At 37.0% G+C, this 144,179-nt stretch overlaps 1 protein-coding gene and 1 long non-coding RNA gene across 5 annotated transcripts; both read right to left on the bottom strand.

Moving 5' to 3' along the window:
• Positions 1–36,363: 36,363 nt before the first annotated feature.
• On the bottom strand, positions 36,364–88,440 carry LOC132523816 (uncharacterized). The gene is made up of 3 exons (XR_009541655.1): positions 88,285–88,440; positions 39,817–40,034; positions 36,364–37,263 (listed from the first exon to the last, which is right to left on the bottom strand). It is a non-coding gene; the product is annotated as an uncharacterized LOC132523816 (long non-coding RNA).
• Positions 88,441–95,193: 6,753 nt separating this feature from the next.
• ZNF658 (zinc finger protein 658) lies at positions 95,194–114,218 on the bottom strand. 4 transcript variants are annotated; one of them, XM_060155506.1, is made up of 6 exons: positions 114,120–114,218; positions 112,426–112,469; positions 111,565–111,623; positions 105,847–105,973; positions 105,494–105,604; positions 95,194–98,499 (listed from the first exon to the last, which is right to left on the bottom strand). In XM_060155506.1, the coding sequence occupies exons 3-6, from the start codon at positions 111,577–111,579 to the stop codon at positions 96,161–96,163; spliced, it is 2,592 nt and encodes an 863-aa protein (XP_060011489.1). In that variant the 5' UTR covers positions 111,580–111,623; positions 112,426–112,469; positions 114,120–114,218; the 3' UTR covers positions 95,194–96,160. The 4 variants fall into 4 exon arrangements, with proteins under 4 accessions (XP_060011489.1, XP_060011491.1, XP_060011490.1 ...); XM_060155509.1 differs by having other exon boundaries at positions 95,195–98,499; positions 105,494–105,589; XM_060155508.1 differs by lacking the exon at positions 112,426–112,469 and having other exon boundaries at positions 114,120–114,213.
• Between the last annotated feature and the right edge of the window lie 29,961 nt (positions 114,219–144,179).

The following is a 144,179-nucleotide window of genomic DNA, read 5'->3' as shown; positions in this document are numbered from 1 at the left end:
TGGGGGCTTCTCTGGCGGTCCAGTGGTTGGGACTATGCCTTCCAATGAGGGGGATGTGGGTTCGATCCTTGGTCAGGGAGTTGGGATCCCACATGACATGCAGCCAAAAAAAAACCCAAACAAACAAAAACATAAAACAGAAGCAATATTGTAACAAATTCAATAAAGACTAAAAATGGTCCACATCAAAAAAATCTAAAAAAAAAAATTCTACTGGTAATTTAATAGGGATTGCATTGAATCTGTAGATTGCCTTGAGTATTACAGTCATTTCGACAATGTTGATTCTTCCAATCCAAGCACATGGTATATCTCTCCATCTGTTTGTGTCACCTTCAATTTCTTTCATCAGCATCTTAAGAGTTTTCAGAGTACAGGTCTTTTGTCTCCTTAGGTAGATTTATTCATAGGTATTTTTTTCTTTTTGATGTGATTGTAAATGGGATTCCTTCCATAATTTCTCTTTCTGATCTTTTGTTTTTAATGTATAGGAATGAAAGAGATTTCTGCATATTAATTTTGTATTCTGTGACTTTACTGAATTCATTGATGTGGTGTATCACACTGATTGATATGTGGATATTGAAAAACCCTTGCATCCCTGGGATAAATCCCACTTGATCATGGTGTCTGATCCTTTTAATGTGTTGTTGGATTCACTTTGCTAGTATTTTGTAAAGGATTTTTGAGTCTATGTTCATCAGTGATATTGACTTATTTTTTCTTTTTTTGTAGTACCTTTGTTTGGTTTTGGTATCAGGGTGATTATGGCCTCATAGGATGAGTTTGGGAGTGTTTCTTCTTCTGAAATTTTATGGAATAGTTTCAGAAGAACAGGTGTTTAGTATTCTCTAAATGTTTGATAGAATTCACCTGTGAAGCCATCTGATCTTGGACTTTTGTTTGTTGGGAGTTTCTTTCTTTTTAAATAAATTTTTAAAAATAAATTTATTTATTTTATTTTTGGCTGCATTGGGTGTTTGTTGCTGTATGTAGGCTTTCTTTTTTTAGTTGCAGCGAGTGGGGGCTACTCTTCATTGTGGTGCATGGGCTTCTCATTGTGGTGGCTTCTCTTGTTGCAGAGCATGGGATCTAGGCATGCAAGCTTCAGTAGTTGTGGCAGGCAGGCTCAGCAGCTGTGGCTCATAGGCTCTAGAGAGCAGGCTTAGTGGTTGTGACGCACGGGCTTAGTTGCTCTGTGACATGTGGGATCTTCCTGGACCGGGGTTTGAACCCATGTCCCCTGCCTTGGCAGGTGGTTTCTTAACAACTGCGCCACCAGGAATGCCTTGTTGGAGTTTCTTAATCACAGTTTCAATTTCAGGACTTGTGATTGGTCTGTTCATATTTTCTATTTCTTCCTGGTTCACTCTTCAAAGGTTGTATCTTTCTAAGAATTTGTCCATTTCTTCTAGGTTGTGCATTTTACAGGCATATAGTTTATTGTAGTAGTCTCTTATGAGCTTCTGTATTTCTGTGGTGTCCATTGTAACTTCTTTTTTATTTCTAATTTTATTGATTTGAGCTCTCCCCATTTTTTTCTTGATGATGCTGACTAATGGTTTATCAATTTTGTTTATCTTTTCAAAGAACAAGCTTCTAGTTTCATTTATCTTTCCTTCTGTTTTCTTTGTCTCTCATTTATTTCTGCTCTGATCTATATGATTTCTTTCCTTCTACTAAATTTGGGTTTTGTTTGTTCTCCTTTCTCTAGTTGCTTTACATATAAGGTTAGGTTGTTTATTTGACATTTTTCTTGTTTCCTGAGGTAAGATTTTATCACTATAAACTTCCCTCTTAGAAATGCTTTTGCTGCATCCCATAGGTTTTGGATCTTCGTGGTTTTGTTTTCATTTGTAGGTATTTTTTACTTTTTGCTTTGATTTCTTCAGTGATACATTGGTTGCTTATAGTATATTGTTTAGCCTTCATGTATTTGTGTTTTTTACAGTTTTTTTCTTGTAGTTGATTTCTAATCTCATAGCATTGTGTTTGGAATAGGTGCTTCATATGATTTCAATTTTCTTAAATTTACCAAGGCTCACTTTGTGGCCCAGCATGTGATCCATCCTGGAGAATGTTTCATGTGCACTTGAGAATAATGTGTATACTGCTGCTTTCAGATGGAATGCTCTATAAATATCAATTAAGTCCTTCTGGTCTAATGTGTCATTCAAGGCCTGTGTTTTCATATTGGTTTTCTGTCTGGATGATTTGTCCATTGATGAAAGTGGGGTGTTAATGTCCCCCAATACTATTGTATTACTGTCAATTTCTCCTTTTATGGCTATTAGCATTTGCCTTATATATTAAAGCGTTCTTATGTTGGGTGAATATATATTTACAATTGTTGTATCTTCTCCTTGGATTGATTCCTTGATCATTATGCAATGTCCTTCTTGGTCCTTGTTACAGTCTTTAATTTAGAGTCTATTTTGTCTGATATGACTATTGCTACTCTGGCTTTCCTTTGATTTCCATTTGTATGGAATACCTTTCTTTTACTCTCTCACTTTCAGTCTGTGTGGGTGTCTAGATCTAAAGTGAGTTTCTAGTAGGCAGCATATATATGGTTCTTGCTTTTGTATCTATTCAGCCAGTCTATGTCTTTTTTATTTTTATTTATTTATTTATTTTTTGTTTGTTTGTTTGTGGTACGCAGGTCTCTCACCACTGTGGCCTCTCCTGCTGCGGAGCAACAGGCTCCGGACACGCAGGCCCAGCAACCATGGCCCACGGGCACAGCCACTCCGCGGCACATGGGATCCTCCCAGACCAGGGCACGAACCTGCGTCCCCTGCATCGGCAGGCGGACTCCCAACCACTGCACCACCAGGGAAGCCCCAGTCTATGTCTTTTGGTTGGAGCATTTAGTCTATTTACTTTTAACGTAATTATCAATATGTATGTTCCTATTGTCATTTTGTTAATTGTTTTGGGTTTGTTTTTGTAGCTCTTTTTTCTTCCCTTCCTCTTTTTTCTCTTCCCTTGTGGTTTGATGACCATCTTTAGTGTTGCATTTGGGTTGCTTTTTCTTTGTGTATCTATTTTAGTTTTCTGGTTTGCATTTCCCATGAGGTTTTGATATAGCAGTGTATATATATATATATATATTTATATATACGAAAAGTTGTTTTAAGTTGCTGGTCTCTTAATTTCAAATGCATTTCCAATATCCTGCATTTGTACTCTCCTCTTCTCATGATTGCTTGTTTTGATATCATATTTGTGAGTGGATGATTTCCTACCTTTACTGTATGTTTGCCTTTAATGGTGAGCTTTCCCATTCATAATTTTCTTTTTCTCTAGTTGTGGCATTTTCTTTTCCATCTAGAGAAGTTCCTTTAGCATTTGTTGTAAAGTTGGTTTGATGGTGCTGAATTCTCTTAGCTTTTGTTTGTCTATAAAGCTTTTGATTTCTCTGTCAGGTCTGAATAAGAGCCTTGCTGGGTACAGTATTCTTGGTCGTAGGTTTTGGCCTTTCATCACTGTAAATATATTGGGCCACTCCCTTCTGGCCTGCAGAGTTTCTGCTGAAAAAATCAGCTGATAACCTTGCAGGGGTTTCCTTGTATGTTATTTGTTATTTTTCTCTTGTTGCTTTTAATGTTTTCTTTGTCTTTAATTTTTGTCAATTTGATTAATGTTTGTTGGCATGTTCCTCCTTGGGTGTGTCCTGTATTTGACTCTCTGTGCTTCCTGGACTTGAGTGACTGTTTCTTTTCCATGTTAGGGAAGTTTTTGGCTATTATCTCTTCAAATATTTTTTCAGCCCCTCTTTCTCTCTCTTCTCCTTCTGGGACCGCTATAATGTGAATGTTGGCACATTTAATGTTGTCCCAGAGGTCTCTTAGACTGTCCACATTTGTTTTATTTTTTTTTTTCTGTATTCTGTTCTGAAGCAGTGATTTTCACCAATCTGTCTACCAGCTCACTTATTTATTCTTCTGCCTCATTTATTCTGCTATTGATTACTTCTATAGTATTTTTCATTTCAGTTATTGTTTATCTCTCTTTGTTTTTTAAAACTTCTAGCTCTTTGTTAAAAATTTCATCTATGTTCTTGGTCTGTGCCTCCATTCTTTTTCCAGTTACTTGTATCATCTTTACTATCATTACTCTGAATTCTTTTTCAGGAAGATTGCCTATCTCCACTTCACTTAGTTGTTCTTCTGGAGTTTGATGATGTTCCTTCATCTGGAACACATTTCTCTGCCTTCCATGTTTGTAGCCTCCTTTGCTCAGGCTGCAGGATCATGGCTCCTCTCACTTCTGGTGCCTGCCCCCTGATGGGTGAGGTTGGTCCAGAAGCTTGTGCAGTCTTCCTGGTGGTAGGGACTGGTGCCTGCCCACTGGTGTGTGGAGCTGGATCTTCTCCCTCTGGTGGGCAGGGCTGTGTCAAGTGGTGTGTTTGGAGGCGGCTGTGGGATCAGAATAACTTTAGGCAGTCTGTCTGCTCATGGGAGGGTCTGTGTTCCCACCCTGTTGGTTGTTTGCCCTGAGGCATCCCAGAACTGGAATGTGCAGGCTATTGGGTGGGGCCAGGTCTCAGTGTCCAAATGGTGACCTCCAGGAGAGCTCACACCAAAAAATATTCCCTGGGTCCTCTGCCACCAGTGTCCTTGCCCCCACAGTGAGCCACAGCCAACTTCTTCCTCCCCAGGAGACCCTCCAAGACCCTCAGGTAGGTCTGGCCCAGGCTCTTGTGGAGTTACTGCTTTGCCCTGGGTCCCAGTACACATGAAACCTTGTGTGCACCCTCCAAAAGTGGAGTCTCTGTTTCCCCCAATCCTGTGGAGCTCCTGCCCTCAAGTCCCACTGGCCTTCAAGACCAAATGATCTGGGATCTCCTCCTCCCATTGCCATGTCCCCAGGTTGAGGAGCCTCACATGTGTCTCAGAACTCTCACTCCTGTGGGAGAACCTCTGTGATATGATGATTATTTTCCACTTTCTGGGTCACCCGCCCAGCAAGTATGACATTTGATTATATCACGAAAGCACCCCTTCTACCATCTAGTTGTAGCTTCTTCTTTGTCTTTGGATGTAGATGTCTTTTTTGCATGTTCAAGTCTTTTTTGTTGATGGTTGTTCAGCAGTTAGTTGTGATTTGGGTGGTTTCATGAGAGGAGGTGAGCTCACGTCCTTCTATTCTGCCATCTTTGTCTCTACCCTCTCTCCTGAATGTCATTGTGATGAGTTCTGGCTTCTTAAAATTCAATTTTGATTGAAATTCATGAAGGACTTCAGACTTTACCTCTGGTCAACAACTATCTCTGCAGAATATCTCCAGGGTTAGAGGGAAATCTCCCATATAGTCTCTTTTAAATCTGCTTTGTTGGAACTTTTTATAAGGAATCTCCAGATTAAACTTTTAGTAGTCCCTTGAGGCTAAGAAACCAAGCCAATCATTTGACATCTATAGATTTGGGTGAATTCTCCTCAATGTCCCCCAAATATTCTGAGGTTCTTGCATTTGCCAGGAAGTGACCTTCCTTACTCAGCTAGTAAGGCTGCTGGGAACTCTGTAAGCAAGGTGCCACACTATTTTCCCAAGGGGCTTTATTGGCTCCATGAAGTCAACCTTAGTTTCTTAAAGCTGTTTGGTCAAACCTGAGTTTATGTATATCTCTCTCAAACATGACATTCCAGGCAAAACTTTAGTAATATAATCAATGTTTGCAATTATGTGCTATTATAAGGGGAACAGATTCTTATTGAACTTATGCAAATAACTATATTGCCAAGAAAATAAGAATGTTCACTGAAAGCTTCTGAATTCTGGAGGAATCGGGTAGGGAGAAAAAGACAAATGATTCAGTTTTGCTTACAAAGGTATAATTTACCAAATTGCTCTAAGCTTAAGAGAGAAAAACAAATTTCCCTAAATTTGGAGAAACAAAACTTAAAAAAAAACCAGCAATATTTCAAATTTAAAAATCATAGGGCTTCCCTGGTGGTGCAGTGGTTGAGAGTCCACCTGCTGATGCAGGGGACACAGGTTCCTGCCCTGGTCTGGGAAGATCCCACATGCCATGGAGCATCTAAGCCCATGCAGCACAACTACTGAGCCTGCACTCTAGAGCCCATGAGCCACAAGTACTGAAGCCCACGAGCCACAACTACTGAAGCCCATGCACCTAGAGCCCGTGCTCCACAACAAGAGAAGCCACTGCAATGAGAAGCCCACGCACCACAATGAAGAGTAGCTGCCATTCGCCGCAACTAGAGAAAGCCCACACATAGCAACAAAGACCCAATGCAGCCAAAAATAAATAAATTTATTTTTAAAATCATAAATCATTATAACCATCTTCTTCAGTTTACTTAGTCCCATGTAATTAATTCTTGTTTTGTTTGATCTTTTGTTAGAAGTTTTATGAAACCATCAATTTCTCCATTAGGGTTTCTTAGTTCAGTGGTATGATTTGAAATTCATCAGAAACTTGTGTTCTAGAATACTTGTTAGATCCTTTTCCATGAATTTCTCTGAAGATGAAACACATATTCGGGAAGCTTTTGTAAAAGCATCTGAGTAAAACCATTGTCTAAGTAATAAAAGACAAATATCCATTACTAAAAATTTGATTCATTCTAATGGAATTTACAAGAAAATTTATCTTTGTGACACAAAACATTTAAAATAATAACTAGAATTATGACTGATAACATTATACTAGGACATATCTAATTTTAGGAATTTCATATATTTTCTAGAACATTTATATTAATAACATTCACCCTTACAATATAACTTAGAGTTTATGATCATTTATTTAGCAATGCTTCCCATGTAAGTAACATACCAAATAAGCCTAATTAGTTTCATAGCTCTCTTTTCTAATAAGATAAAACAAATCTTTTAAGGTGTGCCAGGGGGCCTCTGGAAAACCTGAACATTATTTCCAGGTCAATAAGACTTCATTTAGAATTTGATTTGGGGGAAAATCTACTTTTTCAAAAATAAAAATGTTTTAAAATGTTTTGTCAAATATGATCATAGGTCACTGTGAATTAATATTATTTAGTTATCAATTTAATCAAAGTGACAAAGATTCATATGTAAATACAGATAGTTAAATAGTTGTACAAAGACTTAGTTCTTTTAAGATTGAAAGCACTCAGTTTTTCTTCAAAATAATCAAAGACTCATAAAGACAGAATGTACAATATTTGTTTTGCTAGACAGATTACATTAAATGTAAAAACAGTCTTTGTTTACAATTTCTCATTAAGAGCACACCAATAATTAAGAAAATTTTGCAAAAAGAGAGAAAAAGAAATTTTAATTTTCTACCAGTGTACTTTGGATATTAAAACTCAATTACTTTATTAAATTCATTCCAATCTTAGTCAGACCTGACTACACATAAAATTCCTTTCTAAATATTCCTTTTTAACAAACCTCTTACAACTTTCTATGTCCATTTTGGTTTGTCCCTTTTTCTCTTTTCCATTTAGAAGTTACCAGCTTTAGGACAAAAATCACTTAACAAAGTTTTTACTTTAACAAAAACATCTCCATATCTTACACTTTTTCTTACCCCAAAACACATTCTAATTTCCTTATAATTCCTAGTAGCTTTAACCACATATATTATTTAGAATTCTTAATCCTTTGAAACTTTAATTTTTTTGTAAAGATAAAGTTAAAAATTATTAACTGTGTAAGTATTTTGTGGCTTGGCAAACTTATAAATACATTTCGTAATTTCTAGAAACATATTCTACTTCATAGTACAAGCTTTTAATGAAGCACAAGACATGTTTACTAATAGAACCAAACATATTTAGTGTGTAATAAGAGGTCAAAAGTAGGTAAACTTAGACTCGTTCAGCAATTAATATTTCAATATTTTGTCTTAGTTGGAAATGATCTAGACATTCAATTCATTTAATTTAACTTAGCAAAACTCTAAGGGTAGAATTTATCAAAGACATTTAGAAAACTATTTAAGTTGACATAGCAAAAACAATTATTGCTAAAAAATGTTTACCTAAAATAATTCTTATCTTATGTCTAATTAATTCTTAACAATCACTCAGATTACTCATGACAATTTCATAAGATGTTAAAGTAGTGTTAGCCATCATCTTAAATTATTATTATTATTTCTTTTTTCTGAGAAATTTTGTAAAAGCGATAACATGAGCTTATTTGACTTTTAGTAAAACTACATAGAATAAAGCTATTATACTTAATGCTGATAACTCTTAAGATACGTCTGTATTAATTAAACCATTAAATCTGAACTAGATTTTACTTACCAAAAATTATCTTAGATCATGTGAATTTGAAAAATATTTATATTAGTTTTTGTTATATTTTTGAGAATTTTTATATTGCTTGTTGGAATAAATTAAATTTACTCACTCAGATAGCTACAGTCTTTTATTATTTATGGAGAAGACTTTTAAGTCTTCTTGCCCTTTAAATGTACTTGCCCTTGATAAACAATTTTAAGGAGACTGTGATTTAGAGTTTGAGCAAGAGAGGTTTTTTTAGTGGTTTTTGTTTAAAAAAAAACCTCTTTCCGTTTTTTTCTTTAAATTTTAGTTTCAGGTTCTAACAATTGAGCTAATCTGGGCTCAGTCTCAGGCAATGTGGCTGTGTTTACGTTTCAAGGACATGGTAAGATTTATAACTTTAAGGGACAGAGAAAAAATGTAAAATTTCTTCTATGAGTTTTGGAGTGTATTTTTCTATTATCATAAGTCTCGGGGTAATTATTTTAAAAACTTTTTCTTCTTAAGTACAGGACAATTTTGCTCCAATTATCCTGAACTTTTATAATATCTACAAGAATTTGAGAGGAATAGTTTTCAGGGTTGGTGAAGATAAATGGGCCTTGACTTGTTCCTAAGTTGCATTTCTGGTTTTGTAGAGATTTGGAAGACAAAGATAATTGTTTCTATTAGCTCTTGAATATTGGCTTCCAACTGATCTTTACCTAATTATTTGCAGGAGGGCCTAAGGAATTGCTGAGGAGATGGGGCAATTTTTTTTTTCTTACAAATGGGAATTCATGTTGAATATTTATTTTAAGTCTAATTTCTGTTTTTTCATCTTAATAATGATTCCCTAAGGCTAGCTGTTATACATTATTTTTCCTTTCAATTTGATCCTTCCATAAATACCAATATGACAGCTGTTTATGATGAGAGCTCTCAAAAAGGTTATCTTTTAAATACAGCAAATTTAGAGGATCCATCATCTGGCCATTGAGGAGTAAGACCTTACATCAATTTCAAATAGTGACTCAAATCAGTAAGCCTTTTTATGGAACGACCCAGAGGTAACTTTTCAGGCTTAGAATAAATCCCTGCCATGGATGAAATAAGCATACTTTCAGATGGAGAGGGCACAGATGATATAGCCCCTATAATGTGAAAATTTATTTCCAAGGATAATCTAAGAAAGCAAAGGCCTTCATTGCACAGGCAGTAAGGGTGGTATAATGCAAACTGTGTCCCTGGTCTCTCCTGGGAATTTGAGGCACCTCTGATCCCAAACCTACTAATCTGTGACATCAGGCATATGCTACTGGAATGGGACTTTTCCAACACTAACAAGGCAATGAAGGTTGAAACAACAAAGGCCCCTTATGGACTGGGTCCCCTTAGGACAAACTCCTCTGACAGCTGGCACAACAAGACTAGAGTGTCCAATTTATGACTTTGTGTCTCAGAACCCCAGTAAATTCAACTGGTTACCAGATGCACCCCAGTAAATACACCATCCAGATGGTGGAGACCAGAGAGAATATTCTCACTGGACAAAAAGCCAAACTCTCAGGACATAGAAAAATACAGAAGGAAAACTCTCATCCAGTTTTTATATAGAGGACTGACATCAAAGTTTGTCTTAATAGGCACTGGACTGGAGAGAACTGTTAACTCACCAGTCTGTGAGGCTGTCTCAAACATCAGGCTTATAGGGCCTATGCCTATATTCTGCCCTATGGTTCTTTCTTCTTATGAAACATGACTCAGGAGACAGAGACAAAGAAAAACAGTGACTATCTCTGGGAGGAAATGATTAAGAAAAACTGAGATGAGATTACTCATTTCCAAATAACAGATTTCCTATGTCACAAGGATCTTGCTCCATAAGTATTTTCTTCTGCTAATCTAAATTTAGAGATAGAGAAAAGGAGACTCTTAAACACTTTCCCTCCCACCAGACCTTACAGGCCTGGGAAGTTGTGGAGATAAGAAATTTTACCTTCTGCTGGCCTTTGTCACGTGTCCTAGGATCTCTCAGCTGCAGCAGTCTTGTGGTGGGAAGCAGGGTTTAGCCAGCCTCCTGATTGTCTTGTCAGCTGTTGAGGAGGAAGAAATGTCCCTGCCAACCTTCTTGAGTTAAAGAAGTAACAAGGTTTATACGGTCTTCTTGACCCTGAATTCCCTATCTCTGGTGCCAATGATGTCTTTCTACCTCCTGGTACAGGGAGGGCACCATTCACATGAGATATTAATTTCCTGTTTTCATGGAGACAGATAGGAAGGTCAGTGTGTCTCTCTTGCATGCATCAGTCATTTCTTCAGTAACTTTAACTCAAAGTAATATTCCACTGAGGCAAACTTTGGAGCATCCTGCCCTGGGCACCAACAAAGTCAAATGGTTTAGAGAGAAAGCAAGTCTCTATGTCAGCAGTGACCTGTGCTCATGGTGACTGTTATTCCATCCCCACAATACCATTGGGCTGGGTGCTCAAGAAAAAGAGCTGTGAAAACATGGGTCCTGTCTCTTATAATTTATAGTACCAATGTTTCAAAGAAAAAATTTTATTTAGTGCCTCCTTTGTGCTAGACAATAATGCTGGTATATTTTCAAGATATACAAATAATAGAAAGAGACATGTATGGTACTTGAATTGTAGTGAGACATTAAAATTTTTCCCCCCCAAAAAATCTTTTTGTTTATACTTATAAGAAAAAAATATGTAGATTCATTCTGGATAAGATAATTTATGAAGTGATAAGTCTAACCTGAGAAAGTAGAAAAGAACACAGTACACAGGCTCTGAACATTCTACTCACAGAAAATATTGTCCTGTTCTTTTGCAGTATGGACTTGTTCCCCTGTCCCTATGTCTGTCTCTTCCCCTCTCTGTTTCTGCCTCTCTTCTCTCTCTCCCTCCCTCACACATACACACATTCACTCCCCTACAAAAAAACCCATTGACTAAATGCTAATTGGCAGGCACTGTGCTCAAACTGAGGATACAGTGGTGAGTTAAAAAAAGAGATAATTTTTCCATCCTCGTCAAACTTTTATATTCCAAGATGGAGAAAGTGAATACTAATTAGTCACACAACCATAATATTGCAACCACAACTAACAAGCATAACCACTGAGTTAAGCTAAGCAAGCCACTATTGTTAGCTTTCTCTCAACCCTCATTAGAGTGTGTTCCAGTTAAAGGCCTTGAGTAAGTCAATATTCTGTTGAGAAAATCCAGGAAAATTCTCAGTCTTCCACATCTGAAATTATGCAGTTTGGAATGTCAGGAACAAGAGTGAGGGGAAAGGTCATTCAGAACTGCAACTAACCAGTTTCTGTCTTTCTGACTGCTGCAATAACCTCCTAGTCTATCCTGTGTTTACTCCCATTCCTCTGGCCTGTTCACAGAGCTGCCAAAGTGGTCCCTTAAAATTTAAGCCTGATTGTGCCACTCTATACTCAAAATCATCCAGTGAATTCAATTTAATTACAATAAATCCAAAGTTCTCACCAAGGCCTCAAAGTCCTTTTTGATCTGTTCTCCCCTTCTCCCATGTCTCTCTTGGCCTCATTCCTACCACTCTCCCCCTTGTTTTCTGCAATCCAGCCAAACTTGCTTCTTTTCCAGCTTTTACTAAAACGCTACTTAGTAGACAAACAATTTAATTTAAATTAAGCAAAAAATTTAATAAGACCCTTAACCAAAGAAGATACATGAACGGTAAATAAGCAACTTTTTAAAATGTTCAGCATTATTAGTCATCAAAGAAAAATTAAAACCACAATGCAAATAATTTCACATCTACTAGAATGACTAAAATTAAAAAGATTGATAACATCAAATGTTAGTAAGGATGGAGAACAACCAGAAGTCTCATACATTCCTGAAGAAAATGTGAAATGATGTACTACTTTGGAAAACAGTTTGGCATTAATACAACCCCCTAATTTCACCCCCTAGGAATTTAAATGAGAAAAATATGTCCACATAAAATTTATACATGAACATTCATAGAAACAACTTTATTCATGATTGTGAAACTGAGTAGGATCCTGTGGGGCCTTCCCAGTGACAGACTCCCAGTGTTCCCTGCTTCTTGTTTGTAGAAAAAAGCTTTAGTCTCCTAGGCCTCCCTTGATTTCCAAAGAGCAGTTAATGATTATAGAACTGACAAAATTCAGAAACAAAGAAAAAGCAGTCAAGCAAGAAAAGTAACAATAGATTGAAAAACAGAGTGTTATCTATATCCCTTTCTCCTCAAGGGATATAGATAACAGTCTGACACATATCCTTGATGTGGTGCTCCAAGGACAATGGTGCTTCAAAGACAAAGAACAACCCTCTCTAAAAAAGTGTCAGCATTACACCCCTTACCAGACTCTTAATTGCCCTCCCCACCATGTTGTGATGGTTATAAAATTCCTGATCCCAGCTGGGCGATGGGACCTGTTCCAAATAAGAAAAGGCATCTTCCCTGTTCCACTGCCACCCTGTAGAAGGAACGTATATGTGCCTCGACCAATTAGTAAATGAAATTTTCACCTTGGACCATTCCTTTGTTTTCTGGCTATAAAAACTGATCAATAGTACATGTTTGGGGTCCACTCTCCCAGACTACTAGGAAGTTAGCCTGCTGTTCTGATAATAAATAAATAATAAATAAATTCTATCTTCTTTACATTCTGCCTTGTGTCTGGAAATTCTTTTCCAACCCACGTTTGGACCACAACACTTGAGCCTTTTTTGTAGACACTAAGGCTCTCCACCTGGTGGAGGATTTGACTACATGCTGATCATAAGAATGTAAGTCCCAGACTGGTTGGAACAAGAAGGCTGCTGATTAAGGTTCCCAAACATCACCCTGTCATCTCTCCACCAACTAATCAAAAGAATGTCCATGAACTGAATTCACTCTGAGACCCTCACTCCTAATGTTGCCTGTAGAAACACTTGCCCAAAAGTCTTCAGAGAGTTTGGGTCTTTTGAGCATTAGCTGCTTGTTATCCTTGCTTGGCATCCTGCAAATAAACACTGTACTTTCCTTCACCACAACTGGTATCAGTAGATTGGCTTTGCTCTGCATTGGGTGAGTGAATCTGTGTTTGGTTTGGCAATAATTTTGGCAACCATGAAGGGGCCACCATCCCTAGTGGGCATCTCAACCATAGCACACTGGCCCCTGACCAGTGGCAGCTCATGGATACTACTCAGCAGCTGCTTGAGCACCTTTGTCTCAGGGGTGGCCCTGAACACTTGCCACTGACCAGGCATCATTGGCCCATGGCACTTTTGATTTCTGTGGTAAAGGGAAAAAGACGCATGCTTTGCTGGTTGAGATTTCTCTAGTAAGTAGTGGAACTTGTGTGTGGGACCAGGGTATTCATTCTCTTAGCCATTTGGGTCTGTCAGTGGCTAAACTGTTAAGAGAAAAAAGTTTTCTTGGAATATTGATTTGCTTTTGATTACAGATTGTAAATTTTCTTTACCTTTTAAATAATCTGTTATAATTTGCTGTATTTGTTTTTAAAATCTTTCATTGTCACTTTGGTTAAATGGATAAGTATTTTTTCACAGTGATCTGTAATCCTATTTGACCAAGTGTTTTGAAACTTTTTAACATTTTGGATAAACTTCTCAAGGATAGAATCCTAACTGAAGTTATTTTGACCTCTAGATAGCTTTGGGATGTTTCAGAGGACCCCTAAGTCACCTCAAAGAGAGATACTAAACTAATTAGGATTATTTGGTAAGTTATAGGAGGCACTGTCAATTGATTGGAGATAAATGTATCTCCAACCTTCTTAGGTTATACATTTAGATTATACTAAATATCATTAATATAGATATTCTTATAAATTATATAAAATTTCTAAAATTTGAATATGTCAAATTTGTATTTTACAGCAGTAAACAATTTTTTTGTGTCAATTGCATTTTAACCAGATCTTTAACTGTGTCTTTTTAAGTCTTTTTATCATTCATAGATGCTTTTGCAAAAATGCTTCATCTTCAGGAAGATTCATACTAAAGACTTTCTGACAAGTGCAGGTTTCTGATAACTTTCAAATCATACTGTTGAATTGAGTAAGAAATTAAAGAATTCTAATGGAAATCCTTATGGTTTCATAAAGGTTAAGGCTGCAAACTGTAAACAGCTCAAATGTTCATCATCAAGTGAATGAGTAATTCACATCAGCAATAAAGGGGAATGAAATATTAATATACGCAACATGGATGAATCTCAAAACATGCTGAGTGAAAGAAAAGAGGAACAAAATACACACTGTTAGATTGTATTTATGTAAATTTGAGAATGGGAAAACTATAGTAACTGAAAGCAAATCATATCACTTTTGTAGGAAGGTGAGGAATGACCACAAAGGAGCCTAAGGAAACTTTCTGGGTAATGGAAATTTTGTATATTGTGGTAGTGATTACACAACTGTATATATTTGTCAAAATTTATCTAACTGTGCTATACACTTAACATGAGTGCTATTAGTTGTATGTAAATTATATCTCAATAAGGGTGATTTAAAAGAAATATATATTATGTATGACATATAAATATATGTTTACATATATTACATATATATCATGACAATAGAATAAAATATGTTCTTAGTGATTAAATTGCCATTTGGCCAACATCCAGAATGCCAAACATCCTTATTTTTTTTCTTGTTTTTCCTTTCTCTAACCTTTCAAAAAGCATCATTTTTAATAGTCACATCAACATTGCTGATTAGATTTTCAGTAATTTGAAAACACAGAAGATATTCCTTTTAAAAATATAAACAAAAGCTTCTTTCATCTGCACTCTAGATCTTTTTATTCTTATGCCACATTCTTTACACCAGTTGATCAATTGAGTTAGGCACTCATTTACTTTTTCACAAATATTTGTTGTGCTTCTGCTAGTTCTACATTAGGGACTAGTAAGGAGGAAAACCACTGACACAAAATGGTTTCATTTGTGCTAAAGCCCAGGGTACCACGCATATATTTAATACTTAACCTACTTGCAATTTCGACCTTCACCAGAAATGTTATCTTAATTCTGAAATCTGGAATTTTCTGGTCAGCACCAATGTGGTAATCTATCACATGGGCCCTCTCCATCTCCCCCAACCCAAGAAGAAGAGGCAATCTGCATGATAAAACTCAAGGCTTCCCTTCCCTACAAAGAGAAGATAGTACTAGTCCCAAATAACCTTTTTTTTTTTTGCTAATGACTTTCTTGCCCACCCTCCTTTCTATAAAAACCTTCCATTCTGTATAACTTCTCAAAGTGCCCTTCTATTTACTAGATGAGATGCTGCCCAATTCATAAAGCATCAAATAAGGCCAATCAGATTTTCAAATTTACTCAGTTGAATTTTGTTTTTTAACAAGACTTGACCTTAAACAAGATAAACATTGCCCCTGTTTTGATCTCAGGTGACCTCAGCCTGCAGCTGCTTGAAGCAGGATTTTGGTTCCTGGCCAGAGATTGAAGTCAGGCCGGGGCAGTGAAAGCACTAAATCCTAGCCACTAGACCACCAGGAACTAGTGGCCAGTGACAAGGTCTCAGCCTCTCTGCTGTGTAGAAATGAATTTCCACAGAGATGGCAAGTAGTGAAACAAGTAAAGTGTTTATTAGGAGGACAAAGAATACATGTGGATAGACACGTGGGCGGGCTCAGAGAGAGTTGTGCTCGCATGGTAGTTTGAATCACTTTTATGGGGAATTTTTTCCAGGTTTCCTTTGACCAATCATCTTGCTTTGCCTGGTTCTGAGTCCATATTTGGTATACCTCAGGATCCTCCCATGTTCATGTGCATCTCTTAGCCAAGATGGGTTCTAGCGAAGAGGCCTATGGGTAGTTGACATCACTTACCATGGGGTGGTGCCCTCTCCCTTTTTGACCTCCAAGGAGCCCTTCTGCACATGTGTAGCTGGGAAGGTCTCCTTGACTTCGAGAATGAGGAATATCTAGTCTTTTATCTCTTATCTGGGCAGGGCCCAGCCTCCTCTCATGATTGTCCTGCTATTGATATTTTGGAGTTTCTGTCCAGAGGGAATGAACTCCTGCTGCTTACCCTGGAGCCCATCTATCTCCTGCCTCACTTTCACAGAACTCACAATCTGCTGTGAAAGACAGTCAGAATATGACCACACACACACAAATAATTTTAAAGCCCGATAGATTTGAAGTCAATAGAAAAGACATTGAAAAAGAAATGGGCCTCCTTTTGATAAGGAAGTCAGAGGTTTCTCTGTAACTTGTTTTGAGAACAATAAGCCATGTCTTTTCCTTCTTCTACATTTTCTCTCCCCACTGCTCACCCCAACAAAATGCTGAAGACAGAATTTGCACTCAATAGATTACTTTTTAAATTGATGTAAAAGTATAAAGTATATTTATGTGCATTAAAGTATGGAAGGGCATACATTTGGAGCATAAAAGCTCAGTACCTGATGGAAATATCACATAAATTAGGAATATAAAACTAATTATATAATAGGGAAATTAAAAAGAAATTTCAGGCTGTGTAGAGACTAAAGAGAACAATAACATATAATAGCTGAATATTTTGGCATTTGAAATTGGAATTTTAAAAATAGGTAAGAGAGGAAGAAATAGGAGTCTTAATTAATAACTGAAGGGGGGATAAGTAGCTTATTTCTGCCTTTTTAGTTGCCTAAAATATCAGTTTTGAAACCAGATATGGTTGCGATGTATTAGTTCTGCACAAAGTTCTAGGATGAGTTTCCCCACACCCACAGTTTAGGGATAGTGCTTTACTCATAACTCGTCTTTCATGCATTTGCCTAAATTCTTGTGGAATACAATTGGACTTGCAGCTCATAAGTATGACCTTTGGATGTGTTTTAAACACTACTGAACTCCATTTTAATTTTATATATTAAAGCCTCTGGGCTCTATTTACTCTTTCATTATTTAACATTCATTTATCTTATGAAAAATACTGTGATTCACTGTTGGTCTAGCATTTTTTTTCACTTATTTGGATGATTTTTAGAATCCAAACTGTATTGTTATTTATCTTGGAAAACAGAAACACTTTTGGGAGTCAATTCTCTGAGTCCCAAACCCCTCACCTGACAGCCTCTTGTGGTGCTAGGCCCTGGAGGGAGGAGACAGCAGGATCTGCAGGTGGAGAGGCCTGGAGAGCTGAGGGTATTATGTGTCTGGTTTATCGCCAAGATTAGTCAAGCCCCAAATTATAGTGTTGACGGAGAAATTTTTCACGTAGTGAGGTATGGGGAAGTCATTTAGGCTTACACATGGTTCAGTCTAAACTCTGTGTGAACTGAAAGAGCCTGTCAAACACACACAGCACATCTGCTTTAACCATTAAGGAAAAGAAATGTCTGATTCAAAAATAAGGATAAATGACTCCCTTCTTATGATGTCCATGTTAACGCCCTCTCGAAGATGAGGTTCCTTTCCCAGGTACCAGGATCCTACTGTCTCACTATATACGTACTAAATTTGTCTCTTTTGAAATCTTTAAGGAATATACCCCTGTCATGTTTGATGTATGTTCTTTGTTCTGATAAAGTATAAGACTACCATGCTTCAGTGGAGAAGTTCCTTAGAGCCTTTTGAGGGGCTGCCTCCCAGATTATAGCCCTCAGCTTGGCTCAAATACAACTATTTTATGTTCCTATTATAAATTCTTTATTATTTCCCTCCACAGTGTGTTATTCCTTATGAAGTCCAGCTGTTCTAGGCTGACACCAAGCCACCCTGAAGCAGCCATCATGTCTTCATTGCCTCTTTCTTACATCTGGGTCCTTGAAGGCTGCTGAGATCATACTTGCTTGTCTGTGTCCATGGAACCCAGGGCAGAGCCAAGGTCCCCCCACCAGGTCCCTGGATTCTGGTACCAAACCCAGGAGAAGGTGTGCTCTAGTTATATCATCCTCACCTGGCACCAAGGCCAAGATAGTCATGTGTTTTTTCCCAGACTTCTTCTGTGGGAAAGGGTTTTGTGATGTTTTGTTTTCCCTAGTTTACCCTAGAGAGATGCAAGGAGGAAGTCTGATGCAGACTTTCCAGCTTATGAACATCTGAGGGCTGTGTCTCAGGTCAGGATCAACGTTCCCTTTTCCATGGGCATTCAAGTCAGTGAGGCAGCCTGACTTAAGGGCCAGGACCCTGCCTCTGTAGTCCTGGAGTTGATAGCTGAAGGCTGGGGACAGGGGTGCTGCAGTTCTCCCCAAGGGGAATTAAAGGCCAGAAAGCCCTGGTTTCTGCAGGAGTCTGATAATCTCCTGGAATGTATGCCAGTTAACATAGAATTTCTTTATCCTATTTATTCATTATTGTTATTTCTCATTGTATTTTGGGACTGAATTTTTTTTTTTTTTTTTTTTTTTTTTGTGGTACGCGGGCCTCTCACTGTTGTGGCCTCTCCCATTGCGGAGCACAGGCTCCAGACGCGCAGGCCCAGCGACCATGGCTCACGGGCCTAGCCGCTCCGTGGCATGTGGGATCTTCCAGGACCGGGGCATGAACCCGTGTCCCCTGCATTGGCAGGCAGACTCTCAACCACTGCACCACCAGGGAAGCCCGGGACTCAATTTTTTATTGTTACAGAAATCCAATGTTTTCAAAGATTTTCCCTCAAGGATTCTACTGTTAACATTTTTCATTAAGAGGAATGCCTGTCTATTCCAATCTTTTTTCCCCCCATTATTTACTGTGTCTTTTCTAGGTCTTGTCCTTGTCTCCTGGACCACAGTCAGTAATGTCTCCACCTATGTATTCTGAGTGTGTGATTATTTGGTCCAAGGGATTCTGCTGAATGAAGTATAAATTCTGATATCTTTCTCTTGCAAACTTTCAAAAACTACAAATAAAATGAAAATATGGGCAATATAAAATGAAAATATGATTTTCCATTCTTATTAATATCTATCTCTATATTTCAATAGAATTCAATTATTGGTCCCTGATGACTATATTTTTCATAAGAATTCCTAAATAATTACCAGTAATTCACTACTCCAATGTAATGTAGAAGATATTCTTAGCGTATTCTTCAAATTCATGTTGATGGAATGCTCAAGTTCCCTATATCAAATTGAGCTCCTATATTCCTTCTGAATAATAAAACTGATATGTTTGCTAAAGATTGTTGAACAACAACTTTTTAGCTTGACATGTACAGTACAAATATAGTATCACTAAGGGTGAAAATTTAGTATATGTCCTGTGAACTACCAATTTCATGTTCCACTCACAATCTAACCATTTAAATACAGAATTATTTCCTAATTCTCTGTTATATAAATCTCATTATAAATAACAAGCTTTTTTTTTTTTTCGGTACGCGGGCCTCTCACTGTTGTGGCCTCTCCCGTTGCAGAGCACAGGCTCTGGACGCGCAGGCTCAGCGGCCATGGCTCACGGCCCAGCTGCTCCGCAGCATGTGGGATCTTCCCGGACCGGGGCACGAACCCGCGTCCCCTGCGTCGGCAGGCAGACTCTCAACCACTGTGCCACCAGGGAAGCCCAATAACAAGCATTTTAAAAGCTTTAAATTTTTAGCTATAGCTAATTAATTTGTACCTTTTCTCCTCTATCAACAAAAATTGACTTTCATGGTTAACTCAGTTAAAAAATAAAACAGCACAATAGGAAAGAAGTAAAATATCTCCATTGCCTACAATATATAATAATATATATAAATATGTTGACGAAAAAACTTGGGTCTGCCCTCCCATGTGCAGTAACGCAAATCTACTGACACCAGGTTATGGCGAAGGAAAGTGCAGCATTTATTACAGGGTGCCATGCAGGGAGTTCAGGTCAGCTAGTGTTCAAAACACCTGAACTCCCTTTCCTGATGGGTTTCATGAAAGCATTTTTAAATACCAGGTGAGAGAGGGAAATCACAGGGTATGTGATCAGCTCCTGCACAATTCTTTGATTGGTTGAGGTGAGGTAACAGAGCAGTGTCACAGTGGTTAACATTATCGATCCTTAGGCTCCAGTAAAAGATCTCCTACATAAAATAGTTTTAAAACTTAATAAAAATAAACATTAACTGAGCAGAGGGAAAAAGTATCCTCAATTTCAGAACAGTGTAAAGTCAGCAAATATCACAACTGTTGCACCCCTTGAAGATATTGATCTTGACTGGTTGTGATTTTTAAGAAAACACATTTGGGTAACATTAACTCTGCACTTAAAAAAATTGAGTCACAGGTTTTAGGTTTTCTAAATGCTCTAAAAGTACTTAATTTTCCTTTCAACCTCCCCCACAGTAAAGGGTCAGTGCCTCTTGTATTGCTTTCTCTCACTGAACACACCGAAGAAAAATTGCATCATGTTGGTGTCTATCTGAATAAGGTGCTCAGGGCTCTCCCTGAATCATTGCATGGTTCTCATTTGCACGTGGGAGCCAATGGGTCTAAGTGCAGGCCACCACAAGATGTTCCACTATGGCATGTGGATTATTTTGAGCTGAAAACAATCAAGGCCCAAAAGACTCAGGAAGAGCCTTTGAACTTCCCCCTTACTGCCTAAAATAATTTAAGACAGGAGGCCTGTCCCAGGAAGAAGCTATCACTAGAGATAAATGTAATATAATATTAGGTGTTGTAGAACAGGAGGAACATTGAAAAGCCCATTTGATCAAAATCCTCTCTGTGGGACTTCCCTGGTGGTGCAGTGGTTGAGAGTCCGCCTGCCAATGTAGGGGTCACAGGTTCATGCCCCGTTCTGGGAAGATCTCACATGCCACAGAGCGGCTGGGCCCGTGAGCCATGGCCTCTGAGCCTGCGCGTCCGGAGCCTGTGCTCTGCAACGGGAGAGGCCACAACAGTGAGAGGCCCGTGTACCGCAAAAAAAAAAAAAAAAAAAAAAAATCCTCTCTGTGTCTCATTGTCTTTGGATGGCTCAGCAAACATTTGTTTACCAAACAACTCTTTTTAACTTCCTGTGAGTTACCTTACTTCCCCTTGAAATTTCAGACCCATACCTCCTTCTGATGCCGAAATTTGGCCTCTGTGCACTGGTATGGAATCGAATTCGGAGGCAGAGTTTGGGAGAAGTAGAAAAGAATAGGTTTATCGCGTTGCCAGGCAAAGGGGGACACAGCAGGCTTATGTCCTCAAAACTGTGTGTCCCAACCTGGGCGGATTTGGTGAGGAGTTTTATAGCAATAGTTCAAGGTCAGGGTTGCTGATAAGGATTATGGTGTGTTCAGGGCCTGCAATCCTTTAATCTGGCCTCAGGTGGTCTCCTGATGAGCTTCTATGTTTCTCAAGGTTATGAAACTGTGACCTTCTCTCTAGAATGAAGTATGCTTCATCAGGTAGTTAACATCTTCCATTTGTTGGGGGTTTTAGTTCTGTAGAAGAGCTCAAAGTTATTATGTGTTTCCCTTCAGACAGAACAAGGATCTTGTCCCAAAACTGCACTATTTTTTCTTGACAGTTCCTCCCTTGTCTCTGTATCCCCTCCCTTCCCTGATTAGCAACTATTTGACCCTACCCTTTGGAATTCAGGGAACGTTGTGGAGGCTGAAGCCTAGTCCCTGCAAACAAGAAATGAGGGACACAGAAAGACTTTCGTGCCCAGGAGCCCCACAGGGTCCTGCTCAGTTTCACTTCTCTTTAGTCAAGAATATATATGTCACCTTGTCTTGCTGTCTTTGGAATTCTTCATACTTATGTGAATTCCCCCAAGTGCACATAATAATTTAATTTTCTCTTGTTAATCTGCCTTATGTCATTTTCATTGCCAGCCAAAGAGCTAATGTTACCCAAAAACCTAGGTTTGACTATTGGTGGGTGTCAAGCTGAAAGGCACAACAAAAACAAATATTGGGAGAAGAAAGGATTTATTCCTTGCAGCAAGTAAAGAGAACACCGGGGATCTTTCCCAAAGCAGTGTCTTCCTGAACAGCAAAATTGGGTAATTTTTAAGCTAAGGGTACATGCATATTCATGAAGGGGTTTGGGTGGTCCATAGAGTCCAAGCTTTAGTGGACTGAAGTCATGAGGGTCATAAAATGTCAATATCATCATTCCTTATGTTCCCAGTTGATCAGGCTAATCTTTACCATTGAAAGAGAACTGGAAGTCTTTACAATTATCTTTGTTATTGTTACTTCTTTTACCTGAAAACAGTCCTTTGATTCTGCATTATTTTGTTCCCTTAAGATCATTAGTTACTGAGACCCTTTCAACGGCAAGCATCCTGGCCAGGCTTAGATCACAAAATGGCTTAGGCCAAAAATGACCTTTGGGCCATGCAGAGACAGTAGAACACAGAATGGACTCTAATCTCTAGCCCTGGCAAGTTTCCCCCACCATACTTAGCTCATATTCTTTGCAGATATCTCTGGTGACAGCTCTATTCCAGGAATAGGCCCTCTATCTAAATTCCTTTTAGGCAGTTAGGGGGAAGGTCAGTTTCTTCTTGAGTCTTGTGAGCCTTTAGTGTTTTCAGCTAGAAATAATCTGCATGCCAGAGAGACATTTTGGAGTGGCAACTTTTCCCTTAAAGTCCAATCATGGGCTGGAATTGGGGTTTCTTTTAGCAGATAGGAGCTGTTCCAGAACCAAAGGAGTCAGTAGGTCTGTGGGCTATTCTCCCCAGAAAGGATTTCCAAAACTATGATTGATTGCTCACCTTATCAGAAACAAAGGACACAAATGATGATAGATAGATGATGGATAGATATAGATAGATAGATAGATGATAGATAGATAGATAGATAGATAGATAGTTGATAGATAGACCATGATATAATATACTATATATTGTGAGCATTATTAAACATATATAAAAAGAAATACTAAATAATAGGTTAATATTGAAGAGCATTGTTTATATGTTGCTAGTCATTCTGGCTGGATAACATCAGTGACATTTAGGACAAGATTGTTCATAAATCCATATTTCAAAGTCTTCTTGACAATATCTAATTTGTGGGGCTGAATTATTAGGTATGATTAATTTGTCGTTGGTTTTACCAGCAATATGGTATATAAAGAGTTTAAACAAGTAGTAGGAATCTACCAATTCAACATTTTCCTTGTTGTTCCCTTGTGTTTTCATTACTAGTACCTTCAAACTGCTAGTTCTTTGTAGGACATTTTTTTAAGCTACTTGTCCATTTTGTGAGAGTTATTTGGTTAAAACTAGATGTGATCAGTAAATCTGCACAGAGAGGAACCATACTTAGAGTGAACCAACAAGAGAGATCCCACTGTCAACTCCTCTGTATTGGGGACAGCCCTCTAACAAAAATTACACAAAATCTAGGGTTTTACTAAACCTGCAAACTAACAGATTAGCTTATTAGTGTTTCATGGATGCTGCAGAAGACACAAGACACCAGGTCAGACACAAGACTTTATTATTTATTGCAAAAGCAGTAGCAATGTCTTCATGTCCTCAAGAGTTCCCCAATCCCTCAAGAACCACAGGAGTACCAAAGGGTCCACAGTGAATGTCTACAGATGCAGTGGGTTGCAATATAGTACAAAGGTAGAAGAACTTGGATGATTCACCTTTTTATAGTGAGCAGAAGAAAATTTTCTCTATTTTTGTGGGAAAATATTACCTCATCTCTCAAGGTTACTTGTTGCACTTACAACCCGGAGAAATACATGCATAAAGAACAGTCAAGGTCTTGAACTCTTATCCTATCCAACCAGAATGTACAGGAATGCTCAGGGTTTATGACATATTGACTCTCTCAATACCCTCTTTTCTCAAGAGGCTTCATGAATCCCATGTGACAGGGACCACCTGACAAGGACCATGGGAGGGGTATTGCTGCTTTCTTGTGTAATTCCTGGGCCATGTATGTACCTCATTGGAGATCACTGCCTCAGAGAAATAATTTCAATTTATATATTTATTGGATGAGTAAACAAACAGAGCTTTTGGTGCACCAGAATTAAGTTAGGACTTTCCCCTTGTTTTTTTGTTTTCCAAATGAAGACCTTAAAAATCTATCATGATTTTCATTTCTTCAAGAAAGAAAATTTAGTGATCTTCAAAGAAAGAATATTTAAGATGTGCATAATTTCAGAATTAATCTTTCATAGTCAAACAAATTTAGTTTTAGGAGAAATTTATTATATCATTCTTACTGTTTTCATTATCCTGTGGACCTAGATCTCTGCTGGTCCTCAACTGACTTTTTGGAACTACTGTGTAGAGAGAGGGCAGCAAAGATGGCCAGCTGCAAGTGTGTTCTGTGTCATGTTATTCATGCTTTCTCTTCATTAAAGCATTTTTAGGGTCTTCAGATGGTGCTTGCAAACTGATTAAGAAATGGGAGACACAAGGAGGACAGAATCTATAGGATAGAATCTCTATGAGACAGAGTTGCTGCCATTGGCAACTTCAGAAATGAATGGCCCAAGGTCTTCACTGGTGGTGCAGTGATTAAGAATCCACCTGCCAATGCAGGGGACACGGGTTCCAGCCCTGGTCTAGGAAGATCCCATATGCCACGGAGCAACTAAGCCCGTGCACCACAACTACTGAGCCTGTGTTCTAGAGCCCACGCTCTACAACTACTGAAACCCGAGTGCCTAGAGCCCGTGCTCTGCAAGAGAAGCCACCACAATGAGAAGCCCATGCACTGCAATGAAGAGTAGCCCCCACTCGCCACAACTAAAGAAAAAAAAAACCCACGTGTGGCAACGAAGACACAACGCAGCCAAAAAAAAAAAAAAGAAGAAGAAGAAGAAAACAATGGCCCAGAGCAGAATCTTTAATGGACACAACATGCTGTGTATTGGTTTGGTGGAACCTAATGGCTTAGAGTTGAAAGCAGAGATCCTTTCAAGATCTGACTGCAAGAGCTGCATCTATCAGTTGACCACCATGGTGTACTGTGCACTGATTTCTTTATTTAGTATGGTTTTTCTTAATATCCAAAGATAATCTCTTCTCTGTCTCCAATAATTTCCCTGAAGTGAAACTGATCCAAAATGTTATAAAGTCTCTGGTAATGTGTCAAAGTGATTATGTAGAGCTACCTATTGTTTTTTAACAAAACCAGTCAGGCCATTAACTGTCATCTTGTTGTGCAACATTATTTAAAAATTTCTTTCAATAATTAGAATAAAATTGGCTTTTTTGAGCTATCTTTTGAATCAGAGAGGAGAAATATAGAACTGAATTGTCCAGAATTATCTTTCTATTGCATAAATAATAATGACATATTCACCAGTCTAATTTACAGTGAATTTTATTTTTGTTTTTTATTGTTAAAAAACATATAACATTTACTATCATAACCATTTTTAAGTGTATAGTTCAGTAGTAGAAAGTGTATTCACATTGTTGTACAACAGATCTCTTGAATGTTTTCATTTTGCAAAACTGAAAATCCACATTGATTGAACAATAGTTCTCCTTTCTCCTCTCCCCCCACCCAGCCCCTAGCAACCACCATTATACTTTCTGTTTCTATGAGTTTTACTACTTTAGATATCTCATATAAGTGAAATTATAGTGTTTGTCGTTTTATAACTGGTTTATTAAATTAAACATAATGTCTTTAAAAAGTTCATCCATGTAGTAGATGTAACAAAATCTTTCTTTTTTAAGGCTGAATACCATTCCATTGTATGTATATACCACATTTTCTTATCCATTTATCCATTGATGGACATCTGGGTTATTTCTATCTCTTGGCTATTGTGAATAATGCTGCAGTAAACATAGACATGGAAGATCCTGCTTTCAATTATTTTGGATATATACCCAGAATCATTATTTCTGATCATGTGGTAATTTGATTTTTAATTTTTTGAGGAATTGCTATACTGTTTTCCACAGTAGCTGCACCATTTTACATTCCTGCCAACAGAGCACAAAGGTTCCAATTTTGTCATATCCTCACCAACACTTGTTAATTTTTTTAAGTTGGTTATCTTCATGGGTGTGAGGTGATATCTCATTTTGGTTTTGGTTTTTAGTTCTCTAATGATTACAGATGTTGAACATCTTTTATGTTTGTTGGCCATTTCTATATGTTCTTTGGAGAAATGTCTACTCAAGTTCTTTGCCTATTTTTTAATTGGGTTATTTGTTGTTGTTGAGTTGTAAGAGTTCTTTATATATTCAAATATTAAGCCCTTAACAGACATATGATTTGCAAATATTTTCTCCCATTCTGTAGGCTACTTTTTTCACACTGATTGTTTCCTTTGATGTGCAGAAGTTTTTAAGTTTGGTGTAATCCCTTTTGCTTATTTTTGCTTTTGTTGCCCATGCTTTTAGTGTCATATCTTAAAAATCATTGTCAAATATAATGTCATGAAGCATTTTTTTCTTTTAGAAAAAGAATTATTAGGTCTTATGCTTAGATTTTTAATCCACTTTGAGTTAATTTTTTGTATGGTGTAAGGTTAGGGTCCAGTTTCATTTTTTTTGCATGTGGATATCCAGTTTTCCAGTGCCATTTGTTGAAGAGACTGTCCTTTCCCCATTGAGTAGTCTTGGCACCCTTATTGAAGATTGTTTGACTATAGTCAAGGGGTTATATCTGGGCTTTCTATCTAATATGTCATTGGCCTATTTATGTCAGTACCTCACTGTAATTTTACATATATCAGACAATTCTGTGACATAAATGTTAACTTTTATTTATGCTTTAACTCCAGTAAAGGTCACAAGGTGCTTAACTGACACAACTTTTGGATAGTGTTTCAAGATATATTGATTACATTCTCTAATAAAATCAGAGAAAATTGCATCAGTGTTTCAAGCCACAGAATCCCTTGAAGAATTCTTTTATTAATCAATAAAGATAAATTGGTCTGGATTGAAAATATTATCACAAACATAATTGACTAGGGAATATAATAAAAATGTTGCCTTTACAGGTGAGGTACAACAGTAAACCTCCTTGAAAACAAGGCTCATATAAATTCTCTACCCCACGGGAACAGTTTTCCATCCTTCCATTGCCCAGGACAGTTTACAGTTAGTATGAGAAAGGATATTCTCACCATATGCTTGTTTTTATTCTCCTCAATGCATGTGAGATTGATCAAATGGCTATTCTCAAATCTAAAGATGCACAACACCCCAAAGTATTTATTGTTTTTAATCTTCTTAATTTTCATTCTAAAGTAAAATTATTTGCATTTTTCTTTTTCAATTTCTATTGTTTTGCAACTATTTTGGAGATAGATGTTATTAGCTTTAGATATTAATTATTTTTCTCACATCTTCACCAAATAATAAGATAAAACAGGATGACACATCTTATTCAACAGTTATGTTGTGTTGACAAGCCAAGGCATAAACTCTTTTCTAGATGATGATTATTTTTGTGGGGTGCTGGCATAAGTTTGTTCAAACATTTTATCTCTAATCTTAACTATCTTTTAAAAATACTGATTACTACTACTTAACATTTTTTGCAGAGTACTATAAATATAAAATTGGTCCATGTCGATAAATAAAATTAATATTGCACTTTCAACCAGTCATATTGGAATTGTTACAACAGAAAAGTTTTTCTTTACTTTTTTTTTTTTTTTTTGCAGTACGCGGGCCTTTCACTGTTGTGGCCTCTCCCGTTGCGGAGCACAGGCTCCGGACACGCAGGCTCAGCAGCCATGGCTCACGGGCCCAGCCTCTCCGTGGCATGTGGGATCTTCCCGGACAGGGGCACGAACCCGTGTCCCCTGCATCGGCAGGCAGACTCTCAACCACTATGCCACCAGGGAAGCCCTAGAACACTTTTTCTTTTAGCTGGTTATAGGTTTTACTATCAGGCATGAACTTATATTTTGAGTTTATATTCCATGTATATAAACTTCCAATTTTGTACACTAAAGAAATCACATTTATTAAACATCTAACCACATAGAAAGGCTCTGAGACAGTTGCTTACCCTTGGAATTGTTCTATCACAGAGACTTTCTAAGTTTCAGGCTGCCCAGTCCTTCTAAATACGTCACCCCTGTGCATAAAAACTGTAGGGGCCACTTAGATCCATGACATGCACAATCAAAACCTCCATCATTATCTTGTATAAAGAGAGGAGATGGATACTGCCCTTCACCTCTTTATGACCCCAAACTCTGAAGGTCATGAGCCTCCAGAGTTTGGGGTTATAAAGTGACTAAATATGCATGTTCCTAACAGCATTAGATATGAATTTTATTATTCTAAATCTTTCTGATAAACTAGTAATTAGTTCTAAACCATTTTTAAAACTGAATGTCATGGTAGGTATAGATATAAGTAGAGATGATATTTAAAATATTTGACCTCCAGTATGGCACAAGCAACAACCAATAAGAAAAAGACAGTAATGTACTGCTGGGGTGAGGCCCTAAAGAAATTTAGCTGCCTAGAGAGAGGGGAGATTATAGACAGTCCTAGGTGAGAAAACAAAATGATGGAAGCTCAGGACAGAAGCTCTTTATCAACCAAACAAAAATGTTGCAATATTGTTACAACTTTACACCTTGTACAGCCACACTTCCGTGTGCCAACAAAAAACAAGCCCTAAGAATATAGACGTTGAATCAGTCACTCTGGTGCACCCTGGACATACTACTACATTTCATTTATGTCACTATTATAGACCTCTATAGGTCTATAACTTTATATTCAAAGATAAATATTTGGTCCCAGCATAGACTATGTCATCCTTGATGCTAAGGCATATGTAAATGTTTACATTTATATTCACAACATAAAGCTTAGCACTTTGCACATGACAGGACTTCAATAAAGCTTGTAGAATAACTGATTTAAACAAAACAGTTTTGTCTCTATGTGTATAAACATTTACTTTCCATAATTAAACCTGAAACATCTTGAAAGTAGTAAAGTGGACAATGCCTGAATGATAGACCAGTGTTTTCTCAGGAACTGGTATATATAATAGACACCTCTGGGACAGCCCACAAAAGCTGCTTTTCCAAGTGTTCATAGAAAAAAGAGAAAAATAACATTTAACTTTTATATCAGTATAGTATCATTCCAGAAACAGATGGCACGTGCAAGTGGTTTTCTGAAGAACATATAAAGAAGCTGCTTATAGAGCTGTGGGACAGGTAAAGGATCTAGGAAGAGATGGCAGCCAGAGACTAGTAATAGTAGGAAGAACATTCCACCTCTATATCTGAAGGGGCAGGAGAGAAAATGTGTTATTGGAGCTTGGCTAAGGCTGAAGTCATGAAGCAGGGTAAATATAAAATATTTTTAAATGATTATTTAAATCTCTTTAAAAATAATTGACTGTCTAATGTGGTATGGTAAAAATAACATGTAAAATGTGTGAGAAGAGCACAAAAGCCACGAGGGGAAAAATGGAAGTATACAAATTTAAAAAAATTTTATACTATATATTAAGTGGTATAATGTCTCTTGAAAGTAAACTGTGATAAGTTAAAGATGTGAACTATAAACCCTGAAACAATCACTATAAGTAATTAGTCAGACTTATAGTTCATAAGCCAACAAAGGAGATTGAACGGAATCATTAAAAAACAATTAATCTAACAGAAGGCAGAAAAAGATGAAACAATTTAAAGCAAATAGTAAGGTGATAGATTTAAACCCAACTATATTAATAATAATATTAAATGTAAATGCTCTAAACACCCTGGTCAAAACCCAGAAATTCTCAGATTGGATTAAAAAGCAAGGTCTATATATATTCTACCTACAACAAACCTACATTAAATGTAAATATAAGATTAGGTTAAAAGTAAAAGAATTGGAAAATATATATATATATACACACACACACACACATATACACACACTAATCTAAAGAAAGCTGAAGTATATAAATAACAAAGATTTCAGAGCAAAGAATATTATAAAGGACACAGAGGGTTAATTATAATGATAAAAGGGCCAATCAAGCAGACACACACTGCTAAATGTCTATGTGCTTAATAACATGGTTTCAAAGTACCTCAAGATAAAACTGATAGAACATAGAATTTCAGGGAGAAATATTAAAGTTCACAATTATAGTCAGATTTCAATACTCATTTCTCAGTGAGATGAAACATGTAGATAGAAATCCAATACTAACATAGAAAGCTTGATTAACACTACTAATGAACTTGCTTTAATTGATATGTATAGAATACATCTAAAAACATCAGAATACATGTTCTTTGCAATGCACATGAAACATTTAACTATTCTAGGCCATAAAATAAGTCTCAATAAACTTAAAATTTTTCAGTTCTCACAATGTATGTTCTCTAACAACAGTGGAATTAAATTAGAAGTCAATAACAGAAGGATCTCTAGAATTTCTTTACATACTTGAAAACAGAATAAAACACTTATAAATAACTCATGGGTTAAAATAGAGTCAAACAATTAAAATGTATTTTGAGATGAATAAAAAAGAACATATTTTAAGATTAGTGGGATCTCCCTCATTGAGAACGTAGAGGGAAATTTATAGCACTAAATAATTATATTAGAAAAGCTCTCAAGTCAATGACTTCAGCTTCCACCTTAAAAACCAGAAAAAGAAGAGCAAATAAAGCCAAAATATGCCAAATAAAGGAAATAAAAACTATCAGTGTGGAGCTTCCCTGGTGGCGCAGTCGTTGGTGGTCTGCCTGCCAGTGCAGGGGACGTGGGCTCATGCCCCGGTCCGGGAGGATCCCACGTGCTGTGGAGCGGCTGGGCCCGCTGGGCCTGCGTGTCCAGAGCCTGTGCTCCGTGGCGGGAGGGGCCACAGCAATGAGGGGCCCGTGTACCGCAAAAAAAAAAAAACTATCAGTGTGGAAATCAACAAAATAAAAATGAGCAAAATAAAACTACAAAAAGTTAATGAAACTAAAACTTTGTTCTCTGAGAAATTCCATATTCGTAAACATCTATTCAGGCTGATCAAAAAAATGCATACAAATGTCCATATCAGGAATAATATAATTAACATAACAATAGATTCTACAGATATTAAAAAGATAATAAAGGGTAATTATAAACACATTATTCTAATAGATTTGACAACTAAGGTGAAATGCACAAATTCCTCAAAAGACAAGCTTACCTAACTTCACTCAATAAGAAATAGCCAGAATAGCCCCATACCTATTTTAAAAACTGAATTTGTAGTTTAAAATCTTCCCACACAAAAATAACCTCTAGGTGAAGACGGCTGTTGGGGGAGGTCATTGAGAAGATGTAAGCAGAAGCTGACCCTCAAAATGGACCCAGGCAATTGGAGGTTCCCCACCCACTCCTCTGTCTTTGGAATGTGTTCTGCTTGCCATCCCCACTCCCAGAAGTTGCCCCAAGGATACAGCCTTGAAATAGAAATATGGTGTTGAGACTATCCGGATGGTATATGTGACTGAACCAGTTAAGGACGCTATATAAATGTTTAAGATTTAGCAGGCAGATGCAGAGATCTACAAATCTTGAGGCCACCCCAGACAAGCCTCATAAATAAGTTCCCTTGCCTATTAAACCTGTCATTTACAAATCTGGAGTGATCTGTCTCTTTCTTTGTTCTCTCCCTGCCTTCTGCACATGGGGGCCAGTTTCATATTACATCTGGGAAACTCCCAAGGAGGTTGTGAAGCAACAGTGGCTTCACTGGCAAATTCTACCAAACATTTAGGAAGAAATAATGCCAATTTTACATAAATGAAAAGAAAATTGAGAGATAGGGCTACTTTTCAGTTTATATTATGAGGCCAACCTTACCCAGATTCTAAAACCAAAGACATTAAAAGAAAAGAAAACTGCAGGTCAATATCCCTCATGAATATAAGTGGAAAAAATCTTAACACAATTTTAGCAAATCAAATCCAGCAATATGTAAAAAGGCTAATCCATACACAAGTGGTGTTTTTCTTAAGAATGCCAAGTTGGTTTAATCTTCAAAAATCAATCAATGTAATTAAACTTATGAATAGATTAAAAAGAAAAAAATCTGAATAAACACACAAATATCATTTGAAAACAACCCATACCTGTTTCTAATAAAATCCTTTGGAGTAGCACTATTTGCAATAGCCAAGACATAGAAGCAACCTAAGTGTCCATGGACAGATGAATGGATATAGATGTGGAATATATATATATATATATATATACACACACATATATATATACACACACATATATATATACATACATACTCCCAGCCATAGAAAAGAATAAAATAATGCCATTTGTAGTAACATGGATGGACCTAGAAATTGTCAAACTAAGTGAAGTAAGTCAGGCAGAGAAAGACAAATATAATATGATATCACTTATACATGGAATCTAAAAAAATGATACAAATGAACTTATCTACAAAACAGACTCACATACATAGAAAACAAACTATGGTTACCAAATGGGAAAGGGGAAGAATAAATTAGGAATTTGAGATTAACAGATACACAGTACTACATAAAATAGATAAACAATAAGAACCTACTGTATAGCACAGGGAACTCTATTCAATAACTTGTAATAATCTATAATGGAAAGGAATATATATATATAACTTTGCTATACACCTGAAACTAACACAACATTGTAAATCAACTATACTTCAATTTTTTGAAAAACTTTGGCAAACTAGGAATAGGAGAGAACTTCTTCAACCTGATAAAGGGGACCTATGAAAAACCTGTAGTTAACATCATAATTAATAGTGAAAAGCTGAATGTGTTCACATAAGATCAGGTGCAAGGCAAGTATGTCCATTCTCACCACTTCTGTTCAGCGTTTTGCTAGAAGTCCTAGCCAGTGCAATAAGACAAGAAAAAGAAATGAGGCATTCAAGTTAGAAAGGGAAGAAATAAAGTTGTCTCTGTTTACAGATGACTTCATTGTCTATATAGAAAATCCTATGATCTGCACAAAAAGCTTTTAGGACCACTCTGTGTGTTTATAAAGTTTTTTATACAAGATCAATACACAAAAATCAACTGTCTTTCTATATACCAGTAGCAATTAGAAATTTAAAAATATTCCACTTACAATACCATCAAAAATACGATTTATTAAAAGGTAAATCTGATAAAATATGTGCAATAAAACCACAAAACATTGTGGAGAGAAATTAAAGAGAACCTAAATAAATTCAGAGATATGCTATGTTTATAGATCAAAAGATTCAATATTGTAATGATGTCATGATCTCTAGATTCAGTATAATCCCAATCAAAACCCTAGAATGCTTTTTTGGTAGACACTTAAAAGCTGATTCTAAAATTCATATGCAAAGGCAAAGGATCTGGAACAGCCAAGGCAACTTTGAAAAAGAAGAACAGAGTTGGAGTCCTTAAACTATCTGACTTCAGATTTATTTTAAAGTGACAGTGCAAAGACAGGATGGCATCAGTATCAAGATAGACCAATAGTGCAAAGGAAAAGAATGGAGTCCAGAAATAGATCCACACATTTATAGAGACTTAATTTTGACAAAGGTGCAAAAATAATTATTGGAGAAATAAGATTTTCAACAATGTGATGAAATAATTGAATATCTATACATAAAAAATATTAACTTCAATCCATACCTAACATCACATGCAAAACTAATTCAAAGTATTTAATAAATCTAAATGTATAACCTACAATTAAAATAAGAAGAAAATCCTTTTACTTGCAGCAACCTGGATGAACCTGAAGGGTGTATGTTAAATGAAATAAAGCCAGACAGAGAAAGACAATGACTGCATGGTATCACTTACGTATGGAATCTTTAAAAAAAAGAAAAAAAAAAGGTTTTTTTAAAGTCAGAAACAGAGAGTAGGAATGTGGTTGCCAGGGTCTGGTGAGGCTAAAAGAGAAAGTTTTGTAAAACGATAGTTATATTCTAGTTATATGATGAATAAGGTCTGAGGATCTAATGCTGACTATAGTTGATAACACTGTATAGTATAATTGGGTATACACACAATATTGTTTAATTAAAATTTGCTGAATGTAGAACTTAAATATTCTCACAAAAAAGTTTTAAAAATGTAAATATGTGAGATGATGGATGTGTTAATTAACTGGATGGGGGAATCCTTTCACATTGTATACACATACCAAATCATCACATTAAATATTGTCTGACAAGGCATTTATTTGTCAATTATAACTCAAAAAAGCTGGAAAAAATTAAAGCATACTGTAGGTAAAAATTTCCACTTGTTGGGGGAGGGGGAGGGAAGACTGAACACACCAAGTGCTGGCAAAGATTTGAAGCAAGTGAAGCACTCATACACTACTTGAGGGAACGTAAAAACAATTTTTCAATTTTATAAGAAGGCAAATATACATAGCATATGACCTATCCATTCCAATCTTTGGTATTTAGCTTAGAGAAATAAAATCAGATGTCTGTACAAAGACTTGTCTATGAATGTTTATAGAATCTTTACATTTAATAACCCAAAACTAGAGAAAACCCAAATGCCAACAAATGACTGGATGCAGTATATTCATGAAATAAATTTTGATACATACAATAACATGTACGAGTCTGATAAAATTTTTTTGAATGAAGAAAAGCTGACAAAAAAGTAAATCCTACCTAATTCTATTTATATAAAAGTCTATAAAATAAAAAATAATCCCAAATATCTAAACAGCTCATACAACTCAACATCAAAAAAAAACCTGGTTATGGTAAAAATGGGCAGAAGACCTGAGAAGACATTTTTCCAAAGAAGACATACCTATGGCCAACAGGCATCTCAATAAAGAGATGTTTAATATTACTAATCATCAGAGAAACACAAATTAAAACTATAATGAGATGTCACCTCACACCTGACAGAATAAAGGTCACAAACAACAAATGTTGGTGAGGATGTGGAGAAATGGGAACCCTCATACACTGTTGGTGGGAGTATAAATTGGTGCAGCCACTGTGGAAAACAGTATGGAGGTTTATCACAAAAAAAGACCCAAAAACTAAAAATAGAACTACCATATACCCCAGCAATTCCATTCCTGGGTGTATATTCTAAAAAAATAAAAACAGTAATTTGAAAAAGATACATACACCCTAATGTTCATAGCATAATTATGACTGCCAAGATATGTCCATTAACAGATGAATGGAAAAAGAAGATGTGATACACACACACACACACACACACACACACACACACACACACATACACACAATGAAATACTACTCAGCCATAAACAAGAATAAAACTTTGCAACAGCAAGGACAGACTTGGAGGGCATTATGCTAAGTGAAATAAGTCAGACAGAGAAAGACAAATACTGTATGATATCACTTATATGTGGAATCTAAAAAATAAAACAAACCAGTAAATGTAACAAAAAAGAAACAAATGCACAGATATAGAGAACAAACTAGTGGTTACCAGTGGGGAGAGAGAAGGGGATTTGGGCAAGACAGGGGTAGGGGATTAAGAGGTACAAACTACTATGGATAAAATAAATGAGCTAGAACAATATATTGTACAACACAGGGAATATAGCCGATATTTTATAATAATTATAAATGGAGTATATACCTGAAACATATAATATTGTACAATTCTATCTCAATAAAAATAATTATTAATTAATCTATAGTGACAAAAGCAAATCAGTCATTGCCTGAGGATTTAGAGGATGGGGGTCCTGAAGTGGGGTAGCAAAGAGGGATTCCAAAAGAGCATTAGGAAACTTTTAGTGTGATGGATCTATTCAACATCTTGGTATGGGTGTATGTAAAAAGTTATCAAACTTACACTTAATAGATGTATAATTTGTTGTGTGTCAATTATACTTCAATAAAGCTGTTTAAATAAAGGGGTTGTAAATGTCTTCCTTAGTACAGTCACTTAACTAATGGAGACACAGAGGCATAGAGATATTCTCCAAATCACACATTTACCCACTATCCACATCTCATAACTCAAGCCAAATAGTCCTTTTGTTACTCCAAACAATCTATTTGCAAGAATAACTTCACTGATAATTCAGTTGATAGATATCCTTAGAATAAAACCTTTCAAAATATCAGAGCATGTTACATATTATATCATAATTTCAATGCACAAAACTAGAAAACAACACCCTATGCAGGCTGTCACAAAGATTTCAAAGTACAGAAAATATTCTTGATAAGTAATTTGTCATTTAAAGGAAATATGAAAGAAACTTGACTTTATTAGCTTTCATGTAATAGCAATGCTGTATGATGTTTTCTACTTCTTGTGTTAATTTTCTATACCTGCATAGCAAATTACTATAATCTAACAGTTTAGAAAAACATAACAAAATGTATGATCTCAGTTGTCATGAGTCAGGAGTCTACACACATTAACTAGGTCCTCACTTCAGGATCTGACTGGGCTAAAATCAAGGTGTCAGCCAGAGCTATTATCTTATCTGAGTCTCAAGTCCTCTTCCCAGCTCCCTGGCAGTTGGTAGAATTTAGTTCCTTGAGGTTACAGGACTGCCTGCTATTCCTTGCCACAGGGTCTTCTCCATAATTCTATAGTTTGTTTCTTACAGGCCAACAGAAAATCATCTCTGCTGCTTCAAATCTCTCTCTTCAGGAAGGACTCAACTCCTTTTAAGAGCTCACCTAGTTAGATCAGACCCAGTGAGGATAATCTCCCTTTTCATTAACTCAAAGTCCTCTCATTTCAGATTTTAATTACATTTTTAAAATCCCTTCACCTTTGAAACATAATCACAGTCATGAAATCCATTATATTCACAGTCCTACCCATACTCTAGGGGAGGGAATAATATAAAGTACATACCCCGGTATGTTGGAATTTTCGGGCCCACCTCAAAATTCAGAGTTACATCACATCTCTTTGGATAAACTTCACTATGGAAAGTGTATATTTCTCTCAGTGTTGCTACTGAAATTCTAAGTAATCATAACAGATTAGAAGGGGAAGAGGGATTTTTAAACATCAACATTACACCAAATCCAGTTCTGAGAGATACCTTCCCTGCTTTGTTCCCCTCCATCACAAGCTTGCCTCATACATAGGGAAGCTTCACTGACAGTCGTGGTTTCCAAGGTAGTGTTTAAACCAGAGGTGGCTGAACAAGACAGAACACTGGAATATAGGAAGAAAATAAAATATAAAAACTTTAATTCATACTTCTTTTATCCCATCATTTTAAAATTACTTTATATTTGCATAATATTTATAATCACATAAAATTATAGAGCAGTACTATAAGCATACAATTTACAAATAAATGAATACACATACATTGGAGATGCACCCTCAAAAACCATTTTCTAATGGGGTGAATAATACAAATGTTGAAGTCCACTGACATATCTGGGTTTTTTCAAAGGAGCAAACCCAGAATCTACAATAACCATAGGCCCTGGGTTTCTTCACCAGGCCAGTAACACCTGGGATTTTATTGAGACAGAATGAGGGCCACAGATATAACCTAAAGGAGCTATTTCACCAAACTCTGAAACCCAGTGGGCCCCATCTGCCCAGCTCTGTGTTACATTCATTTTGTGAATCATTCCCGCCCACCCCTGCTGTGAAGACCACACAGATTTTCAAAGGGACCTTAAATCAATTGCAAGAGTTGTGTCAGGTGGAACAGAAAGATCAGATTTGGTTAAAATAGAATGGAGGTAGAATGGAGCAACCACAAAGCCTGTCACGGCCACAGAGTTTGCAAGGGTATAGGGTCCCCAACAGGAGTGCAGGGCAGCCTCCTGCTGGAGAATGCTGAACATTAGCATGCACCGGGCCTCCTGAAACACATGACAGAGTTGCAATGAAGACAGAACAGGATGGATAGTGTGGAAAATTTTTAGGGAAAGCCAACCAACAATCGTGCATGTGGCAGCTGCCAATAAAACTTAGTAGTAAAAAAAAAAAAAAAAACTTAGTAGTAGGGTCACAGTGACCTAAGAGGTTCACACAAATTAATACAACCTGGCACATTCAGGATGTAAGTATCAGAGCTTGACTCCAGAAGCCGTGATTGGTAAGAAACACTAGTAACTTTTTGTGCTTTTCTTAGCCTTACTGGAATGACCAATTAATGGGGAGAAATTTATATTATTCATAGGTGGATTGGTCACAACCACAGACAGATTTCAATTTCTTTCCAAATTTCTTCATGGGAATATCTGAGAAAAACACAAGAAAGTGCTTCTGAAATGTAAACACTTTCTAGGAATAAAGAAATGGTACTTATATATGATTTTGACAATAGCCTTTGTGACAAAATTGAAATTATAATGGAGGAATCATCATTCAGGCACACAAAAATGGAGTCAAATAGCCATTGAGAATCTGGTTTCAGACATGTCCCTACACCACTGAGAAGTTAAACCTTCTGTGAACTATTCCTAACCCAAGAACACCAGCCTTTTTAAAAATATCTGCTAACTGCAAATTTGTGTCTCTCCTTGTAACTATGCAACCATAATGGACCCCAACCAACCCTGATTAACAAGTACCCTTACTTCTTGCTAGCTCCAATTATAATTCTTGATAAACAATTCATGTAACTAACTGTAACCTTGTGGTTTTTGCCTTTATAAACCTCCCGCATATTGTAGTCCAGCAGAATACAATTCAAGTGCTTCTTGATTCTGTGTCTCTTAGGCTGCAGTCCTAACAACCCCCAAAATAAATACTTTTTTTATTTCAAACATGTCCTCATTTCTGAAATTTTGGTTAATAGCCTCTTACAAAAATGAATGGAAGACATCAATGCAATGATGTGCATTTTTATAGAAATGCATAATATTTTAATTGTTGAAATAAAATTCTAAAGGTAGTTTGCCAATTTTATAAACTTTATTTTCACATATAAGAAAACCCACAGGAAGATGTTATTTACTTGGGATAATGTAAAACAGTTCTGGGAGAGATAAGAAAAATAGACTCTCATTGACCACATAACTTGATTAGATGTAGTGACTAGACTAAAAAGCAGAGAGGAGGTTTCAAAAAAATATTTGATAAAATTAAACATCAGATCAATATGCCTGGGGTGCAGAACCACTGATCATTCTCACAACTGGCATATTGAGAAGGGATCCTAGATGCCAGGCAGAATAACTTCAGGGAGCCATCTTAAACACTGGTGTATCTGAAGTCAATAATCAACAGTCTGTATTGAAAACAGCACCTTTGTTTATCAGTGCTTGTCACAATGAAGGAATATGTGCAAAGAACAAGTTCAGCCAGAGGAGTACTTCAATTTATAATGCCTAAATCAGTCACTTTTTGTCATAATACTAGGCATAGATAATTGTTGATCCAGCACAGACTGTCTGCATTACCCCACAATTTCCTGCAGTAGACATGTCATTATTTGGTGCACTCTTTCAATATTAACACATCATTGTACTCAGGTATGTTTGTCAATATCAAGCTAAATGTCAATAGAAGACTGAGTGAAGGTTTGAAACTCTTGCAACTTGTTCTTGGAGACAATGCTAACAGAATTTTTTTTAAAAATTGTCTTGTGCTACTATTCTCATTTAGGTACCAATAAGTGAAGCCATGCTGGGGAAAAAAGTCGCTCTTTCTGATACCTGCCCACTCTGAGCTCAGAGCCCTTTCATCCCTGTCAAAGATAGGTACCTAGACACTGCAACAATTTCCTGAGGGGGCTCTTACCTGTGGTTTTTAAAGCAAAATGAGCTCATCTGTGACTTTTCTTCCAAAACTGCTTGTGAAGTGAATATCCTGTATGCTAGTCATGTCTCTCCATCCCTGCAGTATTTGTAACACTGTGTTCCCCTTTGTTCTTAGTTGCTGCTATTTCAATAGGATTCTGTGAAGTGGTGGGAGTGGGGAGTTAGTCAACCAGCTTGAATAGAAATAGCAGTTGTAATCTTAAAACAAAGAAGAAAAGTGTTTGGGTGAGGGTGAGAGAGTCAAAGTCTTACTGTGAACTTAAAATCACAGTACGTATGAAGTTGCCCTGGTTCTAGCACCACATTTTAGTTATTTTATAATATTGAAATAGAACAAATTCTATTAAATTTGAGAATAGTATCTCTTTCACTGTGACAGCCACCACATATGTTGATACTGTGTTTCCAGGTAGAGTATAAACAATACATATACAAGGGCATATTTCTAGTAACTTGTATAAAGTCTATTATGTACATGTTTAATAAATACTCATTATTATAAATATTCATAAACAAATAAATGAATAAATGTTCTCTAAATACCTTATATCTAAACTATACAAATCTAGTAAGACAGATTTTAACACTTTCAAATAATGTGGTGGGACAGTGTTCACTGCAGCTCTATTTACAATAGCCAGGACATGGAAGCAACCTAAGTGTCCATTGACAGATGAATGGATAAAGCAGATGTGGCACATATATACAATGGAATATTAGCCATAAAATGAAATGGAGTTATTTGTAGCGAGGTGGATAGACCGAGAGTCTGTCATACAGAGTGACGTAAGTCAGAAAGAGAAAAACAAATACCATATGCTAACACATATATATGGAATCTAAAAAAAAAAAAAAAATGGTCATGAAGAACCTAACGGCAAGACGGGAATAAAGACTCAGACCTACTAGAGAATGGACTTGAGGACATGGGGAGGGGGAAGTGTAAGCTGGGACAAAGTGAGAGAGTGGCTTGGACATATATACACTACCAAATGTAAAATAGATAGCTAGTGGGAAGCAGCCGCATAGCACAGGGAGATCAGCTCGGTGCTTTGTGACCACCAAGAGGGGTGGGATAGGGAGGGTGGGAGGGAGGGAGACACAAGAGGGAAGAGATATGGGGATATATGTATATGTATAGCATTCACTTTGTTATAAAGCAGAAACTAACACACCATTGTAAAACAATTATACTCCAAAAAAATGTTTAAAAACAAAAACGTAAGAAATGCGGTGGGATAAAATTTGTTAAGTAAAATAGAAAAAATAATCAAATTTAAATGAAGTAAAAAACTTCCAAATCAGTAAATCCAAGGCTTTTATGGGTAAAATATGAATATCCTTACAGCTTTTGAAGAGTCTTAATTGCAAATACTAACTGTTTATAAAATATGAAGTAAAGAGCAAATTGGTTTCAAAATACTAGTTCTATTGTGCTACTGTCGAGGCAGGAAACATTTCACCCTTAACCTTCTTTAGTTATTTTGGCTGGTCTAATAATTAAATTGACACAAAACAGATTAACAGGAGAAAAACACAATTTAATTTGTTTGCACAAAGTTCTCATAAAGATGGGGCTAAGAAGTGACCAGAGCAGGCAGATTTTATACTTTTTAGACAAAGAAACAATACATTTGTGAAGAATTGACAGAACAAAGAAATTTAGGCTGTGGGTGCTTAATTAGTGAAGAATCTAAACAGAGTTGTGCTTAGGGTAGTAAATTAGTAGAGAAGCGATAAGGTTGATTTGTACATTCTTCTCAGCCCTAAATTCTCTATCTCTGGTCATAAGGTTGTCCTTCATGGAAGATTTATTTCCTGCTTTCAGGGAGACAAAGAGGAGGGTCAAGGGGCTCTCTTGCCTTGGCCATTTCTTAAATAACTTTACTTCAAAATAATCAAGATGCCACTTTGGCATGTTTTGGAGTGACCTGTCCTAAGCCCCAGCACCACAAATTCAAAGTACTGAAGAAGTAGTACCAAAGAAGGTAATCCCTTAAAAATTGCAAATTGAGGATTCTAAACATATGGAGTAACAATCCTTTTTTCTCTTTAAAATTTAATATGATAAAATGTTACTAATATATGTAATAGTGTTGTGACAAATAATTCTATAATTCTGTAATTTCTTCTATTTTTATCTATATTAAAGTAAATGAGAAAAAAGTTACAAAAATGCCTGTAGGCTTACTGCCTAATAATTTTTACTTTAAATTATAAATCTATATGTTTTAATATATTTCTATTACTTTCTTCAATAAATGTATATTCTACATATGTTGCTGCTGAATGTAGACCAGTTTCAATCTTCTACATATCATGACTCCTCAAAGACCCCATCAAAACTGAAATTTACTGAAGCCCAAACAGCCATGTCAGCCAGGTCTGCATGCCCTTGGATTGGGTGATTTCCTCTATAACTACATCTTTCCTGTCAGCATCTCCAACTCTCCTCTGCCACTCAGGTTTCTAATTATGAAGCTTCATGAAGATAATGATTGGATCATTTACCAACTTTTGGGTTTATGATACATAATATATATAGAATTTGCCTGTGAATGCTGAAGGACAAAATAAACATATGTCCTTTTTCCCCCAAAACTGAAGATACATGTCAATCTATTATTAAAATAATTTTTAAAATCATAAGAAATATTTAAATAATGTTTTTCATGGATATTACTCTTTTTAATTATTCGACATGCCAAGTTTTATTTAATTTCCCTAAAGTGTCCTTGGGTTTTTATGGCTATCATATATATTACAGCTGTTGACTGAAAAAAGAATGATAGCCTCTTAGATAGCTCTTAAGAACTGCTCTGAAGAGGTGGGGGAAGGTCAGTATATATATGGTTTTGGTGAAGGGGGTGCATGCAATCAATCATACAACTCAGTAGGAGGTTGCTGCTAGTCACTAGGAGCAAATGTCTCCATTAATGATTTTAGTGCTTTTTCTAGGTATGAGAAGATGCAAGAAATTGGGCTTGTAACATTTTCCCCTGAAAATATCTAATTATCTGAAGACCTGTTCTGTCAGTTTTTTTCCAAAGCAAAGAGTGCCTAATTCCTGCTCTCAACCCCGAACTACTTTCAGGGTGTGTTAAAGGTCAGCAAGTACAGTGGCTAGTGACTTCATTCTTGTAGAACTGGATGCAAGTGATATTTTTTAGTTTGCACAGTATAGTATATATTTCATACTGTAATGTGCCAGGAAAAATGTAATCTAGCTTGTGACAAGGTGAGCTTTGTTTTATTATCAAAATGATATTTAAGGTCTTACATAATTATAGGTATTTTTGTCCAAAATTCGCATCAGAAAGAATTGTTTTATATATGTTAACTAGTTTGGTGTGCAGCGTGAAGAGCTTCAAGACACTTATTAGGAAGACAAATGGATTATTACTACCCCCACAAAAGTATTTTTTTTGTAGAATATTGATCCAGTTATCCAAGAGAAGTAATAAACTGAGGTAATAAAAATACCAGTGTTAATAGGCTCTCATTTTTATTATCAATAGAGGAAAAGCCATTTTTCTCAGTATATTAATAGTTAATAAACCTAAATTTAACATAATTACTGTAAATATCAAAGAAGCTTTTAACTCTGAAAAATGGTTCCAGTAACACTACAGAATTTGAAATATGAAAATAAGAAAAAGAAGACTAAAATTAGGAAAAACTACACCTAGAGATAAAAAATAAAGCAAAACGGAAGATTATTTTTGTCTAAAGATGTATAATTTTGCCATAAATTAACTAATGGTAATTTTGGATAGTGGTATTTAAGCAATATTTGAGGTTTTAAAAAATCCCATTCAGGGGCTTCCCTGGTGGTGCAGTGGTTGAGAGTCCGCCTGCCGATGCAGGGGACACGGGTTCGTGCCCCGGTCTGGGAAGATCCCACATGCCGTGGAGCGGCTGGGCCTGTGAGCCATGGCCACTGAGGCTGTGCATCGGAGCCTGTGCTCCACAACGGGAGAGACCACAACAGTGATAGGCCCGCGTACTGCAAAAAAAAAAAAAATTCCCATTCGGTGTAAAAGCTTAACACAACAAGTGTGAGAAAAAGATTTCATCAGCTAAATGTATCATTACAGTATATAAGTACAATTTATCAGACTGAACTGATGAATCTGAGTATGTAATCCTCACATGGCTGAGGAGTGCCTGAGCCAACACAGGTAAATCTTTGTTCTCAAACGCAATCTACCTCTTGAACAAAAGAAATACAAGTCAACAAGTTGGCAAATTTAACTCCTTTTTCATACAACAAAATTTACTCTTTGGGTGTACACTTTTATTATTGAGAAAAGCATATAGTAATGTGTCCACAACAACATGACTCAGTGTTACCAAGGCTGTTGCCCCAGAATCATTCCCCTATCCCTCCCTTGAATGGAAAGCAATTTCTCTTATCTAAGTTTCAGGAGGAAGCTGCAAAGAGAAAAACAAGAACTGGTTAGAACTAGGACCAAGATGGTGGAAGATTTTAATTCCAGTAGACCTTGAGCCTCATTATACACTCAATATAATGCGTTAGCATGTTAAATGACATACCCACCAGTGCAGTTGCCATGACGACAGCTGGAAATGTCCATATAAGGACAGAGAAAGAGCGTTGCATCAGTTCTGGGTCCAAACCATACCCCTCTTCTTGGATAAGTCATCAATATTCCTCCCTCTCTTTTCAATTTCCTCCCTTTTACCTCAACCCTCCAATATATATGGTGTTTCTGCCCGAATTGAGTTGAGAGTTGATTTGCAAACTAAATTCTCACTTCTCCATTCTTTGGTCGTTGAATAAAACTTGTGCTGTTCCAGACTCAGCACCAGTTTCATTATTGGTTGTGCAAATCTGAGCAGAAAAAGAACGCAGTGGCCAAGACAAAGGGTTGTCACACGGGCTAAGGATCCCAGAGTAGGTCCACTGGACCTGTAACCTGTAACATCAGGACTCAGAACACACCACCAAGTTGACTCAGGATTACTAGTGAAATGGCTTAAGCAACTTCACAGTAAAATACCATTCAAAGAGCACCAAGAAACAAGAATGCAAATGCCTGCTCTCAAGGATTATTAACAATAACTCTGTCATTACGTGGAGTTGGTGTCTATGTCAAAACTGTTGTCTGAAAAAAAATACACAACCTAAAAGTTGAGTTATATTTTATTCGACAGACTTTCTGCAGACTTCAAGCCCAGGAGACAGGACTCTCAGACCACTCTAAGGGACCACTCTGAAGAGGTAAGCAAGGAGCCAGGATACATAGGAGTTTTTGCAGCAAAGACCAGGTAGTTGGAACATCAAAAGATTACTGTTAATTAAAGAAAGCCAGACATCTCAAGTTAAGGAATTTAGCACCTTCCTATGTATGAGAAGATGTAAGAGTCTGGGCTCACTGAAATTATTCCTTTGATATGCACTTCAGCTACCTGGGGCCATTATCCTGTGCTTTCTCATCCTGAGTCTCCTCAGAGTGCACCAGTGGGGTGAGCCTGTAATATTGTGTCTTGATGGCTGCAATATCCTTTGTTTACAGATATGGCAGGCAGCATTTTTTTCCTTTACAATACTGAGGTGCCAGAGGGTGGAGCAAAAAGGGGAATTGGAAGTTCAGAGGTTTGAACTGAAAAGAAGTTAGCGCTACCACTATAGTCTGTTTTTCTGGGTTTTTAAATTTTTTTTGCAGTACATGGGCCTCTCACTGTTGTGGTCTCTCCCGTTGCGGAGCACAGGCTCCGGACACACAGGCTCAGCAGCCATGACTCACAGGCCCAGCCACACTGATGTGGGATCTTCCCGGACTGGGGCACGAACCCGTGTCTCCTGCATTGGCAGGTGGACTCTCAACCACTGCGCCACCAGGGAAGCCCCCTTCTAGAGAATTTTTAATCTTATTTATTGTGTTGTTCATCATTGTTTGCTCTTTAGCTCTTCTAAGTCCTTGTTAAACATTTCTTTTATTTTCTCCATTCTATTTCCAAGATTTTGGATCATCTTTACTATCATTATTCTGGATTCTTTTTCAGGTAGACTGCCTATTTACTCTTCATTTGTTTGGTCTTGTGGGTTTTTACCTTAGTCCTTCATCTGCTGCATATTTCTCTGTCTTCTCATTTTGTTTAACTTACTGTGTTTGGGGTCTCCTTTCTGCAGGCTGCAGGTTCGTATTTCCTGTTGTTTTTGGTGTCTGTCCCCAGTGGGTGAGGTTGGTTGAGTGGTTTGTGTATGCTTCCTGGTGGAGGGAACTTGTGCCTGTGTTCTGATGGTGGGGCTGGATCTTGTCTTTCTGGTGGGAAGGGCCATATCCGGTGGTGTGTTTTGGGGTGTCTGTGAATTTAGTATGACTTTAGGCAGACTCTCTTCTAATGGGTGGGGTTGTGTTCCGGTCTTGCTAGTTGTTTGACATGGGGCGTCCAGCACTGGAGCTTGCTGGCCATTGGGTGGTTCTGGGTCTTAGTGTTGAGACAGAGACCTCTGCAAGAGCTCTTGCCAAATGATATTACATGGGTCTGGGAGGTCTCTGGTGGTCCAATGTCCTGAACTAAGCTCTCCAACCTCATAGGCTCAGGCCTCACACCTGGCCAAAGCACCAAGACCCTGCCAGACACATGGGTCAGAAGAAAAAAAACATAATAATAGAATAAAAATTAAGAAAATTAAAAAAGAGAGCAACAAAGCCAATAAACAAATCCACCAGTGATAACAAGGACTAAAAACTAAGCTAAGTTATACGTAAAAATCAGAAACAAATCAGTCACAGAATGCAAACCCCAAGTCTACAGTTGTTCCCAAAATCCACTGCCTCAATTTTTGGGAACATTCATTGTCTATTCAGGTATTCCATAGATACAGGTCCGTCAATTTGACTGTGGGTATTTAATTGCTTCTCCTGAGGCTGCATGGAGGAATTTCCATTTCTCTTCTTTGTTCACCCAGTTCCTGGATTTAGCTTTGGTTTTGGCCTCACCTCTGCATGTAGGTTGCCCTCAGGCACCTGTTCCTCGTCCAGACAGGAGAGGGTTAAAGCAGCAGCTGATTAGGGCTCTCTTGCTCACTCAGGCTGGAGAGAGGGAGGGGTACGGTAGTCATAATTGGAATGTGGGGTGAGCCTGCAGCAGCAGAGGCCAACACGACATTGTAAGAGCCTGAGGCGTGCCGTGTGTTTTCCTGGGGATGTTGTCCCTGGATCTTGGGACCCTGGCAGTGACATGCTGCACAGGCTCCCAGGGGGGTGTGGGTAGTGATCTGTGCTCGCTCACAGGATTCTTGGTTGCAGTGGTGGTGGCAGCAGCAGCGTTAGCCTTTCATGTCCATCTCTGGGATCTGAGCTGATAGCCCTGCCTCACGCCCATCTCTGGAGCTCACTTAGATGGTGCTCTGCCTTCTGTGGATACACAGGGAAGGAATCCCTGCTCCTCGCACACCCTGAAATAACGGTCTCTTGCCTCTTCGCAGGTCCAGACTTTTTCCCAAACTCTCTCCTGGCTAGCTGTGGTGCATTAGCCCCCTTCAGGCTGTCTTCACTCAGCCAACCTCAGTCCTCTTCCTGGGATCTGACCTCTGAAGCCTGAGCCTCAGCTCCCAGTCCCCACCTGCCCCAGCGCATGAGCAGACAAGCTTCTCAGGTTGGTGAGCAGTGGTTGGCACTGCTCCTCTGTGCAGGAATCTCTCTGCTTTGTCCTCTGCACCCCTGTTGCTGCACTCTCCTCCATGGCTCCAAGGCTTCCCCCCAGCCCACCCCCTGTCCCTGCCAGTGAAGGGGGTCCCTAGTGTGTGTAAACTTTTCTTCCTTCACAGATCCTTCCCAGAGGTGCAGGTCCCATCCCTATTCTTTTGTCTCTGTTGTCTTTTTTCTTCTGCCCTACCCAGGTATGTGGGGAGTTTCTTGCCTTTTGGGAAGTCTGAGGTCTTCTGCCAGCGTTCAGTAGGTGTTCTGTAGGAGTTGTTCCACATGTAGATGTATTTTTGATGTATTTGTGGGGAGGAAGGTGATCTCCACGTCTTACTCCTCTGCCATCTTGAAGATCTCCCTGGGGTGGAAAATTTTGTCCCCTGACAATATCATATAAGATATATTTTCATCAAGTCAAATATAGGTTTGTTTAAAAGCAGCCTAATTAATATGAATTAATTAATTAGCCTATTTAATATGAATGAGCAATTTTAGTTTTAAGCTAATACTGTCCCAATTTTTTCCTGGGTCATAATTTTTTCCCACTTTTAAGAGTTGAAAATTGATATTAAGTGCATGTATATTAAATGTTTTATTTTCTATTTGAAATAAATGGTGAAATTTTTATGCACTACAAAAACTACATTTTATAGTTTTAAAATTTGCAAACAAAGAACAATTTTGATACCAGAAAATAACTTTTTCCCTTGGGTCAAAATATTAAGTTTTTACCATAAATTGTTTATATAAAATCCATGAGTCACACAAACCAAGCCCTGCATAAATCCAGGAATGATTAATATAATTCAAATGAACCAATGCAGTGAGAATCCCAATAATGTGCATTAACAAAAGTTTTCTGAAATTTACTTTATGAAATTTTGATCTAAATTTAGATACACTGTATTTTTTGGACTATTTGAGGTACATGCACGATGCTCTAAATTTAAATAATAGTAGTCTACTTTTTCTGATTATAAAATAATCCATGCATATAATACATAATTTAGAAATTCAGGATAAACAGAAAAAACTTTCTATGCATATATATATATTTTGTACACTCAATAAATGGTCAGTTTTATATATTATTAAACATACTTCAAGATATTTTTAATGGCATTGAGGTATTTCATTGTGTGGACTATGGACTTGTAGGCTGTTTATACTTTTTCACTATTGTATGCATGACTATATAAAATATTCATGCTTTTTGTGATGTCAAGATTTTTTCCTCAGTGATAAATCACCAAGTACAAGTTCTTAATGAAATTATGTACGTATTTTAAACATTTGATAATCTTGTCAAACTGACTTCCTAAAATTTGTCACATTCCCTCTGAAAGGGTAAAATGGACATTACCTCAAGCCATTTCTAACACTGGGTTTTAACTTTTATTAATTTTCTACATATTAATTTATTTTATGGAAGATAGTATCTTTGTTTCATTTTACTTTACATTTTTGGATTGTTAATTTGGCTAGACTTTTTTATGTTCTATATGTTATCTGTATGCCTTCTTTTGATGATAAGTTTTAGTACTAAAAGTTACATTAATTTGGGTGGCTTTTTAATTTAAAAGAAATATTACTTCTTTATGGTGGCTTATCACTAGCAATGAGTGACCACTTATGCGTATTTGCATCATAGCAGGTGTGCTTTGGATTTCATCCCATCCTTGGAGAGTTGACATAAAAATTATCAGAAAGATTTCCTATAACCCAGTGTGATGTGTGGTGTAATCACAGAGCAATATTATAGTCAGGCTTTATGATATCAAATTTGGCAAATGTACAAATATCTTTTTGTGTGCTGGTGAATAAAGATCAGTAACAGATCAGTAATAAAGAATATGTTAGAGGATAATCAGATACAATTACAAGATATTTATGGTACAGCTTTAAGGAAAAATTTCTGCCAAACTAAAATATATTCTTATATAGGTGTAAGATATATCCTTATTTAAGTATAGAAATATATATGTAATCTATCTCAGTAGACTACTGAACAGTGGGAGCTATAGAACATCAAATGGAAGATAAGGTTTGTCTCTTGATACTACCATTAATAGTTTGAATTATACATCAACATATTTTCTTGCAAAGTTCATGAAATAAGCAATGAAAATTTAAATATATTATACCATTACTTAAACTATATTATTTAACTTATATGCCAATGTTAATTTCGTATGTATTAATTAAAGCAACCAATTTTTGTTACATGTTATAAAATTTTTACAAAATGTGAGAAAAGCAATGTTAAAAATTAAGAGTCAAAGTCATATGTATTCCAAATGGAATTGCAAACAAATTATTAAATTAATTTTAAACTTCTTTTTCCTTATATTGCAGTCTACTCAAGTTGTTTCTTATCTATAAGCTTCGACTTCTGCCCTCTAATCTCCTGGTATGTCCTCATCTTTGTAACATTAATCTCCTCCTGCCTGCACCACTTTTTCCAAAGTCCATTCTTTGAAATCATTTATTCATTCATTTATTAAAAACACAGTTCCCAGCACTGTGTTAGGTATCAGGTATAATGCAAAGCACAAGACACAGATGATCAGTGTTCCATGGAGCTTCCATTCTAGTTATAAAGATTTTTAAAACACAGACAAGAAATTTTCATATAACCTGTATTCTCAGAGAGTGTAATCTAGGGTGAGATTTAGAAGATAAAGGGTCAACTCTTTTATCTATGGGAAGAACACTCCAGGTCAATGAGGCAGCAAACTCAAAAGCCCTCAGGCAAGAGTTAGATGTGAGGAATTGGACTGCACTTATAGAGGTTGGTAGGGTAGGGTCATAGAGAACATTTCCTCTGTACAGTCCTACTTGGTCTCTCAAGCAGAAATAACCCCTCATTTATAGATCCCAGATTTCAGGAAGCTTTGTGGGAGAAGTCTCCATGAGAAGCAAGTTATATGTACTCTATGAAGCTGTTTCTGATTAGGCCCATGTCCAGTGATGGCTCTCTCCCCTGATCGTCCACAGCAGTCCCCTGTCAGTTATGAAAATCACACCCTAGTCACACTTTCATATGTAGACATCTTGTGTCCTCAACTGGATAGTGAGTATCCTGAAGCCATGATCTGTATTTTCTATCTGTATCCTTCAGAGAAAATTCTTTTCTGACTCATTCGTTCCTCAATTCACTCACTCAACCAATAGTTTTTGAGCATCTATTATGTGCTGGAGATATAGTAATGAACAAGACAGACAAGGACCCTCTAATGGAGCTTATATTTTAGTGTGGAAGACAGAAAATAAGTTAAATGTACAAACAAGATAATTTCAGATAAAGATAATTGCTATAAAAAGTAAAATAAGAAGTAACTGAGCTGGCAAGGTAGGGAATGGACATATTAGATTACAGTAGATATGTAATCAAGAAGGACAGAGTGGAAAGAGAGAATCTAAGCAGATCATCCACAGTTTAAAGGAGTCAAAAGCATAGTTGGAGACAATCAGGAAACTACAAGGAGTAACCAGAAAGTAGAGGTGCCAACACAATTACACTTTGTTGCACTATGTTTTTAAGTAGCATTAAAAACAATAAAAAGTTATGTAATAGTCATCATAATAGTTTCCATTACACATGGAATTGTATCACTTATTATGAGGAAAAATGATAAGTCCTTTTGACATTCTAGTAACCAATCTCCATTTAGTGGGCTTCAATTTTGCTAATAGTAAACCTTGCTTTACAAAATTAATTGTAGAGAAATTAATTGACTAATTAATCAATACTCATTATTCATGGTCAATAAATAATGTTATAACAGGGATCCAGTGTAGCTTCTCTGTAAAAGAAAACAATCATCAGTATAACAGCCAGAATACTGAAGAGAGGGAAACCAGACATTCTGATAGAAATTGCCTTAATATAATCATCACTAAAATGAGAACTACACTAGGCCAAGAGCTCTGTCTTCATCTTTGAATTCTCAACAACTTGCCCAATTTCTGGCTTATTCCAGCTTTAATAAATATTTACCGAGTTAGTAAAATTAGTGAATGATAATCTAATGTCTCTGCCAATAATCTAATTATTTAATGCATTTATTTTATATTAATATCATGAAAGAAATATTAAGTGGGGAATCTCAAGATTTGGGGGTTCTTATAAAGAACCAAACAAAGGCATCTGTGAAAAGATGGTATGAAATTAGAAATTAGTTATAAGAAGAAAACTGGAAAACTCATAAATATGTGAAGATTAAACAATTTGCTCTTGAACAAACAATGGGTCAAAGAAAAAAACAAAAGAAAAATCAAACTATATCTTGAGGCAATGAGAATAGAAACACAACATATCAAAACTTATGTGATGCAATGAAAGAAATTGTAAGAGGGAAGTTGGTACATTAAGAAACCTACAGTAAGAGAAACAAAATCTCAGTTAAATGACCTAACTTTATACTTTAAGGACCTAGAAGAAGAACAAACTAGGTCCAAAGTTAGTAGAAGAAAGGAATAACAAAGATTAAATCAGAAATAAATGGAACAAAACTAAGAAGAAAATAGACAAGATCATTATAACTAAGAATTGGTTTTTTTGAAAAGACAAACAAGAGAGACAAAACTTTAGCTAGACTAACTAAAAGAAAACAAGAGAGGGGGAGAGAGAGAGAGAGATAGAAGATATGAATAAATAACACTATAAATGACAGAGGAGACATTACAACTGATATCACTCAAATACAAAGGATCATAAGAGACTACTATGAGCAATTATACACCAACAAATTTGACAACCTAAAAGAAATGGATAAATTGCTAGACACATACAACTCTCCAAGACTGAATCATAAAGAAATAGAAAAAGTTGAACACATGAATTACTAATAAGGAGACTGAACTGGTAATCAAAAATCTCCCAATAAGAAAAGTTCAGGACTAGATGGCTTCACTGATGAATTCTATCAAACATTTAAGAAGTAATACCAATCCTTCTCAAACACTTCCAAAAAGCAAAAGTGGAGGGAACACTTCCATTTTAACACATTCATTTTATGAGAGCACCATTACCCTAACACCAAAGTCAGACAAGGAATTATAAGAAAAGAAAATTATAAGATAATATTTCTGATAAACTTGATGTAAAAAACATCAAAATTTAGCAAATTGTATTCAACAGTACATTCAAAGAATCATGAATAATGATCAAGTGAAATTTAGTCCAGGAATTCAAGGATAGTTCAATATCTGCAAATCAATCAATGAGATATACACATTAACAAAAGGAAGGATAAAAATCATGAGACCATCTCAATAGATGCAGAGAAATTATTTGACAAAATTCAACATTCTTTCATGATAAACTCTAAAAAAAAACTGGGTATAGAGGAATGTACCTCAACATAATAAAGTCATATATGACAAAATCACAGCTAACATCATACTCAATGGTGAAAAGCTAAAAGCTTTTTCTCTAATATCAAGAACAAGGCAAGGATGCCCACTCTCACTACTTTTATGCAGCATAACACTGAAAGTCCTAGCCAACATAATTAAACAAGAAAAGAAAAGAAAAGCCATACAAATCAGAAAGAAGTAAAATTGTTCCTATTTGCAGACAGTATATTACATATAGAAAACCCAAAAGACTCCACCAAAACACTGTTAAAACTAATAAATGAATTCAGTAAATTTGCAGGATGACAAATCAATATACAAAAAATTAATTGCATATTAATAAATTAATAACAGAAAGAGAAATTAAGAAAACAATCTCATTTACAATAACATCAAAAATAGTAAAATTCTTAGGAATAAGTTTAACCAAGGAGGCAAAATATATGCTGAAAACTATAGGACATTGAAGGGAAACTGAAAAAGACATAAATAAATGGGAAAGTTAATCCCTGTCCTTAGATTGGAAGAATTAATATTGTTAAAATGTCCATATTACCCAAAGTGATCTACAGATTCAATGCAATCACTACCAAAGTTCCAATGGCATTTTTTATAGAAATATAACAAATAATCCTAAAATTTGTATGGAACCAAAAAAGATCTCAAATAGCCAAAGCAAACTTGAGAAAGAATGAAGCTGGAGGCATCATAATTCCTGATTCAATCTATATTATAAAGCCATAGTAATCAAAAGAGTATTGCATTGGCATAAAAATAGACATATACATGAATGTAACAGAATAGATATCCCAGAAATATAATATAATATATGGTCAATTAATTTTTTATAAAGTAGCCAAGAATATACAAAGGAAATAGGATAGTCTCTTCAATATACGGTGTTGGGAAAACTGGACAGCAATTGCAAAAGAATGAAACTGGACGTCTATCTTCCACCATAAAAAAATCAACTCAAAATGGATTAAAGATCTGAATATATGACCTGAAACTGGAAAACTCCTAGAAGAAAACATAGGGGGTAAATTTTATGACAATCGTTTTGACAATGATTATTTGGATTTGACAACAAAAGACAACAAAAAGGAAAAATAAACAAGCATCAAACAAAAATGCTTCTGCACAGCAAAGAAAATCATTAACAAAATGAAAAGGCAACCTATGGAATGGGAGAAAATATTTGCAAACCACATATCCAATAAGAAGTTAATACCTAAAATATACATGGAATGCACATGACTCAATAACAACAAAACAAACAACCCAATTAAAATATGGGCAAAGGACCTGAATATATATTTTCCAAAGAAGATATACAAATGGCCAACAGCTACATGAAAAGGTGCTCAACATCACTAATCATCAGGGAAATGTGATCAAAACCACAGTGTGATATGACCTCATACATTTTAGGATGTTTATTATCAAAAAGACAAGAGATAACAAATGCTGGTGAGGATGTGTAGAAAAGGGAACTCCTGTATACTGTTGGTGGAAATGCAAACTAGTACAGCCTCTATGGAAAACAGTATTGAGTTTCCTCAAGAAATTAAAAATGGAACTACCATATGCAGCAATCACACTTCTGGGGCATCTATCCAAAAAAATGAAATCACTGTTTCAAAGAGATATCTGCACCCCTAGATAAAAACACAATCCTTTGAAATTCAGTACAAAATTTTCAACTTAAGCTCACCAAAAGATGTATACATGGATAGTAACTAATTTGAGAGTTATTTCCCTTGAATTGATAAGTACATTCATTTCAAAAGAAATAAAATGTGTACTGATCTGCAAAATAAAGTAAAGAAATACAATTAAAATAAGTACTTTTTATTTTTAAAATATAAATACTATTTTAATCGTAGTTTTCTGTGTAATACTCTTCAATTCGATACTTTGTTAAGTTTGAATTTCAGAGCTAACAATGAAACAATAATAATAAACCAGGAACATAATGTTAAACATACACACAAAGTGCTTTATAGATTTAGGCTTTTGTATTCACAAAGATGAATGCAGAATAAAGCAATTGTTCTTATAATCCTTTCAGCATTAAGACTATCTGACCTATGATCTCCAAAAGATTATTTTGAGATGGGGGGGAAGTGGGAGAAAAGCCAACTTATTTCGTGAAAGATGTTAGATAATAGGTTTATAGATTAAATGTAGCAAAATTCATGGTAAGACAATAATTGCCTTTTTATAACTGAAACAGAATGAATAAAATAAGACAGGGATTTGAAAAATAAACATATAGTAGTAACCTGTAACAGAAGACCGAGCCAATCTATTTGGAGAAAATTGTGAAAACATGTAAGCCATCAGTAATACTGATAACTTATTCAGTGGGCAAAAAGCAATTATTTTTCTACTCTGGAGACTATGTTTGTTAGTCTAATACTGGACTAGATGGTATATAGACTAGACTAGATATAAATCCAATGTACTTATTTTGTTTAGTTTTTTTTATTTCTTTAATCTTGGAATAATTTTTAAGAGAAAGAAAACTTTTAGAGTTTGTTTCCTTTTCTTGAAACTGAAATTTATATTATTGAAAATGTAAGTAACAGGTCATCATATAAATGTCCTTGAATTTTCAGAGAATAAACACATTCAGTGAACATAGTCAGGACTCTTTAGGATGTAAATGACAAGGACACAATTCAAACCTGGCTTTAGCTCACCTAATAGTAATGATCAAGAACAGGTTTCAGTTACAGCTGTATCCATGGCACAAACAGTACCTGTAGGATTGGGCATTACCTTTCCAACCCTGTATTCCTCTGTCTTGGTTCTATTTTGTTTGTTTCCTGTAACAGCTCATATTTTGTGATAAAAACAAAAAAGATCAGTGAACATTGACTTCTACAGGACTACTCAGAGGGCTCTGTCACTAGGGATCTCCTCTGGATATGGATTTGACCCTCAAGGCCTTAAGAACAGTATCTTTCTCCCCAAAGCCTTTTTGTTTCTGAACATCATAAAAGATGGTCCATCTTTTTATGATCAAAGTTGTTGCTCAGAGATACAGATATCGAAAGAGAGTAATTTTCTAAGATGTTCATATTTTCTAAGCAATTGTAGAGACATCAATCAGGACCCACAAACAGAGTGGGGATAGCCCAGTTAATTTTTGAAAAATTGTGCTGGCTCACTTCTTCCCCACATAATAATCAGAACTTTTCATACTGTGTAAAAGATGAGTATCATAGCTATTAGATCAGTTCCCACACACTCAATGAAAATAGTGACTTTAAAAAGATGTTATATATAAGATAGCTGCATTGAATTCCAATGGATAAACTAGAGACAAACTTTCTTTAAAAGTTAATGCCATGGGAGGTGGAGATCAAGATGGCAGAATAGAAGGATGTGGAGCTCATCTCCTCCCACAAATACATCAAAAATACATCTACACATGGAATAACCTTCATAGAATACCTACTGCACATTGACAGATCTCATACAACTAAAGCTGCAAGAAAGATCACCATATAACTTTGTAGAATGAAAGGAAGAAAAGGAATTGGTATGAGATCTGCTCCCTTAGGAGGGAGCCATGAAAGAGGAAAGGTTCCCTCACCCTGGAAACCCCCTTCACTGTCTCAGAGATCAGCCAGGACAGATAGGGAACTTCAGAGGCTCAGAGGAGAGTGCAGCAGCAGAACAGAGAGAGACCAGCGCAGAGGCCCTGGTCACCTCACTTCATGTCCCAGCATCAGATGCATGTCTGCTGGTGTGCACAAGGACTGGGTGCTGAAATTCAGGCTTCAGCCCACAGACTTGGGGAGAGGACTGAGGTTGGATACATGGAGACAGCTTGAAGGGACTGGAGTGTGGTCCTGGCTGCAACCAGGTGTGTGCAAAGAATGGAGCCTGTGTCCACAATAGAAGCCTCATTGTTAATTAGTGAGGGGAGGGGTGGGGCCACACCATAGAAGCCTCCTTCTCAGCATGCTCACAGTGGGCAAGGCTCTGGCTCTATGAGCTCTGAGAGCAAGCAAGCACTGGCGGGTTACCCACATGCAGAGGGGGACTGAAATCTGAGCCAATTCCTGGTGGCTGTGACAATTTGATGGATACTGCTAGTGGCTTTGTAAGTGCAGCACCTGTGGGACATTCAAGCAGATTACTGGTGATTCAATGGCTGGGTTGGGTCCAGTGTTAGCAGTGGCAAACTTTGTGGGTATGTGCATGCAAAGGTGGGGCTGGGGTCTGAGCTGATCTGCATAGTTCCCACCCCAGGTCCAGGTGCATGACTATGGCAGGCCTGGGTGCTGAACTTCAGTGAATCTGTGCCAGTGGCTTTGTGAACTCAGTGCCTAAGAGACATCTGGGCCAATTGCAAGCATTCCCAAGGCTGAGGGCAGTGCCAACCACAATGTACTTTGTGAGTGCATGCAATGGGTGACAGGTGACACCACAGAGTTCACTTTGTGGTGGAGAGCCCCTGTGGAGGAATACTCAGTGGCTCCTCTCCCAGTGGGAGTGTTCCAGTCCCACCTACCTCAAATTACAGATTAAAACCAGATCTGGATGCTTCTAATCCAACAACTGAGGAGCAGACCCTGCCCCAGATAGAGCTGTGACAGCCAAAGAGCAAAGAGGAGGCCATGCTCAACATCCAGTGTAGGCTGTGGTCACCACAACACTGGTCACACTCCCTATCAAGGGGATAATGGTCAGCACACACTGAGGAAAGACGTGGCAGCCATCAGTAATAAAAAAAGCCCTCGCACCAAAATATTAGACTCACACAGGCTACACAGGTATGCTCCCACATAAAAACAGCCCTTGAAGATCACAGTAGATAACTATTTCCCCTAAAGTTATAGAGTTGGAGAAATATAAGTAAAATGAAGAAGCAGAGGAAACAGTCCCAATTAAAAGAAGAGAATTCCCCTGAAAGAACAAACAATAAAACTGACCTCTATAGACTACTAGACCCCAAGTTCAAAAAGGAGCTAATAAAAATACTGAGGAATTAAGAAAGGTTATCAATAGAAGTACAAATGGCTGTAACAAGGAACTAGAAATTATAAAGAGGAGCCAATCGAAAATAGAAAATATTTGCTGAGATGAAACTGAGTTAAAGGCAATAAATAGCAAACTAAATAATGCAGAAGAATGAATAAGGGATCTGGAAGATAGAAAAATTGAAATTACCCAATCAGAACAGCAGACAGAAAAACAAATAAAAAAAGAAAGCAACATACGAGATTTATGGGATAATATAAAGCATGCCTATCTACACATAATAGGGATCACAGAAGGAGAAGACAGAGAAAAGGTGATTGAAAGTGTATTTGAAGAAGTTATGGCTGAAAACTTCCCAAACCTAAAGAAGGAAATATATTGAGGTACAGGAACCCAGAGGGTACAACAAGATGAACCCAAACAGATTGGGTTAAGTTATATTTAACCAAGCCATATTATAAACGGAAAAAGTTAAAGAGAAAATTCTAAAAGCAGCAAGAGAAAAATGAAGAGTTAGTCACGAGGGAATCCCCATATGACTATCACCTGATTTCTCTACAGGAACATTGCAGGCCAGAAGAAAGGGGAAAGTTATATTCAAAGTCCTGAAAGGGAAAACCTTGAAACCTAGCATACTTTACTCAGCAAGATTATCATTCAGAATATAAGGAGAGAAAGAATTTCTCAGATAAGAAAAAACTAAAAGAATACAGCAATACTAAACCTATATAAAAGAAATATTGAAATGTCTTATCTAAATAGAAGAGAAGCAAGAATCTACAGGAAAGAAAACATAACAATAGGAAAGTAAACCACTTATATAAGTCAGTATGTAAATTTTAAAAAATCAAAAACAATTTGTGAAAGTGATAATAACCTCAATGAACAGTGAAAGCATAAACATGAAGATGTAAAAGAGGACATCAAAATCATAAAATGTGGGAGAGGGGAGTAAGAAAAAGATTGTTTTTAGTATGTTTTTGAATTTATACGACTACCAGTTTAAAACAAGTAGCTAGAGAAATGGGTTAAAATACTTGAAAACCAGGGTTACCACAAATCAAAAACATACAATAAATTCACAAAAAAACAAAAAGAAAACAACTCAGGCATTATACAGAAGAAAACCATCAAACCACAAAAGGAAAAACAAAGAGAAAAATAAAGGAACAAAGAAGAAATACAAAATCAACTGGAAAACAAGGTTTAAATAATAAATGCACAACTATCAATAATTACCTTAAATGTCACAGAATGCACCAATCAAAAAAAACATACAGCGGGAGATTAGATAATAAAACAATAGCCTACAATGTGGTCCAAGAGACTCACTTTAAGATGAAGGACACACAGAGATTGAAAGTGAGGAGACAGAAAAAGATATTTTATGCATATGAAAATGACAAGAAAGCAGGGGATAGCAGCACTCATGTCAGACAAAATAGACTTTAAAACAAAGGTCATAAAGAAAGATAAAGAAGGACAATATATGATGATAAAAGGATCAATACAAGAAGAGGATATTACACTCGTTAACATATATGCATTCAATATAGGAGGACCTAAATACATATAACAAATACTAACAGACATAAAGGGAGAAACTAATGGGAATACAATAATAGTAGGAGCCTTTAACACCCTGCTGACATCAATGGACAGCTCTTCCAGAAAGAAAATCAATAAGGCAACAGAGATCACAAATGACATAATAGAACAGTTAGATTTTATTGATATTTTCAGGACACTACATCCCCCAAAACCAGAATACACCTTTTCAAATGCACATGGAACACTCTCTAAGATAGACCACATACTAGGACACAAAATAAGCCTCAAAAAATTTAAGAGGCTAGAAATTATTTCAAGCATCTTTTCTGACCACAACAGCATGAAAGTAGAAATCAACCACAAAAAGAGAAACGAGAAAACAAAATGATTACGTGGAGACTAAACAACATGCTACTAAAAAACCAATGGGTCAATGATGAAACCAAAGAGGAAATTTTAAAATATCTTGAGACAAATAACAATGAAAACACAACCATACAAAATCTATGGGATGCAGTCCTACAAGGGAAATTCAGAGCAATACAGGCCTTCCTGGGGAAAAAAACAAAACAAAACAAAACAGGAAAACTCTCAAATAAACAATCTAACCTACCACCTGAAAGAATGAGAAAAAAAAAGAACAAACAAAACTACAGTCAGCAGAAGGAAGGAAATAAAAACGATCAGAAAGTAAATAAACAAAATAGAGATTTAAAAAAATAGAAGAATCAATAAAACTAAGAACTGTTTTTTAGAAAAGATAAACAAAATAAACAAACCTCTAGGCAGATTCACTAAGAAGAAGAGGACCAAAATAATCAACATAAGAAATGAAAGAGGAGAAATAACAACTGATCTTGCAGAAATTACAAAAACAAAAAACAAAACTATAAGCAAATACTATGAACAATTATAACCCAACAAATTGGACAACCTAGAAGAAATGGACAAGTTTCTAGAAATGTAGAGCCCACTAAAACTGAATCAAGAAGAAATATATAATTTGAACAGACTGTTCTCTAGAAGTGAAATAGAATCTGTAATAAGAAAACTCCCAGAAAACAAAGCTCCAGGACCTGATGGCTTCACTGGGGAATACTACCAAACACACAAAGAAGAACTTATACCAATCTTTCTCAAAGTTTTCTGAAAGGTTGAAGAGGAGGGAACATTCCTAAAGTCATCACCCTGATACCAAAGTCAGACTAAGACACTATCAAAAAAATAAAATTACAGGCAAATATCTTTAGATGAATATAGATGCCCTAAAAGTGTCCTTTCAACCTGTCAATGTGAATAACTAAATGAATATCAGGTCCATGTTCATGAGTAAGATGAATCCATGTATGAAGCATCTCACATCTCAATTTGATCTATATAGTCAATGCCTTTTCTCTTAAAATATCCAACAAGTTGAATGAGGACACTGACAAACAGATTTTCATGTTTATTTGAAAGAAAGAATATGAATACAAGAAAACTCATAATATAACCAAAGAGGAAAAAAATACACTAGGAGGATGTACCTTACTACCAATCAAGGTCAGAAAGTTAGTATCATTTAAGACAGCATGGTATAGGTGCAGTAAGAGACAAAATATCCCATAGGGAAAAAAATGGAGGCCTCAGAAACATACTTAGCATTTAGTCACATGTTTGTTTACAGAGGGAACACACGTCAGTGATGAGAGAAGACATAATTTAAATCATAATATTAGGGTACTTGGTAATTAGGTAACTGATAAAAATAAAGTACTGTTTAATTTAAAATGCTACTAATAAATTAGTATTAATTTAAAATAATACTAATAAATAATTATTAAATAATAATAAATTGTTTAATAGCAACTTGAAATACTATGAACTTGGGGTCAAACTGACCAAAGATAGAACATATTTTATAGTCACAAGTTACTACTGTAAAAAATTTAATTTACCCAGGCTGATGGATACCACCGTCTCACCATTTTAAAGGTGAATTTTTTCATAAAAGAGAAAAAGAAATTAAATAAATTGAGATTCATACTAAAAGTATCAATATGAAGAGTCAAAAATCATTTTCAAAAAGTCCATTCTACCCAAATTATCAGTGTGATTCCAGCAAAAACCTAGACTATTTCCTGAGGATCTTCATACACTGAGATTTCCTGAGGATTTTTATACTCTGACAGAAGACTTATCATAGAACAAATCTCCCCTCCCCCCACCCCAAAAACCCACAAGAAACACTCATACAGTAATTATATAAAGAAACATTACTGGATATTAAAATTTATGATAAAAATAAATTAAAACAGTTTTGTATTGGCAAGGTAGAGATAAATAACCTAATGAAATTGAAAAGAAAAAATTGAGAGAGGTTGTATAGCAGAGCAATTTAGAAAGATGAATATTTTAACAGAAGTAGACCAAACAGATATCCACATGGAAACACTATGAGCTATACTTTACACTTTACAATAAAGTAATCCCAGAGGAATTAAAGACTTAAAAAAAAACACAAATATTTCAGTCATTTGGTAAAATATATGAGAATTTCATCATGAATATTGTCTGAAAATAAAGCCCAATAGGAGGGGATAATTGAACTCTTCCACATCTTTCCAGAGAAAGGCAAAATGGCTTCCCTAAAGAAAACAACAAAATGATGATATGAGTTTCAGACTGGCAGAAAGTATTTGCAATGTTCCAGATGCCACAAAGAATACTCAGAAAATATAAAGAATTTCTAATATCAATGAGAAAGACACTCAAACAAATATAACACGAAGTGGAAGACAGAAGTTGGCAATTTATCAAAAAGGCACATAAACGAGCCTCTCTGCATTTCTAATTTTTAAAATTAAAATGAGGTGGCATTGCCTACCCAACAATTTGGCAAATTCTGACAATTCTAAATTTTGAGAAGATGTTGAACAAAGCAAAACATTATACATTGCTGGAAACTGATAAAAACAACAACAAAAAAGAAAAAGAAAAGAAAAACCCTTGTGGCAGACAGATTCTTAGGTAGTCTCCATGATCCCTGCCTCATGTTGTTCACAAACATGTGTGGTTCCCTCCCTTTGAGTGGAAGGGGAACCTACATCTTGTTTTTAACCTAGATAACATTGCAAGTGTGATGTGATATTACTTTCATGACCATTACATAGGATTGTGACCTCAGTCTTACGAAGAGACTTTGATGAATTCAGCAACCTTGTTGATAGGTCAATAGTGGCAAGCAGCTGAGGACAACCTTTGGCAAACAGCCAGGAAGAAATTGAATTCTTTAGTCCAATAGCCATAAGGAAGTGAATTCTATCAGCAAAAACTATGTGAGCTTGGAATTTAATCTTTTCCCAATTTGAGCCTTCAGACAAGACATCTGCCCTGGCCAGCACCTTAATTGTAGTCTTGCATATGGCCCAGCTAAACTGTGTCCAGACTTATGAGCCAAAGAAACTGTGACATAATAAATTTGTGTGGTTTTAAGCCATTAAGTGAACAGTGTTTCCAGGTCCTCTTCAGATTCTTGGACAGCAATACCATAGAAAAGAATATTGCCCCCACAAGATTCTTAGGCAAGCAAAATTTTTATTAGAGGGATAGCTTGTGCACAAGGAAGAAGGCATAAAAGAGTGCCAACTCCCTGAGGACTTTCAGGGAAGGGGTTTAAAGGAAGGGTGATGAAGGGGGCCACATGGTGCTTGATCAGTTGTGCTCAATTCTCAGATTGGTTGGCATCAAGGTGAAGTTTCAAGTATCATCAATCTTCTGGTTTCAACTGATCTGGGGTCTACGTGCTTGCAGTCAGCAATTTTCATCTGGTGGGGGTCTGCTTCTTTCAAAAATACCTTAGGAATGTGTGTCAGGCCTTCATCTATATCTTTCAGGGAACTGGGAGTTCAATAATTCTGCTGTGTGGTGGATTTATACTCCCACTTTTTTCCTTTGGAAACTATGTACATACATCCGTGCAACAGAGTGAGAGCTAATCTTTTACTCCTGTGGGTGTCTGGTTATTGTCTCAGAAGCCCAAGCCTTTAGGCACTTTGTTTTACTGGGCCTGTCAAGCCCACTTGCTTATGCTGTTCCCTATGTCCTTTTCTAAAATGGCTGTACTCTTCTTTCCCTGTAGTGTTACAAGCAACAGATAATAAATATTCCTTTTACCCTGCTCATCCTTAAATAAACACCCCAGAGAAACTTTCTGGGATGTGTCCATAGAGACATGTATAGAACAGGCATGACTTCTGTCTGTTATGATAGTTAGCATTCACCTGTATGTTCCCTCCATTGCCTTAACACACTTTCCCCAGCCCCTCCATACTCTCTCAAATTCTATGCTTAATTGAAACAAAATAAAATAACTGACAATAGATACATTTATTGCAGAGGGATATTTTTGGCTATTTTGTACAAGAAAGCTTATGGCATCCCTCTTTATATGATAAAAAATAAACATATAAGTAAATAAATAACCTGACAGTTGATAATCTATGGATATGCCTACATTAGAATACCATACAGCAGAGGAAAAGAATAACATACAGAATAGGATTATCACACCTGGAATCTGAAGAAAAAGGAGGCAAGTGGCAGAAGAATGCATACTAAAGCACATTTCTGAAAGAGTTTCAGAAGGTGGAGGGGAAGATGGCGGAAGAGTAAAACGCAGAGATCACCTCCCTCCCCACAGATACACCAGAAATACATCTACACGTGGAGCAACTCCTACAGAACACCTACTGAATGCTGGCAGAAGACCTCAGACCTCCCAAAAGGCAAGAAACTCCCCCACGTACCTGGGTAGGGCAAAAGAAAAAAAGAAAAAACAGAGACAAAAGAATAGGGACGGGACCTGCACCAGTGGGAGGGAGCTCTGAAGGAGGAAAGGTTTCCACACAATAGGAATCCCCTCCGCGGGCAGAGACTGCAGGAGGCGGAGTGGGGAGCTTCAGAGCCGCGGAGGAGAGCACAGCAACAGGGGTGCAGAGGGCAAAGTGGGGAGATTCCCGCACAGAGGAGAGGTGCCGACCGGTACTCACCAGCCCGAGAGGTTTTGCTCACCCGCCGGGGTGGGCGGGGCTGGGAGTTGAGGCTCGGGTTTCGGTCGGAGCGCAGGGAGAGGACTGGGGTTGCTGGCATGAACACAGCCTGAAGAGGTTAGTGCACCACGGATACCCGGGAGGGAGTCCGGGGAAGGGTCTGGAGCTGCCGAAGAGGCAAGAGACTTTTTCTTCCCTCTTTGTTTCCTGGTGCGTGAGAAGAGGGGTTTAAGAGCACTGCTTAAAGGAACTCCAGACACGGGCGCAAGCCACGGCTAAAAGCGCGAACCCCAGAGACAGGCGCGAGCCGCGGCTAAAAGCGCGCACCCCAGAGACGGGCGGGAGACACTAAGGCTGCTGCTGCTGCCACCAAGGGGCCTGTGTGCGAGCACAGGTCACTATCCACACCCTCTACCGGGGAGCCTGTGCAGCCCGCCACTGCCAGGTTCCCGGGATCCAGGGACAACTCCCCCGGGAGAACGCACAGTGCGCCTCAGGCTGCTGCAACATCATGCCGGCCTCTGCCGCCGCAGGTTCGCCCCGCACTCCGTGCCCCTCCCTACCCCCCCCCCGCCTGAGTGAGCCAGAGCCCCCGAATCAGCGGCTCCTTTAACCCGTCCTGTCTGAGCAGAAAACGGATGCCCTCCAGCAACCTACACGCAGAGGCAGGGCCAAATCCAAAGCTGAGCCCCTGTGAGCTGTGAGAACAAAGAAGAGAAAGGGAAATCTCTCCCAGCAGCCTTAGAAACAGCGGATTAAAGCTCCACAATCAACTTGATGTACCCTGCGTCTGTGGAATACATGAATAGACAACGAATCATCGCAAATTGAGGAGGTGGACTTTGAGAGAAAGATTTATGATTTTTTCCCCTTTTCTTCTTTTTGTGAGTGTGTATGTGTATGCTTCTGTGTGAAATTTTGTCTATATAGCTTTGCTTCCACCATTTGTCTTAGCGTTCTCTCCGTCCATTTTTAAAAAAATTTTTTTCTTAATAATTAATTTTATTAAATTTATTATACTTTACCTTTTCTTTCTTCCTTCCTTCCTTCCTTCCTTCTTTCCTTTCTTTCTTTCTTTCTTTCTTTTTTCTTTTTCTTTCTTTCTTTTCTTTCCTTCCTTCCTTCCTTCCTTCCCTCCTTTAGACAACGAATCATCCCAGATTGAGGAGCTGGAATTTGAGAGCAAGATTTATGATTTTTTCCCCTTTACCTCTTTTTGTGAGGGTGTATGTGTATGCTTCTGTGTAAGATTTTGTCTGTATAGTGTTGCTTCCACCATTTGTCCTGAGGTTCTATCCATCCCTTTCTTCTTTCTAAATAATTATTTTTGAATTTAATAACTTTATTATATTTTACTTTATTTTATTTTACTGTATCTTCTGTCTTTCTTTCTTTTTTCCTCCCTTCCCTCCTTCCTCCCTCCATCCCTCCCTCCCTCTATTTCTTTCTTTCCTTCTTTCCTTCATTTCTTCTTTCTTTCATTCTTCCTGCCTTCCTTCCCTCCCTCCCTCCTTTCTTTCTTTCTTTCTTTCTTCCTATTTCTTCTAATTCTTTCTCTCTACTTTTTCTCCCTTTTATTCTGAGTCGTGTGGATGAAAGGCTCTTGGTGCTGCAGCCAGGAGTCAGTGCTGTGCCTCTGAGCAAACTTCAGGACACTGGTCAACAAGAGACCTCCCAGCTACACATAATATCAAATGGCGAAAATCTCCCAGAGATCTCCATCTCAACACCAGCACCCAGCTTCACTCAATGACCAGCAAGCTACAGTGCTGGACAACCTATGCCAAACAACATGGGTGGGGGGAACACAAATCCACCCATTAGCAGGGAGGCTGCGTAAAATCATAATAAGTCCACAGACACCACAAAACACAGCACCAGACGTGGACCTGCCCACTAGAGAGACAAGATCCAGCCTCATCCACCAGAACACAGGCACTAGTCCCCTCCACCAGGAAGCCTACACAACCCACTGAACCAACCTCACCCACTGGGGACAGATCAAAAACAATGGGAACTATGAGCCTGCAGCCTGCAAAAAGGAGATCCCAAACACAGTAAGATAAAATGAGAAGACAGAAAAACACACAGCAGATGAAGGAGCAAGATAAAAATGCACCAGACCTAACAAATGAAGAGGAAATAGGCAGTCTACCTGAAAAAGAATTCAGAATAATGATAGTAAAGATGATCCGAAATCTTGGAAATAGAATGGACAAAATGCAAGAAACATTTAACAAGGACCTAGAAGAACTAAAGATGAAACAAACAATGATGAACAACACAATAAATGAAATGAAAAAGACTCTAGATGGGATCAATAGTAGAATAACTGAGGCAGAAGAACGGATAAGTGACCTGGAAGATAAAATAGTGGAAATAACAACTGCAGAGCTGAATAAAGAAAAAAGAATGAAAAGAACTGAGGACAGTCTCAGAGACCTCTGGGACAACATTAAATGCACCAACATTCACATTATAGGGGTTCCAGAAGAAGAAGAGAAAAAGAAAGGGACTGAGAAAATATTTGAAGAGATTATAGTTGAAAACTTCCCTAATATGGGAAAGGAAATAATTAATCAAGTCCAGGAAGCACACAGAGTCCCATACAGTATAATTCCAAGGAGAAATACACCAAGACACGTATTAATCAAACTGTCAAAAATTAAATACAAAGAAAGCATATTAAAAGCAGCAAGGGAAAAACAACAAATAACACACAAGGGAATCCCCATAAGGATAACAGCTGATCTCTCAGCAGAAACTCTGCAAGCCAGAAAGGAGTGGCAGGATATACTGAAAGTGATGAAGGAGAAAAACCTGCAGCCAAGATTACTCTATCCAGCAAGGATCTCATTCAGATTTGATGGAGAAATTAAAACCTTTACAGACAAGCAAAAGCTGAGAAAGTTCAGGACCACCAAACCAGCTTTACAACAAATGCTAAAGGAACTTCTCTAGGCAAGAAACACAAGAGAAGGAAAAGACCTATAATAACGAACCCAAAACAATTTAGAAAATGGGAATAGGAACATACATATCGATAATTACCTTAAATGTAAATGGACTAAATGCTCCCACCAAAAGACAAAGATTGGCTGAATGGATACAAAAACAAGACCCTTATATATGCTGTCTACAAGAGACCCAATTCAGACCTAGAGACACATACACACTGAAAGTAAGGGGATGGAAAAAGATATTCCATGCAAATGGAAGCCAAAAGAAAGCTGGAGTAGCAATTCTCATATCAGACAAAATAGACTTTAAAATAAAGACTATTAGAAGAGCCAAAGAAGGACACTACATAATGATCAAGGGATCGATCCAAGAAGAAGATATAACAATTGTAAATATTTATGCACCCAACATAGGAGCACCTCAATATATAAGGCAAATACTATCAGGCATAAAAGGGGAAATCGACAGTAACACATTCATAGTAAGGGACTTTAACACCCCACTTTCACCAATGGATAGATCATCCAAAATGAAAATAAATAAGAAAACACAAGCTTTAAATGATACATTAAACAAGATGGACTTAATGGATATTTATAGGACATTGAATCCAAAAACAACAGAATACACATTTTTCTCAAGTGCTCATGGAATATTCTCCAGGATAGATCATATCTTGGGTCACAAATCAAGCCTTGGTAAATTTAAGAAAATTGAAATTATATCAAGTATCTTTTCTGACCACAACGCCATGAGACTAGATATCAATTACAGGAAAAGATCTGTAAAAAATACAAACACATGGAGGCTAAACAATACACTACTTAATAACGAAGTGATCACTAAAGAAATCAAAGAGGAAATTTAAAAATACCTAGAAACAAATAACAATGGAGACAACGACCCAAAACCTATGGGATGCAAAAGCAGTTCTAAGGGGGAAGTTTATAGCAATACAAGCCCACCTTAAGAAGCAGGAAACATCTCGAATAAACAACCTAACCTTGCACCTCAAGCACTTAGAGAAAGAAGAACAAAAAAAACCCCAAAGTTAGCAGAAGGAAAGAAATCATAAAAATCAGATCAGAAATAAATGAAAAAGAAATGAAGGAAACAATAGCAAAGATCAATAAAACTAAAAGCTGGTTGTTTGAGAAGATAAACAAAATAGATAAACCATTAGCCAGACTCATCAGGAAAAAAAGGGAGAAGACTCAAATCAATAGAATTAGAAACGAAAAAGGAGAATTAACAACTGACACTGCAGAAATACAAAAGATCATGAGAGATTACTACAAGCAACTCTATGCCAATAAAATGGGCAACCTGGAAGAAATGGACAAATTCTTAGAAATGCACAATCTGCCAAGACTGAATCAGGAAGAAAAAGAAACTATGAACAGACCAATCACAAGCACTGAAATTGAAACTGTGATTAAAAATCTTCCAACAAACAAAAGCCCAGGACCAGATGGCTTCACAGGTGAATTCTATCAAACATTTAGAGAAGAGCTAACACCTATCCTTCTCAAACTCTTCCAAAATATAGAAGAGGGAGGAACACTCCCAAATTCCTTCTACGAGGCCACCATCAACTTGATACCAAAACCAGACAAGGATGCCACAAAGAAAGAAAACTACAGACCAATATCACTGATGAACATAGATGCAAAAGTCCTCAACAAAATACTAGAAAACAGAATCCAACAGTGCATTAAAAGGATCATACACCATGATCAAGTGGGGTTTATTCCAGGAATGCAAGGATTCTTCAATATATGCAAATCTATCAATGTGATAAACCATATTAACAAACTGAAGCAGAAAAGCCGTATGATCATCTCAATAGATGCAGAGAAAGCTTTTGACAAAATTTAACACCCATTTATGATAAAAGCCCTGCAGAAAGTAGGCATAGAGGGAACTTTCCTCAACATAATAAAGGCCATATATGACAAACCCACAGCCAACATCATCATCAATGGTGAAAAACTGAAAGCATTTCCACTAAGATCAGGAACAAGAGAAGGTTGCCCACTCTCACCACTCTTATTCAACATAGTTTTGGAAGTTTTAGCCACAGTAATCAGAGAAGAAAAGGAAATAAAAGGAATCCAAATCAGAAAAGAAGAAGTAAAGCTGTCACTCTTTGCAGATGACATGATACTATACTAAATATGCTACCAGAAAACTACTAGAGATAATCAATGAATTTGGTAAAGTTGCAGGATACAAAATTAATGCACAGAAATCTCTTGCATTCCTATACACTAATGATGAAAAATCTGAAAGTGAAATCAAGAAAACACTCCCATTTACCATTGCAACAAAAAGAAAAAAATATCTAGGAATAAACCTTCCTAAGGAGACAAAAGACCTGTATGCACAAAATTATAAGACACTGATGAAAGAAATTAAAGATGATACAAATAGATGGAGAGATATACCATGTTCTTGGATTGGAAGAATCAACATTGTGAAAATGACTCTACTACCCAAAGCAATCTATAGATTCAATGCAATCCCTATCAAACTACCACTGGCATTTTTCACAGAACTAGAACAAAATATTTCACAATTTGTATGGAAACACAAAAGACCCCAAATAGCCAAAGCAATCTTGAGAACGAAAAACGGAGCTGGAGGGATCAGACTCCCTGACTTCAGACTATACTACAAAGCTACAGTAATCAAGACAGTATGGTACTGGCACAAAAACAGAAAGATAGATCAATGGGACAGGATAGAAAGCCCAGAGATAAACCCACGCACATATGGTCATCTTATCTTTGATAAAAGAGGCAGGAATGTACAGTGGAGAAAGGACAGCATCTTCAATAAGTGGGGCTGGGAAAACTGGACAGCTACATGTAAAAGAATGAAATTAGAACACTCCCTAACACCATACACCAAAATAAGCTCAAAATGGATTGAAGACCTAAATGTAAGGCCAGAAACTATCAAACTCTTAGAGGAAAACATAGGCAGAACACTCTATGACATAAATCACAGCAAGATCCTTTTTGACCCACGTCCTAGAGAAATGGAAATAAAAACAAAAATAAACAAATGGGACCTAATGAAACCCCAAAGTGTTTCAGTACTTTCCAAAATACAAAATAGTATTATTTAAGGCTATGTGCATTTTTAGTACAGAAGAGAAGAAAATATGCGAGAAGGAAACAATGTCAGAAATCTTTTCCCCATTGCAAGATGTTGGGAGTTATATGGGAAAGAGGGCTCCTCTGAGTAATTTAGATGATACAAAAAATGCAGCCAAGGGGAGCATTGTCCTTGATGCCCAGGGTGTGCCTCTTCCTTTGAGCAATCTGGTTAACAGTTGGCAGGAATGTCTAGGAACAAAGTGGACCTCATATTGGCCCAGTCATAGTAAAGGGAACTTAAGGACCCTTCATCCTCTTATTCCCCCTTTAGCCTCCACCAAACAGAGTCTTTCTAAACTAGATGCTGTATTTTTCTCCCCAGACTCTGAGGGTCATGGGAAAAAAATGCAGGCTCTGTGGCCAGAGCTATGAGTTTGGATACCCGCACCTCAAAAAACTAATTATTGTTCTCCAAGATATTTTTTTAAGTGTTTCATCATTTCTAAAATATAAATAATAGTATTTCTAATATCATAAGTGTATCCTGGGTATTAATGATACAATCAATATAATCAATTAATGATTGATTGATAGAATAGGTATAAAGTATACTGATGGTTGTTGATACACATCCTATATAAATGTTCCCAGTTGTTATTCACCAAGGGAACAGAAAATTCACCTTCCTGAACACCATTCCATTTATGTAGTTAGCCTCACAGTCTCAGAGTGCTTCTGAAATCTCCAGAGAGCACACATCTCTGGATGCCTAGAACTCTCTCCCCTGGAGTCTTATGTGGGTCTCAGATGTCCATAGAAAACCTTAGAAACCCTGTAGGAGTAGTTAGCGGAATGTCTCTTGTGACATGACAATCATGTAAAGTCTGTCTTTCACATGCCATTTAATTAGAAGATGAGGATTTGATCTTCACATTTTCTCCCTTGTTGTCTCTTAAACTTCTCAAGTACTTCAGTAAGAAAGACAGATATAATTTATTGATTCCCTTGACCCATCAATGTGAGCAAGAAACATGGCAATTTGTAGAGCTAAATGAAAATTTATTCTACGTTCATAATGCAGTAATTTAATATGGGTAAGCATTTTGATTCTCACATTAATATATGTATTCAGTGCATTTTCCCACAAAATTTCCACTGGGTTTCCTGAGTACATTGACAACTAATTATTACCTTTATATAGAAGGCAAAGGTCCAAGAATAGTTTTTAAAAATCCTCTGTAGAATTAAAAAAAAAATAAGAAGATGGGAGGAGTTGCCATACTTGCCATACTACCAATCAAGGTTCATAAAACTAGTCAACAAGACAGTATGATGTAGATGTAATGATAAACAGAAAAGATCACTGGGGAAGAATAGAAGCTTAGTAACTGGTCCATCTATTGGGTCCATTGACACGATTCATAACAGAGGAAAAACTGCATATCAATGGGAGGAGACGGATACGTAGAACTGGGATACATGCTCTTTCAAATTCTTCATTGATTGCTTCTTCATTGTGAACACAGGAAGCAGAAGCAGAGGTGACAGATGAGAGCACTTACTTTCAAGTACACCTCTTTCCACATCTTCAACTAGCCCTAAAAAATTATTTTTTCAGATAAGCTAAGAATATAAAAATGCTATTGTTCATCTTATGTTGTATATTTCTCAAATGTTAATTTTATTGTTCCAATAAACTATGTAACTGATATGTTAGTTGTCATAATTGGCATGAGGTGGATTTTGAATCAAGTTAAGTAACAAACAAGAGCAACCAGAGAAAGCCTAATCAGCATATTTCTGATGAATGTTCCAAACTTATTGAGTCTCACACTTATCAGCATATTTCTTTTGAGAGTTCTTCTTTAAACTTTTTATTTTGAAGTAATTATAGATTCACATGAAGTTTCAAAAAATGTACATGGAGGTCCCTTGTCTCCTTAACAGGTTACCCTGTACAGGATTATTTTTGAGAGTACGACAAATTTGTATATTCAGACTTCATGGGGTTCTGCATGGATAAATGTCCTTAGGTCTCTGAGGCTCTCTCTTAGAAAGACATTAAGCATGCTTTAACACACAACATACTAGACACCACTGCAATTCTGGTGATTCAATTATTAAAGTTCATATGACTTCAAAAACATAATATATGACATATTAAAGTATAATATATGATATATACAAATACAGAAAATTCTCTTAAAGGTATAAAATCAATACAGGTTTCAAAAGTCAAGCCATTGAAAACAGTGCCCACAAGCAAAAAAAAAAATTAAAAAGTGATACAAAAAACTCTATTGGTATCAGCACAACTAGGATAAGTAGCTTCTTAGATTAACTACCATAGCTTAGAGGAGAATGTGGTTACTTCTTTTAGAAAATATAGAATTAGGAGACTAGGAAGTTAAGAAATCAGGATGTAAATGCAGAATATAATAAAAATGGCCTATATTTTGTTCCAAATTAGATACAGAGAATTGAAGAGAAACAATCCCCATTTGGACAGTAGACATCCAGATTGTTGGCATGTTTTAAGGACATGTGAGGGAGTTTGGGGAATGGGGATGCTTTCTCACTTGGAAAGAAATTAAGCTTACTCATACCAAGAATCATTAATTCTATGTTAGTTCATAGATCTCAATAATCCAATTACTTGTTCCAACAGTTTCCTTTTTTTTACCAACAGGGGAACAATAATAATTTCTCATATGCATCAAACGTTCAGAAGATTTTCCTATGTAAGAACCATTCTAAACAATTCTTTGGTTACACTGAAGAGAAACTTGAGTACAGTCCAGTGGGGCCAATATTTTCCAGCCAGGTCCTATGGCCAAAGCCTTCTATTCTTGGCATCTTAAATGCAATTTGCAGAAGGCTGATATCTTCAACAATACAACCAAGTTGCTTAATTAGACTTTTGGGAAGTACTATGGATGGAATGTTTTTGTACTCATCTCCCCAAATTTATATGTTGAAATCCTAACCCACAAAGTGATGGTATTAGGTGGTCAGGGTATTTGGGAGATAATTAGGTCAAACATGTGGAGCCTCATGAATGAGATTAATATCCTTATAAGAAGAGACATGACAGAGCTCGTTTTATCTCTCTCTGCTCTTTGCCATGTGAGTGTACAACAAGAAGATTGACATCTACAAGCTAGGAGGTGGGTTGTCACCAGATGCCAGATCAGCTAGCACCTTGATCTTGGATTTCTAGCCTTCAGAACTGTGGGAAACAAATTTATGTTTTTTAAACCAACTAGTCTATGGTATCCTGTTTAGGCAGCCCAAACTAACTCAGAAGTCAATATGAAGAAGTGGGATGGTACTATAACAAATACCTAAAAATGTGGAAGTGCCTTTGAAACAGTCTAATGGGCAGAGGCTGGAAGAGTTTTGAAGTCTGTGCTAGAAAATTTTGATATTGCCATGAAGGGACTTTTAAAGACAATTCTGCTGAGTGCTCAGAAAAAATAAAGAGGAGAGCTGTAGTGAAAACTTTCATATTTTTAGTGAATACATAAATAAATGTGTACAGAATGTTGGTAGAAATTGACAGTAAAAGATATTCTGATGAGGTCTTAGATGTAAATGAAAAACATGTTATTGGATGATTCAGAAAGGAATATCCTTGTTAACAAGTGGCAAGAAGCTTGGCTGAATTATGTTTATGTTCTAGGGTTTTGTGGAAGGTAGAACTTGCTCGTGGTGAAATTGAATATTTAGCTGAGGAGATTTCTAAGCAAAGTATTAAAGGAGTGGTTTGGTTTTCCCTGACTGCTTATAGTAAAATGTGAGAGGAAAGAGATGAGTGAAGACATACTTTAAGCAAAAAGGAACCAAAATTTTAAAATCTGGAAAATTCTCATCCTATCTAATTTACAAAAAAATGAGAAAGCTGTTCTAAAGAGAAAATTAAGGTTTTGGCAGATAATTGATAAGGAGATTAGTGTGGGTGTGAACCATGGAGTTAATCAGCCAACTCAGCTGAATCCAGGAATAGAGATGGGATTATACTAGCAGAAACACTACAAACTGGGACTCAAGGAAACAGAGAAAAAACAGGATGGAAGGTTGTGAATATGTGCTACACTTAATAAAAAAGGACCAAAAAAGTATTTCAGAGAAAACTGGGGCCATTGTTTAGGTTTCAACAGAGAAGATGGCCTCCAAGCAAAGGCATGAAGGTGGGGCCCCCTGAAGTGCTATTAGCAGTATCACCACTTGGCAGAGCCATGGCATGGACAAGGCCCCAGCAGAGAGCCATGGAATGGGTGGAGCCACTGCAGAGAGCTTTGATGTGGGCAGTGACCAGCCAGCTGTGAGGGTAATATTGCTACCTCAGTGGGTCTGGGAAGCAGAGCATTAAGCCAAAGAAGATTCTTCTAGAGCCTTAACACTCATGGAGTTTGCCTTCCTAGATTTCGGACTTGCTTGGGACACATCACCCCATCCTTCTTTCCTGTTTCTCCCTTTTGGAATGGGAATGCCCATCCTATGCCTGTTTCAATATTATATTTTTAAAGCACATAACTTGTTTGATTTCACAGGTTCGCAGCTGGAGAAAAATTTTGCCTCAGGAAGAATTGTAACTCACCCCTATGTGTCTTTCCAATATATGATTAAAATAAGGAGGTATCTGGAGATTTTTACAATTGGCCCATTAGTTATTTTCATAGTTCCATAGTTTATGGCCATCAGCAATAAAAAAAAATAAATACCATTAGCAATAAAGAATAAATAAAGTGGCTCAAAGTAAATCTCTAGATTAGGAATAATAAAGAAGACTTGCTCTAGAAGAAACATTCACCAGACACAGGTAAACAATAATTCAATACCTGTCTTTGAGACTGTATGTCCATTTTAGTGAATCCTTCAGTACTTAAGACACAATTTCACCACCAAAATTAGTTAGAACTAATAAATGAATTTAGTAAAGTTGCAGGACACAAGATCAATATACAAAAATATGTTGCTTTTCTGTACACTAAAAACAAACTATCAGAAAGAGAAATTAACAGAACAATTCCATTTACAATTGCATCAAAATAAATAAAGTACCTAAGAATAAATTTAACCAAGGAGGTGAAAGATCATATGCTGAAAATTATGACATTGATGAAAGAAATTTAAAAAGACATGAATAAATGGAAAGATAGTCCATTCTCATAGATTGGAAGAATTAATGTTGTTAAAAGGTCTATAATACCCAAAACAATCCACAGATTCAATGCAATTTCTATCAAAATTCCCCAGAACTTTTTTACAGATATAGACAAACAATCCTAAAACTTGTATTGGAACCACAAATGACCCAAGATAACCAAAACAATCTTGAGAAAGAAAAACAAAGTTGGAGGCATCAAACTTCCCAACTTCGAACTGTATTACCAAGCTATAGTAATCAAAACAAAATAGTATTGCCAGAAAAACAGGAACATATATCAGTGGAACAGAATAGAGAGCACAGAAATAAATCCACATATCTATGGTCAAATAACTTATAAGAAAGGAGACAAGAATATACACTAGAAAAAGAAAAGTCCCTTAAAGAAAGGTGTTGATCAGAAGTAAAGGGAGAAATTGACAGTAATACAACAATAGTAGGAGACTTTAACACCCCACTTACATCATTGGAAAGATCATCCAGACAGAAAATCAATAAAGCAACAAAGGTCCTAAAGGACACAATAGACGAGTTGAACTTAATAGATACCTACAGGACACTACAACCAGAAAAGGGAGAATGCACATTTTTTTCAAGTAAGAATAGAACGCTTTCCAGGATAGATCACATACTAAGTCACAAAACAAGCCTCAACAAATTTAAGAGAATAGAAATTATACCAAGCACTTTTTCTGACCACAATGGTATAAAACCAGAAATCGACTACAGAAAAAAAAAAAAAGGAAAAGAAAAAACACACGATGACTAAATGACATGCTACTAAAAAACCAATGGATCAATGAGGAAATCAAAGAGGAAATCAGAAAATACCTTGAAGAAAGTGAAAATGGAAGCACAACACTCCAAAATCTGTGGAATGCAGCAAAAGCAGTTCTAAGAGGAGAATTCATAGTAATACAGGCCTCCAACAAGAAACAAGAAAAATCTCAAATAAACAATCTTACTTACCACATAAAAGAATTAGAAAATGAGCAAACAAACCTCAAAGTCAGCAAGAGGAAGGAAATAATAAAGATCAGAAAGGAAATAAATAAAACAGAGATTTTAGAAAATTAGAAATGATCAATGAAACCAAGAGCTGTTTTTTTGAAAAGATAAATAAAATTGATAAAATCTTTGGCCAGGCTTACCAAGAAAAGACAAAGGACACAAATAAACAAAATAAGAAATGAAAGAGCAGAAATAACAACTGATACCACAGAGATACAGAAAATCATAAGAGAATACTATGAACAGTTATATGCCAACAAATTGGACAACCTAGAAGAAACAGACAAATTTCTAGAAACATACAGCCTGCCAACACTGAGTCAAGAAGAAACAGACAATTTAAACAGACCTATCACTATAAGTGAAATTAAATCTGTAATTAAAAAGAAAGACTCCCAGCAAACAAAAGTCCAGGACCAGATGGCTTCACAGGGGAATTCTACTGAATATATAAAGAAAAACTTATACTGATCCATCTCAAACTATTCCAGAAGATTGAGGAAGAAGGAACACTCTTAAATTCATCCTATGAAGCCACCATGACCCTGATACCAAAACCAGAAAAAGGTACTACAAGAAAAGAAAATTACAGGCCAATATCACTGATGAATATAGATGCAAAAATCCTCAACAAAATATTAGCAAATCAAATCCAACAATACGTAAAAAGGATCATATACCATGATCAATTTGTATTCATTCCAGAGTCACAAGGATGGTTCAACATATGTAAATCAATCAGTGTGATATACTACATTAACAGAAGAAAAGACAAACACATCATCATCTCAATAGACACAGAAAAAGCATTTGATAAAATTTAACATCCATTCATAATAAAACTCTCAGCAAAGTGGATATGGAGGGAACATATCTCAACATAATAAAGGCCATTTATGACAAACCCACAGTCAATGTAACACTCAACCATGAAAAGCTGAAAGCCTGCCTGCAAACTCAGGAACAAGACAAGGGTGCCCCCTCTCACCACTTCTACTTAACATAGTATTGGAACTTCTAGCCACAGCAGTCAGGCAAGAAAAAGAAATAAAGTGGTATCTAAATTGAAAGGGAAAGGTAAACTGTCACTATTTGCAGATGACATGATACTCTATATAGAGAGTATCTGTCCACCTTGAAACTGTCAGAACTAATAAATGACTTCAGCAAGGTTGCAGGATACAAGATTGATACACAGAAATCTATTGTGTTTCTATACACTAATAATGAAATACAGCAAATCCCCTACATAATAATGAGTTTCATTCTGAAAGCACATTCGTAAGTCCTATTTGTTCATAAGTCCAACAATGTTAGCCTATGTACCCCACTAACACAATTGGCTATATAGTACTGTACTGTAATAAGTTTATAATAATTTTCACACAAATAATACATAAAAAACAAACACAAAAGTAAAGATAACTTTTTTCTTTTTAGTGTCAATTCTTTTATTTTATTTATTTTTAACATACTTATTGGCATGTAATTGCTTCACAATGTTGTGCTAGTTTCCAATGCACAACAAAGTGAATCAGCCATATGCATACATATATCCCCATATCCCCTCCCTCTTGTGTCTCCCTCCCACTTTCCTATCCCACCCCATAACATTTTGAATCTTACAGTACATTACACAAAAGCACAACTACTTGTAGAGGATGCATACATGTGACAATGTACACCAGACACATGAACTAACTTACATGATTGGACATGTGAACACACGTTTACATCTTTGAAAGTTGCAACTTGAAGATTCATATCTAGGGAACTTACTGTAACAGAAAGAGAAAGTTAAAAAAATCCTGTTTAAAATTGCATCAAAAAAAAATCCAGGAATACACTTTACCAAGAAGGTGAAAGACCTAGACTTTGAAGAATATAAAACAGTGATGAATGAAATTAAAGATGATTCAAATAAATGGAAAGATATACTATGTTCTTGGACTGGAAGAATTAATGTTATGAAAATGGCCATACTACCCAAAGCAATTTAATGCAATCCCTATCAAAACACCCAGGACAGTTTTCACAGAACTAGGACAAATAAATCTCAAAATTTATATGGAAACACAAAAGATTCTGCATTGCCAAAGCAATCCTCAGAAAAAAGAACAAAGCTGGAGGTATAACCCTCCCAGACTTCAGACTATACTGCAGAGCTACAGTAATCAAAACAGAATGGTACTGGCACAAAGACAGACACATAGATCAATGTTCAACAGTTAGAAATACACACACACCTATGGTCAATTAATCTATGACAAAGGAGGCAAGAATATGCAATGGAGAAAAGAGAGTCTCTTCAAGAAGTGGTGTTGGGAAAACTGGACAACTACATGTAAAAGAATGAAATTAGAACAGTCTCTAACACCATATACAAAAATAAACTCATATTGGAATAAAGACCTGACACTGCAAAACTCCTAGAAGAGAACATAGGCAGAACACTCTTTGACATAAATTGTGACAATATTTTTTGAATCTCCTAAAACAAAATAAAGAAAAGAAAAAATAAACAAATCAGACCTAATGAAACTTAAAAGCTTTGTACAGCAAAGGAAAACATTGATAAAATTAAAGGACAACCTATGGAATGGGAGGAAATATTTTCAAATAATGCAGCTGACAGGAGGTTAAAATGAAAAATAGATAAACAGGTCATACAACTCAATATCCAAAAAAACAAACAAATCAAAAAATAGGTAGAAGGCCTGAATTGACATCTCCAAAAAAGACATACAGATGGCAATAGACACATGAAAAGATGCTCAAATATCACTAATTATTAGAGAAATGCAAATCAAAACTATAATGAGATTCATCCCACATTTGTCAGAATGGCTATCATCAAAAAATCTACAAATAGGCAAGGACCTCCAAGACAGCAGAGGAGAAAGACGTGGAGATCATCTTCCTCCCCACAAATATATCAAAAATACATCTGCATGTGGAATAAATCCTACAGAACACCTGCTGAACACTGGCAGAAGACCTCAGACTTCCCAAAAGGCTAGAAACTCCCCACGTACCTGGCCGTGTGGCTTACAGAGTATTGGTGCTCCAGCCAGGTGTCGGGCCAGAGCCCCTGAGGTGGGAGAGATGAGTTCAGGACACTCGACACCAGATACTTCCCAGCCCCATGTAATATCAATTGGTGAGAACTCTCCCAGAGATCTCCATCTCAACACTAAGACCCAGCTCAACTCAATGATGAGCAAGCTCCAAAGCTCAACACCCCATGCCAAAGAACTAGCAAGACAGGAACAGAAACCCACCCATTAGAAGACAGGCTGCCTAAAATCATAATAACTTCACCGACACCACAAAACACACCACCATATGTGGTCCTGCCCACCAGAAAGAAAAGATGCAGCTTCATACACCAGAACACAGGCACCAGTCACCCCCCCCATCAGGAAGCCTACACAAGCCACTGAACTAACCTTACCCACTGGGAGCAGACACCAGAAACAATGTGAACTATGAACCTGCAGCCTGCTAAAAGGAGACCACAAACACAGTAAGAAAAGCAAAATGAGAAGATAGAGAAATAGGCAGCAGATGAAGGAGAAAAGTAAAAAGCCATCAGACTAAACAAATGAAGAAGAAATAGGCAGTCTACCTGAAAAAGAATTCAGAGTAATGACAGTAAAGATGATCCAAAATCTTGGAAATAGAATGGAGAAAATACAAGAAATGTTTAACAAGGACCTAGAAGAACTAAAGAGCAAACAAACAATGATGAACAACACAATAAATGACATTAAAAATTCTCTGGAAGGAATCAATAGCAGAATAAATGAGGCAGAGGAACAGAGAAGTGACCTGGAAGATAAAATAGTGGAAACAACAACTGAAGAGCAGAATAAAGAAAAAAGAATGAAAAAAATTGAGGACAGTCTCACAGACCTATGGGACAACACTAAGTACATGAATATTCGAATTATAGGGGTCCCAGAAGAAGAAGAGAAAAAAGAAAGAGAGAGAGAAAATATTTGAAGAGATTATAGCTGAAAATTTCCCTAATGTGGAAAAGGAAATATTCAAATCCAGGAAGAGCAGAGAGTTCCATATAGGATAAATCCAAGGAGAAACATGACAAGACACATATTAATCAAACAATCAAAAATTAAATACAAAGAAAAAATATTAAAAGCAGCAAGGGAAAAACAACAAATAACATACAAGGGGATCCCCATAAGGTTAACAGCTGATATTTCACCAGTAACTCTGCAAGCCAGAAAGGAGTGGCAGGATATATTTAAAGTGATGAAAGGGAAAAAATTACAACCAAGATTATTCTACCCAGCAAGGATCTCAATCAGATTTGATGGAGAAATTAAAACCTTTACAGAGAAGAAAAAGCTAAGAGAATTCAGCACCACCAAACCAGTTTTACAACAAATGCTAAAGGAAGTTCACTTGGCAGGAAACACAAGAGAAGGAAAAGACCTACAATAACAAACCCAAAACAATTAAGAAAATTCTAATAACAACATATGTATGGACAATTCCCTTAAATGTAAATGGATTAAATGCTCCAACCAAAAGACATAGACTGGCTGAATGGATAAAATACAAGACCTGTATATAGGCTGTCTACAAGAGACCCACTTCAGACCTAGGGACACATACAGACTGAGAGTGAGGGAATGGAAAAAGATATTCCATGCAAATGGAAATCAAAAGAAAGCTGGAGTAGCAAATCTCATATCAGACAAAATAGACTTTAAAATAAAGACTATTACAAGAGACAAAGAAGGACACTATGTAATGATCAAGGGATCGATCCAAGAAGAAGGTATAACAATTGTAAATATTTATGCACCCAACACAGGAGCACCTCAGTAAATAAGGCAAATGCTAGCAGCCATAAAAGGCAAAATTGACCGTAACACAATCATAGTAGGGGACTTTAACACCCCACTTTCACCAATGGACAGATCATTCAAAATGAAAATAAATAAGGAAACACAAGCTTTAAATAACACATTAAACGAGATGGACTTAATTGATATTTATAGGACATTCCTTTCACAAATGACAGAATACACTTTTTTCTCAAGTGTTCATGGAACATTCTCTAGGATAGATCATATTTTGGGCCACAAATCAAACCTTGGTAGATTTAAGAAAATTGAAATCTTATCAAGTAGCTTTTCTGACCACAACAATATGAGACTAGATATCAATTACAGGGAAAAAAACTGGAAAAAACACAAACTCACGGAGGCTAAACAATACACTTCTAAATAACCAAGAGATCACTGAAGAAATCAAAGGGGAAATCAAAAAATACCTGGAAACAACGGACAATGAAGATACAATTGACCCAAAACGTATGGGATGCAGCAAAAGCAGTTCTAAGAGGGAAGTTTATAGTAGTACAATCCTACCTCAGAAACAAGAAAAATCTCAAATAAACAACCTAACATTACACCTAAAGCAATTGGAGAAAGAATAAAATAAACCCAAAGGAAGAATAAAAGAAATAATAATGATAAGATAAGAAATAAATGAGAAAGAAATGAAGGAAACAATAGCAACGATCAATAAACCTAAAAGCTGGTTCTTTGAGAAGATAAACAAAATTGATAAACCATTAGCCAGGCTCGTCAAGGGAAAGAAGGGAGAAGACTCAAATCAACAAAATTAGAAATGAAAAAGGAGAAGTAGCAACTGACACTGCAGAAATACAAAGGATCATGACAGATTACTACAAGCAACTATATGCCAATAAAATGGACAACCTGGAAGAAATGGACAAATTCTTAGAAAAGCACAACCTTCCAAGACTGAACCTGGAAGAAATAGAAAATATAAACAGAAAAATCACAACCACTGCAATTGAAACTGTGATTAAAAATCTTCCAAAAAACAAAACCCCAGGACAAGATGGTGTCACAGATCTATTCTATCAAACATTTAGAGAAGAGCTGAAACCTATCCTTCTCAAAATATTCCAAAACATTGCAGAGGGAGGAACACTCCCAAAATCATTCTACGAGGTCATCATCACCCTGATACCAACACCAGACAAAGATGTCACACAGAAAAAAGAAAATTACAGGCGAATATCACGGATGAACATAGATGCAAAAATCCTCAATAAAATACTAACAAACAGAATCCAACACCACATTAAAAGAATTATAAACAACAATCAAGTGGGGTTTATCCCAGAAATGCAAGGATTCTTCAATATAGGCAAATCAATCAATGTGATACACAATATTAACAAATGGAAGGATAAAATCATCTGGTAATCTAAATAGATGCAGAAAAAGCTTTCAACAAAATTCAACACCCATTTGTGATAAAAGCCCTACAGAAAGTAGGCAGAGAGGGAATTTACCTCAACATAATAAAGGCCATATATGACAAACTCACAGCCAACATCATTTCAATGGTGAAAAATTGAAACAATTTCCACTAAGATGAGGAAGAGGACAAGGTTGCCCACTCTCACCACTATTATTCAATATAGTTTTGGAAGTTTTAGCCACAGCAGTCAGAGAAGAAAAAGAAATAAAAGGAATCCAAACTGGAAAACAAGAAGTAAAACTGTCACTGTTTGCAGATGACATGATCCTATACATAGAGAACCCTAAAGATGCTACCAGAAAACTACTAGAACTAATCAATGAATTTGGTAAACAGGATAATAAATTAATACACAGAAATCTCTTGCATTCCTATACACTAATGATGAAAAATCTGAAACAGATATTAAGGAAACACTCCCATTTACCATTATAACAAAAAGAATAAAATACCTAGGAATAAACCTACCTAAGGAGACAAAAGACCTGTATGCAGAAAAGTATAAGACACTGATGAAAGTAATTAAAGATGATACAAACAGATGGAGAGATATATCATGTTCTTGGATTGGAAAAATCAACATTGAGAAAATGACTATAATACCCAAAGCAATCTACAGATTCAATGCAATCCCTATCAAAATACCAATGGCATTTGTCACAGAACTAGAACAAAAAATTTCACAATTTGTATGGATACACAAAAGACCCCGAATAGCCAAAGCAATCTTGAGAACGAAAAAAGGAGCTGGAGGAATCAGGCTCCCTGACTTCAGACTATACTACAAAGCTACAGTAATCAAGACAGTATGGTACCAGCAGAAAAACAGAAATATAGATCAATGGAACAGGATAGAAAGCCCAGAGATAAACCCACACACATATGGTCACATTATCTTTGATAAAGGAAGCAAGAATATACAATGAAAAAAGATAGACACTTCAATAAGTGGTGCTGGGAAAACTGGAGAGCTATATGCAAAAGAATGAAATTGGAACACTCCCTAACACCATACACAAAAATAAACTCAAAATGGACTAAAGACCTAAATGTAAGGCCAGACACTATCAATCTATTAGAGGAAATCATAGGCAGAACACTCTGTGACATAAATCACAGCAAGATCCTTTTTGACCCACCTCCTAGAGAAAGGGAAATAAAAACAAAAATAAACAAATGGGACCTAACGAAACTTCAAAGCTTTTGCATAGCAAAGGAAACCATAAACAAGACCAAAAGACAGGCCTCAGAATGGGAGAAAATATCTGCTAGTGAAGCAACTGACAAAGGATTAATCTCCAAAATATACAAGAAGCTCATGCAGCTCAATATCAAAAAAACAAACAACCTAATCCAAAAATGGGCATAAGCCCTAAACAGACATTTCTCCAAAGAAGATATATAGATTTGCCAACAAACACATGAAAGGATGCTCAACATCATTAATCATTAAAGAAATGCAAGTCAAAACAACAATGAGGTATCACCTCACACTGGTCAGAATGGCCATCATCAAAAAATCTACAAACAATAAATGCTGGAGAGGGTGTGGAGAAAAGGGAACCCTCTTGCACTGTGGGTAGGAATGTAAATTGATAGAGCCACATGGAGAACAGTATGGAGGTTCCTTAAAAAACTAAAATTAGAACTACCATATGACCCAGAAATCCCACTATTGGACATATATCCTGAGAAAAGCATAACTCAAAAAAAGTCAGTACCCAATGTTCATTGCAGCACTATTTACAATAGCCAGGACATGGAAGCAACCTAAGTGTCCATCAACAGGTGAATGGATTAAGAAGATGTGGCAAATATGTACAATGGATTATTACTCATTATAAAATGAAATGAAATTGAGTTATTTGTAGTGAGATGAATGGACCTAGAGTCTGTCATACAGAGCGAAGAGAAAAACAAATACCATACGCTAACAACGTATATATGGAATCTAAAAAAAATCTTAAAAAAAGAATGGTTCTAAATAACCTAGGGGCAGGACAGAAATAAAGACACAGATGTAGAGAATGGACTTGAGGAGACGGGGAGGGGAAGCGTAAGCTGGGATGAAATGAGAGAGTGGCATTGACATATATACACTACCAAATGTAAAATAGATAGCTAGTGGGAAGCAGCCGCATAGCACAGGGAGATCATCTAGGTGCTCTGTGACCACTTAGAGGGGTGGGATATGGAGGGTGAGAGGGAGACGCAAGAGTGAGAGGATATGCAGATACATGTATACATATAACTGATTCACTTTGTTATACAGCAGAAACTAACACAACATTGGAAAGCAATTATACTGCAATAAAGATGTTTAAAACAAAAAAAATAGTCTACAAAGAACAAATGTTGGAGAGGACGTGGAGAAAAGGGAGCCCTGTGCACTTTTTTGGGAATGTAAATCAGTTTAGCTCTATGGAAAACATTATGAAGTTTTCTCAAAAAATTAAAAATAGAACTACCATATTATCCAGCAGTTTCACTCCTGGTATATCTCTGGAAAAAATGAAAACACGAATTCAAAAAGATACTTGCACCCCAATGTTCATAGCAGCAATATTTACAATAGTGAAGACATGGAAGCAACCCAAGTGCACATCAACAGACGAATAAAGAAGATGTGAAATATATATATAATGGAGAATTCCTCATCCATAAAAAGAATGAAATTCTGCCATTTGCAGCAACATGGGTCGACCTAGAGAATATTATGCTCAGTGAAATAAGTCAGAAAGAGAAAGACAAATACTGTATGATATCACTATATGTGGAATCTAAAAATTAGTATAAATAAATGTATATGCAAAACAGAAACAGAGTCACAGATGTATAAGACAAACTTATGGTTACCAAAAGGGAGAAGGAAACAGGGAGGGACAAATTAGGGATATGGGATTAACGGATACAAACTACTATGTATAAAATATATAAGCAACACGGATACATTGTACAGTACATGGAATTATACCCATTATCTTGTCCTAACCTATAATGGAATATAATCTGCAAAAATACGGTATCACTGTGCTGTACACTTGAAACTAACATAATATTGTAAATCAACTATACTTCAATTAAAAATAAATAAATTTTAAAAAAATTTAAAGGAAAGATCAAACAAATAAATGGTGTTGGGAAAACTGGACAGCCCCATGCAAAAGAATGTAACTAGACCACTATCTTACACCATACACAAAAATAACTAAAAATGGATTAAAGAATTGAATGTAAATCTGAATACATAAATCTAAAAGATGTAAACTTAGGTGTTAAGCTCCTTGAGCTCAGTCTTGGCAATGATTTTTTGGATCTGACTCCAAAAGAAAATACAACAAAAGCAAAAGTAAGTAAATAGGACTACATAAAACTAAAAACTATACAGCTAAGGAAATCATTAACAAAATGAAAAGGCAACATACTAAATGGGACAAAATAATTACAAATCATATATTTGATACAGGGTTAATATTCAAAATATATAAAGAACTCATACAACTATTTAGCCAAAGAACAATCTCAAGGAAAAATGCACAGAACTTAAATAGACATTTTTCCAAAGAAATCATACAGATGACCCACAGGTACATGAATAGATGCTCAACATAACTAATCATCAGGGAAATGCAAATCAAAATTATACTGAAATACCATCTCAAACCTGTTAAAACGGCTATTATCTAAAAGACAAGAAGTATAATAATAAGTATGGATGAGGTTATGGAGAAAAGAGAACACTTGTGCACTCTTGGTGAGAATGTAAATTAGTGCAGCCACTATGGAAAACAGCATAGAGGTTCCTCAAAAAATAAAAGTTAAACTACCGTATAATCAGGCAATTTCACTTCTGGGTATATATCTGAAGAAAACAAAAACGCTAACTTGAAAAGATATATGCACCAACATGTTCACAGCAGCATTATTTTAGAAAGTCAAGATATGGAGGTGAATGGATAAAGAATATATAGATGAATGGATGAATGGATAAAGAATATATATACACACAATAGAATATTATCAGTCATAAAAAGAATGAAATCTTGCCATTTGCAACAACATGGATGGACCTTGAGAGCATTAGGCTAAGTGAAATAAATGAGACAGAGAAAGACAAATACCCTATGATATCATTTATATGTAGAATTTAAAATAAAAAGAATCTTAAACAGCAAAAACTAAGCATATAGATACAGACTACAGATTGGTAGTTGCCAGAGGCAGGGGGTGGAGGGTGGGAGAAATTAATAAAGATATAATTTATAGCATGTTGACTATAGTTGATGATACGTATTGTGTATTTGAAAGTTGCTAAACAAGTGGATCTTAGAAGTCTTCATCACAAGAAAAAAATTTACAACTATGAACAGTGATGGATGTTAACTAGACTTATTGTGGTGATCACTTCACAATATATACAAATATCGAATCACACTGTACATCTGAAAATGTTATATGTCAATTATACCTCAATCTATAAAAAAGAGACAATTTCACTCATTCTTCAGTCCCTTGATAGCTTTAAGAGGAAGTATCAATTTCCTTATGTCTGCAATGACTCTGTGTGGTAGCACAGTGTCCAGGAGAAAGAAGCTGGGAAAGTTATTAGACCTAGGTGGTAAGTTCCACAGTTTGTTCAGACCTCACAGGACATTGTCCTGTCACTCTAATGAAGGTTAATATTCAGAGCTTGCCTAATTTCTAAGATCAAAAGGCGAAAGAGAGGGAAAAGGCATATCCATAATTGTTTACAGTAGAAGTTAAAAAGAGAAATTACTCTTAAGTAAAGTGATTATTCATATCTTCATTTTGACTGAATTCAAATAGATCTTTGCGCCAACTTAGCCATCACAGTTATGATTGCCACTGCCCCTTACCCCACCCATCTTGTCTGAAACCCTTGAAAAGAAAATAACATAGGTTGAGTTCAATGAGTAATTTCAATATCTTTCATTCCTAAAGAGAATTGAGGTATAAATATGTACACCAAACTGCATATGAAGTGTACAGTACAGATGATATTTGACATATGCATAAACACAAAAAACTATCACCAAAAATAGAGATCATAAAACTATACATCACCCCCAAAATCTTCCAGGCAATCCTTCCTTGGCAATGCTTCTCTTCTATTCCTCCCTACTAGGCAATCATTGACTAATTTTCTATCATTATAGATTTGTTTGCATTTTCTGGCATTCTATATAAGTAAAATCATGATTACATACTCTTGCTTATCTGGTTTCTTTCACTCACTGTGATTATTTTGAGATTCATCCTGTTGCAGGCTGTATCATCATCAGTCCATTCATATTTACTGGTCAGTAGTACATTGCATTATTACATATTATGGCCATATTACATATTATGGATATACCATAATTTTCACATTCACCAGTTGATGGACATTTGGGTTCATTCCAGTTTTTCCTAGTAAAAATAAAATGGCTATGAATATTCATGTACAAGTCTCTGTATAGATATATGCATTTTTTTTCGCTTGGGTAAGTACTTAGGAATGGAATGTCTGGAACAAATTGTGGGCATATGTTAATCTTCTTAGGAAACTATCAAGATAACATTCAAAGTGGCCCTACTGTACCATTTTTAAATTTACCAATTTAAAACTATGCCAATTTAAAACTTAATATCAGCAATATATGAGAATTCCAGCTTCTGTGCAACTTTTTCAGCAGTCAATATAGTCATTCTTTTTAATCCCTGCCATTCAAATAGGTAAGTGGTAATATGTCACTGAGCTTTTGGGTTACATTTCCCTAAAAATTAATGTTTACATACATCTTTTCACAGTCTTATTTCCTATCTGTATATCTGCTTTAATGAATTATCTTTTCGAATCTTTTGTCCATATTTTTAAAAATTGGGTTATTTTCTTAATATTATAAGAATACAAGTCCTTTATTAGATATAAATTTTGAAAATATTTTTATTAGGCTGTGGCTTTTCATTCATGTAATAGTGTCTTTTGAAGAGCAGAGGCTTTATAATTTTGACAAAGTCCAGTTTCTAAATTATTTTATGTATTATTCTTTAGGTATTATATCTAAGACATGTTTGCCTTACATTAGGAAAAAATTGTTTTCTGCTAGAAATTTTTTAGTTTTAGTTTTTACATTGAGATCTATGACCGATTTTGAATTCATTTTTAAATATAGTGCAAGGTAGGGACTAAAGTTTAAAAAGATAGTTGTCCACATATATGCAGGCTTATTTCTGGACTCAATTCTATTTCATGTTCTACTTGTTTATCTTTACACAAATACCACACTGTCTTGATTACTATAGCTTTACAAGCAGCCTCAAAATCAGGTCATGTTAATTCTCTAACTTTACTTTTCATTTCATTTTTCATTTCAAAATAGTTTTGACCAATCTAGGTCCTTTGCATTTCTATACAAATTTTACTATGAACTTGTCAATTTTTATGAAAGGGTCACTTGGGCTTTTGATTGGATGAAAGTATATAATACAGTCATTGGATGGGACTGAATATATGTATTATATACATATAATAATATATAATTTGGGAGATTTGAAATCTTGAGTCTTCTGACCAAAAAACATAGTATATCTCAATATTTATGTCTTCTTTAATTACTCTTAGCAATTTTTTCTGTAGTTTTCAGTTGAAATATCTTACATATTTACATAATATACTTACATAAGTATCTGATAGTTTTCAGTGCTATTGTAAATTGTAATTTTTAAATTACAATTTTAGATTACAACTACTAGTATATAGGGAGACATTTGCTATTACCCTTCAACCTTGATTAACTTGCTAATAGTAGAGACTTTATTCACTTATTAGTTAAGAATAACTTGTAGCTTATTAGTTTTTAGTTTCTTTTTTGTAGATTCCATCAGAATCTACAAAAGCCCAAGTGAGGTATAGTCCTATTGAAAAACAATCTACCTGCCCTGCAGCAAACAGAAGGCTTCATCATGGACTTACCAGAGTCTGTTGGAACTTCCCTCCCATCAAGTGGATGGATTAAGGACATTCCCCAAACCAAAAAGTGCTTGTGCCCAAGTAATTGCACTGCAAAAGTGGCACACATACCTGCAACAATGTAGTGTGTACAACTCAAGCCTGCTGTCTGAAGAATTACATGCCCTCCATGGGCCAGTGTCTTATGTAGATCCGGACGTGGCTCCTTAGACATCACCCATCACTCCCCCTCTCAGCCAAGTCAGGGAGGGAACCAGGACCCCATGCCTCCCTCTGGAGACATGGTTCACCAATGGCAGCAGTTGAGGCAATACCCTCACTAGACATGCTTCAACAGTTTTCCTGGATTCTGACATCACTTGGTTTGAAGAAGGTACTAAGCACAGCAATCATGGATGAACTGAGGGTGATAAGGATTGTGATCACTCACAAGTCTATGCCCCTCTACATAGCCACAGACAGCTGGGCTGTACAGGAGGGTCTGACCATGGATGCCACAATGGCATCAGAAAAGCTTGACTATCTTTAGATGGCCCCTGTGGTGAACTGATACAGACAAACTGGGACGTGTGCACACAACCTGGTACCACCATCATGATATGGTATGTCTCAGCACATTCTCTAACTACACTGCCTGAGAATCACGAATCAGATGCCTTAGCCATGGTGACAGCTGTTCTGGAAGGGTCACAGACTCTCAGATGTGGCAGTGGCTTCATGGGAAGTCAGGACATCGAGGCCTCAGTACCACTTGGGAAGCCAAAAGGTTACACCTGCCTTTAAAATACAGTGACCTACAGGCAGTAGATAGGAACTTCCATCATTGTACCTGCAGTGACAACCCCTGAGACACACCTTTGGTCATATCGGATGAGCTACTAGGCCAGTGACCAGATGGCAAGTGGATGATATTGGCCCCTGCCCTTAACAGAAGGACACAAGAATGCATTGACCTGTGTGGACCCAGCAATTGGGCTGACACAGACTTTTGCCAGTAAAAGGGCAAATCAAGTAACCACTATTAGGGGTTTGACCAAGTTGGAAAGTATTACAGTGGAAAGTACTACCCACTTGCGTTGAAAGCAACCAAGGGACCCATTTCACTGGACATGACATACAAGAACGGGCTAAACCCTGCGAGATTTTATGAACCTTTCATCTGTCGTATAACCCCAGAGCTGCAGGGTTGGTATTAAGAATGAATGGGTTACTGAAAGAGACATTGAAGTTTTCTCCAGATGGGTCTTTAAGGGGATGATCTCCAAGACTATTAGAGGCCATCTGGCTGTTAAACACTGAGCCCACCACAGGCCACATATCTGCTTGTGAGAGACCGACTACACCTGCTCTGCAAGCTACTGTAAAAGTTTTAGGAGGACTGAGACTCATCCAACGGGATGCAGGTCTTAAAAGAGTGCCACAGGGGCTTCCCTGGTGGCACAGTGTTTAAGAGTACGCCTGCCGATGCAGGGGACACGTGTTCGTGCCCTGGTCCGGGAAGATCCCACATGCCGCGGAGCGGCTGGACCCGTGAGCCATGGCCACTGAGCCTGCGCGTCTGGAGCCTGTGCTCCGCAACGGGAGAGGCCACAACAGTGAGAGGCCCGCGTACCGCAAAAAAAAAAAAACAAAAAAAAACAAAACAGTGCCACAGGACCTCCCACTTGGGGAGACTATCTAAGGTTGGAGACTTAAATGATATCCTCCTTCCAAGTGTCTTAGCATCCTTATACCTTGGAGGGAAGGGCTAGCCTGCAGCATACTATCAATATTTCCTCAACCTTTCTAAGTGAAGGCCCAGCCATAACCAAGGTGATCCAGATGGGGGACTAAAGTAGGGCTCCCCTTATGGGCTCCTACTTAAGTTCTCGCATGTATCTCCCAGCAAACTTCTGAAATAAAGGAACAAAATGTCTGGCATTTTCCTCCAGGAAAAGTGTCAAAACCTGGGGTGATCCTGGCACATGGAGACTGGACTGCTACCTAACCCTAATCACGTAGAGACATTTCTTTTGCATACACCTTCACCTGTTGGTTGACCTCCTTTCCTGGCAAATGGGGAACTGCCCTGTTAGGCATTATTCTTTATCTAGCAGGGATCCTTTGTACTTGGTGTTGTGTATATTGCTGTTGAGGTATAAGCATGCAGGCTACCTCCTGACATCTGGCCCTAGGGTATTTGCAGAAGAATAGTGGATAAGATTGTGCAGGTCATATAGATGTTAGGTATGAAATATGTGGCTGAGCCACACTGACTCCATTTTGTCAGCTCCATCTTAGGCCTGAAGTCCCACCCCCTTCCTTTTCCATGTGGCTGAGCTTTAGCCTAACTCACAAGGAACGTGCCTAAGTCAGATGAGTTCCCTATAAACTTTTACCCGTGCCTCATCTGATATGAAAACTAGAAGAATGCCTTTTACTGATGCAGATGGTTAATGGTCATGAGACCACCCCCCAGGGGGAGGAAAAACCGCTGGTTCCAGTTTGTGTGGACATGTTTCTCACTTGGTAGCCAGATTCTATTAAATTTCCCTGTATCCCTTTCGGTGGTACACAGTGCAGCTGCAAATGCCTCTGGATTTTCCGTCCACCACATCCTTTCTACCTGTAAGTTACCTACAGTAAACTTCATAATTGCACTGTATGGAACTGCCTACTGCGTTTTTTGGTCTCAAAGTTCCTTCTCAGTTCAGAGGATATTATTATATTATTATCTCCACCTCCCAACACAACACCCATTGCATGTGTGCAATAACGTATGGCCACATGTTCTTGCTTCGTTAGTAACTCTTGCTTCTCTATAACCTTTCCATAGTTTACTATTAAGCAACTATCTGGGAGTCACCATCTGCTCCTACATCTATCTCATTATGTCATCCACCTATAGCCTACATGTCTAAACTTAACTTTCTAATTATAACATGGCCATTCCTTTTAAATCTTACTAGTACCACAAAATTTATCAGTGCTTTTCGGAAACTGTATACCAGCAGTTGGTTTTTGATATCCCATCTTGCTCTCAATCCTGACTTATTTCTTCTATCATCGTAGATTTCTTAGTTACCATGGCTGGTCATTCTTTGTATCTCCTGACATTATCTGGGTTAATATAAATAACCTCTGGGTTAACTGGTTCATGAAATGCAGACAAACTTTCTTTCAGTCCATTCGTTACTCAGTCTTAACTCCTGTAATTAAGAGGTAAGAAGAGTGTGGCATCACTCTCATGATGAGATATTAAGACAAATAAAATCCCGAAGTCCTGAGGAGCAAAGAAAAGGGCAATGATTCATTCATACTTCAATAAACACTAAAAACCAAAAATGTGGACTGTGAACTGAATCAGCTTGAGGCTCTTTTTCGAGTGTTATTCTGGGTGTTATCACTTTTAACCAATCTGCATTTATATTGTTCCTAACATGAAAATCAAAAACATATAAAAAGGATTCTGATCTTATTTTATATACAATTGACAGACTAATAATTCATAAAAGACATTTTTACCAAGTAGCATGTATGATGCTTGCTACAGATGCTTTTAAGTTTAGGGACACCTCAACCAGGTGATCAGGATTAGCCTTTTCAGCGATCATTCATGTTGACAGCATATACTTTTAATATGATGAGAATGACATTTTATCTCTGTGGTCTTCCAACAAAAAACTTGTAACAGCAATGCAAATATAGAGCTATGAGAAAGCCAAAACTGAGGGATATCCTACAAAATACTTGACAAGTACTCCTCAAAACTGTCAAGGTAACAAAAACATGGAAGGTCTAAGAAACTGTCATAAACCGGTGGAAGCTAAAGAGACATGACAATTAAATGTAATGTGGCATCCTGAATGGGATCTTGGAATACAAACACATTAGGGGAAAAACCAGTGAAATCTGAAAAATTAGTGTTTAGTTAATAATGTATCAATGTTACTGGGTTATGACAAATGTACCAGAGTAATATAAAATGTTAATAATGGGAATTGGGTGAGCAGTATATAGGAACTATCCCTGTAACTTTTCTTTATATTTAGAACTATTTGAAGTTAATTTTAAATTTCTTAAAAAATGCTCCAGGTTAATTTTTTTGTCTATAATTTTCTGTAAAACTCAACCATGTAGAAAGATATGCTTTTTGACTATTATTTCCCTTTTTGGCATTGTGAATAAGCTAAAGTTGCATCAAGGTGTCAGAGACTGAGGAGGGGCAAACATATTCTCTTAGTGGCTAGATCGCTCCTGCCACCACGAGTGCTGATCCAATCTCTTGTGTGCTAGCCCTGGTGGTATGATACAGCACTCATCGAATGGTGGACTCTTGATCCTGGATCTTTTCTTTGACAATGATGCCACTAAGTTAAGTGATAGCAACGCAGTGTCAAAGAAATGTCTATTATCCAATTAATGCTAAAGATATATCATCATTTTCCCTCACAAAGTATTAACATATATGGAATAGAAAATTCAGGGAATAAACTTATTGTCCTCATGCTCAATCTACCAGATAATATTTACAGAAAGCAACATGCCCATGGTAGAAATTCTTAGTGGTTCAGGTTTTAAAATGAGGATTTCATTTACTTTCTTTTCTGTGCTGACCAAACCATGCAGCTTGAAATGACAGCAGATTGATCAAATATTTTCTTGGCCAAGACTATAGTACATATATTGTTTCCCCAAAAGTAAGTCTGCTTTTCAATACCAGTGCAGTGCATATGACATGGAAGTAGTCCCTATTTTCATTCCAATTCCAAAAATATCAATGGTTTGCAATGCTGCAGTGTGAGCAAGCATCTTGAGATTGGAAAAAGACCCTAGACAGGATGCTCAGGCTACATGCATATAAGAGGACTTGCTTTATAATTACAAAATGAACCACAAGAGTGGCATAAAATGTAGGCCCCCAAACCTTTTAAGAATCAACACCCACCCCTCCCCCTAAACACACAAGAATGCTTGAGAAATCTGATGGATGTCCCAGAAAAACAAGGCCAGACTAATATTCAGACATAGCAGGCAGGCTATATTAGATACATATATATGGCATCAAGCTTTTAGAGCAAAGCCAACAGAAGGACATAGACTGTCACTCAAAAAAAGGAAAGGAACAGTCCAGAGCAGGTTTGGCTACTGCCTTCTACTAGAACTCACCAGCAATAATGAATCCTCTGTTACACAGACTCATACAGATGTACCACATAGCTCGGAGACTAGTCAAATATTTATTGGTGTTGTCCACAGAATTCAAGTTATCCCTCCATCTCAAAAACTTCACATTACATAATGAGTTTGTGTACAGGAAAATATATTCTTATATAGTTTCTATAAAACTTGATATTACATATAAAACACAAATTTTGGTACATCAGTTCTGAGAATTTTATTTTCAATTCTGAAACTCACACATTCCCTCAGAAAAAATTTATCTGAAGCAAACTCAGTAATTGTTTAAAAATGTCATTTATCAAAATATAAGATTTTAGTCTAATCTTAACTATTTGATGTTTAAAGAAATTTACTCTGCAGAAAAGACTTTTGTGTTTTTCCCTGAGATTTCTGATTTTTATTGAAGCCTTCTGATCATTTAGGATATTGACAGAAGTTTTCTTCCCCATGAAAAATCTCTGATACAAACCTATAGGTTAAATTCTTAAAGGTCTTCTGACATTTATTATATTCATTGGTTTCATCCAACTCAACAGACAGTTGGCTAAGCTATATGCATTTAACCAACAGGCCAAAATCTTTAAGAGCTCAACAGAATAAAAACTTAATTCTGGCTTAAAAAAACAACAAAAAAACCCAAAAAAACAATTGGTGAAGATCTGTCAGTGGAGAATTGTTTCACTCAGTTATTGACTCTAGCTTCTTTCACCTTGTGCTCTGCCATATTTAATACACAGCACCCAAGTCTGCCATGGAAATCTCTCAATTCCAGTATAACACAGGATAGGAAGAATGTAAGGTGACTTATTAAGGCCATTTATTACTTAAATGTAATAGCATCATACTCCATGACCAGCCCCACCCAGACGAAGGAAAAATTGGGAAACTAAGACAAGCTATGTGCTCAGTGGAAAAGGAAACAGTTAAGGAAAATAATTTGCCAGTCTATGTGACTTGAGCTTTTCTTCTGTGTTAACTAATAAGGTGTAACTTCCCTTAGCACATCCCAAATTCATTACATGCAAGGGTTTTCTCTCTGGAGTGCATTCTGGTGTGATGTACTCTAAGAGCTGCCTTACGGACAAAGGTTTTTCCACATTCATAACATTTGTAGGGTCTCTCACCTGTGTGAATTCTCAGGTGTACTCCAAGAGTTGAATTTTGGGCAAAAGCTTTCCCACATTCATTACACTCATAGGGTTTCTCTCCTGTGTGAATTCTCTGATGTGCACTAAGGTGTGACTTCTGAGAGAAAGTTTTCCCACATTCATTACATTTGTAGGATTTTACACCTGTGTGAATTCTCTGATGTACTCTGAGGGTTGAATTATGGGCAAAAGGTTTCCCACATATGTTACATTCGTAAGGTTTCTCCCCTGTGTGAATTCTCTGATGTGCACTAACATACGACTTCTGGGAGAAAGTTTTCCCACATTCATTACATTCATAGGGTTTCTCCCCTGTGCGAGTCCTCAGATGTGCTCTGAGGTGTGATGTCTTGGAGAAAGTTTTCCCACATTCACTACATTCATAGGGTTTCTCCCCTTTGTGAATTCTCTGATGTGCCCTGAGGGCTGAATTATCTGCAAAAGTTTTCCCACATTCCTTACATTCATAAGGTTTCTCCCCTGTGTGAGTTCTCTGATGTGCATAGAGGTGTGTCCTCTGGGAGAAAGTTTTCCCACATTCATTACATTCATAGGGTTTTTCTCCTGTGTGAATTCTTTGATGGACAATGAGGGCTGCCTTATAGACAAAAGTTTTCCCACATTCATTACATTCATAAGGTTTTTCCCCTTTGTGAATTCTCTCATGTCCACTGAGGTATGATTTCTGGGAGAAGGTTTTCCCACATTCACTACATCCATAGGGTTTCTCACCTGTGTGAATCCTCTGATGTGTACTAAGACGTGTCTTCTGGGAAAAAGTTTTCCCACATTCATTACATTTGTAGAGTTTCACCCCAGTGTGAATTTTCTGATGTGCTCTGAGGGTGGAATTATGGGCAAAAGTTTTCTCACAGTCATTACACTCATATGGTTTCTCACCTGTGTGAATTCTCTGATGTGCTCTGCGGGCTGAATTATGGGCAAAAGACCTCTCACAGTCATTACATTTGAAGGGTTTCTCCTCTGTGTGAATTCTCTGATGTGCTCTGAGGGTTGAATTATCAGCGAAAGTTTTCCCACATTCATTACATTCATACAGATTGACTCCCATATGAGTTCCAGGATAATGAATAGGATGTGAATATGAACAAAAGGATTTCCCACATTCCTCACATTCATAAGGTTTCTCCCCTGGGTGGGTCCTCTGATGCTGAATGAGGTGTGCTTTCTGGTAAAATGATTTCCTGCATTCAGTAAGTTCAAATGACTTCTCTCCTGTGTCACACTGCTGATGTACACTGAGGGCTGAGTTCTGATAGGAGGATTTCTCGTATTTATCACATAGATAGAATTTCTCTTCTTTGTGAATTCTCTGATGTACTGTAAAGTCTAACTTCTGGTAGATGGTGTTTGTAAATCCATTATAAACACAGAATGTATCTCTAGTTTGTGTCTTCTGATGTACTATACGGCCTGAGCTCTGGCTCAAGTTTTCTTCACACTTACTGCTTTCAAAGGCACCTTGTCCTGTAACAGTTCTCTGAGGCTGAGTGAGGGGTGAATTCCCACTGAAGTTATTCCCACTTTCATTACATTCATAGTGTGCCAAAGCCATGTGAACCTCATTGTATTCACAGGATTTACCACATTCATTAAGATCAAAGCATTTCTTCCTTGTGCCAGTTCTCATGTGGTTAAAAAGAGCTGCTTTATCACAATTTCCCCTAAATTCATTATCCTTACAGGATTCCTCTCCTTTTACTGAACTCTTAGCTGTAACACAGATGGTCTTATCATGTAAAACTTTTCCATATTCATTACATTCAAAAGATTGCTCCAGAGTTTGAAATTTATGATGATCTTTCACATAACTGAGAGCTTTCATATTTTCATTATATTTGTAACACTGCTCTCCAGTATGAGTTTTCTCACGCTGAATATCCAGCTGCAACTTCTCACATACATTTATGTAGTCAGTCTTGTTTCGTGAATAATTCCTATCACTAAGAATTAATTCAGAAACAACCGGCAAATTCATTCTACATGAGTCACGTTTAGAGGGCATTTTTCCTGAAAAATCTGGAGTTATACTGAAATAAAATGGTTTCTCTAAAGCTTTCTGTTCTTCTTTACTCAATATTTTGTTATCAGTGAATACTACTTGCCACAGAGGTTTCTCTTGTCTTTCCTGGTTCTCCTCAATATGGACATCAACTCTGTAACATCCTAAAATGAGAAAAATTGAAAACATCTTATGAACCCTACATTTCTTATGGAGAGAAGCTTAAGGTCATATGTTTTGTTATTTATTGTATCTATTGTTTCTAGTCATATTTCCAAAGATTAATAATTCACACACAGAGAAAGACAGACACATACACTCAATCTCTCCTCATCCATGTTATTAAAAAAAAAAAAAGATATTATTTCCAGTGCTGGCCGAGATGGAGAAGCCTCATTTTTCCAAGGTCCACCCTCTTACAATTAAAATTTCCTGGACAAAAAAAAACATACAAACAAATGAAGATGCTACAAAATGGAACAGAGGTGAACTTTAGAAATGACATGGCAAAGAATTCCAAGGCTTTTCTTTCTGCTTCCCATATATCTTATACGGGGTACTGTTGAGCTGGAGGAGCCTAAAAAACAAAGTCAACAATAGGGGGAGATAATAAGAGCTTCAAGAAAAATCTGTTCCTTCTTAGTCAAACATTTGAGAAAAAGGTGGTCCCACAGAACAGAAAACTTTTCGACAATATTCACCCTACTCAAGCCAAAAAGAAAAAGGAACACTCTTCCTTATGGTCCTGCTACAGATATAAAGAATTCGCACACTCTTCCAAAATTTTCCTCTATGAGCCAAACCAACAGCTCACAAGAAAGATCATGAATTCTGAGAAAGTTCAATTCATGGGACACTCTATGAGATGGTAACAGCAACCACCACCAAAATTCTGCCTGGAACCATATTCCTACTGACTCTATGGACTCTGCAAAGTCAAGAGTAACAAATCTGTTGTTTTAGGGCACTGGTAGCAACTCATAGCAGGTACAGGAAGGAGAGAAGGAAAATAAAGAACAGAAACAAGAAAAGAAGCAGGAATATATGGTAGGCCCAATATTACAGCTAGAAAAGATGAAGTAGGACTTGTAAAAATTACACCCTCAAACTCAAGAATACAGCATAGTTAAAAACAGGTGAATTCACATTATTCTCAAATGTGTATGAAGCATTCATGAAGATAGACCATATTCTGGACTGTAAGACAAATATTCACAAATATAAAAGAAGTCACATAAAGTATAATCTCAAGCCATAGAGAAATCATCATACTAGAAATCAGTAACACAAAATTATCTGGAGAAATACAAAATATTTGTAAATTAATAAGCTTCTAATTAACCCATAGGTCAAAGAGGAAGTCTCACAGAAAATTAAAGTATTTTACATATATGAAAACAAAACTGTCAAAAACATATAGAAATTTGTGGGATGCAGCTAAAGTAGTACTCAGAAATAAATTTATAGCTTAAAATTTTTATATGAGAAAAGAAAGCCCTCCAACAATTACCTAAGCTTCTACTTTAAGAAACTAGACAAAGAGAAGGTGAATCTAAAGAAAGCAAAATAAAAAATAATAAAGATTAGAGAAAACAATAAAATGGAAAACAACAGAGAAAAATCAATCAAACCAAAGCTTATTTATTTAAACATTTTTTTAATGATAAAAACCAAAAGAAAAAAAAAGACATACATTATCAACATCAGAAAGAATGCAGAAGGGGATATAACTACTGACACAACAGACATTAAAGAGATAATAAAAGATTAAGAGAAACTCTATGCCTATAAATTTGACAACTTACATGAAATAGACAAACGTCTTGAAAAATAAAAACAACTAAACTCACTCAAGAAAAATGAAATAACCCAAATAGATCAGTAATTAAGAAACTGAATATTTGGTCAAAAAAACATATACTTCCAAGAAACAGCTCTAGGATCAGACTGTTTTAACTAGTGAGTACCACCAAACATTTAAATAAGAAATAATACCAATTTTATATAGTCTCTTCTAGAAAATACAAGATGAGGGAATATTTTATGAGGCCTGTACTATCCTCACAGCAAAACCAAACAAAATAATTCAAGAAAAGAAACCTAGTGACCAATATATCCCTCATGACATCAGTGCAAAAGTCCTGAAAAAAAAAAAGTAGCCAAAAGAACAGAGCAATATATAAAAATAATAAATCAGGATCAAGTGGAATTCATCCCAAGAATGCAAACTGTTGGCATGTTTTTAAAAAAAACCAATCAATATAATCCATTATATTAATCATCTATGGAATTAAAACTACAAAATCACAGAAATTCTGGCAAAAAAAATTCACAATATTCAAAATCCATTCATTAACCTAATAAAGGGAATCTATAAAAAGCCTGCAGCTAACATCATACTTAAGAGTGAGAGAGTGAACACTTTAACCCTAAGATTGGAAAAAGACAAGGGTGTTTACTCTTAGCACTTCTACTCAAACAACGTAAAAAGGCAAGAATAAAAATGAAGATACTGAGTAAGTCTACACAGAAAAATCACATGAAGATCTTTAAAAAACCTCCTTGAACTAATAAGTTTTGCAAGAGCAAAATATAAAGCCAATATACAAAATCCAATCACATACAAACAATGGTCAATTAAAATGTGAAACCAGGTAAATAACACGATTTACCATAGCACTAAAAAAACAAAACCCCAAAAAACTTGGTATCTGTATGCTGCAAAAACAGTGATAAAAGAATTCAAAGAAATCCTAAATAAATCCTAAATAAATATGTTGTCTATCAATTGGAAGACTCTATATTGTTAAGATGCCATCTTCATTCTTCCTTAAAACTTTAAGCATCTTATATCTGTTATATATATATGTACTATATATATACATACATATGTATGCATATGCACACATATGTATATGTAAATATACATATTTAACTGTACTTAGTGGATGGAGTAGGAAAGAATACATTTACTCCATCTTTTCCCTGGTTAATGCTTTTCATATCTTATTAATGCCTTCCTTAAACAGAGTCATAAACATGTTTTCCGTATCATATAGAATATTTTTAGTTTTGCTTTGATAATCAGGTTTTTAAGCCACCTTAATGCAGTTTTTTGATTTGATCCATAAGGTTACCTTGGGATTCTTTCTCCACTTTTCTGTGGGGTAGTGCCACCTGTCAAAGACCAGCTGTCTATAAAGTACATTTTTTTTCTTGAGCTTTCTCTTCTGTTTCACTAATTTATTAAACTATCCCACTCTCGGCTCCATAATACTTAACTACCCTGAGATTTACATAAAGCCTTGATATCTGGAAGAGCAAGTCCTTCCCACATCACTCTTCATTATGAATGGGATTTAGTTTGATATTGCATTAAATCTTTACTAATATACCCCCACTTGAACTTATTCAGTTCTTCCTTTCCTTTGTCCTTGTTAGGGTTAGCTAAAGTTTAATCTATTTGATTTTTATTCTAAGAACCATTCTATAATTTGTTTTCCAGTTTATTAATTTTTTTGGCTGCGTCATTTTTTTGTTTTTTTTTGCTTAGTTGTGGTATGTGGGATCTTAGTTGTGGCATGTGGGATCTTTCGTTGCAGCATGCGGGATATTTCGTTGCAGCATGCGGGATCTTTGGTTGCAGCATGTGGGATCTTTCATTGTGGCATGCGGGTTCTCTCTCTAGTTGTGGCATGTGGGCTCCAGAGCACATGGGCTCTGTAGTTAGTGGCATTCAGGCTCTCTAGTTGAGGTGCATGGCCTCAGTAGTTGTAGCGCATGGGCTTAGTTGCCCCATGGCATGTGGGATCTTAGTTCCCCAACCAGGGATTGAACCTGTGTCCCCTGCATTGTAAAGCAGATTCTTTACCACTGGACCACCAGGGAAGTCCCCAGTTTATTAACTTTTAACTTCACTTTTAAGTTCTGTTTTCATTAGTATATTTTTGTTATTGTTTTTGCTTAATTTATTAACATAAATATGAAACTAAAAATTTACCTGTTAACTATTTAGCTATCTCATAAGGTTTCTAACATGTAACATTATTATTTTATAAATGTCATGCAGTTTTGGATTTGGTTTTCTTTTATGTACTATTATTTAAACAGATAATTTTTAAAATTTTCACGTACAAAGAATTTTTTTTTTACTCATTTTATCAATTTCTAGATTTATCAAACTATGTAGAGAAAATATTACCTGTGGTGCTTTTAACTTGTTGGATTTATTGGTATTTTCTTTTTAGACTAACTATATTTTCACTATCTTACGATTATATTCTATGGGAAGCTGAAAGGCTTGTTATTTGATTTCAGCATACACATACACAAATGTTTCATTTTAATAAAATTATCATTTATATCTTCTATATGCATACATTTTAATGTCCACAGTATCTATTATTTAATGAGATATAATATCCTACTCCTAGTGAATTTTAAGTTCTTAGAACTCCATTATTTTGTGTTGGTTTTTTTTTTTTTTTTTTTTTTTTGCGGTACGCAGGCCTCTCACTGCTGTGGCCTCTCCTGCTGTGGAGCACAGGCTCCGGACATGCAGACTCAGTGGCCATGGCTCACGGGCCTAGCTGCTCCGTGGCATGTGGGATCCTCCTGGACCAGGGCACGAACCCGCGTCCCCCTCATCAGCAGGCGGACTCTCAACCACTGCGCCACCAGGGAAGCCCCCTATTTTGTGTTTTATGATCACTGATATAGTATTCTTTGGTGCAGTCACTCCAATGCTTAAAGGTTTATTTTAACCTGTGCTCCTGAGCTAGAGGACTTTCTTTTAAGTTAATGTATTTATTGCCTAAATTCAAACTTGAATAACAGAATATGAAACTCTGAATTATTTTTATTGACTGAATAACTTTATCATTTTTTTATTACAATCTTTCTAAGATACTTATTTAGGGACAACTTTTTTAGCCAATCAGTATGATCCAATCATTTACATTTAGTGACTGGGAGATATTCTTCATCTAAATAATGTCAATCTTTATGTTATGGCTATTTAAATGGCTTCACAATGGATAAAGAAGATGTGGTACATATATACATGGAATATTACTCAGCCATAAAAAGAAATGAAATTGAGTTACCTATAGTGAGGTGGATGGACCTAAAGTCTGTCATACAGAGTGAAGTAAGTCAGAAAGAGAAAAACAAATACTGTATGCTAACACATATGTATGGAATCTTAAAAAAAAAAAAAAGGTTCTCATGAACCTAGGGGCAGGACAGGAATAAAAACGCAGACATAGAGATTGGACTTGAGGACACGAGGAGGGGGAAGGGTAAGCTGGGATGAAGTGAGAGAGTAGCCTTGACATATATGCACTACCAAATGTAAAACAGATAGCTAGTGGGAAGCAGCTGCATCGCACAGGGATATCAACTCAGTGCTTTGTGACCACCTAGAGGGGTGGGATAGGGAGGGTGGGAGGGAGATGCAAGAGGGAGGGGATATGAGGATATATGTATACATATAACTGATTCACTTTGTTGTACAGCAGAAACTAACACAACATTGTAAAGAAAATATACTCCAATAAAGGTGTTAAAAAAAATGGCTTCACAAACTTTCAATAAATAAACTTTCAATAAATACACTTAAGGTGATTTTATTTTTTTACTCCAGGAATTATTTTGAAATTATAACTTTTGAAATTCCTGGAATTGTTTATTAGTTTAGACAAAGGTCATTAAGCACATGAAAAGATGCTTGACAGCATTAGTGATCACGGAAATTGTAATGGACAATTTGTTCAATATGTTGAAGCCCTAACCCCAATGTAACTGTTTTTGGAGATAAGGCCTTTAGGGAGGTAATTAAGGTTAAATGAGTTCATAAGGGTGGGGTCCTAATTCTATAGGACTGGTGTTCTTATAAGAAAAGGAAGAGACATCAGAGCTCTCTCTCTCTCCATGCATGCACAGAGGAAAGGCCATGTGAGGACACAGTGAGAAGGTCATCTGCAAGCCAGAAGAGAGACCTCACAAAAAAAATCAACCCTATTGCCACCTTGAGCTTGTACTTCCAGTCTCCAGAACAGTGAGAAATAAATTTCTTTTGTTTAAGCTATGGTATTTTGTCATGCCAGCCCAGCTAATACAGAATTGCAAATCAAAACCTTAATAACATACCACTTCACATCCATTGGGATGGCTAGAACAAAAATAAGTGTTGGTGGAGATGTGGAGAAATTAGAACCCTCACATGCTATCATCAGGAATGTAAAATGGTGCAGCCACTTTAGAAAAGTCTGGTAGTTCTTCAGAGTTACCATATAACCCAGCAATTCTACTCCTAGGTAGAGAAATAAAAACATATGCCCATGAAAACACTTGTTAATAAATGTTTATATCAGCATTACTCAATAATAGCAAAAAGGCAGGATCCCAAATGTCCACTGACTGATGAATGGACAAACAGATGTGGTATATCCTGACAATGTTATATTATGTTATATTATTTTGCCATAAAAAGGATGAAGTACTGATACAAGCTACAGCATGAACCTTGTAATGCTAAGTGAAAGAAACCAATCACAAAAGACCATATAATGTGTGATTCCATTTATATGAAATGTCCAGAATAAACAAATCTACAGACAGAAAGTAGATTAGTGGTTGCTAGGGCTGAAGGGGACAGGGAGAGAGGGAGGTCATAGCTGGAGGGTACAGGGTTTCCTTTTGAGGTGAAGAAAACTGACTGTGGTGATGGGGTTTTTTTTCTTTTCTTTTTTTTTTTTTTTGCGGTACACAGGCCTCTCACTGTTGTGGCCTCTCCCGTTGTAGAGCACAGGCTCCGGACGCGCAGGCTCAGCGGCCATGGCTCAAGGGCCTAGCCACTCCGCAGCATGTGGGATTTTCCCGGACCGGCGCACAAACCTGTGTCCCCTGCATCGGCAGGCAGACTCTCAAACACTGACCCACCAGGGAAGCCCTGTGGTGATGTTTATACATATCTGTGAGTCTATTAAGAGCCAGTGAATTGTACACTTTAAATGGGTGGATTGTGTGATATATACAATTATATATTGAACTGTATCTTAGTAAAGCTGTTTAAAAGAAAAGAAAATAAACTTTCAAAAGTGGTCCCTTCTAAAGTCTAACTACCCCAGGTACTTCCTTGTGTCAACGCTCACTCACCTGGGTACTTCTGGTTTAGGAATTCTTCCTCTGAGGGCCAGGGCTCTTCACCGTGCTCCAACTTGAAGATCACCTGGGGTTTGATAATGCAGTACCCTGCAAATGTAACAACTAAAGCTATATATAGACCAGAACCATGAGCATTTCTGAAGGTGAAGCAAAATGAATGTGCTCATTTGAAGTTTTCAAAGGGAAAGTAATGACACACTGTTTCTGTTTCTGTAAAGGTCTCAGTTACCTTAAACTTCTTAATCAAAGCCTGAACAACAATCTCTATAAATGGTTCATGTGTTTTGATAATTAAAAAAAAAAGAAAATACTCCAGAGGGAGTCACATGGTAAGGTCTGCTCACCCAATGAGACGAGGTGACTGTAGTTCTCCAGCATCACATCTTTGTACAGGGTCCTCAGAGCAGGGCCTACATACTGCCATTCATCCTGGGTGAACTCCACAGTCACATCTTCGAATGACACTGATCCCTGTAAAAACAAATTTTATTCAAAAGTTCAAAATTAGTTGAAAATTATTATTTCTCCTGTTTACTTTTAAGGCTTTAAACCAAATCATTATAAAGAATGCTTATTTTTGACCTAGTATGTCTCTAAGTTTGGAGTTACCCAATTAGTTCAAAAGATTTTAGCAATTCATTTTTAACTTAATTCATTTATATATATTTAGGAATTACAGATTTTTTTAAGATTAAAAAAATTCAATATAAAGAGACTTCTTACAACTCTTCTTCTATATCCCAAGGGATTATACTGGGTATTCTAGATAATTCTAGAATGTCCATCTCTCTTTGGACATCATCACCGTAAATAATGGGAGACATGTTAGAGATATACATAAGTTGTAGAGATATTAGACATGATGGAATTTATGTATAAATAAATGTATAGAACACATGAAGAGTGAAGAACAACATACCAAGGATGGGTATGAAAGAACACTATCAACACTGAAGTAACAGATATAGGAATAGGGATATAATCAGACAGCAGAAACAGCAACCAATCTGATAACTACTTTCTTGTGTAGCTACCCATCTAGCAGTATGAGCAGCTTCCTTAATGCTGGTTCCAAACACTGATATTTGGGAAATAAAGGGAAAGAAATGTGTTAGAAGTTTTAGTGAGATAGATCTGTTCATGTTGCTACTAAAGGGTCTGTGAAACATAAAGCTGGAACAGTCCCTTAAGCGAGTATACACATAGTTTTAGAACACAGAAGGGAGGTCAAGGATGAAGACAAGCTTTAAGGAACTACTAGCAATTTAGGTGGTAACTGAAGTTATCCGAGGCAATCAGACAACAACTTGAGCACATACAGACTGAGGAAAGAAAAGTATCAAAAAACAGCGTTTGAGAAACCATGAATATTAAAGAGGCTGGCAGAAAAAGTAGAGGTCACAAAGCCAGAGGAGAAGTTTTCTGGAAAGTAATTATGAGAGAACAGTCTTAGAAACTGAGAAAAGGGAAAGTTTCCACAGCAAAAGACTTCAAAGAGGCTGGCAGGAGGGAGAAATAGTAAGTAGCTAATTCGATGGGTATGAAGTTTCAGTTATACAAAATCATTAAGTTCTAGAGATCTGCTGTACAACGTTGTGCCTATAGTTAACAATACTGTATTGTACACGTAAAGTGTATTAAAAGGGTTGATCTCGGGCTTCCCTGGAGGTGCAGTGGTTGAGAGTCCGCCTGCTGATGCAGGGGACACGGGTTTGTGCCCCGGTCCGGGAGGATCCCACATACTGCGGGGCGGCTGGGCCTGTGGGCCATGGCCGCTGAGCCTGCGTGTCCGGAGCCTGTGCTCCACAACAGGAGAGGCCGTGGCAGTGAGAGGCCCACATATCGCAAAAAAAAGTGTCGATCTCATGTTAAGTGTTCTTATCACAATTAAAAATAGGAAGAGGGCTTCCCTGGTGGCGCAGTGGTTGAGAGTCTGCCTGCCGATGCAGGGGACACGGGTTTGTGCCCCGGTCCGGGAGGATCCCACATGCCGCAGAGCGGCTAGGCCCGTAAGCCATAGCCGCTGAGCCTGCACGTCCCAAGCCTGTGCTCCACAGCGGGAGAGGCCACAGCAGTGAGGGGCCCGCGTACCGCAAAAAAAAAAAAAAAAAAAAAGGAAGAAACAGAACTAGATTAAGAGGTAAAAGGACAGAAATAGCCTTTCCCCAGTGTTATTTATGCAATTATTTGTTCATTCATGTCTTCAGTGATACTGAGTAGATACCTCCTGTGTGAAGCTCAATGTTAGCAGTTGGTAACTATCAATAAAATAAATGAATAAAAGAACAGAAACACTTCTCATAAATTTTTTTTTAATCTAAAAGAAAAATAAAGACAAGTTAACTGTATTTCCCAAAATGAAAAAAATTAATGAAAAAAGTGTCACTGTCTTCATTTTTGCCAATCTCTTTAATATCTGGCTTAATAAAACTCAGCTGGGCTTCCCTGGTGGCACAGTGGTTGAGAGTCCGCCTGCCGATGCAGGGGACGCGGGTTCGTGCCCCGGTCCGGGAAGATCCCACATGCCGCGGAGCGGCTGGGCCCGGGAGCCATGGCCGCTGAGCCTGCGCGTCCGGAGCCTGTGCTCCGCAACGGGAGAGGCCACAGCAGTGAGAGGCCCGCGTACCGCAAAAAAAAAAAAAAAAAAAAAAAAAAAAAAAAACTCAGCTGAATTTAAAAAAATAAGCTAACAAGTGACAAAAGTGAAAATGATGAAGTGGGATCCAAGAAAATTTTCTCCTCCATAAAAGCAATGAAAAAAATGGCAAAAATTGTAGAAGTTAATAAAGGCAATCTACGGATCATTTATACAAGGGGAAAAAAAGGCTGAAGCACACTAAGAAAGTGATATTGTGTCCTTCTAACTTACCCTGTTTCCATTCCTCTCTCGCCATCTCTGAAGTAGTTTAAGAACCAACAGTCTGCAATCACAGTTAAAATTAGCAGCCTGGCAACCACAGGAGCAGCAGAACTGGGTTGGAGTTCTGTCAAAGCCTCACTCCAAGAAAACTCATTACTTGCTTCTGTTTGGAGGTTCCCTGAAAGACCTCACTTGCAAGTATGTCTTTATTTGAGCTAACTCAGAGCTCACATAGTATGAAAAGTCTTATCTCAGAGGCATTTGTCAAAAACATTTAAAGGCATTTGTTTAACTTAGTGGCTACCTGAGGCAGTGTTTAACAGTTGGGGCAACCAATGGCCTAATCAAAAGGCTTAAAAGGAAAAGCTGAGGAATGAGATGTCTATAAAGGTTCTGAAAAACTCCCATATATTCCTGAGAATCTAAAAGGGCACATACATGCACAGAACTGTGCATATGCCCAGGGCTATGAGCATGCTCCAGAAAGATGTGAGAAGGCCCTAAGCTCTCACCTCTAGGTAATCTTGAGGTTTGGTGTAAGAAGGAAGTGAAGGCTGATACAGAGTTGTAAACTGCCTGTCTGACTGTTGAAAGAATGCCCCGACATGCACAGAGCCCCTTAGCAAAAACTGGGAGACCTCCTGGTTCCAGGCATTTAAGGAATTTCTATAGAGACTTCAACAGCCACAGATGACAAGAAATACAGGCTGTAGATAATTAGCTCACAAAAGTCACTAAGCAAATACATTTCAACAATGACCACAATGGAGGGGAGAAACTCAGATTCCTGAGGTTGCTATTTTATTTAAAATGTCCAATTATCAATACAATAAGAAAGTAAGACACATATGCAGGAAAAAGTGTAATCAATAGAAACTGCTCCTGAGGAAGATGTTAGACTTACTAGGCAATGACTTTAAATTAGCTATTTTAAATATGGCCAAAGACCTAGTAGATGAAATAATGTCTAAGGACCAAAGGAAAAGTATGTGAACTATATTTCACTACTTAAAGAATATCAGTAAAGAAACAGAAATGATAAATAAAAAAGACTAAACAGAAGCTGAAGAGTTGAAAAGTATAAAAACTGAAACAAAACTTTCACTAGAAGGGTTCAACAGAAGATCTGAGCAGGTGAAAGTAAGTATGAACAAACTGGACAATATGCCTATTGAAATTCTACAATATGAGAAACAAAGATAAAATAATGACAAAAAATAAACTATGGGGTAGCATCAAGTTTACAAACATATGCATAATGAGAGTCCCAGACAGAGAGGAGAGAAAAAGTCTGAAAGAACACTTGAAAAAAATATTGACCAAGAAGTCTCCAAATCTGATGAAAAACAATAATCTACATATCCAAGACACTCAACAAACTCCAAGTAGTATAAACCTCGAGTAAGAGATCAACACCTGGACACAGGATAACCAAACTGTCAAAAAGACAAGAACTCAATATTGAAAAGCATTAAGAAAGAAGTGACTCATCATGTACAAGAGTAGTAAAAGCTGATTACTAATCAGAATCCATGGATGACAGAAGGCAGTGGTATGACATATTCAAAGTGCTCAAAGAAAAAGGCTGTCAACCAAGAATTCCACACCCAGCAAAAATGGAAAAATTAAAACTTTCCTAGATAAGAAAAACCAGAATTTGTCACAGGCAAAACTGCCCTATAAGAAATAATACAGGAAGTCATTGAGCAAGTCTGTAGAGACAGAAAGTAAGTTAGTGGTTGCTTGTGGCCTGGGGGTAAGGGGTGTAATGGGATTACAGGAGGGGGATAGTTGTATGTAGTGCATATACACTACAGTGTATACAGTTGCTTTTTAAGGTAATGGAAATGTCCTAAAACTGATTGTGATGATGTGTGCACACATCTGTGAGCATACTAAAAAAATGAGTTTTTTTATACTTTAAATAAGGGTGAATTGTATATGATTTGAATCTCAATTAAGCTGTTTTTTTAAAAAAATGAGAGAGGATGAAATCATTCTGAGACAAAAGAGAAGATTAAAGGGCCAAGCATGGAGATGGGATAAGCCATGTAAAAGGATATGGAAAACAAGATGACTCCATGAAGACATTAGCAGGGGAAGGAAAGAGCCAGTGGAGGGTGTCAGACACTAACAGAGAAACTTTCCAGAATGATAATGTGAGAAGTAGAGGCAAGCACTACAGAGAAGTCCAAGGGAAATGATTAGACAAAACTCAATGGATTTGATTATAATCAAGTCTCTGGTCACTGGAGATCACAGGCAAGTGGTGAGAGGAACCAAGGCATCATGCAGAGAATTGAAGTGTGAATGGGAAGTGCTGAAACATTTGAAAGAGAACAGAATTTTAAACTGTCTGCTGAAAAATCTGAATATCATGGGTACTTGAGATATTTATGGAGAGTAAATTTAAGAATATTCAGTTGATTCATCAGAAAAATGTCTAATTCAACCCATGTCGGAGTTTCTGAAAAACAGTACTAACCAAGTTCTCATTTAGCTTTATGCCTTCTACTTTTATTGAAGAACATGTGGAGGCAACATTCTAGCAATCCTAGGGTTATCACCAGGAAGCTGTTAACTAAATCACCTATTTGAAGAATAACAAAGATATGTTTTTATCTTCGACTGTCTTTACTTTCTATGAGGAATCAGTTGGCTTTATCTTCCCACCAATGTGAACCTTTAAAGAAGTGTTGTCTGTCTGACACTCTGACATGGCTACCAAAAACCTCAGAAATAAATTTGGAGCTCCAATTTGATAAATTTGTAGTATCAGAGGATCTGCTTATATCCACATACCACCTTTCCTCTTTGCTTTGTTATGCATCTGTACAGTTGACCCTTGAACAACTCGGTGGTTAGGGCACCTGCACTCTGCAGAGTTGAAAATCTGCATATAACTTATAGTCAGTCCTCTGTATACACGGTTTCTCCTTATCTGCGGTTCCACCTCCCTGGATTCAACCAACTACAGATTATGTAGTACTATAGTTTATCGTTAAAAACAAAAAGAAACAATCCACATATAACTGGATCTGGGCAGTTCAAATCTGTGTTGTTCAAGGGTCAACTGTATTTCTACATGTTCCCTGAATACATCTGATTCATTTCTATTTCTACTTTTCCATGTTAATGTATAGACACTTAAACCCTTATAAAATCCATTGCAAAACAAACAGGTTATTAAAACTGAACTCACCTGAGTTGTGTTCATTTTCTACTGCTTCTGGAAAAATGTAAAGAACTGTGAAGGTTCAGCTGGGGAAGAGGAAAAAGAAACGGGGTCATGAAAAACCTACTTTGCCTTACAACTCCTATATTCATCTGCCTAACAATCTCATAACACCAGCTGGAGAAAAGGCTTCCCCATGGGAGAATGTTCCTTTCAACATTCTTGAGAAGGGACATGAAAGACCATACAAAGGAAGCACCACCTGAACATGTGCATCTCTGATACGATTATGTTGGTCTTAACCTTGCATTTTCACTGAGTAAGGTAAACTGCTTTTTATCAATGAATTAACAATTTATATTCCCTTCTAATAATAAACAACAATAAAAACAACAACAACAAAAGTAAAACAACAGAGGATTGGTTAAACAAATTCAGGTACACCAGGGGTGACATCCTCTACCTTCATTAAAAATAATGTTGTCAGGCTTCCCTGGTGGCACAGGGGTTGAGAGTCCGCCTGCCGATGCAGGGGACACAGGTTCGTGCCCTGGTCCGGGAGGGTCCCACATGCTGCGGAGCGGCTGGGCCCATGAGCCATGGCCGCTGAGCCTGCACGTCCAGAGCCTGTGCTCCACAACGGGAGAGGTCACAGCAGTAAGAGGCCCACGTACCGCAAAAAAAAAAAAAAAATAATAATGATAATAATGTTGTCAAAAAACTACTCAGGCTGGATTGTTAATCAAGTTCTTGTTGAGTTTACAACTTGAGTTAGAGCTGAAATAAAGATGGAATGCTCTATGCAAGAAATATGTTTTTTAATCCTTTGTTCTAAAATAGTTGCTATTTCTAAAAAAGATATTTTGATTAGATGCTTATAGTACTTACCTGTGTAAGTAAATATCATTGTGCTTGGTTCTGCCCTGGTGACTCTACAAAAAACATTCATTTCAGTATTTTGGGGCTTCCAAAAGTGTCCAATATAGAAAACCCTTCTTCTACTACCATTTTATTATTCTCTATGTTCAAATACATAGAAAAAATTCTCTATGTTAACGTCCATCACCAAATGTGGCATCTAATGCTCATGGTGTGAGAGCAGCTCAGAATCTGAAAAGAGGGGAAAATGAAGGAAATGGGGTGCTGTTTAGGATTTCATCAACTCTGGCTGCTTATACCTTCCCTGGACATCATGTCCTTACCAGCCATCCAGTAAAGTACCTTTTCCTGTGTAGCTTGACAGTCACCCATACCTCTCAATCCCAGGTTACCACCTTCTGCAAGTTAGTCCACAAGTGTCCACTGTCACAGTCTGTGATGGCTTCTAGATGCAACAACATCATCAAGTCTGACTGACCAAATCTGACTCATGCTATACAGGGATCAAGAACTGCTTCTGGTGGAGCAACTCAGAACCCTCTCCTTTCTAGAACTTTTTGCCTCTGCTCTGAAGCTCTGTCAGAAGAGCTGTTCTGCCAAGTGGCATTTGTTCTTTCCTGCTTTAAAAGAGCTACTTTGCCCCAGAGGGGCCAGAGAAACAAATTCACTTTATTTGAAACCTTCACCTAACACTCAAAATCTCTTTGGGCATTCACTAGAAATGTACTATCTAGTATGGAGCCATTAGCTGAGTTCAACTACTACACCCGAAGTGTGGCTAGTGACACAAGTCTAAATAATATTTTGGATGTACTTAATTAAATACACCAGTAAAATTAACTTCACCTTTTTAATTTTTACTGCTCATACTGAAAAAAATTTAATTACATTTGGTTTGCATTATCTTTCTACTGGCCAGCACTGCGTTACATTATCAGACTATTCTTTTGAGAATGGAAACAGCCTGGACAGTTCAGTAAGGTTCAAGGGCCTCACTCTGAGAATCCACAAATCCCAGTATATATTTCCCACATGGTGACATTCTGTCTGCATTCACTTCACAATCATGTCCCTGGGAATTTGAGGACAGGCTGCCAGGAGCTGCTCCGCAGGTTGCAATTCTGGGTCTGAGGCAGGGAGGATATCAGAAAGAGCAAGAGATAGGGAGTAAAATCTATTTGTATTTGCATCCTAACTCTCACCTACCAGCTTGTATCCTGGGCTATATCACTCCGCACACACTAAATTCCTTTCATTTTTAAAAAATGGCGTGTTTATAAAAACAAGTAGACTTGTTGTGAGGGTTAAACGAAATACCAAACAAAGGGAACAAAGTGTCTTATGATAGCAGCTTACACAGTGATTATTACAATCACTTGACAAAATGTTTTGTAGATGACGCCTTATTTAATTCTCAGAATAACTGCACAAGCTACTATTAGTAGCCTCCTGTTCATCGTGAATGTTATAAAGTTGCATTCTCCGCCCGCACCTGGCCGGCACCAAACACCTCCTCTAGACAAGGACTCAGCCTTACCTGCACTCCTGGAGCAGGCAGGGCCGGACCTGCCCGGGCTAGCGGGCTGGGGGAGGGGCGGGCCCGCCTAGAGGTTCCCGGGACTTCCCGCTCCCGTCCCCCGCACACAAGCCTACCGGACCCAGCAGGACCCCAAGCCGCGCGGAACCGGACCCCGTGCTCTCACCTCCAGTGGGCAGCCTTGGCTTCAGCACCGACCCAAAGACGGGAAGATGTTGCTCCTTTTAGGCCGGAGAGGTCGTTCGGCAGCAGGCGTGTCGGGACGTGCACATGCGCAGAGTGAGCTCTGAAAACCCATTCCCCGAGGCCTGAGATGTGGGCCCATAACATTCAAGACTACATTTCCCATAAGTCTTTGAGAGAGTAGGAAGTAATTTTTGAAGCATTTCCGCTTGGTTAGTAAACTGAAAGTCTTAACGTCTGGAGCTGATTCGTGGCGACTTTGCCTGAATTCGCAGTGGTATGGGTTAGACTTTAACTTTATGACATAACAACATATTGCAGTGTGGTGTTCCATCGGATCTTGGTTGGAAAAAAATAACGGTGCAATAGACAACAATTTGGGAAATATAAATATGGACTAGGTATAAGAAATATTAAGGAAAATTAACATTACTTTGGTTAGTGTGATAATATTTGGACGATGTAGGAAATTGCTCTCATTTTTTAAAGATACATACTGAAATATTTACAATTATGAAATCATGTATTTGTAATTTACTTTTGAAAAATTCATCAAAACAGTTTGAGGAAACAAATATGGCAAAAGGTTAAGAATCGTTAAATCTGTGTACATGATGCTCATTTTACTATTTCTATTATTCTGAATGTTTGAATTTCTTTTTAACATACCGTAAAAGACATGTGGCTAGGGCTGGGAACCTTGGGGAGGAGGGTTAGGGAGAATTTTCTGCCCCTCCAGAAGTGTACCTTTTAAAATCAAGCTGCCAGGAGCACTGAAGTTACACACAACTATCTGTTATGAATACGACTGTGAAATAGAACAAATATTAGAAAATGGAGCCAGTATTAACATAAAAGAGTAAATTCTGTGATCAGCAGCAGGGAGGAGGAGGGAGTAAGCTAGTTGTTCAAAATTATACAAGTAATACTTGAAAGTATGTACAACCCAAAATGAGGAAATCATTATCAATTAATAATTGTGATCAATTACTAATCTGGCTTGTATAGTGGAAATTATGTTCAGCTTTATAAAACTGCCACTCTGTCTTCCAAAAGTGGGTGTATCATTTTGCATTCTCACCAGCAATGAATGAAACTTCTCTTGCTCCATATCCTCACCAGCAGTAGGTGTTGTCAGTGTTTTGGCTGTTGTACATTCTAATAGGAGTGTAGTGGTATATCATAATTTGCAATTCTGTAATAACATCTGATGCTAGGATTCTTTTTATATGCCTATTTGCCATATAAAAGTGGATCTTCCTTTTTGAAGATATTACATTTGAATAGTTATTTGTATATTTTACATAAAATTTCTTTAGTAGATCTGTCTTTTGCAAATATTTTCTCTCAGTCTGTGACTTGTCTTTCCATTCTCTCACAGAGCAGAAGTTTTTAACTTTGATGAATTCTAACGATTCATTCATGGTTTGTGCTTTTGATGTTATCCAAAATTTCATTGCCAAGCTCAGGGTTACCTAAACATTTTATTCTATGTTATCTTCTAAAAGTTTTATAGTTTTGCATTTTAGTTTTAAATTTATCATCCATTTTGAGTTAATATTTGTGAAAAGTATAAGGTCTGTGTCTACATTTATTTATTTTTGCACATGAATGTCTAATTGTTCTAGCACATTTGTTGAAAAGACTGTCTTTTCTTCATTGAATTGTCTTTGCTTCTTTGGTTGATAATATTTGTGTGAATATATTTCTGGGCTCTCTATTCAGCTTTAATAATCTTTCTGTTGATTCTTTCTCCTGTATCACACTGGTTTGACCCTGTAGCTTTATAATAATTTTTGAAGTCAGGTATTGTCAGTTCTATGACTTTGTTCTTAAATATTCAGTTGGCTATTCTGGATCTTTTCCATTTCGATGTAAACTTTAGAATCAATTTTTTGGTGTCTACAACATAAGTTGCTGTGATTCTGACTGAAATTGAGTTGAAATTATTGATCAAGTTAGTTGGAACTGACTTCTTAACAATATTGAAACTTACAAGGGGACCTTCAAGGTGTCAGAGGAGTAAGACGTTTAGATCACCTTCCTCCCCATGAATACATCAAAAATACATCTAGATTTGGAACAACTTCTACAGAACACCTACTGCATGCTGGCAGACGACCTCAGACTTCCCAAAAGGCAGGAAAATCCCCACGTACCTAGGTAGGGCAAAAGAAAAAAGAAAAAACAGAGACAAAAGAATAGAGACAGGACCTGCCCCTCTGGGAGGGAACTGTGAAGGAGGAAAAGTTTCCACACACTAGGAAGCCCCTTCACTGGCAGGGACGGGGATGGGGGGCAGGGGGAAAGCTTCAGAGCCATGGAGGAGAGCGCAGCAATAGGGGTGCAGAGGGCAAAGCAGAGATATTCCTGCACAGAGGATCAGTGCCAACCAGCATTCACCAGCCTGAGAGGCTTGTCTGCTCACCCACCGGGGGCGAGGGGGTGGCTGAGAGCTGAGGCTTGGGCTTTGGAGGTCAAACCCGAGGGAGAGGACTGGGGTTGGCTGCATGAACAGAACCTGAAGCAGGCTAGTGCACCACAGCTAGCCAGGAGGGAGTACGGGAAAAAGTCTAGACCTGCCTAAGGGGCAAGAGACCATTGTTTCAGGGTGCATGAGGAAAAGGGATTCCTTCCCTGTGTGCCCACAGAAGACAGAGCACTGCCTAAACGAGCTCCAGGGATGGGCACAAGCTGCGGCTATCAGCTTGGACCCCAGACACTGGCATGAAATGCTAACACTGCTGCTGCAGCCACCAAGAATCCTGTGTGCAAGCACAGGTCACTATCCACACCACCCTGGGTGGCTGTGCAGCACACCACTGCCAGGGCCCCATGATCCAGGGACAAGTACCCCAGGAGAACACACGGTGTGCCTCAGACTGTTGCAATGTCATGTTGGCCTCTGCCGCTGCAGGCTCACCCCACATTCTAATTATAACTACCGTACCCCTCCCCCCCCAGCATGAGTGACCCAGAGCCCCCTAATCAGCCTCTGCTTTAACCCCATCCTGTCTGGGCGGGAACAAATGCCTGAGGGCAACCTACATGCAGAGGTGGGACCAAAACCAAAGCTAAGCCCCAGGAGCTCTGCAAACAAGAGAAAAGGAAATTCCTCCATGCAGCCTCAGGAACAGCAGATTAAATCACCACAATCAACTTGATGTACCCTGCATCTATGGAATACCTGAATAGACAATGAATCATCCCAAAACTTAGGCAGTGGACTTTGGGAGCAACTGTAGACTTGGGGTTTGCTTTCTGTGACTGATTTGCTTCTGATTTTTAGGTTTCTCTTAGTATAGATTTTAACACTTGTTATCTTTGGTGGATTTGTTTATTAGTTTGGTTGCTCTCTTCCTTCTCTTTTTCTTTCCTTTTTAAATTATTTTTTTATTTTAATAATTAAAAAAATATATTATTATTATTACTTTTTTTCTCCCTTTTTTTCTGAGCTGTGTGGCTGACAGGGTCTTGGTGCTCTGGCCTGATACTCTGAAGTGAGAGAGCTGAGTTCAGGACGTTAGACTACCAGAGACCTCCCAGCCCCACGTAATATCAATCAGCAAGAGCTCTCCCAGAGATCTCCATCTCAGTACTAAGACCCAGCTCCACCCAATGACCAGCAAGCCCCAGAGCTGGACGCCCCATGCCAAACAACTAGAAAGACAGGAACACAATTCCATCCATTAGCAGAGAGGCTTCCTAAAATCGTACTAAGTTCACAGACACCCCAAAACACACCATCAGACGCGGCCCTGTGCATAAGAAAGAAAACATCCAGCCCCACTCACCAGAACACAGGCACCACTCTCCTCCACCAGGAAGCCTACGCAAGCAACTGAACTAACCTTATCCACTGGGGGCAGACACGAAAAACAACGGGAAATGTGAACTTGCAGCCTGCAAAAAGGAACTCCCAAACACAGTAAGTTAAACAAAATGAGACGACAGAGAAATACGCAGCAGTTGAAGGAGCAAGTTAAAAACCCACCAGACCAAACAAATGAAGAGGAAATAGGCAGTTTACCTGAGAAAGAATTCAGAATGATTCGAGTAAATATGATCCAAAATCTTGGAAATAGAATGGAGAAAATACAAGAAACATTTAACAAGGACCCAGGAAAACTAAAGAGCAAACAATGATGAAAACACAAGAGCAAAAAATGATGAAAACACATGGATGAAAACAATGATGAAAACACAATAAATGAACTTAAAAAGTCTCTAGAGAGAATCAATAGCAGAATAACTGAAGCAGAAGACCAGATAAGTGACCTGGAAGATAAAATAGTGGAAATAAGTGCCGCAGAGCAGAATAAAGAAAAAAGAATGAAAAGAATTGAGGACAGTCTCAGAGACCTCTGGGACAACATTAAACACACCAACATTCACATTATAGGGGTCCCAGAAGAAGAAGAGGAAAAGAAAGAAACTGAGAAAATATTTGAAGAGATTATAGTTGAAAACTTCCTTAATATAGGAAAGGAAATAGTCAATCAAGTCCAGGAAGTGCAGAGAGTCCCATACAGGATAAATTCAAGGAGAAACATGCCAAGACACATATTAATCAAACTATCAAAAATTAAATACAAAGAAAGCATATTAAAAGCAGCAAGGGAAAAACAACAAATAACATACAAGGGAATCCCCATAAGGTTAAGAGCTGATCTTTCAGCAGAAACTCTGCAAGTCAGAGGGAGTGGCAGGACATATTTAAAGCGATGAAAGGGAAAAACCTACAACCAAGATTACCCAGTAAGGATCACATTCAGATTCGATGGAGAAATTAAAACCTTTACAGACAAGCAAAAGCTAAGAGAAATCAGCACCACTGAACCAGCTTTACAACAAATGCTAAAGGAACTTTTCTAGGCAGGAAACACAAGAGAAGGAAATGACCTACAAAAGCAAACCCAAAACAATTAAGAAAATGGTAATAGGAACATACATATCGATAATTACCTTAAATGTAAAAGGATTAAGTGCTCCAACCAAAAGACACAGGCTAACTGAAAAGATACAAAAACAACACCTGTATATATGCTGTCTACAAGAGACCCACTTCAGACCTAGAGACACATACAGACTGAAACAGAGGGGATGGAAAAAGATATTCCATGCATATGGAAATCAAAATAAAGCTGGAGTAGCAATTCTCATATCAAACAAAATAGACTGTAAAATAAAGACTATTACAAGAGACAAAGAAGGACAGTACATAATGTTCAAGGGCTCTATCCAAGAAGAAGATATAACAATTGTAAATATTTATGCACCCAACATAAGAGCACCTGAATACATAAGGCAAATGCTAACAGCCATAAATGGGGAAATCGACAGTAACACAATCATAGTAGGCGACTTTAACACCACACATTCACCAATGGACAGATCATCCAAAATGAAAATAAATAAGGAAACACAAGCTTTAAATGACTCTTTAATCAAGATGGCCTTAACTGATATTTATAGGACATTCCATCCTAAAACAAAAGAATACACTTTCTTCTCAAGTGGTCATGGAACTTTCTCATGGATAGGTCATTTCTTGGGCCACAAATCAAGCCTTGGCAAATTTAAGAAAATGGAAATCATATCAACTATCTTTTCTGACCACAAATCTATGAGACTAGATATCAATTATGGGAAAAAAACTGTAAGAAATACAAACACATGGAGACTAAACAATACACTGCTAAATAACCAAGAGATCACTGAAGAAACCAAAGAGGAAATCAAAATATACCTAGAAACAAATGACAATGAAAACATGATGATCCAAAACCTATGGAATACAGCAAAAGCAGTTCTAAGAGGAAAGTTTATAGCAATACAATCCTACCTCAAGAAACAAGAAAGATCTCAAATAAACAACCTAACCTTACACCTAAAGCAATTAGAGAAAGAAGAACAAAAAACCCCAAAGGTAGCAGAAGGAAAAAAATCATAAAGATCAGAACAGAAATAAATGAAAAAGAAATGAAGGAAACCATAGCAAAGATAAATAAAACTACAAGTTTGTACTTTGAGAAGATAAACAAAATTAATAAACCACTAGCCAGACTCATCAAGAAAAAAAAGGAGAAGACTCAGATCAACAGAATTAGAAATGAAAAAGGAGAAGTAACAACTGACACTGCAGAAATACAAAGGATCATGAGAGATTACTACAAGTAATTATATACCAATGAAATGGACAACCTGGAAGAAATGGACAAATTCTTTGAAAAACACAACCTTCTGAGACAGAACCAGGAAGAAATAGAAAATATAAACCGACAAATCACAACAACTGAAATTGAGACTGTGATTTAAAATCTTCCAACGAACAAAAGCCCAGGACCAGATGGCTTCACAGGCAAATTCTATCAAACATTTAAAGAAGAGATAACACCTATCCTTCTCAAACACTTCCAAAATATAGCAGAGGGAGGACCACTCCCAAACTCATTCTACATGGCCACCATCACCCTGAAACCAAAACCAGACAAAGATGTCACAAAAAAAGAGAACTACAGGCCAGTATCACTGATGAACATAGATGCAAAAATCCTCAACAAAATACTAGCAAACAGAATCCAACAGCACATTAAAAGGATCATACACCATGATCAAGTGGGGTTTATCCCAGGAATGGAAGGATTCTTCCATATATGCAAATCAATCAATGTGATACACCATATCAATAAATTGAAGGATAAAACCATATGGTAATCTCAACAAATGGAGAAAAAGCTTTTGACAAAATTCAACAGTGATTCATGATAAAAACTCTCCAGAAAGTGGTCATAGAGGGAACCTACTTCAACATAATAAAGACCATATATGACAGACCCACAGCCAACATCATCCTCAATGGTGAAAAACTGAAAGCATTTCCACTAAGATCAGGAACAAGACAAGGTTGCCCACTCTCATCACTGTTATTCAATATAGTTTTGGAAGTTTTTAGCCACAATAATCAGAGAAGAAAAAGAAGTAAAAGGAATCCATATCAGAAAAGAAGACATAACACTGTCACTGTTTGCAGATGACATGATACTACTATACATAGAGAATCCTAAAGATGCTACCAAAAAACTACCAGAGGTATGCAATGAATTTGGTAAAGTAGCAGGATACAAAATTAATGCACAGAAATCTCTTGCATTCCTATACACTGACGATGGAAAATCTGAAAGTGAAATAAAGGAAACATTCATATTTACCATTGCAACAAAAAGAATAAAATACCTAGGAATAAACCTACCTAAGGAGACAAAAGTCCTGTATGCAGAAAACTATAATATATTGATGAAAGAAATTAGATGATACCAACAGATGGAGAGATATACCATGTTTTTCGATTGGAAGAATCAGCATAGTGAAAATGACTATACTACCCAAAGCAATTTACAGATTCAATGCAATGCTTGTGAAACTACCAATGGCATTTTTCACAGAACTAGAACAAAAAAATTTCACAATTTGTATGGATACACCACAGACCCCAAATAGTCAAAGCAATCTTGAGAAAGAAAAATGGAGCTGAAGGAATCAGTCTCCCTGACTTCAGGCTCTACTGCAAAGCTGCAGTAATCAAGACAGTATGGTACTAGCACAAAAACAGAAATATAGATCAATGGAACAGGATTGAAAGCCCAGAGATAAACCCATGTACATATGGTCAACTTATTATTGATAAAGGAGGTAAGAATATACAATGGAGAAAAGACAGCCTCTTCAATAAGTGGGGCTGGGAAAACTGGACAGCTACATGTAAAATAATGAAATTAGAACACTCCCTAACACCATACACAAAAATAAACTCAAAATGGATTAAATACCTAAATGTAAGGCCAGACACTATCAAACTCATAGAGGAAATCATAGGCAGAACACTCTGACGTCAATCACAGCAAGATCCTTTTTGACCCACCTCCTAGAGAAATGGAAATAAAAACAAAAATAAACAAATGGGACCTAATGAAACTTAAAAACTTTTGCACAGCAAAGGAAACCATAAACAAGACGAAGAGACAACCTTCAGAATGGGAGAAAATATTTGAAAGTGAAGGAACTGATAAAGGATTAATCTCCAAAATATACAAGCTGCTCATGCAGCTCAATATCAAAAAAACAAGCAAATCCAAAAATGGGCAGAAGCCCTAAACAGACACTTCTCCAAAGAAGATATACAGATTGCCAACAAACACCTGAAAGGATGCTCAACATCACTAATCATCAGAGAAATGCGAATCAAAACTACAGTGAGGTATCATCTCACACCAGTCAGAATGGCCATCATCAAAAAATCTACAAACAATAAATGCTGGAGAGGGTATGGAGAAAAGGGAACCCTCTTGCACTGTTGGTGGGAATCTAAATTGATACAGTCACTCTGGAGAACAGTATGGAAGTTCCTTATAAAGCTAAAAATATAACTACCATACAACCCAGCAATCCCACTACTGGGCATATTCCCTTAGAAAACCATAATTCAAAAAGAGTCATGTACCCCAATATTCATTGCAGCACTATTTACAATAGCCAGAACATGGAAGCAACATAAGTGTCCATCAACAGATGAATGGATAAAGAAGGTGTGTCACATATATGCAATGGAATATTACTCAGCCATAAAAAGAAACAAAATTGATTTATTTCTAGTGAGGTGATGGACCTAGAGTCTGTCATACAGAGTGAAGTAAGTCAGAAAGAGAAAAACAATACCGTATGCTAACACATATATATGGAATCAAAAAAAAAAAGGTTCTGACAAAACGAGGGACAGGACAGAAATAAAGATGCAGGCATAAAGAATGGACTTGAGGACAAGGGAAGGGGGAAAGGTAAGCTGGGACGAAATGAGAGAGTAGCAATTACATATATACACTACCAAATGTAAAATAGATAGCCAGTGGGAAGCAGCTGCATCGCACAGGGAGATCAGCTCGGTGCTTTGTGACCACTTATAGTGATGGGATAGGGAAAGTGGGAGGGAGATGCAAGAGGGATGGGATATGGGGATATATGTATACATATAGCTGATTCACTTATTTTTACAGCAGAAACTGACACACCATTGTAAAGCAATTATACTCCAATAAAGATGTTTAAAAATAAAATGAACAAGGTAAAAAATGGCATAAGGACTGGCTATTTGAAGAAATGGTGAAAGACCAAAGTGAATCTTTTGCTACCTTCCTAGACAGTGTTCTGTTTCCTCCTAAGCCTAGAGATTATCTGACAGTCACCATCATTTTGAGAAAATTTCTGTCTAGATTATTGTAAACAAGATTAACAGACAATGAAGGAATGGCTGGTCTGAAGAAAGAAACTTACTTACTATCCATTAGTATCCATGGAACATCTCTCCATTTATTTAGTTCTTCTTAAACTTATTTTATCTGAGTTTTGTAGTTTATATAGAACTTGTACATGTTTTGTTAGATTTATGCTTAAATATTTTATTATTTTGGTGAATGCAAATGGTATTGTGTTTTTTATTACAAATTCCAGTTACTTATTGCTGGTTTGTAGAAAGACAAAGTTTCTAAGTTTGTAGAAAGACAAAGTTTTCTATATCTTTTCTATAATAACCTTAAATCCTGCACCCTTGCTGCAATCACTTTTTAGTTCAGGACATTTTTTGCTCAATTGTTTGACATAGACAATAATGTCATCTATGAACAAAAGTAGTTTGTTTCTTTTTTCCCAATCTCTGTGTCTTTTATTTCATTTTCTTCTGCTGCTCCATTAGTTAGGATTTCCAGTATCATTGTTGAATAGGAGTGATGACAGAGGACATTTCCTCCTTTTTTCTATCTTGGGGGAGCTCATTTATTTTCTCAACATTAAGTATGATGTTAGCTGTCAGTTTTCTGTAGATGTTCTTTATCAAGTTGAATAAGTCCTCTCCATAATTTATTTCCTTTGAGTTTTTATTATGAATGAGTGTTGGATTTTGTCAGGTGTATTTTATGCAAGTGTATTTTATGTATTGATATGATCATATGCTTTTCTTCTTTAGCCTGTTGATATCATTGATTACTTTAATTGATTTTAAATGTTGAGGCAGCCTTGCACACCTTGGATAAATACCTCTTGATTATGGTACATAATTGCTTATGTAATTCAATTTGCTAATAATTTGTTGAGGGGTTATACATCTATACTCCTGTGTCCTGCACTTTTCCTGTCTTCTAATGTCTTTGACTGATTTTAGTATTAGGGTAATGCTGGCCTCATAGAATGAGTTAGGAGTGTGTCTTCTGCTATTTTATGGAAAAGATTGTAGAGAATTGGTATCATTTCATGTAAGTGTTTGGTAACATTTACCAGTAAAGCCATCTGGGCCTGGAGCATTTTTTAGAAAGGTTATTATTTATTGATTAAATTTCTTTAATAGATATAGAGCTATTCAAATTATATCTTTCTCTTTGTGTGTATTTTGGTAGATTGTGTCTTTTAAGAAATTGGTCCATTTCATCTAGGTTATTAAATTTGTAGGCATATGATCTATAATCTCCTGCTGTTGTGCAGGGGTCCTAGTGATATGATGGTGGGAGGAGGGCAAGCCTTCTCTAAGTTTTATGGTTAGGTCTCAGACTCTTAGCAAGCCAGAGTTATGTATTTCCCGTCCTCTTTGTCGAAGTCTAAAGAGGATTGGAGTTGGGTGTTTCCCTTTCCCAGGTTCGTTAGGCTTTGGTGAAACCCCATTACGTTAGACTCTAGTAAATAGTTTCCTTCGAGGGCAGGTCTTGTTTAAGGAGAAGAGATATATTTCAAAAATGGTTACTTTTCCTCTCTCTCTGTGGGAAACATTAGAGGATCTTTCTCTGATCTTCATAGTGAGAAACTGGTAGGGTTCTTTCAAGAGAAACTATGGAAAGTCTGGGAGCCTCCCTAACACTAGGGTCCTTCAGAGTTTTAAACTCTAAATCTTGTTTACACTGAGCCTCCAGCAATTCATCAATTACAGTGTAAATATACCAACTTCAGCTCTGGTCTTCTGCTCTTGGTAAGCTATAATTTTCTATAACTGCCTGTTTCTTCAGTTTCCAGGACAATAGTTTGTCTTATGATCTCAATTTTCTGGTAGATCTAAGAAGAGTTGTTGGGTTTCAGTTTGTTCAGCTTTATTCTTGTTGTGAGGATGGGAGTGATGACTTTCAGGCTTTTTACATATCAGATGGAAACCAGAAGTTTATTTTTGTTTATTGTATTTTGAATTTCATTGTTTTTAAGCTGTATGAACGTATCTTTTGAAATTTAGTCAAACTCCATACATGATGCTCTATGCTTACCTTGGGGTGCTGATGTAATTCTCAGGATCTCTTTTTTTGTTTGTTTGTTTGTTTGCAGTACATGGGCCTCTCACTGTTGTGGTCTCTCCCGTTGTGGAGCACAGGCTCTGGACGCGCAGGCTCAGCGGCCATGGCTCACGGGGTTAGCCGCTCTGTGGCATGTGGGATCTTCCCGGACCGGGGCATGAACCCATGTCCCCTGCATCGGCAGGCGGACTCTCAACAACTGTGACACCAGGGAAGCTCTCTCAGGATCTCTTTTGTTAGTTTTCAGTATTTTTTAGAAAGTAGTATGAAGTGTTTTGTCATTTATGTAGCTTACAATTAAAATTCAATCTCTTGATGCTGTAGCCATTTAATTATTTCAAACTAATGATGTAGAATTATTTGACCAAATGAATTAGCTTATGATGACTTTTAAATAGTAGCATAAGGCTTTCCAAATGTGATCAATAAAAATGCTGAGAAGCTGGACTTTGAAAATAGGCATCTGTGATGTTAACAATTTTTTTAGCATAATGTGTAAAGTAGTGAAATGCAAGAAGAAAATAATGGTTTGTCTGAAACACATTCTCTGACCATGGAAATTTTAATAAGGGAAATTATTTTAAATATGTACACTAATAGTTACCTCAGGTAGGTTGTTTGCTTTAGGATGTGTACGTTGTGATCCCTTGTGATGTGTTTTTATCCTTTTTACAGAAAAAGCCTACCTGGATGTTCTATTTTCAGTGTAGATAGCATAGCAGTTTTCAGGAGGGAAAAAAATGATTGAATATTTTGTCATTGTTTTATGCTAATGTTAGTGCTTTAGAATTAGAATGATACCCTAGAACTAGCAAATAGAAAAATACTCTTGCAGCAAAATGGCAAAAATTATTTTCAGACATAAGCTAAAATGTGAATTGAAGCAGAATGATTGGCTACTAGTTCTCCTTTAAGTAAAGTTTTAAAAGTTTTAAAAAAGGTAACTGCAACAGAGTAAAGTGCCAAGAAATGGCCCCAACTTGTCTCAGAATCACATTTTATATATTCTTTGTATAGGATCAACTTGCAGTTGGACTCCTTTTTCATACCTTTTCATTTACACTTTATTTTAATGATTTTTGGACACACACACACATACACACACACCCCAAAGATCTGAATCCACACTGTCACAATTTATATCATCAATATACATGTTAAATGTAAAGGAAAGTCAATGAAAAATTCCTGACTCATAAATACAGATATTTCTAATTTAATGTATACTAGATAACTTTTATTGAAATTATTATTTACTTATTTCAACTTTTATTGAAATTTTAAGTTAAAATACATACTTTTAAAACTTTAGTAAATTAAGTTGAATTCTAAAACTTGTACTTGCCTAGTCAATGGTGGATGATTAGTTATCTACCTCAAATATTATTTCTTTTTGTTCTGGGGTGGATTACTAGTTGTCCCTGTTTTCATAGACTGGGACCTCCTATTCAGGAGGTAAAACTGGGCAGTTATTTATTTATTCACAGTATTTTTAGATCTGAATTTTTTTGCAAGTCCTTGTGCATTTGAATTGTGTAGTTTCTGATTAAAATTATATGACCACGGGGAAATGTTATCTTTTCTTTTTTTCCCTTTTTAAAATTGTGATGTTATTGTTTCTATGCATCCCAAATAGTTGTTTTGTTCAAGTACAGACTTAACATTATGCCTTCCCTATACAGTTATAAAAACATAAATACAACATATACATTCATATTTTCTTAGTACATTCGTCAATCTTGGTCTCTCACTTATGGATATTTTTCTAGAAATCTGATAGCTCTTTATAAGATGGGGAATTCTGCCACTAGAACTATCTGAGTTAGATGCCTTCCTTGTCTAGGTAAGATTTGGAAATAAACCCTGAATTTAGAGTCAGTTAAACATGTGTTTCAATGCCTATATACAGTGTGAAGGACTTTTAGACAGATTGATAAAATAATCATAAAACCATCTGTCAAAAGTTAAGTTTTTGTTTTATTAACACCACACTTTTGTGTCTATATACATAAATATTTCTCAATAGACCCATGTGACCATTCCACAGCTTGGGAATGAATAGCAGCATATTTATTCTCCATCACTTAAGCTACAATTCTCTGAGGAAAGAGAGCCCAGGATATCTCTTCCCCCAAAAATCTCCTTCTGCCTTAATTGTCCAAGAATGCTCACAGCTTACTCAATCCAAAGGGGCCAATCTAATTTTGAACCTGGAACTATCTGGGAATGACTGTTCCACTGGAGGAAGCTATTGCTTCATTTTGCACAAGGTTTGGGGATCAAGACCTGGCCTAAGGCTTTAATAGTCATTGGTCTAAAGCCAATCATGTTGACCTCCTTTCCTTTAAGAGATATTTTCTTACATGTAAAAATGTGACTTGATTCGGGCAATCAACTATGAGCAACAGGCTCTAGAGAGTTCTCAGAAATCTTTTCCTCACAGACAGTGGTATGGTCTGCAGAGACAGATGGTCCCCCATCCAAATACTGATTTGGATGTAAAGATCAATGATGTCACAGACACACCAAGATTGTATGAAATGTTTATTACTTACATAAATGAGGTCCTTGGGGAGAAAAGAACATGCCTCTCAAGATCTAAAATGGCTTGAGAGAGCAAGGAAAGGAGACCAGCCTGGGTTATTATTGGCGGTTAGAGAGTGGGTTGGGGTGAAAATTTCCAAGCCTCAGTAGGGTACATTTTGCTGCCAGTACTAAAAAGGATCACTCAGGCTTTCTTATCAGCTTACCTAGATGTGGGCACAAAGGGTAGAGGGAGAGGTGAAGCTTAAAAGCTGTCATCAAACATTAAAAAATGGTGTCAGACTCTTTATTACAGAAAAATACTCAAAAAGAATAAACTGTCCTTTGCTTCCTTTAGTCATTATTATAGACTGTAGTGTAGTCTCTCATAACCATAAGAAGAGCTCTAAGGTTAAACCAACATGATGAGTAGATATAAGAGTCTTGTTGTCATTAGTTCATTGAATGACCAAATCCTGAGTGACTTACCTCCAGGTTTCTAGTTATTTCAGGAAATATATTTTCATAGAAGTAAAGCTAATTGAGTTGGTGAGTGTTCATAGTAGCATTACACTCCTTAGTTACTCTTATCTTTCTTTTTCCCTTAGTTCTTTCACTTCATAACTTTTCCTAAGTGTGTCTATTGCAACAGAAGGTCAGCTTCCTGAGGACAGGGATCTTGTCTCTGTTTCACTGATGATGTGTATTTAAAAATATTTCCTCAGTAAAGAAAAACTATCTACATCTGCCAGATACTACTAAAAAGCTGGTTCCTGGTGATAGGAACACAGGACATAGCTTGCCTTCCTGGAGCTTAGAGTCTATAGGTGGAGATAAGGACCATGTTGGGAGCAGAAGGCAAGGACGGGAATTCTCAAGGTAGTTGGAGAAGGTTTCTCTGAAGAGGTGGCACTTAAACTGAGATTTGAAGGATGACATGGAGGAAACCATGTGAAGAAGAAAACCATGTGATGAATGGAGGAGTAAGCCCTTAGGCAGGAAAAGCAAGAGCCCTGTATGGGAGATTTTTTTTTAAGATTTATTTATTATTTATCTATTTATTTAATTTATTTTTGACTCCGTTGGGTCTTAGTTGTAGCACACGGGATATTCGTTGTGGTGTACGAGCTTCCCTCTATCTGTGGCACGCGGGTTCCAGAGCATGTGGGCTCTGTAGTTTGTGGCACGCTGGCTCTAGTCGAGGTGTGCGGGCTCAGTAGCCCTGCAGCATGTGGGATCCTAGTTCCCTGACCAGGGATCGAACCCACGTCCCCTGCACTGTAAGGCAGACTCTCTACCACTGGACCACCAGGGAAGTCCCTGTATAGGAGATTTTGTTACAGTTATAGAAAATAACTGTATATAACTTGAGGCCTTTAACAATTTTCCTTTGATTTGCTCAAAGAGAACAAGTCAGACTATTGAACTAGTTCCTCTTTTGTATCAGCTAGATTGTTAAGGAAATTTCAGTAATAAAGAATGCAAAGCAATGTGCACTTCTTTCCTTTATAAAGTCACTACTTCTTATTTTTTTAAAAGTTCAATATATGAAAATGTTCATCTTTCCCAGTTTAACTAGACCAAGACAATGATAATCAAAGAAATGGAGAGCAAGAGCAAGAACTAGTGAGAAAAAATACCAAAATCCTATTATGTACCACCAGAAAGGGGGCTAGTTAGAAGTCTGGTGGGATATAAGTTGGCCTTAGCTCTTTGGAGAATCATTCTGAGTTATTTAGCATTTATATAATGGAAGAGATATGTACCCTGTCTTTCCCAGGACGTAGGAAAAAAATACTGCAGGGATCAGCTCTCCAGGATAACTGGGGCATGTGAAGGGGTTTGTCAGGCAGAGACGTGAAAAGGTGCATCACTTAGTTGTTTGGCACTTTCTCTAAATTGCCTGACATGGGTGAAAAGAGGAGAGTCTACTCCCTGCCCTTATCCCAGAGCTCTTCATGCATTTCACTCCTCCCAACACATCCCTTTCTCTGCCTCCCCCTCTAAGTGAGCCTTCTTTTAAAACCCCACCATCATGGAAGGGAACTGTGGGGGGAAGAATGAGAGACCTCTAGACTCCCTCTACCTCCAACCCCTCCTGCAACTGCCCAGAGCCCTGAGATCCCACTGGGAAAGTGGGGAAGACGAGGGTGTTTATATGCATGTGTACGTGCATACGTGTGTGTTGGAGGAATCAGTGTGGATAGAGGGAAATTGGTGAGAATGGGACTATAGAAGGTGAAGGAAAAAAGTGGTACTGGAAAAGGGCAAGGACTACAAACCCAGCAGATCATACCTGGTTCTCTGGGCTCTCCCCACTTATCCCCAGTCCCCAGAACTTGTCCTTAGAAGCAGAAACCAGGTGGAGAGCCCCAGACCTGGCCCTGTGCCTCTGCGTTTGGATGTTGCTCTCTTGCTTCCGGTCAAGGGACTGTGGCTTCCATGGAAGGTGAGTGTAAAAATGGAGAGTTATTGTTTAATGAGTATAGAGCTTCAGGTGGAGAAGAGCAACCCAGGCCCAGGACATCACCATTCTACTTTCTGATTCTATGAATTTGACGACTCTAGGTACCTTGTATAAGTAAAATCATACAATATTGGTCCTTTTATGATTGATTATTTCACCTAGCATAGTGTCTTTAAGATTCATCCATGTGGTAGCAGGTCTCAGAATTTCATTCTGAATACACTCGATTGTATGTGTATATCATATTTTGTTTAGCCATTTATCAGTTAATGGACACTTGGTTTGCTTCCACATTTTGGCTGTTATGAATAATGCTGCTGTGAACATGAGTATATAAATATTCGAGTTCTTGCTTTCAATTCTTTTAGGTATATGCCCAGAAGTGGAATTTCTGGATCATGTGGTAATGCTGTTTAATTTTTTGAGGACCGACTATATTTTTTCCTACAGTAGCTACACCTTTGCAACAATGTACAAACATTCCAATTTCTCCACATCCTCATCAACACTTGTTATTTTCCAGTGGTTTTTTGTTTTGTTTTGTTTTTGAATAATTACCATACTAATGAGTATGAAGTGTTATCTCATTGTGGTTTTAATTTATATTCCTTAAGACTAATGATATGGAAAATCTTTTCACTTGCTTACTGACCATTTGTATATCATCATTGGAGAAATGGCTATTCAAGTCTTTTGCCCATTTTGAATAAGACTGTTTTCTGTTAATGAGTTTTGAGAATTCCTTATATGTCTGGCTATCAATCTGTTATCAATTACATGATTTGCAACTATATTCTCTGATTCCATGGGTTGCCTTTTTACTGTTGATAATGCTTTATGTACAAAACTTGTTGATTTTTATGAATTCCAATTATTTTTTCTTTTGCTGCCTGTGCATTTGGTATCATATTCAAAAAATCGTTGCCAATGCCAATGTCATGATTTCCCCCTGTTTTGTTCTAAGAGTTGTATAGCTTTTGAGCTTACATTTAAGTCTCTGATTCATTTTGAGTTAATGTTTGTATATAAGATAAGGGACCAATTTCATTTTTATTTTTGTATGTGAATATCCAGTTTTCACAACACCATCCGTTGAAAAGACTGTTCTTGTCCCATTAAATGCTCTTGGCTTCCTTGTCAAAAATATTTGACCATGTGTGCAAGGGTTTATTTCTGGGATATCCATTTCATTCCATTGGTCTACTTGTCTGACTTAATGACAGAACCACACTATTTTGATTACAATAGCTTTGTAGTAAGTTTAGAAATCAGCAAGTATGAGATCTCCAACTTGTTGTTTTTCAAGATTATTTTGGCTATTCAGGGTTCATATGAATTCTAGGAGATGAACCTAGGAGATTTCATATGAATTTTAGGATTAATTTTTCTATTTCTGCAAAAAAACAGTCATTGTGATCTTGAGGAGACAGCAGTGAGTGGCGGCTTAAAGTGAAATCTTAGTTCTCTGCCCAGGAATTGAACCTGGGTAGCCTGGGTGAAAACCAGGAATCCTAGCCACCAGTCCACCAGGGGCTAGAGGCTAGAAGCAAAGTTGCCCTGATTCTTGCCCCCATTGAAAAATGAATTTCTTAAGGAGGCAAAAACTGTAGAAACAGAAAAAAAAGTTTATTGTTAGAGACACAACACAACATGTGGGAGAACACACAGAGAAACAGTTTGTTTATTTAAAACAGAAGCAAGGCAGAGGTACATACCTGGAGAGAAATGGTGTGGGCGTCCTCCCTAATGAGGAGGAGCACACCAGAAAAGTGATTCAAATCACTTATATGGGGCAGTTCTTCTGGGTCTTTGTTTACCTTTGGCCATTTATCTCATTTCTTTTCCTAGGGCCCTGTCCAACATGCATGCGCATCTTTTTGCCAAGATGGATTCCAGCACAGAGGCCTATGGGGAGGTTGACACCACCTATTATGGGGTGGCACTCCCTCCCTTCTTGACCCCCCAAGGGGGTATTTCTGAACATATGTAGTCGGGGAAGTTTCCTTGACCTCAAGGATGAGAAATATGAGAAATATGTGGTTTCTTTATCTTTTATCCAAGCGGGATTCAGCTCTTCCTTGCTCCTGCCATTATCTTTATCTTGGAGTATCTGTCCACAGGGGACAGATTCCAGCTGCTCAGCCTGGTGGCCCATCTATCTCCTGCCTTAATTGGGAATTTGATAAGGATTGTATTGACTCTGTAGATAGCTTTGAGTAGTATTGTCACCTTAACAATACAGCCATGTCTTGTTTTATTGCACTTTGGCAATCCTGCATTGAGCAAGTCTATTAGCAAGTCTATTAGCACCATGTTTAAAAAGCATTTGCTCACTTCACGTCTCTGTCACATTTTGGTTATTCTCACAATATTTCAAACTTTTTCATTATTATTGTATTTGTTGTGGTCATCTGTGATCAGTGATCTTTGACGTTACTTCTACCACTTGCTGAAGGCTCAGATGATGGTTAGCATTTTTTAGCAATAAAATTTTTTAAATTAAAGTATGTATATTTTTTAGACATAATGCTATTGCACACTTACTATACAGTGTAAACATAGTTTTTATGCACTGGGAAACCAAAAAATCCATATGACTCACTTTATTGCAATGTTCACTTTATTATGGTGGTCAGGAACTGAACCTGCAATGTTTCTGAGGTATGCCTGTAATAAGTCTTCAAATCTATGAACATGGGATATCTTTCTATTTATTTGTGTTTTTTTTAACATCTTTCAGCCACCTTGTAGTTTTCAGTCTACAAGTTTTCACCACCTTGGTTGTTTATTCCTACATATTTTAATTTTATTTTTTTGATGCTACTATAAGTGGAATTACTTTTAAATTTTAATTTTTTTTTTGAGGTACGTGGGCCTCTCACTGTTGCGACCTCTCCCATTGTGGAGCACAGGCTCCAGAAGCACAGGCTCAGTGGCAGGCCCAGCCACTCTGCAGCATGTGGGATCTTCCTATACCGGGGCATGAACCCATGTCCCCTGCATCGGCAGGCAGACTTTCAACCACTGCGCCACCAGGGAAGCCCCTAAATTTAATTTTTTAAATTTCCACTTCAATTGTTCATTGCCAGTGTATTGAAACACAACTGATTTCTGCATGTTAATTTTGTATTCTTCATACTGAATTTGCTGACTTTTTATTAGTTCTAATTAGTTTAATGTGGAATTTTTAGGATTTTCCGCTTATAAGTTCATGTTGCCTGTGAAGAGTGATAACTACTTCCTTTCCAATTTTCATGCTTTTTATTTCTTTTTATTGCCTAATTACTCTGGCTAGGACTCACAGTACTGGTTAATAGAAGTATTGTCAATTTAATGGAAGTGGCAAGGGTATCCTTGTCATGTTTCTTATCTTAGAGGAAAAGCTTTCAGTCTTTCACCATTGAGTATGATACTGGCTGTGGGTTTTCATATATGGCTTTTGTTTTCTTGATGTAGTTCCCTTCTAGTTCTAGTTTGTTGAGTTTTTATATTATTAAAGGATGTCAAATATTATCAAATCCTTTTTCTATAGCAATTTAGATGATCATGTGATATTTTTTCTTTGTCCTGTTAATGTGGGGTATTACATTGATTTTTATATCTTGAACCATCCTTGCATTATAAAATTAAATCCCATTTGGTCATGGTGCATAATACTTTTAATAAGCTGCTCAATTTGGTTTGATAGTATTTTCTTAAGAATTTGTGCATCAACATGCATATGAAATGTTGGTCTGTACTTTCCTTATATTGTATTTGTCTGGCTTTGACATGAGGGCAATGCTGACCTCTCAGAATGAGTTAGGAAATGTTCCATCCTCTTTAATTTTTTAGGAAGAGTTTGAGAAGGGTTAGTGTAACTTTTTCTTTAAATGTTTAGTGAAATTCACTAGTGTAGACATCTGGTCCTGGGCTTTTCTTTGTTTGGAAGTTTTTGACTTGATTATTAATTCAACTTGATTTAATTTGATTTAGTCTGATTACTGATTCAATATTTTTATAATACTTATAGGTCTCTTCAGATTTTCTGTTTCTTCATGATTCCATCTTGGTAGATGTCTGTTTCTAGGAATTTGTCCATTTCATCTAGGTTTTTCAATTTGTTAGCATACAATTGTGCATAGTACTCTCAGAATTCTTTTAATTTCTGTAAATTTAGTATCTTCTGATTTTAGTTATCTGAGTCTTTTTCTCTTAATATAGTTAAAAGTTTGTTGATTTTGTTGAACTTTAAGAAGAACCAACATTAATTTTTACTCATTTTTTTCTATTGTTTTCTATTCTCCATTGTGTTTATCACTGCTCTAATCTTTATTATTTCCTTCCTTCTGCTAGCATTTGCTTTGACTTTTGCTTCTTTTTCTGGTTACTTCAGGTGTGAAGTTTGGTTGTTAATTTGAGACTTTTTTTTATGTAAGGCTTTTCAGCTATAAATTTCTCTCAGTACTGCTTTTGCAGTATTTCATAAGTTTTAGTATGTTGTTTCCATTTTCATATGTCTCAAGATATTTTACAATTTCTCTTGTGATTTCTTTTTTGACCAATTGGTTGTTAAAGAGTGTGTTTAATTCCTACATATTTGAGAATATTCCAATTTTCCTTTTGATGTTGATTTCTTGTTTCTTTCCTTTGTGATCAGAAAAGATACTTTGTATGATTTGTCTTTCAAATTTTATTAAGACTTGTTTTGTGTCCTAACATGGTATATCATGGAAAATGTTCCATGTACACTTGCAAAAATGTGTATTCTGCTGTTGTTGGGTGGTATATTCTGTATATGTCTGTTGTATCCAATTGGTCTATAATGTTGTTCAAATCCTCTGTTTCCTTGTTGATCTTTTGTCTGGTTGTTTAATACAGTGTTTAAGTCTCCTAATATTAGTGTAGAGCTGTCATTTTCCCCACCAGTTCTGTCAGTGTTTGCTTCATAATATTTGGTGCATATGTATTTATAATTGTGACATATTCTTGGTGAATTGACTCTTTTACCATTATATAATGTTCTTCTTTGTCTCCGGTAACACTTTTTGACCTAAAGTCTATCTTTTCTGTTGGTATAGCCACATTTGATCTCTTTTGATTAATATTTGCATGGAGATTTTTTCTATTCTTTCATTTTCAAGTTATATATGTCCTTAGATCTAAAATGAGTAACTAAAAGAGTATATCTTGTTTTCTTTGGATCTTGTTTTCTTTATCTTTTCTACCAGATAAAGAACTAGAGATTATGATTCATTTACATTTAATGTAATTACTGATAAGCAAATCAGTCTGCCATTTTATTTGTTTTCTGTATCTTTTTTGTTCCTCACTTCCTCCATTAGGTCTTTTTTTGAGCTTAATCAGTCTTATTTAGTGTACTGTTTTGATTCTGTTCTCATTGTCTTTTTCTGTGTATTTTACACTTATATTCTTAGTGGTTATTCTGGCAATTACAGTTACTATCTTAAATTTTAACAATATATTTTGAATTAATACCAACTTAGTTCAATAGTATACAAATTAGTCTCAGTAGTATACAATTGAACTCCTTTACAGCTCAGTCCCTTCCACTTTATGTTTTTATTGTCACAACATACATCTTTATACATTCTGCCCATTGACAGATTTTGTAATTACTGTTTTATGCATTTGTCTTTTAAATCATATACAAAAAAGTTACAAACCAAAATACAACAGTGGCTTTTATATTTACTTATTTAATTATCTTTACCAGTATTCTTTATTTCATCATTTGGCTTTGAGTTAATGTCTAGTGTCCTTTTATTTCAGCCTGAAGGACTCCTTTTAACATTTTTTAGGACTGTTGTAGAGAAAACAAACTCCCTATTCTTCTGTTTATCCTGGAATATCTTATTTATCCCTCATTTCTGAAGAACAATTTTGTTGGATATAGAATTATTGATTGATGGTTTACTTCTTTGAGCACTTTACATATGTCTTCACACTGCTCTCTGGCTTCCATGGTTTCTGATGGGAAATTTGTTGTTAATTTTATTGAGGATCCCCTGTACTTGACAAGTTACTTCTCTCTTACTGCTTTCTAGATTCTCTCTTTGGCTATGGCTTTGGCTTTTGACAATTTGAGTATAATGTGTCTTGGTGTGTATCTCTTTGTGTTTATCTTACTTGGGACTTGATTGAGCATCTTGGATGTGTAGTTTCATGTCTTTTACCAAATTTGGAATGTCTCAGCCATTATTCAAATATTCTTTATGCCTCTTTCTTTTCGTCCTCTCTTTCTGCCACTCCCATTATGTATACGTTTATATGTGTGTTCCACAGGTTTCTTAGGTACTACTCACTTTTGATCATTCTTTTTTCTTTCTGGTCCTCAGACTGAAGAATTTAAAATGTCCTGTCTTCAAGTGTGTTTATTCTTGTTTCTACCTCCTCACATTTGTTGTTTGAAAGCCTCTAGTGGCTTGTTCATTTTTTTATTGTACTTTTCATGTCCAGAATTTCTATTTGGTTCCTTTTATAGTTTCTATTTCCGTGTTGTTTTTTTTTCAACATCTTTATTGGGGTATAATTGCTTTACAATGGTGTGTTAGTTTCTGTTTTATAACAAAGTGAATCAGTCATACATAAACATATGTTCCCATATGTCTTCCGTCTTGCATCTCCCTCCCTCCCACCCTCCCTACCCCACCCCTCCAGGCTGTCACAAAGCACCGAGCCAATATCCCTGTGCCATGCGGCTGCTTCCCACTAGGTATCTACCTTACTACGTTTCTTAGTGTGTATATGTCCATGACTCTCTCTCGCCATGTCACAGCTCACCCTTCCCCCTCCCCATAACCTCAAGTCCATTCTCTAGAAGGTCTGCGTCTTTACTCCTGCCTTACCCCTAGGTTCTTCATGACATTTTTTTTCTTAAATTCCATATATGTGCATACGGTATTTGTCTTTTTCTTTCTGACTTACTTCACTCTGTATAACAAACTCTAGGTCTATCCACCTCATTACAAATAGCTCAATTTCGTTTCTTTTTATGGCTGAGTAATATTCCATTGTATATATGTGCCACATCTTCTTTATCCATTCATCCGATGATGGGCACTTAGGTTGTTTCCATCTCTGGGCTATTGTAAATAGAGCTGCAATGAACATTTTGGTACATGACTCTTTTTGAATTTTGGTTTTCTCAGGGTATATGCCCAGTAGTGGGATTGCTGGGTCATATGGTAGTTCTATTGTAGTTTTTTAAGGAACCTCCATACTGTTCTCCATAGTGGCTGAACCAATCACATTCCCACCAGCAGTGCAAGAGTGTTCCCTTTTCTCCACACCCTCTCCAGCATTTATTGTTTCTAGATTTTTTGATGATGGCCATTCTGACTCGTGTGAGATGATATCTCATTGTAGTTTTGATTTGCATTTCTCTAATGATTAATGATGTTGAACATTCTTTCATGATTTTGTTGGCAGTCTGTATATCTTCTTTGGAGAAATGTCTATTTAGGCCTTCTGCCCATTTTCGGATTGGGTTGTTTGGTTTTTTGTTATTGAGCTGCATGAGCTGCTTGTAAATTTTGGAGATTAATCCTTTGTCAGTTGCTTCATTTGCAAATATTTTCTCCCATTCTGAGGGTTGTCTTTTGGTCTTCTTTATGGTTTCCTTTGCTGTGCAAAAGCTTTGAAGTTTCATTAGGTCCCATTTGTTTATTTTTGTTTTCATTTCCATTACTCTAGGAGGTGGGTCAGAAAGGATCTTGCTGTGATTTATGTCATAGAGTGTTCTGCCTATGTTTTCCTCTAAGAGTTTGATAGTTTCTGGCCTTACATTTAGGTCTTTAATCCATTTTGAGCTTATTTTTGTGTATGGTGTTAGGGAGTGATCTAATCTCATACTTTTACATGTACCTGTCCAGTTTTCCCAGCACCACATATTGAAGAGGCTGTCCTTTCTCCACTGTACATTCCTGCCTCCTTTATCAAAGATAAGGTGTCCATATGTGCATGGGTTTATCTCTGGGCTTTCTATCCTGTTCCGTTGATCTATCTTTCTGTTTTTGTGCCAGTACCATACTGTCTTGATAACTGTAGCTTTGTAGTATAGTCTGAAGTCAGGGAGCCTGATTCCTCCAGTTCCTTTTTTCGTTCTCAAGATTGCTTTTGCTATTCGGGGTCTTTTGTGTATCCATACAAATTGCAAAATTTTTTGTTCTACTTCTGTGAAAAATGCCAGTGGTAGTTTGATAGGGATTGCATTGAATCTATAGATTGCTTTGGGTAGCAGAGTCATTTTCACAATGTTGATTCTTCCAATCCAAGAACATGGTATATCTCTCCATCTATTTGTATCATCTTTAATTTCTTTCATCAGTGTCTTATAATTTTCTGCATACAGTTCTTTTGTCTCCTTAGGTAGGTTTATTCCTAGATATTTTATTCTTTTTGTTGCAATGGTAAATCGGAGTGTTTTCCTGATTTCACTTTCAGATTTTTCATCATTAGTATATAGGAATGCCAGAGATTTCTGTACATTAATTTTGTATACTGCCACTTTACCAAATTCATTGCTTAGCTCTAGTAGTTTTCTGGTAGCATCTTTAGGATTGTCTATGTATAGGATCATGTCATCTGCAAACAGTGACAGCTTTACTTCTTTTCCAATTTGGATTCCTTTTATTTCCTTTTCTTCTCTAATTACTGTGGCTAAAACTTCCAAAACTATGTTGAATAAGAGTGGTAAGAATGGGCAACCTTGTCTTGTTCCTGATCTTAGTGGAAATGCTTTCAGTTTTTCACCATTGAGGATGATGTTTGCTGTGGGCTTGTCATATATGGCCTTTATTATGTGGAGAAAAGTTCCCTCTATGCCTACTTTCTGCAGGGTTTTTATCATAAATGGGTGTTGAATTTTGTCAAAAGCTTTCTCTGCATCTATTGAGATGATCATATGGTTTTTCTCCTTCAATTTTTTAATATGGTTTATCACATTGATAGATTTGCGTATATTGAAGAATCCTTGCATTCCTGGAATAAACCCCACTTGATCATGGTGTATGATCCTTTTAATGTTCTGTTGGATTCTGTTTGCTAGTATTTTGTTGAGGATTTTTGCATATATGTTCATCAGTGATATTGGCCTGTAGTTTTCTTTCTTTGTGACATCCTTGTCTGGTTTTGGTGTCAGGGTGATGGTGGCCTCGTAGAATGAGTTTGGGAGTGTTCCTCCCTCTGCTATATTTTGGAAGAATTTGAGAAGGATAGGTGTTATCTCTTCTCTAAATGTTTGATAGAATTCGCCTGTGAAGCCATCTGGTCCTGGGCTTTTGTTTGTTGGAAGATTTTTAATCACAGTTTCAATTTCAGTGCTTGTGATTGGTCTGTTCATAGTTTCTTTTTCTTCCTGATTCAGTCTTGGCAGGTTGTGCATTTCTAAGAATTTGTCCATTTCTTCCAGATTGTCCAATTTATTGGCATAGAGTTGCTTGTAGTAATCTCTCATGATCTTTTTTATTTCTGCAGTGTCAGTTGTTACCTCTCCTTTTTCATTTCTAATTCTATTGATTTGAGTCTTCTCCCTTTTTTTCTTGATGAGTCTGGCTAGTGGTTTATCTATTTTGTTTATCTTCTCAAAGAACCAGCTTTTAGTTTTATTGATCTTTGCTATTGTTTCCTTCATTTCTTTTACACTTATTTCTGATCTGATTTTTATGATTTCTTTCCTTCTGCTAGCTTTGGGATTTTTTTTTCTTCTTTCTCTAATTGCTTGAGGTGCAAGGTTGGTTGTTTATTCGAGATGTTTCCTGCTTTTAAGGTAGGCTTGTATTGCTATAACCTTCCCCCTTAGAACTGCTTTTGCTGCATCCCATAGGTTTTGGGTCGTTGTGTCTCCATTGTCATTTGTTTCTAGGTATTTTTTGATTTCCTCTTTGATTTCTTCAGTGATCACTTCTTTATTTAGCAGTGTATTGTTTAGCCTCCATGTGTTTGTATTTTTTACAGATCTTTTCCTGTAATTAATATGTAGTCTCATGGCGTTGTGGTCAGAAAAGATACTTGATACAATTTCAATTTTCTTAAATTTACCAAGGCTTGATTTGTGACCCAAGATATGATCTATCCTGGAGAATGTTCCATGAACACTTGAGAAAAATGTGTATTCTGTTGTTTTTGGATGAAGTGTCCTATAAATATCCATTAAGTCCATCTTGTTTAATGTATCATTTAAAGCTTGTGTTTCCTTATTTATTTTCATTTTGGATGATCTGTCCATGGGTGAAAGTGGGGTGTTTAAGTCCCCTACTATGAATGTGTTACTGTCGATTTCCCCTTTTATGGCTGTTAGTATTTGCCTTATGTATTGAGGTGCTCCTATGTTGGGTGCATAAATATTTACAATTGTTATATCTTCTTCTTGGATCAATCCCTTGATCATTATGTAGTGTCCTTCTTTGGCTCTTTTAATAGTACTTATTTTAAAGTCTATTTTGTCTGATATGAGAATTGCTACTCCAGCTTTCTTTTGGTTTCCATTTGCATGGAATACCTTTTTCCATCCCTTTACTTTCAGTCTGTATGTGTCTCTAGGTCTGAAGTGGGTCTCTTGTAGACGGCATATATAAGGGTCTTGTTTTTGTATCCATTCAGCTAATCTGTGTCTTTTGGTGGGAGCATTTAGTCCATTTACATTTAAGGTAATTATCGATATGTATGTTCCTATTCCCATTTTCTAAATTGTTTTGGGTTCGTTATTATAGGTCTTTTCCTTCTCTGTGTTTCTTGCCTAGAGCAGATCCTTTAGCATTTGTTGTAAAACTGGTTTGGTGGTGCTGAACTCTCTCAACTTTTGCTTGTCTGTAAAGGTTTTAATTTCTCCATCAAATCTGAATGAGATCCTTGCTGGGTAGAGTAGTCTTGGCTGCAGGTTTTTCTCCTTCATCACTTTCAGTATGTCCTGCCACTCCCTTCTGGCTTGTAGGGTTTCTGCTGAGAGATCAGCTGTTAACCTTATGGGGATTCCCTTGTGTGTTATTTGTTGTTTTTCCCTTGCTGCTTTTAATATGCTTTCTTTGTATTTAATTTTTGACAGTTTGATTAATATGTGTCTTGGCGTATTTCTCCTTGTATTTATCCTGTATGGGACTCTGTGTGCTTCCTGGACTTGATTAACTATTTCCTTTCCCATATTAGGGAAGTTTTCAACTATAATCTCTTCAAATATTTTCTCAGTCCCTTTCTTTTTCTCTTCCTCTTCTGGAACCCCTATAATTCGAATATTGGTGCGTTTAATGTTGTCCCAGAGGTCTCTGAGACTGTCCTCAGTTCTTTTCATTCTTTTTTGTTTATTCTGCTCTGCAGTAGTTATTTCCACTATTTTATCTTCCAGGTAAGTTATCCGTTCTTCTGCCTCAGTTATTCTACTATTGATCCCATCTAGAGTACTTTTAATTTCATTTATTGTGTTGTTCATTGTTGCTTGTTTCATCTTTATTTCTTCTAGGTCCTTGTTAACTGTTTCTTGCATTTTGTCCATTCTATTTCCAAGATTTCGGATCATCCTTACTACCATTATTCTGAATTCTTTTTCAGGTAGACTGCCTGTTTCCTCTTCATTTGTTAGGTCTGGTGCATTTTTATCTTGCTCCTTTATCTGCTGTGTGTTTTTCTGTCTTCTCATTTTGCTTATCTTACTGTGTTTGGGGTCTCCTTTTTGCAGACTGCCGGTTTGTAGTTCCCGCTGTTTTTGATGTCTGTCTCCAGTGGCTAAGGTTGGTTCAGTGGGTTGTGTAGGCTTCCTGGTGGAGGGGACTAGTGCCTGTGTTGTAGTGGATGAGGCTGGATCTTGTCTCTCTAGTGGGCAGGTTCACGTCTGGTGGTGTGTTTTGGCGTGTCTGTGGCCTTATTATGATTTTAGGCAGCCTCTCTGCTAATGGGTGTGGTTGTGTTCCTGTTTTGCTAGTTGTTTGGCATAGGTTGTCCAGCACTGTGGCTTGCTGGTCGTTGAGTGAAGCTGGGTACTGGTGTTAAGATGGAGGTCTCTGGGAGATTTTCGCCATTTGATATTATGTGGAGCTGGGAGGTCTCTTGTTGACCAGTGTCCTGAAGTTGGCTCCCCTACCTCAGAGGCAGAGCCCTGACTCCTGGCTGGAGCACCAAGAGCCTTTCATCCACACGGCTCAGAATAAAAGGGAGAAAAAGTAGAGGCAATTACTAGAAGTATGAGGAAAGAAAGAAGGAAAGGAGGGAAGGAAGGAAGGAAGGAAGAAAGAAAGAAAGTAAGAAGCAACGAAGGAAAGAAGGCAAGAAGGAAAGAAAGGAGGGAGGGAGGGAGGAAGGAAGGAGGGAAAGAAGGAAAAAAGACAGAAAGAAAGAAGATACAGTAAAAATAAAATAAAGTATAATAGAGTTATTGAATTAAAAAGTTCTTATTTAGAAAAAAAAGGGACAGATAGAACCTTAGGACAAATGTTGGAAGCAAAGCTATACAGACAAAATCTTACACAGAAGCATACACATACACCCTCACTAAAAGAGGTAAAGGGGGAAAAATCATAAATCTTGCTGTCAGAGACCACCTCCTCAATTTCGGATGATTCGTTGTCTAAAGGAGGGAAGGAAGGAAGGAAAGAAAGAAAGAAAGAAAGAACGAAGATAAAGTATAATAACGTTATTAAAATTAAAATTGATTATTAAGAAAAAATTTTTTAAAAAAACCATGTATGGATAGAACCCTAGGACAAATGGTGGAAGCAAGACTATACAGACAAGATCTCACACAGAAGCATACACATACACATTCACAAAAAGAGGAATAGGGGAAAAAATCATAGATTTGGCTCCTAAAGTCCACTTCCTTAATTTGAGATGATTGGTTGTCTATTCAGGTATTCCACAGATGCAGGGTATATCAAGTTGATTGTGGAGCTTTAATCCGCTGCTTCTGAGGCTGCTGGGAGAGATTTCCCTTTCTCTTCTTTGTTCTCACAGCTCACAGGGGCTCAGCTTTGGATTTGGCCCTGCCTCTGCGTGTAGGTCGCGGGAGGGCGTCTGTTTTTTGCTCAGACAGGATGGGGTTAAAGGAGCCGCTGATTCGGGGGCTCTGGCGCACTCAGGCCGGCGGGGAGAGAGGGGCACGGAGTGCGGGGCGGGCCTGCGGCGGCAAAGTCCGACGTGACTTTGCACCAGCCTGAGGCCCGCCGTGCGTTCTCCCGGGGAAGTTGTCCCTGGATCCCGGGAACCTGGCAATGGCGGGCTGCACAGGCTCCGCGGAAGAGGGGTGTGGAGAGTGACCTGTGCTCTCACACAGGCCCCTTGGTGGCGGCAGCAGCAGCCTTAGTGTCTCCCGCCCGTCTCTGGGGTTCGCGCTTTTAGCCACCGCTCGCGCCCGTCTCTGGAGTTCCTTTAAGCAGCGTTCTTAAACCCCTCTCCTCACGCACCAGGAAACAAAGAGGGAAGAAAGTCTCTTGCCTCTTCGGCAGGTGCAGACTTTTCCCCCCCGGACTCCCTCCCGGCTAGCCGTGGTGCACTAACCCCTTCAGGCTATGTTCAAGCCGCCAACCCCAGTCTGAAACCGAAACCCGAGCCACAGAGCCTCAGCTCGCAGCCCCGCCCACACCGGCGGGTGAGCAGACAAGCCTCTCGGGCTGGTGAGTGTCGGTCGGCACCGATCCTCTGTGCGGGAATCTCCCCACTGTGCCCTCCGCACCCATTGTTGTGCACTCCTCCGCGGCTTCAAAGCTTCCCCCTCCGCCTCCCGCAGTCTCCGCCCGCGAAGGGGCTT

The sequence above is a fragment of the Lagenorhynchus albirostris genome, chromosome 7 (assembly GCF_949774975.1).
Source record: "Lagenorhynchus albirostris chromosome 7, mLagAlb1.1, whole genome shotgun sequence".
Taxonomy (NCBI): Eukaryota; Metazoa; Chordata; class Mammalia; order Artiodactyla; family Delphinidae; genus Lagenorhynchus; species Lagenorhynchus albirostris.
This window is presented reverse-complemented; position numbering and strand designations above follow the sequence as displayed.

What these genes read in the sequence shown, in the direction of transcription:
- ZNF658 (XM_060155506.1), bottom strand. An exon ending in CAGTCACCTCGTCTCATTGG is followed by an intron (nt 105,605 to 105,846) that starts GTGAGCAGACCT and finishes ATATAGCTTTAG; the next exon opens with TTGTTACATTTGCAGGGTAC. An exon ending in CCTAAACCAGAAGTACCCAG is followed by an intron (nt 98,500 to 105,493) that starts GTGAGTGAGCGT and finishes TTCTCATTTTAG; the next exon opens with GATGTTACAGAGTTGATGTC.